The 144179-nt window shown below is 42.5% G+C and overlaps 1 protein-coding gene across 1 annotated transcript; it reads left to right on the top strand.

Moving 5' to 3' along the window:
* The first annotated feature begins 41478 nt into the window (after window positions 1-41478).
* On the top strand, window positions 41479-142569 carry megf10 (multiple EGF-like-domains 10). Its single transcript, XM_029710297.1, has 25 exons — window positions 41479-41764; window positions 65838-65980; window positions 74035-74136; window positions 74459-74559; window positions 78267-78359; window positions 92934-93180; window positions 94780-94900; window positions 96785-96921; window positions 115840-116052; window positions 119607-119781; window positions 120207-120327; window positions 120840-121003; window positions 126751-126853; window positions 131118-131264; window positions 133820-133954; window positions 134313-134441; window positions 136404-136532; window positions 136710-136838; window positions 137139-137267; window positions 137641-137868; window positions 138187-138326; window positions 139166-139289; window positions 139470-139514; window positions 139620-139823; window positions 140030-142569. Exons 2-25 carry the CDS (start codon window positions 65856-65858, stop codon window positions 140194-140196), a joined length of 3408 nt encoding a protein of 1135 aa, XP_029566157.1. The 5' UTR covers window positions 41479-41764; window positions 65838-65855; the 3' UTR covers window positions 140197-142569.
* The last annotated feature ends 1610 nt before the right edge of the window (window positions 142570-144179 follow it).

The following is a 144179-nucleotide window of genomic DNA, read 5'->3' as shown; positions in this document are numbered from 1 at the left end:
AACTAAACAGTAGGGACAGGTATTAGCATTAACCGGTGCTTTAAGTCCTCCAGACTCAAACTTCTGTTGAGGCCTTTGGAAACAAGCTCCAGAAAATGTTGACCTACTATTCCTAGAAGTAAAGTTATTTTTATGGTACATGTCACTGTTTGACTCAAAATGGCTTTTATGTGTTAGCCTGTACTCATCTGCAAGGACTGCTGCATCACTTGGAGACTTAACTTTACGGTCATTCATGTATCTAGCAACCTGGTCAGACAGAATGTTTGAACTGTTCTAACACAATCAAATTAGACAGATCTTCAAAAGTACTAACTTCAGAAGCTGTACACCAACGATTAAATGCAGAACTCAAATCACGAACAAACTCAGAATAGGTTTGTGAATGTAGCTTTTTCCTGTAACAAAAACGTTGACGATATGCCTCTGGCACAAGTTCGTAAACCTTCAGAACTGCTGATTTAACTTTAGCATACACTTTACTGTCAGCTACACTCAGTGCTGCAAAAGCCTCACGTGCTTTACCTGTAAGTACACATTGCAACAACATAGTCATGTCCAAATCTGACCAAGCTCTAGCTTCCGCAATACGCTCAAATAAAACAAAGTATGTGTCTGGATCTGACTCATCAAATTTAGGCAACAAACAAAGATTCTGTGAAACATCAAACTGTGGTAATTCTTTTGGTCTATTAGCATTTCTCAATCGCTCTACCTCCAACTGCATTTGCAACAGCTCCCACTGCTGCTCAAAAGTCAATGAAGGACTAGACTGAAAACTTCTACCCTCACTACGAGCAGACTGACCCCAAAAAACACCTATTTCCTTAAGACCCTGCTTTAATTTCGTTTTTTAACAGTCTCTTTAATTTTTTATCAACAATCTCAATCTGATAATGTTCAGCAATTTCAATTAACTGCTCCTTAGTACACAACTCTAAGGCTACCTCTGAAGGAGCTTGAACAAAACTGCTCAGAATGGAAGACATTTTCCTCAACCAATACAACTATTACAAATGCTCAAAAAAATAATAATACACAACTCACCTGCTGTCAGTCTGGGTCAAGGACAGGAGACACACCCCACTATCCTCCAAAAACAACTAACTAACTGGCCCTGGTCTTCGTGCAGTCACATGTGGTGGGGTTTTATGCACACAAAACCAGTGGAGTGGAAAAGACAACCAGAAACGGGCGGCCCCATTGCTTGTTTCAATTTAATTTAATTCATGGGATAGTTTATCCTGATTCAATAACAGAAACCTATAATCATTTCTGTTATGTATGGTACGACGTGCTGTACGTTATAGTGTACGTTGTTATGGTTTAGGACAGTGGGGTGCTTTACGGATGAATGGGTTGTCAGAATGAGTGGCACATGTCATTAAACGACAGTGATGTACAATGTGAAACTGTGCAGATGTGCGTTCTTCTACAGCTAGGCTAGATATAACATTGGTGACGAAGATGGCTGAATTCAGTTTACCACCGGCAGCACCATTCCTCGCCGTGCCTGGCGAACCTCCAGTCCCGTGGAATAACTGGCTTGAAAGCTTTAACACTTATCTCGAAGCTATGGACTTTTCTACTATCTCCAACAAGCGGAGGACAGCACTGCTCCGTCACTGCCTCGGTACAGAGGGACAGAGGATTTTAGGAGCGCTTGGATCGGCTCCTACATTCACTGCTGCAGTCAGCCTCCTACGGAACCACTTCACCGGGAAAGAGCGAGTGCTCCTCCGACGCTACCGGCTACGGAAGAGACACCAACGGCCGGGTGAGTCCATTCAAAGCTACGTGGCTAATCTGAGGGATTTGGCTAGCTCTTGTAACTACGGGACACTTCAGGACGAGATCAACAGGTATCAGTTGATAGAGGGGACGTTATGTGAAAAGACAAGGGAGAAACTACTTTTGGAATTGGATCATTTACAAATAGATAGAGCTATTAAAATAGCACTCCAGGTTGAAGCGGCATTGGAATGCTCTACTATGCTAACGGACAGCTCTGCAGCATACACTCAGCCACCAGCCATTCTCAAACAGCAGCTTCAGCCCGAGCAGGTACACTACAACGATCAAGCGCTGCGCACGGCCTCCAACATCGATAGCTGCCTGGACACAGACACCGGAATGCCCATGCAGCAGGCACACAGACAAACAAACAGAAGTAGCTGTGGCAACTGTGGGGCTAGCTCTCACAATTCAAGGGCTTCAAACTGCCCAGCCCGTGGGAAAATATGCAAGAACTGTTCAAAATACAATCACTTTGCGAAAGTGTGTCGTTCTGCCCCAGCTACTTGCTCCACCCAGCACAGGCCCTTAGTTTCATCTCACTCTCAACATGAACACACGGAAATCCGAACTGTCTCCACCAACCATGTGTCATTCAGGACATGCACTGTGCAGCTGGGTGAGGTGGGTTTGCCTTTGCTGCTGGATACTGGCGCTGCGGTGTCGTTGCTCAACCTTGCCACTTACTACAAGTTTTTCAGTCACCTACCACTCCAACAGCCCTCCACTGCCCTGTGTGGGTACGGCAGATCCAAGATAGACATTGTAGGCACCCTCCAGGTCCCAGTACACTACGGCACCAAGCATCTGCCATCATTCACATTTCATGTTGCAAAGCGGGGTGCCAACCTCTTGGGCCTCGACCTCTTTACAGGCTTGGGATTCACACTGAGAGATGACAGTGGGTCAGCTATCCACCAGGTTACCTGCACATGGCAACAGAACTGGCCAACTCTGTTTGATGGACTGGGCTGCCTCACAGCCTTTACCCACAGGCCCCTAGTGAATCCGGAAGTGACCCCAGTCATGCAGCCCCTGCGGCGCATTCCCTTTGCACTGCGTGATGACATCACAAAAGATCTCCAGGCACAGTTGGATGCAGGCATCATTGAGCCAGTCAACGCTGCCCCCTGGATTTCAAACTTGGTCATTGCAACCAAAAAGTCAGGTGGAATCCGGACCTGTGTGGATCTCCGTGCTGTGAACAAGGCCGTTGTCCCGGATAAGTACCCCTTGCCTACAGCTGAGGAGCTGACCGCACAATTCCATGGCTCCATGATCTTCATGAAGCTTGACCTTCGTCAGGGTTATCTTCAGGTACCCCTCCATGCAGTTAGCAGAGACCTCACGGCCTTTGTCACACATGCTGGCATGTTCAGATATACATGCATGCCTTTTGAACTTAGCTCCGCCCCCAGCTGCTTCCAGAAGGTGATGAGCACCATCCTCACTGGAATACCTGGGGTGGCGGTCTATCTGGATGATTATCGACTCCACAGAATATTCAGCGCTCTACTGCAGAACAACCTGACCCTTAACGGTGGAAAGTGCACCTTTGCAGCTCCAGCCGTCGAGTTTGTGGGGTTCAGCCTGTCGGCCAAAGGCATTGCCCCACTCATGTCGAACATTGAAGCCGTCCACCGGATCCCGGAACCGACCTCAGCCTCTCAGGTGGCCTCATTCTTGGGCATGACAGCTTACTACCTCCGGTTTCTTCCCCACTACTCCCAGACCACAGCGCCTCTTCGCCAGCTCCTCAAGAAGGATGAGCCATGGGCCTGGACAGCAGCCTGCTCAGACGCGGTCCACTCACTGAAGAGCCAGCTCACCACAGCCCCAGTCTTGGCTCACTTTGACCCCGTCACATGTGACGCCTCAGCTGGAGCACTAGCAGCTGTTCTCTCACAACTGCAGAAGGCCATTGAGAGGCCCGTCGCCTTCGCCTCAAGGGCCCTGAGCCCCACAGAACAACGGTACTCTGTGGGCGAACGAGAAGCACTGGCCTGTGTCTGGGCGTGCGAAAGGTGGCACCTCTACCTATATGGCCGTCTGTTCACGCTCCGAACCGACCACCAGTCCCTCACAACGCTACTGTCGGCATCAGGAACTGGCCACAAGCCACTTCGGCAGCACAGATGGGCCAACCGCCTCAGACAGTAAGACTATCAGCTGAAGTTCACTCCGGGGAGGGATAACGTGCTGGCAGACCTCCTCTCACGCTCCTTTGACGCTCCTACTCCGACAGTCTTGCCAGACGACAACGAAACAGAGCTTGTACAAATGCTTTACGCTCCTCTTCAGTCAGTTGTCTCACTGGAGGAGCTGAAGCAAGCTTCGGAACAGGATCCCACACTGTCTACCCTGCGCACCTACATACGCACTGGATGGCCAGCACACGTGCCGGAAGAGCTGGCGACTTTCGCCAGGGTGAAGCACGAACTTTCTTGCTGGGAAGAAGTCTGTGTCTCTCGAGGGTTTTGCACTGTGGTCCCGAGGGGTCTGCGTGCGCGTGTTCTATCCATGGCGCATGAGGGGCACTTGGGCATAGTGAAGGTCAAACAGCGATGTCGAGACCTTTTGTGGTGGCCAGGCATCGACCACGACATTGAAGCCCTGGTCAGGGATTGTGCTGCATGCCTCTCGCATGGCCATCCCGCCCCTGGGAGCACATCCAACTGGACATCTGTGGCGAGATCCATGGACACGCAGTCCCTCACCATCAGCGCTTCCTGGTGGTGGTGTATGACCTCCACTCTAAGTGGCCAGAAGTGGTTCCTGTCGGAACTGTCACAGCACAGGCCATCGTGGACATCCTAGACAGCCTGTTCACAAGGTGGGGCCTACCCCTCACCCTTACCACGGACAATGGGCCCCAGCTAACCTCTGCCGAGTTCTCCTCATATCTCAGCAACAAGGGAATCAAACACATCCGCACGGCCTACTACAACCCACAAGCTAACGGAGGGGTGGAACGCTTCAACCAAACGCTGAAGAACGGCATCAGAGCGCACCTGGTCCAGGGGTGCACGTTCCAAACTGCTTTGAATCAAACGCTAATGCACTACAGAGCAAGCAAACACACAACAACACAGGCCTCCCCGGCATCCCTCATGCTAGGTCGTGAGATGAAACTGCCACTGGACAGACTCAGAACACAGAGAGTAGCAGAACCGGTGACTAGGTGCACCCAAGAACAAGCAGTGACCAGGCACCAAGGAGCAATGAAACAGCGTTTTGACAAGGCACACAGGGTGAAGAAGTCGATCATCCAAGTGTCTGACTGGGTCCGAGCCCGACGGCCTCAGCGGTGCAACAAAATGGCCTCATTCTGGTCGGACTCCTTGCAGGTCAGTCGACAACTGGGGCCCGCCACATTCATGTTGAGCAATGGATCACGCTGGCACGCCAGCCGCCTCAGAAAAGTCCCTACCCCTCGAGGAATACGAATGTACCTGACAGGACTGTGTTGGCTGTCAGTTTTTGTTGTTTTGTAAATTGCATAGTGTTCGTTTAACCTGTCTGGCGCATGTGGGACGAACTCGTCCCACCTACGTAACAGCCACTTCAATCCATGGCGCGATTTTTGAATCGTTTGAAATACTATTACTTCAATTTCTCAAACATATGACTATTTTACAGCTATTTAAAGACAAGAATCTCGTTAATCTAACCACACTGTCCGATTTCAAAAAGGCTTTACAACGAAAGCAAAACATTAGATTATGTCAGCAGAGTGCCCAGCCAGAAATAATCAGACACCCATTTTTCAAGCTAGCATATCATGTCACATAAACCCAAACCACAGCTAAATGCAGCACTAACCTTTTATGATCTTCATCAGATGACACACCTAGGACATTGTGTTATACAATACACGCATGTCTGTTCAATCAAGTTCATATTTATATCAAAAAACAGCTTTTTACATTAGCATGTGACGTTCAGAAAAAGCATAACCCCCGCAAACTTCCGGGGAATTTACTAACAGTTTGCTAAATTACTCACGATAAACGTTCACAAAAAGCATAACAATTATTTTAAGAATTATAGATACATTACTCCTCTATGCACTCGATATGTCCGATGTTAAAATAGCTTTTCGGATGAAGCACATTTTGCAATACTCTGAGTACATAGCCCGGCATCACGGGCTAGCTATTTAGACACCCGGCAAGATTAGCCTTCATCAAAATCATATTTCCTATAAGAAAAATGTTCTTACCTTGCTTGTTCTTCGTCAGAATACACTGCCAGGACTTCTACTTCAATAACAAATGTAGGTTTGGTCCCAAATAATCCATCGTTATATCCAAACAGCGACGTTTTGTTCGTGAGTTCTAGACACTATCAGAATACTAAATCACGGTCTCGCTCATGGCGCATGGCTTGACAAAAAAATTTCTAAATATTCCATTACCGTACTTCGAAGCATGTCAACTGCTGTTTAAAACCAATTTTTATGCCATTTATCTCGTAGAAAAGCGATAATATTCCGACCGGGAATATGCAATGAGCCTAAACAGCCTAATTAAATTTCTCCACAGGGGCGAATCGTGCACGCGCCTCATTCAAAGGTCCTCTGATCCGCCACTTACCAAAGGCGATAATCTGTTTCAGCCTGAGGCTGCCTCGTCAACCTTCAGGTATTTCCCGGGTTCTGAGAGCCTATCGGAGCCCTGGGATTTGTCACGTTACAGCTAAGATCCTTACTTTTCAATAAACAGATGCAAGACGCACGACTCCTTGTCAGACAGGGTACTTCCTGCATGAAACCTTGTCAGGTTTTTGCCTGCCATAGGAGTTCTGTTATACTCACAGACACCATTCAAACAGTTTTAGAAACTTTAGGGTGTTTTCTATCCAAACCTGAACAATAATATGCATATTCTAGCTTCTGAGTTGGTGTAGGAGGCAGTTAAAAATGGGCACATATTTTTTCCAAAATTCTCAATACTGCCCCCTAGCCCAAACAGGTTAATTAAATATGACGAACCCTAACTCCGCCGCGTTTTGGTCCACTTCTTCCTCAGACAGCCGTTACAGAATTACCCACCACTAAACCAGGACCAAGCGGCGGAAGAGAAAAAAGGAGGAATGGACATGGGAGGACGTCCTGGATGGCAAGGGAGCCTACACCTGGGAAGAGATCCTGGCCGGAAGGGATCGCCTCCCATGGGAACAGGTGGAGGCACTCAGGAGAGCGGAGGCAGCTGGACAGAGGAACCACCGGGAACGTTTCCGAGGTACACGACTAGCGTTCAAACCCGAGAGGCAGCCCCAAGATTTTTTTTGGGGGGGGGCACACGGGTAGTTTGGCCAGGCCAGGGAAGAGCCGTAAGCCAGCTACCCGTGACTACAGGGAGGTGCGTATGAGGTGGAGGGCGCCATGTTACGCTGTGGTACGCACCATCTCGCCTATACGGACGCACAGCCCAGTTCGCCCAGTACCAGCGCCCCGCAGGTGCCAGGGCAAGGGGAGCATCGAGCCGGAAGGGGTGATGCCAACCCAGCACTCAAGACCGCCAGTGCGCCCTTTCGGTCCGGTGTTTCCCGCTAGACGCACTAGCATGGAGGTGCGTGTCTCCAGGCTGGCAAGTCCAATACCAGCCCCACGCATCAGGAGTCTAGTGCGTCAGCCCAGCCTCGCCAGTCAACAGTCACCAGAGCTGCCCGCCAGTCAACAGTCACCAGAGCTGCCCGCCAGTCAACAGTCACCAGAGCTGCCCGCCAGTCAACAGTCACCAGAGCTGCCCGCCAGTCAACAGTCACCAGAGCTGCCCGCCAGTCAACAGTCGTCAGAGCTGCCCGCCAGTCAACAGTCGTCAGAGCTGCCCGCCAGTCAACAGTCGTCAGAGCTGCCCGCCAGTCAACAGTCGTCAGAGCTGCCCGCCAGTCAACAGTCATCAGAGCTGCCCGCCAGTCAACAGTCGTCAGAGCTGCCCGCCAGTCAACAGTCGCCAGAGAGGTCAGACTGCGCTGAACTGCCGGAGTGGCCAGACTGCGCTGAACTGCCGGAGTGGTCAGACTGCGCTGAACTGCCGGAGTGGCCAGACTGCGCTGAACTGCCGGAGTGGCCAGACTGCCCTGAACTGCCGGAGTGGCCAGACTGCGCTGAACTGCCGGAGTGGCCAGACTGCCCTGAACTGCCGGAGTGGCCAGACTGCCCTGAACTGCCGGAGTGGCCAGACTGCCCTGAACTGCCGGAGTGGCCAGACTGCCCTGAACTGCCGGAGTGGCCAGACTGCCCTGAACTGCCGGAGTGGCCAGACTGCCCTGAACTGCCGGAGTGGCCAGACTGCCCAGACTGTCCCGAGCTGCCAGACTGCCCAGACTGTCCCAAGCTGCCAGACTGCCCAGACTGTCCCGAGCTGCCAGACTGCCCAGACTGTCCCGAGCTGCCAGACTGCCCAGACTGTCCCGAACTGCCAGAGTGGCCCGACTGCCCGGAACGGCCAGAACCGGAGCCACCTCCTGATATAGGTGGGTTGGGGAGGGGGGGTGTAGCACAGTGCCGTCGGTGACGGCAGCCACCCTCCCTTCCCTCCCTTATTGTTTAGGTGTTTATTTTTGTTGGGGATTTTCTGTGATTTGTGTAGGTGCATTTCGGGGTATGCACCTTTGAGGGGGGGGTACTGTCACGTCCTGACCAGTAGAGGGTGTAGTTGGGTCAGGACGTGGCAGAAGAGTTGGTGTGTTTTTTATTGTTTCATTAATTTTGGCCGTGTGACTTCCTATCAGGCACAGCTGTAGAGGGTTGTGGCTGATTGGGAGTCACACATAAGTTGCCTACTTTGCCTTGTGGGTTTGTGGGTAATTGTTCATGTCATTGTGCTTGTACCTGACAGGACTGTGTTGGCTGTCAGTTTTTGTTGTTTTGTAAATTGCATAGTGTTCGTTTAATTAAATATGACGAACCCTAACTCCGCCGCGTTTTGGTCCACTTCTTCCTCAGACAGCCGTTACAGTTATGGTGTTTGCAAGCACACATACCCTTCAACTGTAAATTATTAAGCACAAATTAAATAAATGTATTTAAAAAAGGCTCCATTTTAGCTCCATTAAAAAGGTGTCATCCTACAAATACCTAGGTATATGGTTGGAAAAGAAGCTGTAATAAAAAGTTCATATTGATAATTTTGTGAGGAAGCTTAAACTGAAATTGGGTTTAAATTTTTTAGACACGGTATACTAGGTGGTTGCTACTTAAAGTCCCCAGGGCCGTTACCCAGTTAGGCAAGACTGACTTTTCCTATTGTGGACCAGAGACATAGTCTGCTTCACCTAGATGTTCTAGTGCCCCTCAGTGAGTTTAAAACGCAAGTGTAAATGTTTCTTTCAGGACGTTTTTGGCCAGGTATGTGTATTCATTTTTCCAGTTAATAATTTATAATTCTTGTTATCTGTACATTTTTGTAAATACAACCTCAGGATCCAGTCTTCATCACATTCACTGTAAAATAAAATACAACACCAATTAAATAGGCTGCTGGGTCATCCATTTTAATTAACAATATACTTGATTTTATTTGATATAAGATATACAAATGTGCTAATTAAATAAAGTAATCAATTGTAGAGCCGTATGTTACAACTAGTTGATAGAATGTAATAGTTTCTATCTGCCACTGAGGGGGGCATATACACTCAAACAGAAGCAGGAAGAGAGTTAAAGACAGTTATAGCTATTAGGAAGTTCAGTCATTCTCTTTGGTGTCTTGGCCCTTGACACACACATTGTGCATTTGTACCATATAACATACGGAGACACAGACCCAGAAATGGCTTCTCATCTCTCCCTCCTCCTCCTCCTCATCTTCTCCAGACTCTCAGGTAAGGGTAACAAGTTATTTAGGGGGAAATGATGTGGCAAGTGGCAGTTTGGTAGGCACAGCTTGTCCATGAATTAATCGTAAAATTGAAGATTAGCAGATAACTGCAAAACAAATATGATGGATAATACAGAGAACCTTTATTGATCAACACTTTGAAATTCTCGAACCAGAATGGTACACATCAAAGCAAACGTGCACTACAATTGATTATTTAATTAGCAAATTTGTATATCATATATCAAATAAAATCACTTATAGTGTTAATAAAGATGGAGGACCCGGCAGCCTATTTACAGTAGTTGGTGTTGAGCAGCAATAGTTGAGATGGAATCAGAGGTTCAAGTGTATTTTTAAAGTATATTTTACAGTTTAAGTCAAGGATCATCAACTAGATTCAGCTGCGGGCTGATCTTTTCTGGAGTGGATGGTCAGGGGGCCGGAATATAATTACAAGTAATTTATAGACTGCAAATTGACCGCAAGAAGCCCAAACAGATGACTAAAACATAATCACGTCAAACCTTGCTTACATTTGTATACAATTACATACATCTTACTATTATGCTTGGTAGTACTTCAGAACAGATTTCCAAAATTAAAATGACTTTGAGCTGATTTGCTGGCCTTTTTACAGTCTTTTATATCAAACAATAAATCTTTTTTGCTCAGAAAAATTGGGGAGCCAAATAAAATCACCCGCGGGCCAAATTCGGGCGTGGGCCACCAATTGATGAACCAACCCTGCACTACTGAGGCTACAGTATGATAATAATGTAATAAAAGAATTACTTGATCTGAAGTCCAGAAGTAGCCTATGAAGAATAATATTGTCATAATGTGAATAAAGGAGGATGAAAACTATCAGGCAACAGAGGATGAATTAAAGGATTTCATGACATCTAATCTCAAGATTATGGAGGAAAAGGGGGATACAATTTATTTTCAAAGGGCTCAGCGTTTTGTTGGCAGAGGGGAGGGAAGGTACTGTCAGTAGTGTAAAAAGTACCCAATTATCATACTTGAGTTAAAGTAAAGATAGCTTAATAGAATAATACTTAAGTAAAAGTGAAAGTTACCCAGTAAAATACTACTTGAGTAAAAGTCTAAAAGTATTTTGTTTAAAATATTCTTAAGTATCAAAAATAAATGTAACTGCTAAAATGTACATAAGTATCAAAAGTAAAAGTATAAATCATTTCAAATTCCTTATTTTAAGCCAATCAGATGGCACCGTTTTCTTAATTTTGTTGTTTAAATGTATGGATAGCCAGGGACACACCAACACTCAGACATCATTTACAAATGAAGCATGTGTGTTTAGTGAGTCTGCCAGATCAGATGCAGTAGGGATGACCAGGGATGTTCTCTTGATAAGTGTGTGAATTGGACTATTTTAATGTCCTGCTAAGCATTCAAAATGTAACAAGTGATGGAAAATTGTATCATGTGAAGAGACAGCCTTGAACATTTTCATCTTGTCTTAGTGTCATAAATAATTATTGGAATATGTTCTATTAGTTAAGATAGGAGACGGTGCCAGACACATGCCGGAACCAACCCTATGAACCATGCTTATGTAACGTGTCAGTAAGCAGTATGTAAAAGATTTAAGAAGTAAAAGTTTACAATATATAAATATAAAAAACAACTTAAGTAGTACTTCAAAGTATTTTTTACTGAAGTACTTTACACCACTGGACACTGTCAAATAGTAGCTAGGCTAACTCACAACAAAATTAAGATTGCCTTGCTACAAAAGGGTAGGGAGCTGAAGAACACACCATTCTCTATTAATGAGCAATTTCCCCCATGAAATAGTGGAGAGACGATGTGCCCTGTATCCGACTTTCAAAGCAGAATGTTCTTCTGGTTATCGATAAATTGTATGTAAACAACTAATTGTTCAATCATTTGAAGATAACAATTTGGCTGTGAGTGATACCTCATGCTGAAGTAGTCCTGATACACATTGCACCTCACTACACATTACAATCCTAGATTATTATTGTACTTTTTAATGCATGATGGTCATCGTTTTTTACTCATGCGATATAGAACCTTGGACTATGTGGACTTATAATTAGATTTAGATTTATGGGAAGGCAAAAATGGGAAATGCTTACTTTTTTTATTTAATTTATTTTGAAGACTGCACAGGCGTTAAAATGGAAAAACCAAGGTTGGGTTTTGACTTTGATCTGATACAAGCTAATTGCAGAGATTGGGTTTATTATGACTTGAATGCTGTTATAGCCTACTGTGCTGCCCTTTTGGTGGATGAGAATTGGAACTAATATAATTTAATAAGATAAAAAAATATTGACAGGTGAGAGATCTAATATGGGGCTAGGATAGGATAAAGGATTGATAGAGGAGGGTTAATAGCTTGTTTAGGTTCTCTACTGGAGTAGGAATATAGGATCCTATAACAATTGGTATCACTATCTTTTTGACACCATGTAAACAATACATCTCAATATCAAAAATGCCATGGACATATTATTGTTCCGATACACAATGGCAAATGGGTTTGGTGTTATCAACAGGGTCTGTTATTTTCTGCTAGCGAGCGTCTGGTTAACACTGGGTTAAACCGATTATAGCCAGAATTAACACAATAGCTGGCTTATGGAAGTATATTATATTTTTACACAATCTATATACGTGACTCTTATCTTTCGTCCCTAATGCTATAGGCCTATGTGTAAAACAGCCGACTTGATAGATCAACTATAAATGTGTGTCTGTGGAGAGAAGGTTGGTTTACAGGTTTACTTGCTCTAGATTGTCAAAACTGCATGTTCTTTATTGCTATCTCCCCCTGGCTGTGTCAGGGTTGATTATAAAATAAATGTATCTATCCCTTCATGGGTAGTGTGATGCGGAGGACAAATATTTACTCGCAGTCAATAGCGTCTCTTAAAATGTATTTTCCATCTTCTTTCTTGAAATATGTCTCTCTGCTGACAGGCAGCAGCATGTAATGGACATTAACAACTGTTCTTGTGATGTTATATAGAAGGACCCTTCTCTTTTTACATGATAAAAAATGTGTTATTCGGAACCAATGAAATAAACAGACTGGGCTGACACGCCTATAGCCTTTTCGACGACTATCTTAATATGAACATGAAAATGTAATATTCTGCCTGTATTATTATATTATATTATTATTTTTATATATTATTTTATTATATTTTCTCTCTCTTTTTTTACTACAACAATTCTGTATAGAAAGTTAGCAAAAATAGATCTTGCTACCATGGAATGGAAAATACTGTACTTGTCTATTTTTGGAAAAATATGCCAGATTAATTATTTAGTCATATCCCAGTTTATGACTAAATAATAATAATTAAAAAAGTAAGTTAACATGTTTCTATGAAGTGCTGAATTTGAGGTCAGGTACTGGGACTGGACACATGCTGAAACTCTGAAGACAGGAGCAGTAGCTTGTCTTATCAATAACACTTCTTGTATTATGTGTGTTATAGTCCAGATGGAAAGTATTTTTTCTGCTGTAAGAATTTGCTTCCAATCTAATGTGTTTTCTGTTGTTGTGTCTACAGGTGCATATTGTGTGTCTGTGAAGACAGGAGGCTCCATCACCATCCCATGTCTCTATGATCAGAAGTTCAAAACCAATGTGAAATACTGGTGTAAAGAAGATTATTTGAAAAGATGCTTCCCTGATGTACATACTAAGAGCATTTATAAGGCCTCAATCTCTGATTACATCAACAAGCAAACCTTCACTGTGACCATGACTGATCTGGAGCCAGAGGACTCTGGACGTTACTGGTGTGCTGCGGAGATCATTGGTGGACCAGATAAATGGATAGCACGGTTCGATCTATCTGTCACTCCAGGTAAGATCCTGCAACTCTTCCATATGATTACATGACTGGTGTTCTGGTTACATTTACTGCTATCACTATTATTGTTGAAGTTGACATGAGGAATGTTGGTATATGTCTACTTTCTGTTCTCTATCCATCATGTCATCATTATGATATTTGTGGTCAGTTGTTACAAAAAAGCACTTGATCACTCAGGACCTTCTTTGTTGTCTGTACCTCTGTGTTCAGGTACTCCAAAACTCTATGTGGACCAACAGGAGGTGACAGGAGTTGAAGGAGGGAGTGTCATTGTACATTTCTATTATAGTGACACTGGAAAAAATAAGTGGTGGTGCAGGATTGGTGGCAGTGGTTCCTGTGTGGGAAGGAATTCTGGGACTATAGATGGAACATCAGTGAGCATACAGCAGACCACTGATGCCACCAGCGGAAATGTCTTAATGGTGACTATGAGTGGACTGAAGATGGAGAACACTGGCTGGTACAGGTGTGGAGTGGGAGACCTTATAATGCCTGTTCACATCACTGTCAGACAACAAACCACCACACAAAGTACCACCACTGTAACCAGTGAGTAGAGAGCAATCAGAAACTGTAGAATTAAGTATTAACCTTGTTTAATCCAGTCTTGCTGGCTTATCATCTAAAATAAATGGATTGTAACCTGATTAAAAGCTTTTAGTGGTCCTACCATTGGTTTAAACTCAACAGTGCTAATACTAAGTTAAAATCTACATACTGGGGTAAATTAAATAAACTGAACAAGAAGGTCATAGCCAGTGGGGTAAAGTACTTAAGTAAAAAATACTTTTAAGTACTTCTTAAGTAGTTTTTGGGGTATCTGTACTTTACTATTTATATTTTTGACAACTTTTACTTTACTACATCCCTAAAGAAAAGAATGTACTTTTTACTCCATACATTTCCCTGACACTCAAAAGTACTCATTACAATTTTAATGCTAAGCAGGTAAGAAACTGGACAGAATATTCACGCATTTATCAAGATAAAATCCCTTGTCATCCCTATTGCCACTGATCTAGTGGACTCACTAAACACAAATCATTCATTTGAGTGTTGGAGTGTGCCCCTGGCTATCCTTACATTTAAAAAAACTTGGCAATTGTGCCGTCTGGTTTGCTTAATTTAAGGAATTTGAAGTTATTCATACTTTTAAATTATTCATACTTTTACTTTAACTTTTGATACTTATGTACATTTTAGCAATTACATTTACTTTTGATACTTAAGTATGTTTAAATAATTTTAGACTTTTACTCAAGTAGTATTTTACTGGGTGACTTTCACTTTTACTTGAGTCATATTCTATTAAGGTATCTATACTTTTACTCAAGTATGACAATTGGTTACTGGTCATAGATTAGCCACAATGTATTTTTACAGTTCAGTCTACCCTGTGTCTCTCTGGTACACCAGTCATAATGACATTGTTGTTTTTACCTCACAGCAACCCAAGCTCCAACCACTGAACAATCCTCTTTCTCTCCAACTGCTGAGCCTGTTCAGACTGACAACACAGTCCAAGGACCTGAGGGGGACAAGGAGAAGGACTCCATGAGGTAATTATCACTCATTCAGCTGTATTTCACACTTACTCTTCCAAATGGATGACAATAGAAATATGAAGAAAGGTAACATTTTCTGTTTTTCACAGTAGTGTTAGGGCACAAAAACACCCTCCTTAAACGTTTTCACACCTAGTATAGGCCAAGACACTGTTATAGAGACATTCACCATCATAGAGACAGAGACATTTACCACTTCATCGTACCTGTGTGAGATGAAGAAGTCTTAGATGGTCAAGTTTCACACATAAAAGGTGTGAAGAAATGAACAAATATTTCCATTTTGTCGTAGCAGCACAAACAACATCATAAAAAAAATATTATATATTTATCTGTTTTATGGACTGTATTTTACAATAAACATAGTCTTTCACCATCAGTTCCATAGATCTAAAAGTCCTACTGATTCCTCTGGGCATGTTGGTGGTGGTGATGGCTGGTGTCCTAGTCACATGGAAGATGTGGAGAAAGCATAGTAAGTATTCATTCTATAATGATTTAATGAAAAAGTGATCAGTTTGATTTAAGATTTTTTTTCTGGAGACAATAAATATCTTCCTTGAAGAGAACTGTATTAGCCTATTTTATAAACAATGTATCTTGACATAAGAGGAGGAGCCTCAAAAGTATAACTCTTCTATGATGAATGTATTCAGTATTATTCTAGTGTATCTCAGAGGTCTCTAATACTGCATCTCTTTCTTTATTCCAGAGGACAATAAGGCCATGGACCAGACAACAAACACCTCAGTGGTAGGCTACACTCATGTTCCTCTCATCTGACTCAAGGCCTTGTGGGTAATCCACTGTCTGTGAAAAATGCAGACATGGACAGGACATGGACTTAAATCACACATTAGCTCTTCAGCTATAGCTTAATGTCAATTGTAGGTAGCCTAGTAGTTAGAGCGTTGGGCCAGTAACCGGAAGGTTGCTGGATTGAATCCCTGAGCTGACAAGTTAAAAATCTGTCGTCCTGCCCCTGAGCAAGGCAGTTAAGGCACTGTTCCCTGGGCAGCGAAGATGTGGATGTTCATTAAGGCAGCCCCCCGCAACTCTCTGATTAGGTATCCCCCTTCCTCACTGTAACTGTATAATCTATACATGCTAACTCTATATTTACAGTAAAAAAATACCAAGGACTGTACAGACAGTGTGATTTCAGTTTCTCAAAGTGGATTGCTGTGTAGAGCTAATAATCAGATCTGTAGCTAGGTCAGTGGTTAAGGTGATGTGATTTCCTGTTCAGCTTTGCAGACACAGTAGGCCTATGTTGCTTCTTTGTCCTGTTCCTATTTGACCTGACTGACACTGTGCTGTTTGAGAGTAAGAAAGCTCATATCTCAATGTTGTTAAAACAAATACATGCCTTATATTGTGGATTATGTAAATGTACAAGGTATCTCATACATGTAGACTGATGATGAGTTTTTATCATTAACCCCCTTTGTGTGTCTCTACCAGCAGAACCCATTTCCTGACTGTGGTGTTGATGTGACGTACAGCACTGTTGTCACCAAGAGGAGGAACCAGCTAAATGTACAGACCAAGGTAAGGCTGCTATTCTGATCACTATGATGTTAATAGATGAAGTTGTCGCTAAGTTGATCTGTCGTTTATGTGGCAGACTGGTGCATGGGGTTATAGGTGAAGTCACATATTTGTAAAACACTGAAAATGTGTTATGCTGTAAAAACATGTTTGTACCTCGTCCCGTGTCAGCTATTCTGCAACAATGGTTGAAGTGTTTCCAACCTGTAGCCTACATTCCATCATCACAAATTGTCCCTCTTCACCTCTCTACCTGTGTGTGTCCCTCTCTTCTAGGTAGAACCTGATGATAATGTGGTCTACAGCTCACTAGCCCTACAGCTGGACCCATTTCCTGCCAAAGGTGATGATGTGACGTACAGCAGTGTTGTCCCCAAGGGGAGGAACCAGCTAAATGTACAGACCAAGGTAAGGATGCTATTCTGATCACTATGATGTTAATATACTGAACAAGAATATAAATGCAACATGCAACAATGTCAAAGATTTTACTGCGTTACAGTTCATGTAAGGAAATCAGTCAATTTAAATAAATTAATTGACCCTCATCTATAGATTTCACATGACTGGGAATACAGATATACATCTGTTGATCAGAGATATGCAAAACAAAAAAAAGTAGGGGTGTGGATCAGAAAACCAGTCAGTATCTGGTGTGACCACCCTTTTCCTCTTGCAGCACTACATCTCCTTCACGTAGAGTTGATCAGACTGTTGATTGTGGCATTTGGAATGTTGTCCCACAAGTTACTTAATATTGGCGGGAAATGGAACACGATGTCGTGCAGCATCCCAAACTAGCTCAATGGGTGACATGTCTGGTGAGTATGCAGGCCATGGAAAAACGAGGACATTTTTAGCTTCTAGGAATTGTGAACAGATCATTGCGACATGGGTTTGTGTATTATCATGCTGAAACATGAGGTGATGACGACGGATTAATGGCACGACAATGGGCCTCAGGATGTATCTCTGGACATTCAAATTTCCATCGATAAAATGCAATTGTGTTCATTGTCTGTAGCTTATGCCTGCCCATACCATAACCCCACCACCACCATGGGTCACTTTGTTCACAGCAAACCGCTCGCCCACACGACGGCATACACGTTGTCTGCGGTTTTGAGGCCGGTTGGACATACTGCCAAATTCTCTAAAACAACATTGGACGTGGCTTATGGTAGAGAAATTAATATTAAATTATCTGGCAACAGCTCTGATGGACATTCCTGCAATCAGCATGCCAATTGCGCGCTCCCTCAAATCTTGAGACATCTGTGGCATTGTGTTGTGACAAAACTGCACATTTTACAGTGGCCTTTTATTGTTCCCAGCACTTTTATTGTTCCCATCACATATCAGAATCAGGTTTATTGTCCATCAAGAGGAACATCAGGAAACAAACAACAATCAGACATAAATAGTACCACTCACCTGCCCATAGGAGGAAGATACCTGACAAATGTCAAGATGGTGCCGACGGAGATGGCAACATCATGACTAGCTCTTAGAAAACTTTGCAGTATTTAGTTTTTTTATGTACTAATTTTTACATTATTAACTTCACTAGGATAGGGGGCAGCATTCGGGAATTTTGGATGAAAAGTGTGCCCAAACTAAACTGCCTGCTACTCAGGCCCAGAAGCTAGGATATGCATATATGCATAGATAGATTTGGATAGAAAACACTAAAAAAATTCCAAAACTGTTAAAATATTGTCTGTGAGTATAACAGAACTCATATGGCAGGCAAAAACCTGAGAAAAATCCAACCAGGAACTGGGAAATCTGAGGTTTGTAGTTTTTTTTAAAGTGATTGCCTATCCAATATCCTTTGTCTGTGGGGTCAGATTGCACTTCCTAAGGCTTCCAGTAGATGTCAACAGTCTTTAGAAGTTGTTTCAGGATTTTATTGTGAAAGGGGAGAGAATAAGACCACCTAGAGTAAGTGGCTCAGCTGAAAGCCATGAGTTGTTTATCGCGCATGGCCGTGCGCACGACATTCGTTCCCTTTCCTTTCTAATGACAACGGAATTGTCCGGTTGGAATATTATTGAAGATTTATGATAAAAACATCCTAAAGATTGATTATATACATCGTTTGACATGTTTCTACAAACTTTAATTGACTTTAATTGACTTTTTGTCTGGACTTTGTGCCCGCGCTTTGTGCATTTGGATTACTGGACTAAACACGCGAACAAAAAGGAGGTATTTGGACATAAAGATGAACTTTATCGAACAAAACTAACATTTATTGTCTAACAAGGAGACCTGGGAGTGCAATCAGATGAAGATCATCAAAGGTAAGTGATTCATTTTAATGCTATTTCTGACTTTTGTGATACCTCTCGTTGGTTGGAAAATGGCTATATGGTTTTCTGTGGCTAGGCGCTGACCTAACATGATCGCATGGTGTGCTTTCACCGTAAAGCCTTTTCGATATTGGACACTGTGGCTGGATTACCAAGAAGTTTATCTTTAAAATGGTGTATAATACTTGTATGTTTGAGGAATTTTAATTATGAGATTTCTGTTGTTTGAATTTGGCGCCCTGGAATTTCACTGGCTGTTGGGAGGTGGGACGCTCACGTCCCGAACGATCCTAGAGAGGTTATAGGTCTTACTCACATCGGCTGCGGAGAGCGTGATCACACGGTCTTCTGGAACAGTTGGTGCTCTCATGCATGTTTCAGTGTTATTTGCCTCGAAGCAAGCATAGAAGTAGTTTAGCTCGTCTGGTAGGCTCGTGTCACTGGGCAGCTCTCGGCTGTGCTTCCCCTTGTAGTCTGTAATGGTTTGCCAGCTCTGCCATATCCGACGAGCGTCAGAGCCGGTGTAATACGATTTGATCTTAGTCCTGTATTGACACTTTGCCTGTTTGATGGTTCGTCGGAGGGCATAGCGGGATTTCTTATAAGCTTCCGGGTTAGAGTCCCGCTCCTTGAAAGCGGCAGCTCTAGCCTTTAGCTCAGTGCGGATGCTGCCTGTAATCCATGGCTTCTGGTTTGGGTATGATGTACGGTCACTGTGGGGACGATGTCATTGATGCACTTATTGATGAAGCCAATGACTGATGTGGTGTACTCCTCAATGCCATCGGAGGTAACCCTGGAACATTTCCAGTCTGTGCTAGCAAAACAGTACTGTAGCTTAGCATCTGCTTCATCTGACCACTTTTTAATTGAAAGAGTCACTAGTGCTACTCGGGCCCAGAAGGTAGGATATGCATATAAATAGTAGATTTGGATAGAAAACACTCTGAAGTTTCTAAAACTGTTTGAATGATGTCTGTGTGTATAACAGAACTCATATGGCAGGCAGAAACCTGAGAAAAATCCAACCAGGAAGTGGGAAATCTGAGGCTTGTAGTTTTTTCAAGTGATTGCCTATCTAACACACAGTGACTTAGGGTTCATTTTGCACTTCCTAAGGCTTCCACTAGATGTCAACAGTCTTTAGAATGTTGTTTCAGGCTTTTTCAGTGAACAGAGAGCGAACAAAGGAAGTTGGAAGTTGTTGACTCAGAAAAGGACATGAGTTCAGTGGCGCGCATTCACGTGAGAGGAAGCTGTGTTCCATAAAATTTTTGAAGACATTGGAATCGTCCGGTTGGAATATTACTGAACATTTATGTTAACCTGTTATGGATAGGGGGCAGTATTTTCACGGCCGGATAAAAAACGTACCCGATTTAATCTGATTATTACTCCTGCCCAGAAACTAGAATATGCATATAATTAGCTTTGGATAGAAAACACTCCAAAGTTTCTAAAACTGTTTGAATGGTGTCTGTGAGTATAACAGAACTCATTTGGGAGGCCAAAACCTGAGAAGATTCCAAACAGGAAGCGCCCTCTCTGACCATTTCTTGGCCTTCTTGATCATCTCTATCCAAAACAGGGGATCTCTGCTGTAAAGTGACACTTCCTACGGCTCCCATAGGCTCTCAGAAGGCGGCAAAAAGCTGAATGATGTCTTTGCAGGCCCTGGCTGAAAAACATTAGCGCATTTTGATAGTGGTCGATCAGAGAACAATGAGACTGAGGCGCGTGCACGAGCCGACACCATGTTTTTATTCTTTCGTCTTTGAACGAAAACAACGACTCCCAGTCAGAATATTATCGCTTTTTTACGAGAAAAATAGCATAAAAATTGATTTTAAACAGCGGTTGACATGCTTCGAAGTACGGTAATGGAATATTTAGAATTTTTTTGTCACGAAACACGTCGGGCGCGTAACCCTTCGTCACCCTTGGATAGTGTCTTGAACGCACGAACAAAACGCTGCTATTTGGATATAACTATGGATTATTTTGAACCAAACCAACATTTGTTATTGAAGTATAAGTCCTGGGAGTGCATTCTGATGAAGAACAGCAAAGGTAATCCAATTTTTCTTATAGTAAATCTGAGTTTGGTGAGGGTCAAACTTGGTGGGTGTCAAAATAGCTAGCCTGTGATGGCGAGCTATCTACTCAGAATATTGCAAAATGTGCTTTCACCGAAAAGCTATTTTAAAATCGGACACCGCGATTGCATAAAGGAGTTCTGTATCTATAATTCTTAAAATAATTGTTATGTTTTTTGTGAAGTTTTATCGTGAGTAATTTAGTAAATTCACCGGACGTTTTCGGTGGGTATGCTAGTTCTGAACGTCACATGCTAATGTAAAAAGCTGTTTTTTGATATAAATATGAACTTGATTGAACAAAACATGCATGTATTGTATAACATAATGTCCTAGGAGTGTCATCTGATGAAGATAATCAAAGGTTAGTACTGCATTTAGCTGTGGTTTTGGTTTTTGTGACATTATATGCTAGCTTGAAAAATGGGTGTGTGATTATTTCTGGCTGGGTACTCTCCTGACATAATCTAATGTTTTGCTTTCGTTGTAAAGCCTTTTTGAAATCGGACAATGTGGTTAGATAAAGGAGAGTCTTGTCTTTAAAATGGTGTAAAATAGTCATATGTTTGAAAAATGGAAGTGTTTGGATTTCTGAGGTGTTTGTAATTCGCGCCACGCTCTATCATTGGATATTGGCGACGCGTTCCGCTAGCGGCACATCTAGATGTAAGAGGTTTTAATGCTTACATATCTTGCATTACTCATCTAATGTGTATTTACTGTTTTTCTATACTATTCTACTGTATCTTAGTCCATTCCTCTCTGACTTCGCTCGTCCATATGTATACCGTCTTAATTCATTCCTACTTAGATTTGTGTGAATTGGGTATATGTTGTGTAATTTGTTAGATATTACTTGTTAGATATTACTGCACTGTCGGAGCTAGAAGCACAAGCATTTTGCTACACCCGCAATAACATCTGCTAATCACATGCATGTGACCAATAAAACTTTATTTGATTAGATTTGGAACTGATATGGAACTGTTTAGAATTGTGATAGTCCCTAGGATGAAACTCCTCCTGAAATTGTCCCTCTTCACCTCTCTACCTGTGTGTGTCCCTCCTCTCTTCTAGGCAGAACCAGATGATAATGTGGTCTACAGCTCACTAGCCCAACACCACACAGGTCAGTGTTGACTTATCTTCTCTCTCATTTACCTACACAGATGATGCTAATCTCTCAACAAAGAAACAGACAAGACCATACATTACTACTGTATGTGTACAATACATCACTCTTTAGTCACACACTTTTTTATCCTTATCATACAGAGAAGCTGACTACATTGTTATGATTATTTCTATAACATGCCTGTATTGTGCGCCAAACTACTTTCTTTCCAGCTGAGGGCAGCAACACAGCAGTGACTGACTGAGTGAAGATCTTGGTCCTGAAGAGCCCTAATCCTGGAAGGACAGCCCACTCCCCCTCCTGTGTCACAACATGAGTCATGACTATCTATCTGCCTCCAACATGCTTCTTCCCACACCTCCTAACCCACCTGTCTCCTTGTTGTGTCCATAAACTACTGAAGACAGTCTGCTGTGCTTGTTTTGATTATCACCACATATGTTATATTAGTTACTGTATGTACCTCCAACCTACTCCAATGGTATTTTCCCTTGTCACTTTTTCCCCACAACACCATCTTATTGATCTCATGTATCTAGTTAAATGTAACTGATCATGATCAAATATGTAAAATGAACAAGCTGTGTAAGAAAATTAATAGCTAATGCTGAATGCAAAAATAATTAAAATTTGTATTTGGCATTTTAAAAGTGGGTTAAAACTAGACCATGAAATGTAGTAGTTGCTATCTGCCACTGAGGGGACATATACACTCTAACAGCAGCAGGAAGAGAGTTGAAGACAATTATGTCTGTATATATTAGGAAGTACTGTAGGGTTGTTCTCTTTGGTGCTTGTTCCTTGACACATTTGAGCAGTGATATGGCATACACAGACCTAGACAAAAACACCCATCACACAAGGCTCCTCATCTCTTACTGGTCTCATAGACTATACGTAACATAGTGAAAGTAAATAAGGGACACCCAACTTAGTAAGATATGTTATGTTTGGTATGGTTACATAATACAGGTTGGTCGGGGTGGATTGGTGGGCATATAACGCAAACGTCTAACAACCCAAAGGTTGTGTGTTTGAATCTCATCCTGGACAACTCATCCTGCTAATTAAATAAATATATAAAATTGTAGTGCCTTAGAGCCTTATGTTACTAGTTCATAGAACGTAATAGTTGCTATCTGCCACTGAGGGGGGCATATACACTCAAACAGAAGCAGGAAGAGAGTTAAAGACAGCTATAGCTACAGTGCATTCGGAAATTATTCAGAACCCTTGACTTTTTCCACATTTTGTTGTTTGACAGTCTGAATTTATAATGGTTTAAAATGTACTTTTTTGCCACCTACATGCAATACACCATCATTTTAAAGATGTATCATGTTTTTTATTATTATTATTATTAATACAAAATTAAAAGCTGAAATGTCTTGAGTCAATAAGTATTCAACCCCTTTGTCATGGCAAGCCTAAATAAGTTCAGGAGTAAAACTTTTCTTAAGTCACATAATAAGTTGCATGGACACAATCTGTGTGCAATTAAAGCATTTGTAACATGAGATGACGTGCTCAAAACTTTTTTTTGCATGGCTGTGCTGCAGTCATATGTAGGAGGCAGAGCCGAGTACTGTAGATCAGCACAGCCACACTAAAAACCTCAACGGGTTACCAATTAAATAAAAAATGATATTTTGATAACTGTATCCATAGGCTAATATTTCATCCTGCCAATGCGTTGAACTTTGGTTCAAACGGTGTGAGAGCAACTCTGAGACACTGGTGCAGGTGTTCATTGGTGATCCTGGTGCAGTATTTGTTTTTAATAAAGTTAATTGTGGAGAAGGCTGATTCACATCTGTATGTGGAGCCAATATGGTCAGGATGTACTGTATAGTGCCAGTTTCCTGAACAGGGACATCAGCTGCAGGCACCATCTTTCCCCAGAAAGTGACAGGGTCACCAGCCTGCTCCTTCAAAGCCACATTTTCTTGAAGCTCAATAAACTCCATCTGCAGTGATGCAACATCTACCCATCTGAAGATCTGTTTTGCTTCTTCTGACAACCTTGAGTCATCAAAACGAGAATTGAAGTTATCCATCAGCTTCTGGAGGAAATCAGCATGGTTGGGAACATTTTTGTCTACCTGTGTTTGCAGCAGAAGATTGGGGAAGTGGACAAGTTCTCCCTGGATATCATTCTTGAAAAGCTCCAATTTCTTCTGGAAAGCCCGGACTGCTGTTATCACTGTGTTGTCCCGTCCCTGCAGCTTAACATTAAGTTGATTAAGTTGTGATGTAATATCTGTCAAAAATGCAACTGTTTTCATATTTTCTCATCTTCCAAAATCTCAGAAAACTGAGTTGACTTGTCTCTTTTGCTCTAAGAAAGCTTTAATTTCCTCCTGAACAGCCCAAAAGCGTTCCAAAACTCTGCCTTTGCTGAGCCATCTGACATTGTTGTGCAGTAGTAAGTCATCAAAACTGTCATTGGCCTCTGTCAGAATGCCTTGTAGCCGGCGGTGTTGTAGGAATTATGTTGCTCTCAAAAGTGGATCAGTCTCATCATTGTTGTCATGACCTCAGAATACTCTTTCCCAGACTGGCACACAGAACAGATTGATGGATGATGCAGTGATATGATGTCAGGTCAGGGTGGTCCTCTTTCAAACGTACAACCACTCCCCTCCCTCTTCCTATCATGGCTGGAGCTCCATCTGTGGTGATGGGACCACTGACTTCAGATCTCTCCCACTTTTTGTCAGCATCCCTTTGATGGCCTCATGGATATCCGTTCCCCGTGTCTGTGCTTCTAGATTTGTTAAGCCCAACAGCTCCTCACAGAATTCCTTCCTTGTTTCATTATAAAATCTGACAAATGCCAGAAGCTGGACATTATCAGTGTTATCTGTTGATTTGTCGACAGCGAATGAAATGCATGGTGCATTCTGAATGACCTCATCAAGTTGTGAAATTAAATCTTCAGCTAATATTTCAGTTCTCCTCATTGCTGTGGAAGGTGTCATCAACTTCCCACATGCATTATTTTACCATCTCAGCATCTGAATTTGTGTGTGTGTGTGTTTTCCCAAAACCCAAGCTATCATCAGTGAACACTCCATTGCACGTTGTTGGGCTGTCAGGGAATTGAGAAGGACTTTGGTGGACCTCTCATATTGGGATTTGAGTTGGTTAATGTTGTTTTTTCTCACCTCCGTGTTTAGGGGATACGTCTGATAAAATGCCTAGTGTCAAAATGGAGCTTAACATTGGCACTTTCACGAGAGCTATGGATTCACTGCATATAAGGCACATTGGTTTTGTGCTAGTTGCGGGGAGAATGAATAAATACTGTTCCGTCTACACGTCTTTGAATATATGATTTTCAGAGTCAACTTTTCTTTTCTTTTCTTTGAACAAGCAATGTTAACAAAGATAATGGTATCTGTGATATTTACAGTTGAATCGCAGTCAAATCTTTCTGTTTCTTTCTGCCTGCTTATCCCAATGTTCCCTGGAGGATATTTGGATTCATGTGATTGGGTAAGACGTGGCCTCTTGTATTTGCATATAACCATGCGATTGGATTAGACCGGGCACTAGCAGAGGTGAGAGAGAGAGAGTTGCTTCGAGAGAGAGAGAGAGAGAGAGAAAGAGGTTGCTGAGTTAAAGAGGCTATTGCACCCTGTTGGTTTTTTAAAGCTGTCTAAAACCAATGTATTGACTTTTATATAACCAAATGTGATGTTGTCGGGCCCAGATTGACCCTTCTCTGGGTCCCGGACCCAGGCCGCGGACCGCCAGTTTGGTTGGAGTAGCCCATGTATCTGATTCTGTCTGGACCAAAACAGTATGGCATGTCATACTATTTCTGGCCAGAAAGCATCAGATACATGGGCTACATATAGAGGGGCGCAGTTTCGCTCACTTGGATGCTTTCTCCGATCTTGCGAATTGTAAAGGAAAGTTGGCGGGTGAACAGTGCACTGTTATAATGCTGGATTTCACTAAAGTAAATTGATGTTTTGCCAAAATTATATATTTAATCCTGTCTAAATAAAATCATTCAAAATACTTCACCAGGGAGCATGACATAGCCACTGACGATCATTAGCTTCCTTCATTTTTTGTTGTTGCTGTGGATTGTTTCAAATCACCAGTGTATTTGGGAAGCCAGCGATATGGGTACTGCACGTGGAAATAGGTCTAGCTGAGTGAGGTGTGGCTGTAAGTGAAAAGCGTCTAAAATATGTGTGAAGATAATGTGTCTTGAATATAATTGAAAATGTTGCATCAAGAAAAAGGGGAAAAGGGATTTCGAAGATGTGGTGCGTCTCTCTCCAGGATGCATGCATATGTAGGAAAGTGCCCATTTGCCAATGTCAGATTTCTGATTGTCTTTACTCACCACGTACAGTACTCATTTAAGTATGTTTTTAACATCTATTGCGAATGATAGTTCCTCAGTATTTGAAAAATCTTTCCAACACTCCCAGCCTCGATAATCAAAAAGCCGAAAGAGCAAAATATCATGATCTGATGATCCCATACTGAATATCCAGTGGAAAAAAAGCTTTCTGTCCCGAGTTCACTGGCACAGAAAACCTTGACGGCCCGGAATAGGCTAGTTGATACAATGTTGTAAGTTAGCTAGCAACAGCGTCGGGCCGGACCAAGTGATGATTTGATAAGTTTCACTTCACTAACAATAGCTCAAGTCAAGATGAATCGAAAGGGAGGCAGACAGACGGAAAAGAGAGATGAAAGTGACTGAAAAAACAGAATTTTCATCGGGATATTTTCTACCGTTTTTTTGTCGGCTTTAGGCGTATGTGTTTTACTTAGTTGACAATGGAAGTTATAGGCCTACTGCTGCATCTCTGAGTTCTATGCTCAAATTTATTTAGCTGCCAATGGATCACAGTGTATCAATGTGCCCATATGGCATAGGCTTGTGCTCTCGGAATAGTTCAATTTTACTTCAAATTTTTATGATTAACCATGTGACAATGATTTTGAAAAACGAAAACATTATTATTGAATTGAAACTGAGCATATAAAAATAATCATAACTGTCACGCAGATCGGTAGAAATGGTAAGCTAAAGTGTAAGTTTCGCCAAACTTGAAACTCACGAGCTGCCTATGGTCTTTACTATTACAGCCATTTAAAACATTGTGAAAATGCAAGTGCGTGAACACATTAGACAAAGGGCTGTGAGACATCGGTTTAATTCCGGAAACATGAAAAGTGGGAACTATATGGAGGGTACGCGGCAACAGAATACAAACAGTAGAGGGGCTAATGACTTTGGAGATGGGGAAAGGGCCAATAAACCGGGGGGAAATCCTGGGTGGACAGCATTACCTTCTGCCCAAGACGATACCAGGAAGCCGGGGTCTGGTGGCGATCCGCTTGTTGTCGATACCTGGAGATGGTCTTGAAGGAGGGTCGACCGGGCTCTCTTCCAGGTACGACAACAGCGACGGACAAAACTCTGGGCCGAATGTATGCCGACCTCTTCCTCCTGCTCAGGGAAGAGCGAGGGCTGATACCCCAGGGAAAACTCAAAGGGCAGATTAAGGAAGGGTGTTGCGGGCATATTCAACCCACACTAGTTGCTGACTGCAGGTGGTGGGGTTGGCGGAGACCAGGCAGCGCAGAGTCGTCTCCAGGTCTTGGTTGGCTCGCTCCGACTGGCTGTTGGACTGGGGTGGAACCCGGAGGACAGGCTGGCTGATGACCCATTGAGTGTGCAGAACGCCTTCCAGAACCGTGACGAAAACTGAGGACCCCGGTCGGAGACCATGTCCCCTGGCATTCCATGGATCCGGAAGACATGCTGCACCATGAGCTGGGCCATCTCTTTGGCAGAGGGCAGCTTGGGGAGAGGAATGAAGTGGGAGTCTTTGGAAAACTGATCCACTACGGTCAGGATGGCGGTGTTGCCATCTGATGGGAGGAGACCCTTGACAAAGTCCAGGGATATGTGAGACCATGAGCAATCTCATTAGAATAAAGACCTCCTCCATTCCTGCCATTATTGAAAGAGATTGTTATACCTCACATCTCAAAATAGGGCTACTTGATGTTAGATCCCTCACTTCAAATGCAGTTATAGTCAATGAACTAATCACTGATCATAATCTTGATGTGATTGGCCTGACTGAAACATGGCTTAAGCCTGATGAATTTACTGTGTTAAATGAGGCCTCACCTCCTGGTTACACTAGTGACCATATCCCCCGTGCATCCCGCAAAGGCAGAGGTGTTGCTAACATTTACGATAGCAAATTTCAATTTACAAACAAACCCCCGACGTTTTCGTCTTTTGAGCTTCTAGTCATGAAATCCATGCAGCCTACTCAATCACTTTTTATAGCTACTGTTTACAGGCCTCTTGGGCCATATACAGCGTTCCTGACTGAGTTCCCTGAATTCCTATCGGACATTGTAGTCATAGCAGATAATATTCTAATTTTTGATGACTTTAATATTCACATGGAAAAGTCCACAGACCCACTCCAAAAGGCTTTCGGAGCCATCATCGACTCAGTGGGTTTTGTCCAACATGTCTCTGGACCTACTCACTGCCACAGTCATACTCTGGACCTAGTTTTGTCCCATGGAATAAATGTTGTGGATCTTAATGTTTTTCCTCATAATCCTGGACTATAGGACCACCATTTTATTATGTTTGCAATTGCAACAAATAATCTGCTCAGACCCCAACCAAGGAGCATCAAAAGTCGTGCTATAAATTCTCAGACAACCCAAAGATTTCTTGATGCCCTTCCAGACCCCCTCTGCCTACACAAGGACGTCAGAGGACAAAAATCAGTTAACCACCTAACTGAGGAACTCAATTTAACCTTGCGCAATACCCTAGATGCAGTTGCACCCCTAAAAACTAAAAACATTTGTCATAAGAAACTAGCTCCCTGGTATACAGAAAATACCCGAGCTCTGAAGCAAGCTTCCAGAAAACTGGAACGGAAATGGCGCCACACCAAACTGGAAGTCTTCCGACTAGCTTGGAAAGACAGTACCGTGCAGTATCGAAGAGCCCTCACTGCTGCTCGATCATCCTATTTTTCCAACTTAATTGAGGAAAATAAGAACAATCCAAAATGTAGTTTTGATACTGTCGCAAAGCTAACTAAAAAGCAACATTCCCCAAGAAAGGCTGGCTTTCACTTCAGCAGTAATAAATTCATGAACTTCTTTGAGGAAAAGATCATGATCATTAGAAAGCAAATTACGGACTCCTCTTTAAATCTGCGTATTCCTCCAAAGCTCCGTTGTCCTGAGTCTGCACAACTCTGCCAGGGCCTAGGATCAAGGGAGACACTAAAGTGTTAGTAGTATATCTCTTGACACAATGATGAAAATAATCATGGCCTCTAAACCTTCAAGCTGCATACTGGACCCTATTCCAACTAAACTACTGAAAGAGCTGCTTCCTGTGCTTGGCCCTCCTATGTTGAACCTAATAAACGGCTCTCTATCCACCGGATGTGTACCAAACTCCAAGACATGTGGGGGAAACAGTGGGTAAAATGCACAACATGTAATTGATGGAATTGGAACCAGGTGTGAGGAAGACAAGACAAAGACAAAAAGGTGGATCGGCGATGGCTAGAAGGCCGGTGACGTCGAGCGCCGAACGCCGCCCGAATAAGGAGAGGGACCAACTTCGGCGGAAGTCGTGACATATATGGATGAGCGATGGCCGAACGGCATAGGCAAGATGGAGTAGATGGTATAGAGTACAGTATAAACAAATGAGATAAGTAATGTAGGGTATGTAAACATTACATAAAGTGGCATTGTTTAAAGTGACTATTGATCCTTTTTTTACATCCAATTTTTAATTATTAAAGTGTCTAGAGATGAGTCAGTATGTTGGCAGCAGCCACTCAATGTTAGTGATGGCTGTTTAACAGTCTGATGGCCTTGAGATAGAAGTTGTTTTTCAGTCTCTCCGTCCCAGCTTTGATGCACCTGTACTGACCTCGCCTTCTGGATGATAGCGGGGTGAGCAGGCAGTGGCTCAGGTGGTTGTTGTCCTTGATGATCTCTTTGGCCTCCCTGTGACATCGGGTGGTGTAGGTGTCCTGGAGGGCAGGTAGTTTGCCCCCGGTGAGGCGTTGTGCAGACCTCACTACTCTCTGGAGAGCATTGCGGTTGTGGGCGGAGCAGTTGCTGTACCAGGCGGTGATACAGCCCGGCAGGATGCTCTCGTTTGTGCATGTGTAAAAGTTTGTGACTGTTTTCGGTGACAAGCCATATTTCTTCAGCCTCCTCAGGTTGAAGAGGCGCTGTTGCTCCTTATTCACCACGCTGTCTGTGTGGGTGGACCATTTCAGTTTGTCTGTGATGTGTACGCAGAGGAACTTAAAACTTTCCACCTTCTCCATTACTGTCCCGTCGATGTGGATAGGGGGGTGCTCCCTCTGCTGTTTCCTTAAGTCCACGATCATCTCCTTTGTTTTGTTGATGTTGAGTGTGATGTTATTTTCCTGACACCACACTCCGAGGGGCCTCACCTCCTCCCTGTAGACCGTCTCGACGTTGTTGTTAATCAAGCCTACCACTGTAGTGTCGTCTGCAAACTTGATGATTGAGTTGGAGGCATGCATGGCCATGCAGTCATGGGTGAACAGGAGAGGGCTTAGAACGCACCCTTGTGGGGACCCAGTGTTGAGGATCAGCGGGGTGGAGATGTTGTTTCCTACCCTCACCACCTGGGGGCGGCCCGTCAGAAAGTCCAGGACCCAGTTGCACAGCTTAATGATGAGTTTTGAGGGTACTATGTTCAAAACATAGAAAAACACAAAACATCCCCTGTCACGCCCTGAGCTACTCTACCATAGAAAATAACCTCTTACTATGGTCAGGACGTGACAATAGGACTCGTTTTACTGTGGATATAGATAATTTGTAACTGTTTCCTCCAGCATCTTCACAAGGTCCTTTGCTGTTGTTCTGGGATTGATTTGCACTTTTCGCACCAAAGTACGTTAATCTCTAGAAGACAGAATGCGTCTCCTTCCTGAGCGGTATGAAGGCTGTGTGGTCCCATAGCATTTATACTTGCGTACTATTGTTTGTACAGATGAACGTGGTACCTTCATGCATTTGGAAATTGCTCCCAAGGATGAACCAGACTTGTGGAGGTCTACAATTTTTTTTCTGAGGTCTTGGCTGATTTATTTTGATTTTCCCATGATGTGAAGCAAAGAGGCAGTGAGTTGAAGGTAGGCCTTGAAATACATCCACAGGTACACCTCCAATTGACTCAAATGATGTAAGTTAGCCTATCAAAAGCTTCTAAAGCCATGACATAATTTTCTGGAATTTTCCAAGCTGTTTAAAGGCACAGTCTACTTAGTGTATATGAACTTCTGACCCACTGGAATTGTGATACAGTGAATTATAAGTGAAATAATCTCTCTGTAAACAATTGTTGTTAAAATTACTTGTGTCATGCACAAAGTAACTAATCGACTTCCCAAAACTACAGGTTAACAAGAAATTTGTGGAGTGTTTGAAAAACGAGTTTTAATGACTTCAACCTAAGTGTATGTAAACTTCAGACTTCAACTGTATGTTTTTTTTTCTTCAGAACATTAACCGTGTCCATTTGTAGGTAGATATGGAAAGACAGATACGAATGATTTGTTGCAAGTTGGGGGGAGGGGGGGGGGGTTCACACCTAGCTCAAATTGGGGAGGGGGGGGGGGGTTGACACCTAGCTCGGTTATTAAACAATTCTTTAGTAAAGGTTGAATAGTCTATTGTTCAGCTAATAGCCCATCCTGCTTGTGAAAAACGAATAATAATACTTTTTCCCCCTTTCCATATGTTAACGGTTCCAACTGATAAAGTGTTTTTAGCCACAATCGGCCCCAACCCCAATTAAAACCTCTCTAGAGGGTGTGTGATGGTAGCGTCCCACCTGGCCAACATCCAGTGAAATTGCAGAGTGCCAAATTCAAAAACAGAAATACTCATTGTAAAAATTCATAAAACATCGGTTTAAAGATGAACTTCTTGTTAATCCAACCACGGTGTCAGATTTCAAAAAGGCTTTACGGCGAAAGCATACCATGCGATTATCTGAGAACAGCGCCCAGCAGACAAATCATTACAAACAGTTACAGGCCAAGTAGAGGAGTTACACAGGTCAGAAAGAGTGATAAAATTAATCACTTACCTTTGATGATCTTCGTATGGTTGCACTCACAAGACTCCCATTTACTCAATAAATGTTTGTTTTGTTCGATAAAGTCCCCCTTTATATCCAAAAACCTCCGTTTTGTTCACGCGTTTTGTTCAGTAATCCACAGGCTCAAAGACAGTCACAACAGACAGACGAAAAATCCGAAAAGTATCAGTAGAGTTCGTAGAAACATGTCAAACGATGTTTATAATCAATCCTCATGTTGTTTTTAGTCATAATAATCAATAACATTTCAACCGGACAAAAGCTTCGTCAATATAAAAGGAAAACAAGAAAGTCATGCTCTCGGTCGTGCGCATGAAAACCCTCGGGGACACTGAATGGTCCGCTCATTCAAAGTGGTTTTACTCCCTCATTTTTCAGAATACAAGCCTGAAACAATTTCTGAAGACTGTTGACATCTAGTGGAAGCCATAGGAAGTGCAATTTCAGTCCTAAGTCAATGGATACTGTAATGACATTCAATAGAAAACTACAAAAATAAAAAAATCCCACTTCCGGGATGGATTTTCTCAGGTTTTCGCCTGCAATATCAGTTCTGTTATACTCACAGATGTTATTTTAACAGTTTTGGAAACTTTAGAGTGTTTTCTATCCACATCTATTATATGCATATCCTAGCTTGTGGGCCTGAGTAGCAGGCAGTTTACTTTGGGCACGCTTTTCATCCGGATGTGAAAATAGTGCCCCTTACCCTAATGAAGTTAATTCATTTGGGCACAGTCGATAGCGTGCCGGACTTCGGACTAGAATATTGAGGGTTCGAAACCTGCTCCTTGCATGTTTTATTACATTATTATGCCGGTCTCAGAGCAAATAACCTGGATTGTTACTCCCATCTGGTTCCTCGCTCTCTTCCACGTGTCATTCAGCACATTTGTGGGCGTGCTGGCAGGATGTACTGTTTTTTATTCTGTATATATGAATTACAAAGCAGCCTTTACTTAAATCATGTTTCTCGTCTATTGCATGGTTACAATGTGTAATCATTGATGTCCCAGGAGCAGGAGAGGTAAAGACAGTCTAAGTGTATAATTGTAATACATACATGCAGACACAGCATCATTCACAGAATGGAGTTTGAAACACCTCGTATTGGATATGACAGAGAAAAAAACTTGCTAAATAACGATTTTCCTAAATTAACTTTATGACAAAAAAATATGCACAATCGTTTGTCTCTACATTAACTAACATATTCCTCTCAATTGTAATTTTTTTGCTTGACTCGTTATGACGTTATAACTACATGCATTTGCTTCCCCGTAATGTTTTGTCAGCCATCTTTGCTGAAGAAAGTCACCAGGGAGCGGTGTCTCGCGTCAAATTCGTCATTGGAACCACTCGATATGATTGGTCATATAAAAACCCTGGGACCCAAATGCATAACGAGTGCTCTAACTCCCCCTTGTGGTGGTCTGGAGCAATGAAGCCGTGACGCTGGGTACCTCTAAGTCCCACGGTGTAAGCTCGCAACTTTTAATCGCAACTTTTAAAGGAGGAACCACTGTACATGTACTGTAGGTAGGGGTGAAGTGACTATGCATAGATAATAAACAGCGAATAGCAGCAGTGTATAAAACAAATGGGGGGGGGGGTCAATGTAATAGTCCGGTGGCCATTTGATTAGTTACTAATTACTTTCCCGAAGCGGATCCTCTGTTTGGACCACCACCCAGGATAATGGATCAGATCCCAGTTTGTGACCCAAAACAACAGCGCCTGCAGAAGGGGCAGATGGCGCGGTCTTCTGGTCAGGCTCTGTAGATGGGAACATCGCTCACCGCTCCCGAGTATACTACTCACCAATGTCCAGTCTCTTGACAACAAGGTAGATGAAATTCGAGCAAGGGTTGCCTTCCAGAGAGACATCAGAGATTGCAACATTCTCTGTTTCACGGAAACATGGCTCACTCGGGATACGTTATCAGAGTCGGTACAGCCACCTGGTTTCTTCACGCATCGCGCCGACAGAAACAAACATCTCTCTGGTAAGAAGAAGGGCGGGGGTGTATGCCTTATGATTAACGAGTCGTGGTGGGATCATAACAGCATACAGGAACTCAAGTCCTTTTGTTCACCTGACCTAGAATTCCTTACAATCAAATGCCGACATTATTATCTACCAAGAGAATTCTCTTCAATTATAATCACAGCCGTGTATATCCCCCCCAAGCAGACACCTCGACGGCCCTGAAAGAACTTCATTGGACTCTATGTAAACTGGAAACCACATATCCTGAGGCTGCATTTATTGTAGCTGGGGATTTTAACAAAGCTAATCTGAAAACAAGGCTCCCTAAATTTTATCAGCATATCGAATGTGCGACCCGGGCTGGCAGCATTCTGGATCATTGCTACTCTAAATTCCACAACACATACAAAGCCCTCCCTCACCCTCCTTTCGGAAAATCTGACCACGACTCCATTTTGTTGCTCCCAGCCTATAGACAGAAACTACAGCAGGAAACGCCCGTGCTCAGGTCTGTTCAATGCTGGTCCAACCAATCTGATTCCACGCTTCAAGATTGCTTCGATCAAGTGGACTGGGATATGTTCCAATAGCCGCAGACAACAACATTGATGTATACGCTGATTCAGTGAGCGAGTTTATTAGCAAGTGCATCAGTGATGTTGTACCCACGGTGACTATTAAAACCTTCCCCAACCAGAAACCGTGGATTGATGGCAGCATTCACTCAAAACTGAAAGCGCGAACCACTGCTTTTAATCATGGCAAGGCAACCGGAAACAGGACCGAATACAAACAGTGTAGCTATTCCCTCCGCAAGGCAATCAAACAAGCTAAGTGTCAGTATAGAGACAAAGTAGATTCACAATTCAACAGCTCAAACATGAGACGTATGTGGCAGGGTCTACAGTCAATCACGGACTACAAAAAGAAAACCAGCGTCGTCGCGGACACCGACGTCTTGCTCCCAGACAAACTAAACAACTTATTTACTCGCTTTGAGGACAATACAGTGCCACTGACATGGCCCGCTACCAAAACCTGCAGGCTCTCCTTCACCGCAGCCAACGTGAGTAAAACATTTAAATGTGTTAACCCTTGCAAGGCTGCCGGCCCAGACGCCATCCCTAGCCGCGTCCTCAGAGCATGTGCAGACCAGGTGGCTGGTGTGTTTACGGACATATTCAATCAATCCCTATCCCAGTCTGCTGTTCCCAAATGCTTCAAGAGGGCCACCATTGTTCCTGTTCCCAAGAAAGCTAACCTAACTGAGCTAAACGACTATCGCCCCGTAGCACTCACTTCCGTCATCATGAAGTGCTTTGAGAGACTAGTCAAGGATCATATCACCTCCACCCTACCTGACACCCTAAACCCACTCCAATTTGCTTCCCGCCCCAATAGGTCCATAGACAACGCAATCACAATCACACTGCACACCGCCCTAACCCATCTGGACAAGAGTAATACCTATGTAAGAATGCTGTTCATCGATTACAGCTCAGCATTTCACACCATAGAACCCTCCAAACTCGTCATTAAGCTCGAAACCGTGGGTCTCGACCCCGCCCTGTGCATCTGGGTCCTGGACTTCCTGACGGGCTGCCCCCAGGTAGTGAAGGTAGGAAACAATATCTCCACCCTGCTGATCCTCAACACTGGGGCCCCACAAGGGTGTGTTCTCAGCCCTCTCCTGTACACCCTGTTCACCCATGATTGCGTGGCCATGCACGCCTCCAACTCAATCATCAAGTTTGCAGACGACACTACAGTGGTAGGCTTGATTACCAACAACAACGAGACAGCCTACAGGGAGGAGGTGAGGCCCCTCGGAGTGTGGTGTAACCTCACACTCAATGTCAACAAAACAAAGGAGATGATTATGGATTTCAGGAAACAGCAGAGGGAGCACCCCCTTATCCACATCGACGGGACAGTAGTGGAGAAGGTGGAAAGTTTTAAGTTCCTCGGCGTACACATCACGGACAAACTTAAATGGTCCACCCACACAGACAGCGTGGTGAAGAAGGTGCAACAGTGCCTCTTCAACCTCAGGAGGCTGAAGAAATATGGCTTGTCACCGAAAACACTCACAAACTTTTACAGATGCACAACCGAGAGCATCCTGTCGGGCTGTATCACCGCCTGGTACGGAAACTGCTCCGCCCTCAACTGTAAGGCTCTCCAGAGGGTAGTGAGGTCTGCACAACGCATCACCGGGGGCAAACTACCTGCCCTATAGGACACCTACACAAGATCATCACGGACAACAACCACCCGAGCCACTGCCTGTTCACCCCGCTATCATCCAGAAGGCGAAGTCAGTACAGGTGCATCAAAGCGGGGCCCGAGAGACTGAAAAACAGCTTCTATCTCAAGGCCATCAGACTGTTAAACAGCCATCACTAACATTGAGTGGCTGCTGCCAACATACTGTGACGGCCCTGAATTTTTCTGAACCGTCTCAGTGCTTCTCCTTCCAATAGGGCGCTTTCCCTTTAATTCTCAATTAAATAGTGCTTCTCCTTCCAATAGGGCGCTTCCCCTTTAATTCTTAATTAAATAGTGCTTCTCCTTCCAATAGGGCGCTTCCCCTTTAATTCTCAATTAAATAGTGCTTCTCCTTCCAATAGGGCGCTTTCCCTTTAATTCTCAATTAAATAGTGCTTCTCCTTCCAATAGGGCGCTTCCGCTTTAATTCCCAATTAAATAGTCAGCATCAGCTGCGCAAAAGTGGGGTTATGATGGAGATGTGAATGAGGATGTGTTCAACCCTCAGTTCTGAAGCGTCGCTCTTCCGTTTGTTGTGTAGCCTAATAGCAAATCTACCCAGGATCGGATCCACGCTTTGCATCCATGGACTACACCTCTCTGTTGTTTTTCGTGGCCTTTCTCTGCTGGAGATCTGTAGGCGGATTGGCTTGTCTGACTGACCACAACCTTTTTTGTATACGGTATTTCATTTGTTTTGGTGTGATGTATACCGTGATGATTTATGTAGTTAGTTGTAGTTGAGGACTTATTAAGATGTGATACGCTTTATAGTTGTGTGGTAAAATATTTGTAATTTTGATTGTTTGATTGACACTGGGTTTACACTACACTGTATGAACGGACAAATATTGCGTGACTAAGGTCACTTGAGTTCCCTGAACTTGTTTGCCGGGCTGGACTCTTTTTAGGCCCGAGGTACAGTACATTTCTGGAGGAACTAGAGCTGTTTAAAGCTCATTATTGTGTGTGTGTGTGTGTGTGATAATTTGTTAGTAATACAACCACGCAAAAGAATACAGTTGTTTTGTAAGTTCTTTCCAATGTTTTAAGGGTTTATGAAAAGTGTATTTCCATCCTGACTTTTACATGAGTCCTTTGTATTGGTGTAGACTTGACGGACCAGATGGGACTCATTCCCTCCCAAACTAAAAGGAGAAACCAATATTTTCTCTGGTAGGCACAACCTACCTGGCACCCCTATAAATGATAACCTCAAGTCAAAACCGTTACAATACTGACTCAACTCTAGCCACTTTAATAATGGAAAAATCGATGTAATAAATGTATCACTAGCCACTTTAAACAATGCCACTTTATATAATGTTTACATACCCTAAATTACTCATCTCATATGTATATACTGTACTCTATACCATCTACTGCATTTTGCCTATGCCGTTCGGCCGTCACTCATTCATATATGGACCTCCCCTTTATCGGTCCCTCCCTTTATCGGTCCCTCCCTTTATCGGTCCCTCCCTTTATCGGTCCCACCCTTTATCGGTCCCTCCCTTTGTTCATTCCTCAGTTGGTATTATTCCTGTGTTCATGTTTTCCGCCTCTGTTATGTTGTCTCGTTACTTAGTTGTTTTATTAAAAGTTTCGCCTGCACCTGCTTCTTGACTCACAGCGGCTTCATTACAGGCTAAATATATGGTATTCTCAAATACAAAATACAAGGATCTCGAATCAAGACAATCTTCACATCCATTAGTTTCAACAATTAGCCTAGCTTACTTTCTTACACAAACAATCCATGTTTTGTGTATTCATAATAGTCATATTTTCAGGTGCAATAATTTTGGACCAATTTATTGATGGAAGTAAATGCAGTAAAAATAGGGTTTTGTAGATCCTGGTGGATTATAGGTAGGATATTGAAAGAAATACATAGGCCTTCATGTTACTTGTTAAATTCACAAAAAACATATGTAGTTAGTCATAGAACATCAAAACAGCATTCAGTGGATCAGAGGAAACTGTGCAGCACAAACTGTGCAATTAGCTAACACAGACAAAACATTACGACTACGAGCCAACACACAGAGCAAGCAATCCAGATATCATTCATTTAAAAAACATTAATTAATTATTCTGTAGTTTTACTGCATTTTAAAGGCAGTGAAATTTTGTAAGAGTATCCTGTATTATTGTGCATGTTTATCTTACATGCTGGTAGCCTAGAACAAACATTATGCAAGTGAATGTGCACTTTTCAATTGGGTGGACTGTAACTATAAAAAACACTGCCATAGCCTGTAGCAAAAGCATTTCTAGAACTGGATATTATCTAAATTAGGGACCATCTCTGATAGCTATAGTACCGCAGAGACTGTCACAAATTGTAGCTTTTAATGACCTAGAAAATCCGATGACTTGGAGGTGAAATATATATTTCTTAGTTTTTTAAAATTGGTATTTCATCACATGCCGGATAAAAACATAAAATGGCCCTATTCCTGAAAAAGTTAATCTTGCCGGATAAGTTGAAGTGGACTCTGCACAAGTACCATTAGCCGGAGCCAAGAGTAATATGATACTGCTGGATTAGGGAAGAGCTCGGCTCGGATGAAGCCCCCCTCCCCCCGAGTCCGAGTCTATGCCAAGCGAAATAGACCCGTGCCCAGTGTGTTGACTGGGTACAGTATGCCATGAGACTCTAACCCACTACTGGGTACAGTACGCCATGACACCCTAACCCGCTTTGGAGTGCTCTGCCAACTGTTGTTTGCCAAGTGTGCTCAGCTGAATCATGCAAACCCTGCTGGAAAAGAACATTACTCCAATTGTTATAACTGTAATGGTTCTAGTGTCTTATATGCAATGGGTGCATGGCCCACAAACACTATGCACATGTTTATGTACTGTAGATTGGTTTCTATTAATTAAATAGTATATAGATAACTGGTCAGACCTTTAATCAGATTTCAACCAAAAACCAGATATCAACCAAAATAAGACATATTTTTCATGACATCAAAAAGACATCATGAAGTCTTCTTAATCTGATTGTAATATGGTTATATGACGTACTGACCTGATTTCAACCAGTAAAAGACGTCTTTATCACGTCATATGCCCACTGGGAAGACATACTGCTTGATGCATTGGAACTGTCCACCACATTGCTTTCAACTTGCAACATACCTTGTGTCAATTGAAGCTTATCCTCAATACTGACAAAACTAAACTAATGGTGTTTTCTAAAGCAAGAAATAGACCTCTGAACCTTTCACCTATTACTATCTGCCAGGGCAATGAGATTGAGACTGTAACCTCATGTAACTATCTTGGAATATTAATTGATGACGACCTCTCTTTTTTAAATTGCATATTCAACAACTTACCAAAAAATGTAAGCTAAAGTTGGGATTTTCTTTTAGGAATAAGGCCTGTGTTTCTTTTGAAGCCAGAAGGAGGCTAGTATCAGCTACATGTATGCCTTTACTAGACTATTTTATTTAACTAGGCAAGTCAGTTAAGAACAAATTCTTATTTTCAATGACAGCCTAGGAACAGTGGGTTAACTGCCTTGTTCAAGGGCAGAACAACAGATTTTTATCTTGTCAGCTCAGGGAGTTGATCTTGCAACCTTTTGGTTACTAGTCCAACGCTCTAACCACTAGGCTACCTGCCGCCCCTGGTATGGGGATGTTGGGGATATTTTATATATGAATGCTTCCGCTCAGTGTTTGAGATCAATTGACACCCTTTACCATGGCGCATTGAGATTTATTTCAAACTGCAAAACCCTTACGCACCACTGTACTTTATATACCAGGGTTGGCTGGCCTTCTCTAGTCACTCATAGGCTCAGTCACTGGTATACTTTTATTTACAAAGCCATTTTGGGTTTACTACCATTTTATTTGGGTATTTTTTTGTTCAGAAATGTGGTGGGTACTCTCTTCGTTCACAAGACTTTATCCTGCAACTGTTCCAAATGTCTGAACTGAATTTGGTAAAAGGGCTTTTATGTACTCTGCACCATTGGCTTGGAACGCCATACAAAATACTTTTAAACTAGAAGAACTTGTCCCGATTGGTGTTTTTAAATCACTGACGAAGGATTTTGAGACTGATTCCTTGACCTGTCAATGTTTTTAATTTGCTGTTTTATGATTTTGTTATACTCTTGTGAATTCTATGGTTTTTACTAGATTACTTGTAATTTTTCATGTTGTCTGTCTGTAATTGTGTAATGACTTGGTGCTACCTATCTTGACCAGGACGCTCTTGAAAAGGAGATTTCAAATCTCAATGAGCCCTTCCTGGTTAAATAAATAAATGAATTAATTAAATGTAGCCTAATGGGCCTACACAGCAAACTACTCTATTGCAGGGGTGAGTTCTGACCCCTAATAATATCTTCCTTCTTCTGAAGTGTACACTTGCTACCCTTTATATCAAGACCATGGACCATAGGCTTGGCCATACTGTACAGTAATTCCACGTGATACACAACATTTACCACTAGATGACACCAGAGATGTGGAAAAATGATCCAACGTTAACCTGGGCCTATAATACTGTATGCTCCTTTCATTGGCTCATTGGAGAGTGTGTTAACGCAGATTGCAAAGCACATTTTAGATAAATAAATATTTTTACCATGTATTTAATTGAACACTTTTACATTCAGTAAACTCATTTTGTACATTTATGTTCATATTGAAACGATCTAAAATAATGGTTTCTTTTTTTCTTTCAACAGCAAAAACTAAATTTCCAGTTGCCACACAGAAAAGTGTCGAGCCCTTTTACAAGTCTCCTTGCATCCCTTACCGTCCTGATTGGCTGACGCCGCGGTGAGGTCATCACAAGAGTGGTGCCAGTGTTTTTGACGTTCGGGATAACTTTCTCACTGTCAGACGGCTGTTGGGATGTACAGCATATGTGCCAAACCAAAGCATTTTCCCAATTCTAACATTTAAACCACGTTTTTATAATTGGACGCGTACTGTAGGTCTCGTTTCCTTTTTCAGTGGAAAACGTTGTGTTTCACCATCCACCGGATAAACTTATTTTCGTCACCCTGCAGTTTTTGGATCATTCATCATTCACTAGGGAGGACCATTCAATTGTGAGGAGTGAAACATTGAAAGGACCCATGAGCCGGAATAGGACGAAAACCCTCGTATAGAATAGGTATGTTTTGCATTCATTTTTTTGTTCCTTGGTGTGTAGACCCGCTATTGCCCAATAGGCTATCTAGCCTGCAGTACGGTTGTATTAAACATAATATAGTGTTTAGTTGAACATGTTCGAACAATCCTAATAAGAACCTAACTTTTTTTTAAAGTTCTTATTTTAAGAAGCCCATCTTTTATAAAGCCCATCTTTTTTCTGATTAAAAGATGCCCTGCTTTTCAATTAGGTTACTTATACATTATATAACCTAAGATGGTGTAGGCCTACCATCAATAAGCATCAACTCAAGGAGAGTTGATTGATCTCATATTCATGTATTTTAATTAGATGTATCATGTTATGCAATAATCTTGCCACTTAGCATGAGTGACAGGTCTTAAAAAGTGTTGTTTTTGGTGCTGCGTTCTGAATGGTGCGCTGCGACGCGCTGAGACGAGACAAGCATCGGAAACAATTTCAGTGTCTATTCACGAAGGTAAATAGCAACAGCTAGAACCCTGTCTCTATTCTCATTGTACTTTTTTTTATTACCTCCAGGAACATTGGGAACCAGTGAATTTAGAATCATTGTGGTTCTGTGTTATCCCGTAGTTCCTCATGTATTGAGCAGCAGCTGGACGTTTGCTATTTATGAGGTCAGAAGGTTTAGCCAAATATTATACATAGGGTCCTCTTTTTCCTCACTGTAAGTGTGAGTGTGACCGCTGGTGTCAGGGTTCGACCCAGCAACTCTTGTGCGCCAGCACATTACCCAGCTAAGCCAAAGTTTAGGCATTGACTTGGGGAGCCAATGCCACTGTTCAGGTCACAGGCAAGGTTGCCCATTATGTGCTCTGGGATTTGTAATGTTAATTTACAACTTTTGAGTGAGCTTGATATTGAATTGTGTGTCTTGATACTAGTAGCTTGCACAAGGCCCAACAACACAGCATCTACAATGCTTTCGGAAAGTATTCAGACCTCTTGCCTTTATCCACATTTTGTTACATTACAGCCTTATTCTAATATTGATTACATTGTTTTCCCCCTCATCAATCTACGCACAATAGCCCATAATGACAAAGCAAAAAAAAATTTGGGACATTTTTGTAAATGTATTAAAAATAAACAACTGAAATATAACATTTACATAAGTATTCAGACCCTTTACTCAGTACTTTGTTGAAGCACCGTTGGCAGTGATTACAGCCTGGAGTCTTCTTGGGTATGATGCTACAAGCTTGGCACACCAGTATTTGGGGAGTTTCTTCCATTCTTCTCTGCAGATCCTCTCAAGCTCTGTTTGGTTGGATGGGGAGCGTTGCTGCACAGCTGTTTTCAGGTCTCTCCAGAGATGTTCGATTGGGTTCAAGTCCGGGCTCTGGCTGGGCCACTCAAGGACATTCAGAGACATGTCCCGAAGCCACTCCTGCATTGTCTTGGCTGTGTGCTTAGGGTTGTTGTCCTGTTGGAAGGTGAACCTTCACCCCAGTCTGAGGTCCTGAGCGCTCTGGAGCAGGTTTTCATCAAGGATCTCGCTGTACTTTGCTCCGTTCACCTTTGCCTTGATCCTGACTAGTCTCCCAGTCCCTGCCGCTGAAAAACATCCCCACAGCATGATGCTGCCACCATCATGCTTCACCGTAGGGATTGTGCCAGGTTTCCTCCAGACATGACGCTTGGCATTCAGGCCAAAGAGTTCAGTCTTGGTTTCATCAGACCAGAGAATCTTGTTTCTCATGGTCTGAAAGTCCTTTAGGTGCCTTTTGGCAAACTCCAAACAGGCTGTCATGTGCCTTTTACTGAGGAGTGGCTTCTGTCTGGCCACTCTACCATAAAGGCCCAATTAGTGGAGTGCTGCAGAGATGGTTGTCCTTCTGGAAGGTTCTCCCATCTCCACAGAGGATCTCTAAAGCTCTGTCAGAGTGACCATCGGGTTCTTGTTCACCTCCCTGACCAAGGCCCTTCTCCCCCGATTGCTCAGTTTGGCCAGGCGGCCAGCTCTAGGAAGAGTCTTGGTGGTTCCAAACTTCTTCTATTTAAGAATGATGGAGGCCACTGTGTTCTTGGGTACCTACAATGCTGCAGAAATGTTTTGGTACCCTTCCCCAGATCTGTGCCTAGACACAATCCTGTCTCTGAGCTCTACGGACAATTCCTTTGACCTCATGGCTTGGTTTTTGCTCTGACATGCACTGTCAACTGTGGGACCTTATATAGACAGGTGTGTGCCTTTCCAAATCATGTCCAATCAATTAAGTTAACCACAGGTGGACTCCTATTAAGTTGTAGAAACATCTCAAGGATGATCAATGGAAACAGGATGCACCTGAGCTCAATTTCGAGTCTCATAGCAAAGGGTCTGAATACTTATGTAAATAAGGTATTTCTGTTTTTTATCTTTAATTAATACATTTGCAAAAATGTCTAAAAACCTGTTTTGTCTTTGTTATTATGGGGTGTTTTGTGTGGATTGCTGAGGGTATTTTATTTATTGAATCAATTTTAGAATAAGGTTGCAACGTAACAAAATGTGGAAAAGTGAAGGGGTCTGAATACTTTCAGAAGGCACTGTATGTCCACTGAGTGTACAAAACATTAGGAACACCTGCTCTTTACATGACATAGACTGACCAGGGGAATCCAGGTAAAAGCTATGATCCCTTATTGATGTCACCTTGATAATTGAGACATGGATCGTGTGTCTGTCATTCAGAGGGTGAAGGTGCAAGACAAAATATTGAACGAACTGCATTGGAACGGGGTATGGTCGTAGGTGCCAGGTGTACCGGTTTGAGTCTCGATAACTGCTACACTGCTGGGTTTCTTACGCTCAACAGTTTCCCGTGTGTATCAAGAATGGTCCACCATCCAAATGACATCCAGCCAACTTGACACAACTGTGGGAAGCATTGGCGTCAACATGAGCCAGCATCCCTGTGGAACGCTTTCAAAACCTTGTAGAGTCCATGCCCCGACGAATTGAGGCTGTTCTGAGGGCAAAGGGGGTGCAACTCAATATTAGGAAGGTGTTCCTAATGTTTTGTACACTCAGGGTATGTTGGCGCTTGTGCACACATCTGCATGTGTTTCATGGGACCTGTGTTAAAGCGTGCATGTGTCTCTCTGTCCATATTCTATTCTTGTGTGTGTGTGTGTGTGTGTGTGTGTGTGAGTGAGTGCCTTAAAATGCCTTTGTCACATCATCCATCCCCCTTCATCTTTTCGAAGAGAGACAGACTCTGAATAGAAAGCTTCCAATGAGTTAACAAGAAGAATGTGTTTACCAAACCATTGAATTAAGCCCATGCCAGTAAGTGCCACAGGGCGGAACTATTTTAGTTGGAGAAATCTTGCCGCCTAGTGTCCCGGGGGCAGTGACGAGCGGAGCGCGAGGCTCCTGCAGTATGGTTATCATTGTCCCGCTGCCACAGTCATGTGACCTGCTGTGAATGGAAGAAAAGGGCACAAAGTGTCCGGAGAGAGACTCACACTGGTATACGATGATGTTACACTGTTTTATACAACAGCATTGTTGAATATTAGTTTCTGATTGGCTTGGAGGGCATTCTAGAATGGACATTAAAACCAGATAACGGGACAGTTCTTTACATATGCTCTTTCATGTAACAAAATGAGAGAGATGACCACAAGTGTAAACTTGGGTCAAATATTGACTATGTCAGGTGAATAGACAGTGGAGAAGAGTGTCAGCATCTAGACTAGAACATGAGAGTTTGGCTAAGCTATAGTTGTGTGGTGTGTTGATTATCACTTTCTTGTGTAGTATGTGACAGACAGGGGTTCGAAACTGTGTTTCCTGCATGCCATAAGACTGTGTTAGCCTGCTGAGTTAAAGCTTACCCACTGGGCAAAAACTGGTTGACTCAACGTTGTTTCCTCGTAAGGGCATTTCCAATTTTTTTCACCCAACTTTTAACCTAAATCCAATGAGACGTTGAACTTTTTTGATGTTGATTTCACGTTGAATTCACGTTAATTGACAACTCAACCAAAACGTATGTCAAAACTAGACGTCTGACGTCTGTGCCCAGTGGGTAGGCATTATCTTAGTGAGCCAACGCCAAGTCTTCAAGTCTAAATCAAGGTTGCTCCACTTACTCCGTAACACTGCTAGTAAAGAACAGAAGTACAGGCCATTGCTAACACAGTTAGTCTACCAATAAGTTGAATGGGGGTGGGCGCGGGAAAGAAAGTCCGGAGCATGATCATAGTAGGCTAATCCGTTTACCACGACTGTATCATTATCATAATATATCAAGCTCAGTTTGTTTTTGGGAGTGGCAAGCTCCTCCAGCTGCTGGCAATAAAAACAACATTATTCCTTTTTATAATGAAAGGGTTCAGGCATGGACACAGACTCCCTGGGACAGATAAAAATAAGCAAGGCTGTTACAGATGCTTCCACATTTTTGCTGGTTTCCTTTTCTTATTTGTGTAAATGCCTAGCTAGCTATATTCTTTTCTCCAAACTTGATGATGTATGTAAAACATACATTTATGATACAGAGATTGGACACAATCAGGAATAGGAAGATCATGAGATTTGGTCAGAGTGATATTCAATGTTACTGCAGTACAATGAGTGATACATCCAATACACAGTGTGTGGTGTATTTCATGGTTCCAAAGAGCCTAAGGCTGGAAATTTAATCAATTACATGCTGTGAAATCCACAATGTGAAATACCAGATTGTTATGCATCATAGTGTGGAAAATATTGGGAAAATGTTTACTGGGTGTCATAAAACAAAGCAAAGATGTTCTATATGAAATGGTGTGATTATGCAGTACAGAAAAGTGACTTTTTCCACATTACAGGTTTGATTAAATACCAGCCTCTGCACTCTTTAACATTAGAGTTGTAATAATTCATGAATAATTAAACACTTTAAATGAATGTGAGATATTTGGGGGAGAGAACAGAGTGTAAGGGGAGGACAAATGGAGATGTGCCGTGATTGACAGGGACACATGTCCATGTTTACTGGACGACTATAAGAAGGGGGCGGAAGTTCTTTAGCCTCACAAAGAAATAAATGTGAGGGAGCCCACCCTAGTTACTCCTAAAGCGCTCCTTCATTTTTCTGAGACAGAATCATTCTGGACCTGTCAACTTACCATACTCTCATTCTTAAGGGAGGGGAAAGTTCTGGGTGCTCCTTACGGTGTCTCTAAGGGGCAAAGTACTGTAGCTTTTCATTGAGAATGTATTTCTCCCACCTTGAAACTCACCTTTTGAGTTGAACTGAGCTCATATTTGATAAAGCCCAATCCCTCTCCACTATAACAAAACTTATTTGGTTGTTTGTTTACAACTCCAACCTAGTATTGCAGGATGGACTTATCCATCCCCTTTCTTCATTGTCTTTACACCATTATTACAATGGCATGACAAATCTCAGTAGACATGCAGAGCTAGACTGCCTGCCTTAAATGTCTACCACTTCTAAAAATCTACAACAATTGTTGACAAAGCCTACTGTAAAATGAATCCGACTTTCATACGGTCTTAGTTACCTTTACAAATCCAAACCAAAGTTGCAACAAAGAAAAATTCTCATGGTATATTCATGCGAGGATGTGTACTCCATGATTAATATCATGTTTGGGTTTATTGCAGGTCAGCTGGTTTTTTTTCTTCCCCGGGTGGTACTGTATTACATATCTGAATCGAATGACATAGATGCAAATGTATTGTATAGTAGATCACATAGTAACATACTGTATCTGCAATTGGATTTAGATCCGATTTTGTTTTGCACTCGGCAGTGATCTGCTGGTGGCAGGTAGCCTAGCGGTTAGAGTGTTGGGCCAATATCCCCAAGGTTGCTAGTTTGAATCCTCAAGCTGAGGTGAAAAATCAGTCGATGTGCCCTTGAGCAAGGCACTTCACCCTAATTGCTCCAGGGTTGCCGTTGATAATGGTAGACGCTGGCCATGACCCCACTCTTTGAGGGTGTCTCAGGGAGAATCGAGATATGCAAAAAAATAACATTTCCTATTCGAAGATGCGTATAATACACACTTGGACAAATATAAGCACCCACCAAATTATTATATTACTGATCATCATTCAATTATAAACTGGGTGGTTCGAGTCCTGAATGCTGATTGGCTGACAGCTGTGGTATATCATATACCATGGTATGACAAAACATGTATTTTTACTGTACTAATTACCCTGGTAACCATTTTATAATAGCAGTAAGGCACCTCTGGGGTTTGTGGTATATGGACAATATACCACGGCTAAGGGCTGTATCCAGGCACTCCGTGTTGCATTGTGCCAAAGAACAGCCCTTAGCCGTGGTATACTGGCCATCTACCACACCCCCTCGGGCCTTATTGCTTAATTATACACCCTATCCCACGTAGCATACTTTTGACTCCTACATAGTAATGTGATGTTTCGGATGTATGCTGTTGGGTTTTACACTTTAGAATATGGAATATTTAGGAAGAACTTAAATGTAAATGGTTTAGCATTTCTATCTTAAGTTAGATGATTTACGGTCATTAAGAGGTCCCGTGTGGCTCAGTTGGTAGAGCATGGTGTTTGCAACGCCAGGGTTGTGGGTTCGATTCCCACGGGGGACCAGTATGGGAAAAAGATGTATTAAATGTATGCATTCACTACTGTAAGTTGCTCTGGATAAGAGCGTCTGCTAAATGACTACAATGTAAGAGCAAGCAGAAGAAGAAACACATTGGCTCGGAAAAACTCCCTAGAAGGAAAAAACCTAGAGAAAACCATCTTAAAGGGAAAGCATATCCCGGCTATCTTCTTGGTTTCACCCATGTTCTAGCTAGCTAATGTTGGATTCACCCGTGTTTTAATCTAGCAAAATTTGGTTTTGCCCATGTTCTAGCTAAACTTAGTCTCACCCATGTTCTAGCTACCTTAAGTTGATTTCACCCATGTTATAGCTAGCTAAACTTGTTTTTCCCATGTTCTAGCTAGCTTCTGTTGGTTTCACCCATGTTATAGCTAGCTGAAATTGATTTCACCCATGTTCTAGCTAGCTAACGTTGGTTTCATTCATGTTCTAATCCAGCTAAATTTAGTTTTGCCGATGTTCTAGCTAAACATAGTCTCACCCATGTTCTACCTAGCTAAAGTCGTATTCACCCATGTTCTAGCTAGCTAAAGTTGGTTTCACCCATGTTCTAATCTAGTTAAATTTGGTTTTGCCCATGTTCTAGCTAGCTAAACATGGCTAAATGGATGAGGATGGCATGAAGAGGTAGCCTATCCCCATCACATTCACAGTTCAATCTCTAGAGGAAGTATCACAGACGTAGACCCAGCAAATGTAATCTACACTATATTTGAGCAAGTTCTGATAATCGGAAATTCTTCTCTTATGACAACATTATTTTTCTCTAAAAGTCAAAGAGGGCACACACTTAACTTCAAAGAGCATTGCAGACCTCTGCAGTAGATATGAGGGTACAGAGCCAACACGTAAACCCTAGAAGAGATGGATTATTCAATCAAGAATCATACAGTATGTTTTCAGATTAAGTGTCTATTTGAGATCAGTCTTGTTAAAGACGCTCTAACATTGTTGGCAGCAGTAGTACAATTTGATCCTAAGTCCCAAATTTGGCAGCTTGATCAGCGTAACAGAGGTCAATTGCCGGGCAACAGGGATAATTTAACAGTGGAACTATTGCACGAAGGGCTGAATCAAGTGAGCTGTTTTCAGGTTCAAGGGCTCAACGGTACCCAGGATTTGAAACCAGGTTGCACGTTTCGTCACAATATAGTTTTGAACATTCATTTTAGGACTGATGCCCAACTGAACATTCTACTCAATGCATTCCCAATGGGCGTTGATGTAGAGTTCATCTAAAGTGCATTACTGTGGCTTGGAAACGATGACATTTAAAAAGGAGGCAAATAATTAGTAGGAAACCCTTTTGTCATCATTGTGATGTCACCAGATTGACTTTAGATGCAGTATAACTTTAGCTAGCCAGCTAAGATTGAGGGGACAGCACTGAATATTAGCTAGCTAACATTAGCATTGCTAGATATTTTTTACGAACATTACTACCTACCTAACATTGTCATCTCTCTAAAGTAAACTTGCCCTGCATCATAAGGATGGCAAAGTTGTTTCCTACTAATTATTTGCCTACTTTAGTAATCATATTTCCAAGCCACTTTAGTGTAATTTAGACAAAACAGTCATTAGCCCCCGTTCAGAAAGACTGGGCATTAGTCATCAGTCAGGCGTCAACATGGCTGCGGTGTCAGTAGAATGACGATAACAATGGCAACGACGTGACCGAGTAACGGAGGAGCTACCCATCAATAGCATACTTTCCCTAATGCACATCTTTTTTAACTACACAATGGCATAATACAATTTGTTATAAGATAACATCGTTTTGGCGTTATGACTAAGGCTTTCACGTTTGGCGCCTACCGACATATCCCTCTGATATCCCTCTCTGCTTTTTGGGTCTGGGTCCTCAGAGCAGCAAAGTGTGTAACTCTATATTTCCACTCCAGGCCTCTCATATCCAAGTCCACTGCCTGGAAGCTGCCATAAACGGGCGACTTTACTGTCATTTCCTGCTCTCTTGTCTCCAGTGGCGGTCACACTTCCCTTCCTTATTGTCTGACCCTCCTCATCCCCTGATGTCTGACTGTCTGGAACCAACGACCTCCTTGGGTTCTAATCACACTTCTGATTATGAAAACTAGAGCGTTAGGCGAAATGATATGCGGACACTGGCCAGACCTGGGCTCAAGTAGTATTTAAAGTTTTTCAAATACTTTGCGCGTTTGCTCAAGTCGGCCTGGAGTACCGGACAGTTGGACAGTTTTGAGACAGGAAAGCTCAATCAAGCACAGCTAACGCAGGTGGGGCATGAAATGGACCAAGTTACCTTTTTAGGGTTATGGGATGAGCAACATACATGACATCTGTCAACATACATGTTTATGAGTATATCCTAATGTTTTTTGTTTCCCCACATACATTTGACCATTAGTGGAATCCCCCTTTAAAGTGCAATGCTTTATTGGGTTGTGCAGGGATCACTTGCCATTTTTTTAAAAACATTTTTTATTTAACCTTTATTTAACTAGGCAAGTCAGTTAAGAACAAATTCGTATTTACAACGACAGCCTACCAAAAGGAAAAAGGCATCCTGCTGGGATTGGATTAAAAATAGAAAAATAAATAAAATATAAATATAGGACAAAACACACATCACGACAAGAGAGACAACACTACATAAAGAGAGACCTAAGTCAACAACATAGCAAGGCAGCAACACATGACAACACAGCATGGTAGCAACATAACATGGTAGCACCGCAACATGGTAGCAGCACAAAACATGGTACAAACATTATTGGGCACAGACAACAACACAAAGGGCAAGAAGGTAGAGACAACAATAGATTTCGCAAAGCAGCCACAACTGTCAGTAAGAGTGTCCATGATTGAGTCTTTGAATGAAGAGATGGAGATAAAACTGTCCAGTTTGAGTGTTTGTTGCAGCTCGTACCAGTCACTAGCTGCAGCGAACTGAAAAGAGGAGCGACCCAGGGATGTGTGCGTTTTGGAGACCTTTAACAGAATGTGACTGGCAGAATGGGTGTTGTATGTGGAGGATGAGGGCTGCAGTATATTTCTCAGATAGGGGAATTGTACAGCTTTTCTGAATGCACCACCTGTCACAATAAACAGTAGCAAGGGGCTGTTTAGAGAAAGACCATTTGAACACAGTATGCTTTGGAGACATTAGTGAGCATGATAAGTGGCAACCGACACACACACACACACACAGACACACAAACAGACACACAGACACACGGACACAGACAGACGTGCATGCACACACACCACAAACCTGCACACGCATAGGTACGCACGCACACACACACACACACACACACACACACACACACACACACACTCTTAATTAGGCTGTGCCTCTCACTGCTTGTGCCTGGTACTTCACTGAACAGTGTCTTACAGGTGTTGAGTAGTTCACGTACAGTAGTTGACATTTTCTAGACATTTGTTTAGTTCTGTTATTTAGCTAAGTGGTTTCCAATGTATTTCCTGATGTGAAATAGAATTTTCCCCAATTCTGCTTTACATCTTCTATAGCAAGTACATTGAAACCAGTGATGTAGTGGAGGGTAAAGTTTACCGACCTTTTGGGAAAAAATGCATTGAAAGTATAGCGAACGTAATTTTTTGCACCGCAACTGCCGATCAAAGTTTACCCACCAATTTTTCTAGCACTACATTACTGATTGAAACCGCCATGTCTTAAAGCATTAGGTAGTAAGGTTGGGCGGTATGCAGACTTCCATACCTTCATACAGTTCCTGTACCATACCGGGGTATACGGTATTACCGGCAGAGGGGCAATTTTTTTTTATTATTTCTTATGCTAACAAATGCTAACAAAATACTAGCGAATTCCCTTAGCTGACACTAGCTATATGCTAATAAGCACAAGCGAACATAAACCAAATGCAAGGACAGACAACCCGGCTCATAAAGTTATACATCTATCTCAAAAGGATACTCACACTTGATCCAGAAGGCGATTGATTGTCTTTGCTGTAACCAAGCAGCTTGATATTGCAAGCTAGACACCTAACGTTATAGCTAGCAAGTTAGCAAACCAAAATGCATAGCTGGAGCCCTGAGCTGGAGAAAATGTATTTGGCACATCTTAGATAGTTAACTTATACGATATTTAGCTGGCAAACATTAGTTGCGAATTCCATGTGTAACTTGATCACCTCTCTTGTGCTTCTCAACAGTGGATCGTCACGTCACATTTGCTCCATGTGCTCTTTGTAAACGAACATACAATGTGACTGGCTCAATCAAATTTTTGGGGGAAGGTATTGAAAATCATACCATCAGTACTTCAAAATACCCTTTCATCCGGTGTATACGGTATACTGGCCAAGCCTTTTAGGTAGGGAGATAGGTAGTTGGTAGAGGACTAGACTCATTATGGGACCCCATACTGGTGCAGTTTCCCAGGCAAAGTGTGTTTAAAAGAAAGGCAGGTTGTCCTGGTATACAGCTGAGTGGGTCAGGTGAAAGGCAGATGACACATCACAGACGACAAGAGACACAGCAGCTGTGTTTGTTCTGTGTTCTTTCTTCACTCTCACTCTCTCTCTCTCTCTCTCTCTCTCTCTCTCTCTCTCTCTCTCTCTCTCTCTCTCTCTCTCTCTCTCTCTCTCTCTCTCTCTCTCTCTCTCTCTCTCTCTCTCTCTCTCTCCTCTCAAAGCTCAGATCATGCAAAGACAAACTAACCATATCAATTTGAATCAATCAAGATAAAGACAACTACAAAGCTTTAAAGTTTCACTAAGAACATAGACCTACTCATTCATTCTCTCTCTACCGGTAAAAGTTTCCGACTCCAAAGCTTCACGTTCATGCTAATTGAAGTTTCATTGAATTAAATAGATAAGGACTTTTGTGATAAGGTGTTTGGAGTCTTGCCCCACCACTGTGACATACACAAACACACAGTCGAATGCACGCACCCACCCACATGCACACACAGCACAGGGTCATTCAAGTTCCTCCTGAATGTAAAGGAAATGGGAAGTGCTAGATTATTTTGATTATCTAGTAAAGGAAACTGTCTGTCCTGTCGAGGTATTCCGACTGCAAGTCCAATCAAAACTCATGAACTAACTCACTTGATCGGTAAAGCAGATGTCACAGGAAGAGATCATGGCACTGTCAATTTAGCAATTTAGCTAAATACATCCTCTGGGTCATTTACATGCTAATGTGGGCGGACTAATGAAAGATCTGACATTCAAACTTTTTAAGAATTCAATTCGCCTTCTAAGAAGAAATAATTCAAAGTTATAGATTTAAAGTATCAGAATATGGCAAAATGATTTGTTCTGTGTTGTAGGATTTGTCAGATGAAAACTCAAGCTCCTATAAGACTCTTAATTATTCACACTTGTACATGTAGATAAACTCAAGGTTCAAACCCTGCCAAAGCACTGCAATAGACTAGCGTCCTGTCCAGGGTGTGTACTTGTACATGAAGCTGCTCCTATGAGCCTCTTGCAAGGCAACAACCCAGCTAGCACATTTTGTTCCTTGGAAGTTGTGGGAACATACATTTTTGGTTTCCCATTGTTTCTGGGAACGAAGCCATAAGTTGCTGAATTTTTAAGTTTTAAAACTGAATTTTAAAGTTTTGAGAACGGAAGTGAGATTTTTGCCTGTTCTGGTAACGTTCATTTTTAGGTTGCAGGAAGGTTCTGAGAACGTTTTACTTCGGTTCCCTGAGAGGTTTTATTAACATTCTGAGAATAAAAATTATATGTTATTTGAAGGTAATTAAATAACGTTTGAGAACATGTTTCAATAAGAATTCTAATGTGACTGGCTCAATCAAATTTTTGGGGGAAGGTATTGAAAATCATACCATCAGTACTTCAAAATACCCTTTCATCCGGTGTATACGGTATACTGGCCAAGCCGCTAGCTGCTAGCTTAATTTACCCTTTTTGAACTCCAGGCACAGATTAAAATACATTTGCTTAGGCATTAATTATGCAAACACATGTATTTTTTATTGTGACGCGGCGTCAGTGCGATTCAAACCAATGATCTTCTGTCCTCTATCTATGGAATTAGTCCCCTGCGCCACCAATACATTCAGAACAGATTTCACAACGTATTAACTGTGTGACGTCAGGCCCCTACTCTACAATCACATATCTATAACACTAAATATATGTGTACGTGTGAGTAGAGTGCGTATGTTATCGTGTGTTTGTATTCATGTGTCTATGTTTGTGTTGCTTCACAGTCCCTGCTGTTTCATACGGTGTATTTGTATCTGTTTTTTAAGTCTAATTTTACTGCTTGCTTGAGTTACTTTATGTGGAATAGAGTTCCATGTAGTCATGGCTCTATGTAGTACTGTGTGCCTCCCATAGTCTATTCTGGACTTGGGGACTGAACAGTAGTCCAGGTGCGACAAAACTAGGGCCTGTAGGACCTGCCTTGTTGATAGTGCTGTTAAGAGTGCAGAGCAGCGCATTATTATAGACAGACTTCTCCCCACCCTAGCTACTGTTGTATCAATATGTTTTGACCATGACAGTTTACAATCCAGGGTTACTCCTAGAAGTTTAGTCTCCTCAACTTGCTAAATTTCCACATTATTCATTACAAGATTAAGTTGAGGTTTAGGTTTTAGTGAATGATTTGTCCCAAATACAGTGCTTTTAGTTTTTGAAATATTTAGGACTAACTTATTCCTTGCCACCCATTCGGAAACGAACCACGCTCTCACCAAGCTCTAAGAAACATATGGTTCTCAGAACGTTATGTGCTAGCTGGGTACTGATCGTCCCCAATCACTCAAAACTGTTACACCCTATGCACCAATTGGCTATTGCCTGTTTACCACTCTTCAGTATCTGACTGTACTAACCACTGCTGTCATAACTGACAACTCCACTAACCAGCATATACTGTGTAAAACAGCTTGTCATTTCATCATCTCAATTCTGAATAGTTCTCTAGTGAACTAACTTTGGACGGCTAAGCCCCACGTTGGCAGAAGTGTCTAAAGAAGACTGCATGTTTTGGCAAATGAATATTTTGTACACGGACTCAGTCCGTCCTCTGTTTGTGCTTGGATGAACTTCCCCGGGGCATCCGATACTGGACTGCTATGCACAGCATATCAAAGCCCTGTTGGCCCCCTAAGCCCTGCATCAGGAGTGGTGTGTGTAGGGTTATTTCACACGCACAGCAACACCCTTGTTTGTGAACTGCTGCAGTTGTCCCGGGGAGGGGGTTTGGGGTTTTGCGGGGTGGGTGCAGCTGTGCCCGTTAGCTCAGTGAAACCGGAGAGCGAGCCCCTGGTGCCCCCATTAACCGCCCGCATAGACACACTGTCATCAGCGAGAGGCCGCAGAAGCCCGTCGTCTCGTAGACTTCCAACATCCTCTTTCTACTGGGGTTTCGGGAGGCTAGCCTGAGGCAGAGATGCAGCCCTGGTGGTTAGCCTTTTATTTGGTTAGCTAGCTAGCGCAGAGAGACGTGGAGAGCAGCTGTAGAAGCAATGTGGTCACATCATATACATGAAGTTGCATCCACCAGTGGTGTCTTTCTATCACTACAAGCGTCAATCCTGGCAGGAGGCCCAACCTGCCACACTAACAATGTTTGATTTGTAGACTATTTTGCATATTAGCTAGTCTTACACTACACACAATGGGATTTTTTATTTATTTAAACGCCTCTGACAAATTCTGAAAGTTCTTTGAGAGAACTATCCCTTCAAGCTGTAAACTAAATCTTGCACGCAAAGATTCAAAGTTTAAAAATCATCAAAGAAACATTATACTATTTGGAGCCAGTGCTGCATTTTTACTTAGTTTTTTACTTGTTTATGTGCTGCCATAGACTTCTACCATGGACAGTTGCCTGGGATGTGACATGACTGTTGATGCCAGGGATGCTTTGTCTAAGCAGTGTACTATCAGACAGGAGGTATAGAAAATTGAGAGAGAGAGAGACAGAGAGAGAGACAGAGAGAAAGAGAGAGCAAACTGGTTTCAACATGGCCATTAGCAAAAGGAGGTTTTGGATTCCTCTGAGACTAAACACTGTTAGGGCCTTGATGGCACAGGGATGGGCTTGCACCAATGGCATGCATTGTTGGCTTGGGTTTTTCCCCCTCCCATTTTGCAGTCTTGCCTGTAAAATACTGGATGGGGAAGCTGAGGCAAGAGATGGGGATTTCTGCACAAAGTATTGCAATATACAAATGACCTGCTTTGGGTCTCAAGGACATTGCCCCTGACACCCTTCCACCCTCTGAGTCAGGCAGGAAGTGATGACTCAGTGGGCAGTGGACAGGGCCAGTTTGGACCTGTTTTAATACTTTAAGAATACATCCTTCCCTCCTACTGCCCTCAAAAAAGTCCCGAGAAGGTTTCTGAGATTGGATAGGGCTCATTTGTATCAAAGCATGTCAGATCAGTGACATTTGTATTTTCAATGTGTGACGCTGATCCAACCTTTCCACACGCACAGGTTCTTCTATATCTCCGACGTGATGATTGTGGTAGATTTAGCTTGTTGTAATAGTGTGCGCAGGGGTGGAATTTGGGAAAATAATGTGGGGAACCGTAATGAGGGTCCTGGGACATATTCCCCGGGTAGAGAATTTGCTGCTTATAATGTTGTGCATATGACTTATTCCACATGTTGTTGTGTTACAGCCTGAATTCAACATTTATTAAATATATATTTTTCTCACCCAGCTACACACAACACTGCATAATGACAAAGTGAAAACATGTTTAACATTTTTGCAAATTTTGTGAAAATGAATTGTAGAAATATCATATTTTACGTAAACGTTCACAACCCTGAGGCAATACATGTTAGAATCACCGTTGGCAGCGATTACAGCTGTGAGTCTTTCTGGGTGAGTCTTTGCACACCTAGATTGAACAATATTAACACATTATTCTTTAAAAAATTCTTCAAGCTCTGTCAAGTTGGTTGTTGATCATTGCTAGACAACCATTTTCAATTTTGCCATAGATTGTTAAGCCGATTTATGTCAAAAATGTAACTAGGCCACTCAGGAACATTCAATGCCGTCTTGTAAGCAACTCCACTGTATATTTGACCCTGTGTTTAAGGTTATTGTCCTACTGAAAGGTGTACTTGTCTCCCAGTGTCTGTTGTAAAGCAGAATGAACCAGGTTTTCCTCTAGAAATGTGCCTGTGCTTAGCTCTATTCTGTTTCTATGTACCCTAAAAACCTCCCTAGTCCTTGCTGATGACAAGCATACTCATAACATGATGCAGCCACCACCATGAAGAGTGGTACACAGTGATGTGTTGTGTTGGATTTGCTCCAGACATAACGCTTTGTATTCAGGATATACATGTTTTTTTTAATTTATTTCACCCTTATTTAACAAGGTAGGCTAGTTGAGAACAAGTTCTCATTTGCAACTGCGACCTGGCCAAGATAAAGCAAAGCAGTTCGACACATACAACAACACAGAGTTACGCATGGAATAAACTAACATACAGTCAATAATACAGTAGAAAAAGTCTATATACAGTATGTGCAAATGAGGTAGGATAAGGGAGGTAAGGCAATAAATAGGCCATGGTGGCGAAGTAATTACAATATAGCAATTAAACACTGTAATGGTAGATGTACAGAAGATGAATGTGCAAGTAAAGATACTGGGGTGCAAAGGAGCAAGATAAATAAATAAATACAGTATGGGGATGAGGTAGTTGGATGGGCTATATTACAGATGGGCTATGTACAGGTGCAGTGATCTGTGAGCTGCTCTGACATCTGGTGCTTAAAGCTAGTGAGGGAGATATGAGTCTCTAGCTTCAGTGATTCTTGCAGTTTGTTCCAGTCATTGGCAGCAGAGAACTGGAAGGAAAGGCGGCCAAAGGAAGAATTGGCTTTGGGGGTGACCAGTGAGATATACCTGCTGGAGCGCATGCTACGTGTGGGTGCTGCTATGGTGACCAGTGAGCTGAGATAAGGCGGAGCTTTACCTAGCAGAGACTTGTTGATGACCTAGAGCCAGTGGGTTTGGCGACGAGTATGAAGCGAGGGCCAGCCAACTAGAGCGTACAGGTCGCAATAGTGGGTAGTATATTCGGATGCGACGTCCGTCTTTCGGATGGGATGTCCGTCTTTTGGATGGGACGTTAAACGGGTGTCCTGACTCTCTGAGGTTATTAAAGATCCCATGGCACTTATCGTAAGAGTAGGGGTGTTAACCCCGGTGTCCTGCCCTCAAACCATCACGGTCACCTAATAATCCCCAGTTTACAATTGGCTCATTCATCCCCTTCCTCTCCCCTGTAACTATTCCCCAGGTCGTTGCTGTAAATGAGAACGTGTTCTCAGTCAACTTACCTGGTAAAATAATGGATAAATAAATAAATATGGGGCTTTGGTGACAAAACGGATGGCACTGTGATAGACTGCATCCAATTTGTTGAGTAGAGTGTTGGAGGCTATTTTGTAAATGACATTGCCGAAGTCGAGGATCGGTAGGATAGTCAGTTTTACGAGCGTATGTTTGGCAGCATGAGTGAAGTAGGCTTTGTTGTGAAATAGAAAGTAGATTCTAGATTTAATTTTGGATTGGAGATGCTTAATGTGAGTCTGGAAGGAGAGTTTACAGTCTAGCCAGACACCTAGATATTTGTAGTTGTCCACATGTTCTAAGTCAGAACCGTTCAGAGCAGTGTTGCTGGACAGGCGGGCAGGCGGGCAGCGATCGGTTGAAGCGCATGCATTTAGTTTTACTTGCATTTAAGAGCAGTTGGAGGCCATGGAAGGAGAGTTGTATGGCATTGAAGCTCGTCTGGAGGTTAGTTAACACAGTGTCCAAAGAAAGGCCAGAGGTATACATAATGGTGTTGTCTGCATAGAGGTGGATCAGAGAATCACCAGCAGCAAGAGCGACATCATTAATGTATACAGAGAAGAGAGTCGGCCTGAGAATTGAACCCTGTGGCACCCCCATAGAGACTGCCAGAGGTCCGGACAACAGGCCCTCCGATTTGACACACTGAACTCTATCAGAGAAGTAGTTGGTGAACCAGGCGAGGCAGTCATTTGAGAAACCAAGGCTGTTGAGTCTGCCGATAAGAATGTGGTGATTGACAGAGTTGAAAGCCTTGGCCAGGTTGATGAATACAGCTGCACAGTAATGTCTCTTATCGATGGCGGTTATGATATCGTTTAGGACCTTGAGCGTTGGTGAGGTGCACCCATGACCAGCTCTGAAACCAGATTGCATAGTGGAGAAGGTACGGTGGGATTCGAAATGGTCGGAAATCTGTTTGTTAACTTGGCTTTTGAAGACCTTAGAGAGGCAGGGTAGGATAGATATAGATCTGTAGCAGTTTGGGTCTAGAGTGTCTCCCCCTTTGAAGAGGGGATGGCCGTGGCAGATTTCCAATGTTTGGGAATCTCAGACGGTACGAAAGAGAGGTTGAACAGGCTAGTAATAGGGGACGCAACAATTTCGGCAGATACATTTAGAAAGAGGGTCCAGATTGTCTAGCCCCGCTGATTTGTAGGGGTCCAGATTTTGCAGCTCTTTCAGAACATCAGCTATCTGGATTTGGGTGAAGGAGAAATGGGGGAGGCTTGGGCGAGTTACTGTGGGGGGTGGAGGGCTGTTGATCGGGGTAGGAGTAGCCAGGTGGAAAGCATGGCCAGCTGTAGAAAAATGCTTATTGAAATGTTATAGTGGATTTATCGGTGGTGACAATGTTTCCTAGCCTCAGTGCAGTGGGCAGCTGGGAGGACGTGCTCTAATTCTCCATGGACTTTACAGTGTCCCAGAACTTTTTTGAGTTTGTGCTACAGGATGCAAATTTCTGCTTGAAAAGCTAGCCTTAGCTTTCTTAACTGCCTGTGTATATTGGTTCCTAACTTCCCTGAAAAGATTCATATCACAGGGGCTATTCGATGCTAATGCAGAACGCCACAGGATGTTTTTGTGCTGGTCAAGGGCAGTCAGGTCTGGAGAGAACCAAGGGCTATATCTGTTCCTGGTCCTACATTTTTTGAATGGGGCATGCTTATTTAAGATGGTGAGGAAGGAACTTTTAAAGAATAACCAGGCATCCTCTACTGACAGGATGAGGTCAATATCGATTAGGCTAGGTCGATTAGAAAGGCCTGCTTGCTGAAGTGTTTTAGGGAGCGTTTGACAGTGATGAAGGGTGGTCGTTTGACCGCAGACCCATTACGGATTCAGGCAATGAGGCTGTGATCGCTGAGATCTTGGTTGAAAACAGCAGAGGTGTATTTGGAGGGTAAGTTGGTTAGGATGATATCTATGAGGGTGCCCGTATTTACGGATTTAGGGTTGTACCTGGTGGGTTCATTGATAATTTGAGTGAGATGGAGGGCATCAAGCATAGATTGTAGGATGTCCGGGGTGCATGTCCTAGTTTAGGTCACCTAGCAACACGAGCTCTGAAGATAGATGGGGGCAATCAGTTTGCATATGGTGTCCAGGGTACAGCTGGGGGCAAAGGGTGGTCTATAGCAAGCGGCAACGGTGAGAGACTTTCTGGAAAGGTGGATTTTTTAAAGTAGAAGCTTGAATTGTTTGGGTACAGACCTGGATAGTAAGACAGATCTCTGCAGGCTATCTTTGCAGTAGATTGCAACACCGCCCCCTTTGGCAGTTCTATCTTGTCGGAAAATGTTATAGTTAGGGATGGAAATTTCAGGGATTTTGGTGGTCTTCCTAAGCCAGGATTCAGACATGGCTAGGACATCCGGGTTGGCAGATTGTGCTAAAGCAGTGAATAAAACAAACTTAGGGAGGAGGCTTCTAATGTTAACATGCATGAAACCAAGGTTTTTACAGTTACAGAAGTCAACAAATGAGAGCACCTGGGGAGTAGGAGTGGAGCTAGGCACTGCAGGGCCTGAATTAACCTCTACATCACCAGAGGAACAGAGGAGGAGTAGGATAAGGGTACGGCTTAAGGCTATCAGAACTGGTCGTCTAGTATATTCGGAACAGAGAGTTAAAGGAGCAGGTTTCTCGGCGCGATAGAATAGATTCAAGGCATAATGTACAGACAAAGGTATGGTAGGATGTGAGTACAGTGGATTGAGAGATAATTCCTCTGCCACATTTTTAGCAGTTTTACTTTAGCGCCTTATTGCAAACAGGATGCATGTTTTGGAATATATTTTTATTCTTTACAGACTCCCTTCTTTTCACTCTGTCACTTAGGTTAGTATTGTGGAGTAACTGCAATGTTATTGATCCATCCTCAGATTTCTTATATCACAGCTATTAAACTCTGTAACTGTTTTAAAGTCACCATTGGCCTCATGGTGAACTCCCTGAGCGGTTTCCTTCCTCTACAGCAACTGATTTAGGAAGGACGCCTGTATCTTTGTAGTGACTGGGTGTATTGATACAGCATCCAAAGTGTAATTAATAACTTCATCATGCTGAATGGGATAGTCAATGTCTGCTTTTTTTATTTTTACCCATCTACCAATAGGTGCCCTTCTTTGCGAGGCATTGGAAAACCTCCCTGGTTTTTGTGGTTGAATCTGTGTTTGAAATTCACAGCTCGACAGAGGGACCTTACAGATAATTGTATGTGTGGGGTACAGAGATGAGGTACTCATTCATGCAACTTATTATGCAACTTATTATGTGACATGTTAAGCACATTTTTACCCCTGAAATTATTTAGGCTTGCCATGATAAAGGGGTTGAATACTTATTGACTCAATACATTTCAGCTTTTCAGTTTTAATTTTTCAGTTTTAATTTGTAAAATAAATTATAAAAACATAATTTCACTTTGACATTATGGGTTATTGTGTGTAGGCCAGTGACACAAAATCTCACAAAATGCATTTTAAATTAAGGCTTTAACACAACAAAATGTGGAAAAAGTCAAGGGGCGTGAATACTTTCTGAAGACACTGTAATGTGCTCTTGAGGATCTTTCACATAGAATGTAGTTATGTCTGTCCTGAATATTTCCATCCAATGCACGGTACTAGGTCTTGTCATAAATAGCAATTCAGCTTCATTCTGGAGATATACTGTACATCTAGTTAAAGCTTCTTAAATGTTCTGAAAACTGTACTGGGAAAAGTCTTAGAAGACTTCAAATGAAACAATAGACAGTAAACGATGTTGAATGAAGCCCAATAATTATATGTGGGGAAGCAGTCCGTTTTTTGGGGTTTGCCACACAGATGCCCCACCAAGGAGAAATTCAGAATGGATGAGAAACAGACTCCAAATAAATTCAAAGTGTACCACAGAAGGAAACGTCAGTGGTAGGGGAGTCCAGTGCTTGTCTTCAATTTGGTCCCCTCAGAATGGAAAACAATGCAATAACAACCGTTAGCGGGTCATTTTTTTGTTGTTGCGACCACTTCTATTTGCTGTTGTATATTGATTTATGGTTGAAATATGGTTGAAACACTGTTGACTACTGTCAAGATAATTTTGTTTTTATGTGCAAAGGTAATATCTTCTGAATGGTTACTTTTGACCACTTACTTGACGAAAAGGATACGCCTGGAGCTTGTGGCTCTCCCTTATCATTATTGGTGTCTTGGGATCACAAATAGCAGCAACGGTTTTGGAACCAACAATCTGTTGGCTGAATCCTGTCATTCTGGTAAACTATGAAACAAATGCCATACTGTTTGAGGGAGACGCTTACGTTTTGGGGTTAAATGAGTCAAAATGCTACAGAAATAGAACTTTGGATGATTTGGCATAAGATGTGAAGTCTTGGAGAATGCACACGTCATGGTTTTAATACCTTATACTTGAAAACTAAAGTCACTCTTCATATTCTGTAAGTAACATCATGGAGATACGTCAACGCCAGTATGTCTCTGTTATGAAACGATTAAACAGAGTGGCGTAACCTAATGTTTGATCTTACCACATCGCACCATGTCCAATCATGCCATATTTTTAGGCAACAATTATGAATAGTCGAGAACTTTTCTTGTGACATTATTTCATAACTCAATGAAGCCGCTGACAAAGGCCTTGAGGCCGATACGTAAAGCTTATTTCAAGAACAGTGATACTAACAAAAGCAGTGTGCAGGTTTCTTCTATTTTCATGCACCTGCAAAAAAGATAGCTCAGATGTGCGAGTGCTTTTCGAATTTTGAATAACTCAATGAACAAAAGCATCAGTAGTATTTCACGGTCCGAATTACAGGGCTCTGTGTTGTCATCCTCCTCACCGCTCTGACTTTCTCTGTTCTCATTGACCCTACCGTGAGGGCATACAAGGCCATTCTTTGGGGTTTGGGTGCTCAACATCATGTCAACTCAGGGCCTCTTAAAACCTCTTTTACAAGTGCATTCTCTGGAATCTGTTGCAGTGACTAAAACTAACAAAGCAAATGGATCTAATGGGTGTTGATGGAAAGCAGATGGTTAGTGAGGATTTTTTTGTGCCGCAGTGTCAATTCATGCTGCGAGTGGATTTATTCGCATCCTGTATATTTCTGAAAAGCATTTTTTATGCTACGCATATGGTAATGTTTATGTGGTTTGTATCTTTTTATATTAGTGTGAAGGCAGGGCACTGTGAAGTGCATTTTAACCTCTGTGAACTATGGGTTCTGAATTATGAAGGGCCCTCCGAAGGGACTTTGAGTACAGTACTTAGAGTAGGGTGCCATGAAAGTAAGCCAAATATTAAGCCTGATGGGTGAAATTGAACTTATAGAAGTATTGACAGTGGAACTTTTAATAAGGTTACTAAGAACTGCACTTTGAAGAACACTCCAATGGACTCTTTAAGGGAACTTTGTAGGGAACTCCACTGGAAGGTACAGTGCCTTCAGAAAGTATTCACACTCTTTTACTTTTTCCACATTTCGTTGTGTTACATACAGCCTGAATTTAAAACTGATTCAATTGAGATGTTGTGTCACTGATCTACACACAATACCCTATAATGCCGAAGTGGTCTTTTTTGTTGTTGAATTTTTTACAAATTAATAAAATATGAAAAGCTGAAATGTCTTGAGTCAATAAGTAGTCGACCCCTTTGTTATGGCAAGTCTAAATAAGTTCAGGAGTAAAAATGTGCTTAACAAATCACATATCACATAATAAGTTGCATGGACTCATTCTGTGTTCAATAATAGTTGTTAACATTATTTTTTTAATGACTAACCCATCTCTGTACCCCACACATACAATTATCTGTAAGGTCCCTCAATCGATTAATGAATTTCAAGCACAGATAAATTAATAAATGAGACTTTGGATGATGTATCAATATACCCAGTCACTACAAAGATACAGGTGTCCTTCCAGAGGTGATTTCACCACGAGGCCGATGGTGATTTTAAAACAGTTACAGAGTTTAATGGCTGTAATAGGAGAAAACTGAGGATGGATCAACAACATTGTAGTTACTCCACAATACTAACCTAAATGACAGAGTGAAAAGAAGGAAGCTTGTACTGAATAAAACATCTTCCAAAACATGCATCCTGTTTGCAATAAGTCTGCTTTCCAACAGACACTGGGAGACAAATTCACCAGCAGGACAATACCCTAAATCACAAGGCCAAATCTGCACTAGAGTTGTTAACCAAGGCAAGAATTATTGTTCCTAAGTAGCCTAGTAACAGTTTTGACTTAAACCGGCATGAAAATCTATGTCAAGACTTGAAAATGGCTATCTAGCAATGATCAAAAACCAACTTGACAGAGCTTGAAATTATTTTAAATATTGTACAATCCAGGTGTGCAAAGCTCTTAGAGACTTACCCAAAAAGACTCACAGCTGTAATCGCTGCCAAAGGTGTTTCTAACATGTATTGACTCGGGGGGTTGAATACTTCTCTAATTAAGATATATTAGTGTTTTATGTTTCATTAATTTGTAATAAATGTTCAAATGTTTCTTCCACTTTGACATTACAGAGTATTTTGTGTAGATTGATGACAAAAAAATACAATTTAATCAATTTTAATCCCACTTTGTAACACAACAAAATGTGGAAAAAGTCAAGCGGAGGGGATACTTACTGAAGGCACTGTAAGTGTGTCATTCCCGTGGAGTGGCCACTGGGCCACGTTTACACAGACGCTGTACTAATTGTCTAACAGTGAGGAGCGCTGTGGGGGAATAGACTCACCATCCTGTCCCCACACCACAAGCTGTCACTGTAACCGTAGGCATTCTGACAGCGAGATGAAGTCAAGTACCAGTTTTAATTTGTGTTTGTCGGTTGTTTTTGCACACACATATACACAGACACACACCCCTCACACACACACACACACACACACACACACATACACATACACATACACACACACACACACACAACAATATATATCGAAGGCTTGCGTTTACTTCACCAAGTTACCTATTCAAATGTGTTTATAACAACCGACTACAGGAAAGACAGGACACCAACTCATGAGCAGCTGGATTCTCATTTCTGTCTGCTGTCGTCTCCCAGGTGTAGCTTCCACCCAAGATGGCCGCCTCCTCCTTCCTGTGGCACTACGCGACTATCCTGCTGGCGGTGATGTACTGCTTCTTGCCCCGCTCCACCTCCTCCCTCAATCTGGAGGACCCCAACGTCTGCAGCCACTGGGAGAGGTAGGCCAGACACACCCACAGGGGCCAGACACACCCACATACAGGGACACACCTTCTCACAGGCGTGCATTATTTAACACCACCACAGCTTTAGAGTTACACTCTAGAATTAAGTTAAAGTCTGAGTTGAGTTAAGTTAAAGTCTGAGTTGAGTTAAGTTAAAGTCTGAGTTGAGTTAAGTTAAAGTCTGGGTTGGGGTCAATTACATTCAGTCAATTCAATCAGTAAATGGATCGTAAATGGATCATTATTGTCGCTGTGGACCTTTTCATGAATCGTAATTAAATTACTGGGAATGGAGTTGACCCAAACCCAGATTTAAGTACTTAGCAAGACTCACATTTCTCAATATTGTTTTAGGACAACTTGTTGTTGTTCAGTGCTAATCTCATAACTGTTACTTTTTCCAGAGAACCAAATCAATCAAAACATTTTTACATTTACATTTTAGTCATTTAGCAGACGCTCTTATCCAGAGCGACTTACAGTAGTGAATGCATACATTTCATACAATTTCATAAATTTTTTTTTCCTGTGCTGGCCTCCCGTGGGAATCGAACCCACAACCCTGGTGTTGCAAACACCATGCTCTACCAACTGAGCTACAGGGAAGGCCAAAACAAATGTTATTTGTCACATGCTTCATAAAAAACAGCTGTAACATTGAAATTAGTATTTTATGGGTGCTTTCCAACAATACAGAGAGAAAAATAGAAAAATATTTAAAGAATAATAGCACAAGGAATAAATGTGAGTTGTTTCAGGATACGAGGTGTATGTCGCAACTTTAGTTTTTTATCAAAATGCGTTTAGTTATTTTTTTACCCCTTTTTCTCCCCAATTTTCAATCTTATCTCATCTCTGCAACTCTCCAACGGAGAGGCGAAGGTGGAGTCATGTGTCCTCCTTAACACCCGCCAGATTAACCCGGAAGCCAGCCACATCAATGTGTCAGAGGAAACACCATTCAACTGGCGACCGCGGTCAGGCCGCAGGCACCCAGCCCCCCACAAAAGCCCCACAGGCCAAACCCTCCCCTAACCTGGACGATGCTGGGCCAATTGTGCGCCATCCTATGGGACTCCCGGGTCTGGGACTCCCAGGTCTGTAGTAATGCCCCTAGCAGTGTGATGCGGTGCCTTAGACCGCTGCACCACTCAGGAGGCCCAAAAATGCTAACTTCAGCTAACATTAGCTGGCTGGCTGGCTCGCAAGCTAACGTTACGTGTATTATCTGTATGTAGTAATATTATTCCATTTGCATTGCTAGTTATAGCCTAATGTTAGCTAGCTAATGTTGAACCTGGTTGGTTAGCTACCTGCAGATTTATGCAGGGTAGTAACATCATGAGTTGGGATTATGGTTCACTGTTTAGCTAGCTAGCTACATGCCTGAACAAAATATTCCACTATGCAAGTAACCATTTAAATAGAATGTTCATTATGTCACTGTGACAACTGTCGATAGACGTAGCTGGTAAAATAACTGACGAATTACGAACGCTCAACACCCGTTGTATATGGCCGGTGTCAGTAAACGTTGCCAAAAAAAACAAGTAATTCAATTGTTGCCAGCAACACAGTTGCAGTCACCAACACTCTGGATAACATAAAAACAGTCTAACCAGCGCTGCTAGGGTGAGTAAAATGGTCAGAGTGAGCTGTTCTCTCATTTCTGTCTTTAAGTAGCTAGGAAGCTAGTCAACCATAGCCAGTTAGCTTGGATGCTTGACTGCTGTTTTTGTGGTCAACCCTACTCCTCGGCCAGAGCGTCCAGTGTGCACTCTGAACACTCAGAGAGAAAAACGCTCTGAATTTATGAACGGACAATCTGACAACGCTCTGAGTTTACGAACGCCCAGAGCACACTCTGGCTGTCCAGATAAAATTTTCGAACACACCCGTAGTATAAACCAGCCCTTAGTCTTGAAATCTTTGGTTGTATAGTACATGACCTCACATGCAAATCCTTAGAGTTGGGTGGGGCTAAAGCTTAAGAGGGTGTGAACGATGCTGAATGGGTGTAGACAAAGAAGAGCTCTCTAGTAGGTGTACCAAAACATTCAAGGATAATTTTCTCAAAAGTGAGGTTACAAGTTTATCAACTTTCAAAGTGATTCTTTGTTCCACCTCTACGCAGACGACACCATTCTGTATACATCTGGCCCGTCTTTGGACTCTGTGTTAACAAACTTTCAAATGAGCTTCAATGCCATACAACACTCCTTCCGTGGCCTCCAACTGCTCTTAAACACTAGTAAAACTAGCGGTTCTGACTTAGAACATGTGGACAACTACAAATAGGTGTCTGGCTAGACTGTAAACTCTCCTTCCAGACTCATATTAAACATCTCCAATCCAAAATTAAATCTAGAATCGACTTCCTATTTCGCAACAAGGCCTCCTTCACTTATGCTGCTAAACATACCCTCGCAAAACTGACTATCCTACTGATCCTTTACTTCGGCGATGTCTTTTACAAAATAGCCTCCAACACTCTACTCAACAAATTGGATGCAGTCTATCACAGTGCCATCCATTTTGTCACCAAAGCCCCATATACTACCCACCATTGTATGCTCTCATTGGCTGGCCCTCGCTTCATATTCGTCTCCAAACCCACTGGCTCCAGGTCATCTGTAAGTCTTTGCTAGGTAAAGCTCCACCTTATCTCAGCTCACTGGTCACCATAGCAACACCCACCCGTAGCACACGCTCCAGCGGGTATATTTCACTGGTCATCCCCAAAGCCAACACCTCTTGGCCGCCTTTCCTTCCAGTTCTCTGCTGCCAATGACTGGAACAAATTGCAAAAATCACTGAAGTTGGAGACTTATATCTCCCTCACTAACTTCAAGCATCGGCTGTCAGAGCAGCTTACCGATCGCTGCAGCTGTACATAGCCCATCCAACCAACTACCTACCTCATCCCCATATTTGTTTTTGTTTTTTTTCTTCGCTTTTGCACACCAGTATTTCTACTTGCACATCCTCATCTGCACATCTATCACTCTAGTGTTAATTGCTAAATTGTAATTACTTGCCTTATTGCCTTACCTCCTTACTTAATTTGCACACACTGTATACAGATTTTCTATTGTGTTATTGACTGTACGTTTGTTTATCCCATGTGTAACTCTCTGTTGTTGTTTTTGTCGCACTGCTTTGCTTTATCTTGGTCAGGTCGCAGTTGTAAATGAGAACTTGTTCTCAACTGCCCTACCTGGTTAAAAAAACTTTTTTAAAGCAGAATTGCTTTACCATTGTTCCTTAACTGTAGTGTATGATATGCCATTTTCTAGCTCTGAGTCTCTACTTTTATCCAATGTAAAAAAACACAATTTCAAATTTTGTTACAGAAGACCGAATCGAGCCGGTCGGTCACAAATACACAATGAGTCATGATAACTTGGCTATATACACAGGGTACCAGTGCTGAGTCAATGTGCAGGTAGATATCAAATCAAATCAAATTTTATTGGTCACATACACATGGTTAGCAGATGTTAATGCGAGTGTAGCGAAATGCTTGTACTTCTAGTTCCGACCACACAGTAATATCTAACAAGTAAACTAACAATTTCACAACAACTACCTCATACACACAAGTGTAAAGGAATGAATAAGAATATGTACATATAAATATATGGATGAGCGATGGCCGTGCGGTATAGGCAAGATGCAGTAGATGGTATAGAGTACAGTATATACATATGAGATGAGTAATGTAGGGTAAGTAAAAATTATATAAAGTAGCATTGTTTAAAGTGACTAGTGATACATTTATTACACCCAATTTTGATTTATTAAAGTGGCTAGAGATTTGAGTCAGTATGTTGGCAGCAGCCACTCAATGTTAATGATGGCTGTTTAACAGTCTGATGGCCTTGAGATAGAAGCTGTTTTTCAGTCTCTCGGTCCCAGCTTTGATGCACCTGTACTGACCTCGCCTTCTGGATGATAGCGGGGTGAACAGGCAGTGGCTTGGGTGGTTGTTGTCCTTGATGATCTTTTTGGACTTCCTGTGACATCGGGTGGTGTAGGTGTCCTAGAGGGCAGGCAGTGTGCACCCGGGGATGCGTTGTGCAGACCTCACTACCCTCTGGAGAGCCTTGCGGTTGTGGGCGGAGCAGTTGCCGTACCAGGCGTATATGTTCATATACTGTAGGTAAGGATAAAGTGACTAGGCAACAGGATAGATAATAAGCAGAAGCAACAGCTTATGTGATGAATCAAAAGAGTTAGTGTAAAATGGGTAGCTATTTGGTTAAATATTTAGCAGTCTTATGGCTTGGGAGTAGAAGCTATTCAGGGTCCTGTTGGTTTTAGACTTGGTGCATCGGTATCGCTTGCTGTGTGGTAGCAGAGAGAACAGTCTATGACTTGGGTGGCTGGAGTCTTTGGCAGTTTTTAGGGCCTTCCTCTGACACCGTCTGGAACAGCTGGTACTCTCATGCATGGTTCAATATTTCTTGCCTCAAAGCGAGCATAGAAGTCATTCAGCTTGTCTTGTAGGCTGGTGTCACTGGGCAGATCGCGGCTGGCTTTCCCTTTGTAGTACGTGATACTTTGCAAGCCCTGCCGCATCCAACGAGGGTCAGAGACGGCGTAGTAGGATTCGATCTTAGTCCTGTATTGACATATTGCCAGTTTGATGGCTCGTCAGAGGTCGTAGAGGGATTAGTGTCCCACTTCTTGAAAACGGCAGGTCTATCCTTTAGCTCAGTGTGGATGTTGACTGTAATCCATGGCTTCTGGTTGGGATATGTACATATGGTCACTGTGGGGACGACGCAGTCGATGCACTTATTAATGAAGCCGGTGATTGATGTGGTAAACTCCGTAGTGTTATCGGATAAATCCCGGAACATTATTCCAATCGATGGTAGAAAAACAGCCCTGTAGCTTAGCATCCGCTTCATCGGACCACTTCCGCAGCCAGCCAGCCAGCCTGTTCCAGAGAAAGCAGAACATCCAGAGATTAGGGCCTGTTCCAGAGAAAGCAGAACGTCCAGAGATTAGGGCCTGTTCCAGAGACAGCAGAACGTCCAGAGATTAGGGCCTGTTCCAGAGACAGCAGAACATCCAGAGATTAGGGCCTGTTCCAGAGAAAGCAGAACGTCCAGAGATTAGGGCCTGTTCCAGAGAAAGCAGAACATCCAGAGATTAGGGCCTGTTCCAGAGAAAGCAGAACGTCCAGAGATTAGGGCCTGTTCCAGAGAAAGCAGAACGTCCAGAGATTAGGGCCTGTTCCAGAGACAGCAGAACGTCCAGAGATTAGGGCCTGTTCCAAAGAGAGCAGAGCATCCAGAGATTAGGGCCTGTTCCAGAGAAAGCAGAACGTCCAGAGATTAGGGCCTGTTCCAGAGAAAGCAGAACATCCAGAGATTAGGGCCTGTTCCAGAGAAAGCAGAACGTCCAGAGATTAGGGCCTGTTCCAGAGAAAGCAGAACGTCCAGAGATTAGGGCCTGTTCCAGAGAAAGCAGAACGTCCAGAGATTAGGGCCTGTTCCAGAGAAAGCTGAACGTCCAGAGATTAGGGCCTGTTCCAGAGAAAGCAGAACGTCCAGAGATTAGGGCCTGTTCCAGAGAAAGCAGAACATCCAGAGATTAGGGCCTGTTCCAGAGAAAGCAGAACGTCCAGAGATTAGGGCCTGTTCCAGAGAAAGCAGAACGTCCAGAGATGCCAACTCGTTGAAGTAGAAATTGTCATCCAAATTGAGGTTAGTGATAGCGGTTCTGATGTCCAGAAGCTGTTTTGGGTTATAGGAAATGATGGCAGAGACATTATGTATAAAAATGTTTTACATCAGCGGAAAAAAAACACAAAATAGCAGAATTGGTTTGATTTGATTTGATATCATATTAATTTTGCAATTCGTGTGATATGCTACGAATCCAATTTGTGCAATAGGTTACGAATTTGTTGTGCTTAAGATCCCGGAGTCCATCTTTGAGGGAAATCCATTAAAAGAGATTGAAAAGAACAAAGGTGGAGGCAGCTTTCCCAGCTAGATTCACTTTCACTGGCTAATCTGGAGCAACAGCTGCAGCCTTTCAGGAGCTGAGGGGGAGAGGAGAGAGAGAGGTTGCAGAACAGCTCCCACAGACTGTTGGGGCAAGTGTGTGTGTGTGTGTGTGTGTGCGTGCGTGTGTGCGTGCGTGCGTGCTTTAGAGCTGGGACGATAAATTATCGACACCGATCACTTATCGCAGGCACTTTGCTGATATGGTTCATTATGATAAGTAGCCTACAGTAGAGAAATGTAAAGTTTGAAATGAAATAGCTTTGCTATAATGTGTGATTGTTAATGGGACAATCGATGGCTCCAACCATCTAACTAGTAGTAGTAGTAGTTAAAATAATGATAGATAAAAAACTGTGCTGTACATTAATGTTATAAAGCTATTGTTCTATTTATCGTTATTGCATCAATTCAATTGCTGTCTTAGGTCTCTATGAAGTGTTGTGGTGTCTGTGTGTGTGTGTCTGTAGTGTGTGTGTGTGTGTGTGTGTGTGTGTGTGTCTGTGCCTGTGCCTGTGCCTGTGCCTGTGTCTGTGCCTGTGCCTGTGCCTGTGCCTGTGCCTGTGCCTGTGTCTGTGTCTGTGTCTGTGTCTGTGTCTGTGCCTGTGTCTGTGCCTGTGCCTGTGTCTGTGTCTGTGAGTGTGAGTGACCATGCAATTCACCTGTCTCCTCACATCCATTTCCTGTCTGATTCATATTGAATCAAAAGGCCTGTCATGTTTGCACTTTATCTCGATCAATTCCACGTTTTATTGAATGTTACTGATGTTCTGATTTTGGGTAACATCTTTTTATTTCCTCTGAGAAGTAAGTAACCCAACCGTTCCTTTAAACCAACATGTGACTGGGGAATCTTTTCGCCTTGCATGTGTCATTTTTGTGCCGTCTTATGGACTTTAAACCCCTAAATTAAAGACCTGACCGCTTTATTTGGCAAATGCCAAAGGCCTCATATCAGGGTAACTGTAAGTGGCTAACTTATGCAATTACTGGGCACTAGGAATGTATGTTCAGACAGTTACATAGTATAGTAATCACCAGTTTTCCAAGAAAAAAAGGAAAAGTAAACGCTAATGTGTTAAGTTCTCTTTAACTCAGGGGGGGGCAATTCCAGTCCTCGAGGGCCTGATTGGTGTCACCGTTTTGCCCCAGCTAACACACCTGACTCCAATAATCACCTAATCATGATCTTCTGTTTAGAATACAATGTAATTAATCAGCTGTGTTTACTAGGGATGGACAAAAAGTGTGACACCAATTGAATTGCCCACCCCTGCGTAACTGCACGTGGTATTTATTTTCCTACATAGGTCATTCCAACGCTTTACTCTGGTTAAAGGCCTATCTGAAAAGACGTGTGGCTTTGTCAAGTTGCACTTTCTTGAAATAGTGCACTTTAAGTTGATGTTACTGAAATTTGTGAACTTTAACGATGGAACAGAACTAAACAATTTCACGTTCTTAACCGGCACTAAAAGGAAACATCCTTAATGTTTCGGGCAGCCAACTCTCATTTCATACGACTCTTCCATTCCTACATTGCGTGTCTTCCAAAAAGGCCTGCGGTCACAATTGCTCACATGCATGTCATAAGGGAGCCATTGTCACGGCCAACAGTTTTCTTCTATGCGAAACATTCTATAATCCTATTTGTAAAACCCTGTTATAAATCCGTACACTTAGTAGTGACAAAATACGAGGCCACACACAGCACAGGGGCTGTTTCGCTAATTTCACCCACTAAACCCACCGCTGAGTCGGTGAAAGATGTTTGATACTTAATCCCGGTCAGATACACACAAGCAGCCTAATGGTGCCCTTATTAAACCACTTAGTGTTTAGCCTAGTGCTTAGCCTAGTGGTAGCGGGACCATAAGTTATGGGACCACACGCGAGACATGTTGGCTAAATAGGGGCCATGGTGAGGGCTCGTGTGTGTTTGTAAACCCCCCCCCCCCTTCTCTGTTCCTTTCTAACGGACCCCCCCTCTCTCTTTTTTCTTGCTCTTCCTCTATTCCTCTCTTTTAGCTACTCGGTCACCGTCCAGGAGTCGTACGCCCACCCCTTCGATCAGATTTATTACACCAGCTGCTCCGACATCCTCAACTGGTTCAAGTGCACGCGGCACAGGTGAGGATGGAGCAGTCAATGGAGGGATGGAGAGTGTGTGCGTGTGTGTGCGTGTGTGTGTGTGTGTGTGTGTGTGTGTGTGTGTGTGTGTGTGTATGTGTCACTGAGAATGATAATAGGTCAAACCAAGTCAACAGTGATGGTTTCCATAACAATGTTTTGTTAATAAGTACAGTAAGCTCCATAAAGAAATAGTATGTTTGTAATTAGCCAACTTGTGCACAATTAGTAGATGTTTATTCACATTTCTACCTTAGTTTATTGTCTCCACTATGTTTCCTATGTCCCCCATACTGACCATTAAGTGTCTGTGTGTCTTAAGGGTGAGCTATCGGACGGCCTACCGCAGAGGAGAGAAAACCATGTACCGCCGCAAGTCTCAGTGTTGCCCCGGCTTCTACGAGAGCAGGGAGATGTGTGTCCGTACGTATCCCTCCTCTCTATCTGCTACCATTGAAATGATCTCTCCTCCCTATCTGCTACCATTGAACATAACCCTCCTCTCTATCTGCTACCATTGAAATGATCCCTCCTCTCTATCTGCTACCATTGAACATATCTCTCCACCCTATCTGCTACCATTGAACATATCTCTCCTCTCTATCTGCTGCCATTGAACATATCCCTCCTCCCTATCTGCTACCATTGAACATATCTCTCCTCCCTATCTGCTACCATTGAACATATCTCTCCTCCCTATCTGCTACCATTGAACATATCTCTCCTCCCTATCTGCTACCATTGAACATATCTCTCCTCTCGATCTGCTACCATTGAACATATCCCTCCTCCCTATCTGCTACCATTGAACATATCTCTCCTCTCTATCTGCTACCATTGAACATATCCCTCCTCCCTATCTGCTACCATTGAACATATCTCTCCTCCCTATCTGCTACCATTGAACATAACCCTCCTCTCTATCTGCTACCATTGAAATTACCCCTCCTCCCTATCTGCTACCATTAAACGTATACTGTACCTCCTCATCCACAACAATTTAACGTATATGTCCACCCTATCTGCTGCCATTGAAGTTATAACTCCTCCCTATCCACAACAGTGAACATATCACTCTTCCCTATGCACAACATTGAACATATCACTCCTCCCTATCCACAACAGTGAACGTATCACTCCTCCCTATCCACAACATTGAACATATCACTCCTCCCTATCCACAACAGTGAACGTATCACTCCTCCCTATCACTCTCAATTGAACTCTGACCTATGTTCCATTATACCATGTATAGTAGTTACTTTGGTAACCATTATGTAACTACAGCACTCAGTTGTACATACAGTAACAGTAGATAACTATAACTATCTGTACATAAAATACATAATTTCATTTGTGATTTAAATCAAATAACAGGAAACTCAATAAATATTTTTCTAATTAGTTTAAATATAGCTACAATGTAATTACATAAAAACTGGAACATTTCATGGGAATTCGATACTTTAATATGCAACCTAATGTAAATGGTGACCTCGTACTGGAAAACAAAAGCTCATGGTTGTGTGGTGGTTATGCGCTCCAACAGTATTCAGTGTGTTTATCATTAGTCCTGAATGTTACATTTCCAATAACTCGCTGAGATATTCTATGAAAGCAATGGGATGTAGGCCACAAGAAAATGTTACGGCTTTGCATAATCAGAACAATGAAAGTGCACTGCCTAGGATTTAGTAGGATGAGGGTGGCCCCCTAACGCCTAGTAGATGGTTGACCCTTGACCCTATGTATTATGACGTGACTCAAACTTCTTGCTCACGACAGTCATACAGTATATGATATGGATCTGTTGACGGTCATCTGTTGACGGTCATCTGTTGACGGTCATCTGTTGACGGTCATCTGTTGACGGTCATCTGTTGACGGTCATCTGTTAACCCCTGTGTGGTTGAGTAGTAACACCTCAAAACTCCTATTAGAGTCAAAGGTTGTGGGTTCAATCCCAACTACTGGCTTTTGTGAACTTTCTCCATCTGTGCTGTTTCAATAAATGTCCAAAAAGTGTGAAAGGAGGGTGGAATACACCCCCACCTCCCCATGTTCTGGCCCTACTTAACAAAGAAACATTGACTCCAAATGGCTGGAACTGAACGTTTTGTCTGCCAGCCCCCAAAATACACATTTCCGATGCTTTTGCAACCCACCTCGGGGGAAAACAACATAGAGGAAACACTGATGACCGTTGTGTCCGCATGTGGCGGGCGACCGACCAATCGCCACCCAGAAGCAGAGCTTGTGTCTCAGGAGTCAGGAACAACAGGTGTGTAGCTGACATACAGAGGGGCCCCAGAGGTCGAGACAAAAACAACAACTGACCCGGCAACAGGAGAAAGCCATAAAAACAAACCTCCATTTCAACAAACCCTCTGTCTGTGTAGAGAAGACGCTTGCCATCACATTGTGAGCAGTTGTACAACTGACACTACTAGAGGAGTAGTTATTGTCGGATTTCTTTGGACTTCTTTGATTTTGTGCCCGGTAAGTGGTTATTAAGCAGTTGGATTGAGTCAAAAGGGTTAAATCAAAGTGATGTTAAGCAATGATAAGCTATGAGGCTAAAAGATGGACTGATTGTCAGTTCCCCTTATCGTTGGTGAATCAGCTTTTTACTCGACAGAGTGGATGTGAGAATGTGACCGCATCGGGGCTCAAAGGGAACTTTAGTCCGGGCTCTATAAAGGTACTATTGTGTAGTGAATACAGTAAACCACAATCACATGCTGCCCTCTGATCTCCCCAGTTTCCTCCTCCATCAATAGACTTACAGTCTCCCCGGGTGGAAGCCATTTAGTGTCAAATATCAACTGAAATACATGGTACGTAATAAATGAGGACGTAAATGTAAATGAAGACAGATGGATACAGATGTTAAGATGTAACAACATCAGCTTTGTTAGAGTAAATTTATGAGTCAAGTTAATATCATGTAATGTTATTTTGAGATTTTGATAAGATTGAGTACAATCGGGTTTCATTTTTAAATATGGGAATCTTTTATCTAGTCCAGTGGTCTGAAGAATGTGCCCCGGGGAGCTATTTTCTGGCCCGCCATCTGAATTAACGTGGCCCCAATCTGTGCTACCATCACTTGCCTCTCAGATGATGTGGTTCTTGGTAGTTTAGTTGGTAGAGCATGGCACTTCTATCACCAGGGTTGTGGGTTAAATTCCCAAGGGGGAGTAGTATGAAAAAAATATATCAAAATGCATCCACTCACTAAGTTGCTCTGGATAAGAGCATCTGCTAAGTTACTCAAATATATTTGAAAATATTTTATGTTGGGAAAATAAGAACTCAAATTCATACACGAAATCAGTTAATTCATTGTTAGCACTATTTAGGCAATTAATCAATTGCTGTAGTGTGTGAATGTAAAAAAATGTTTGATGGTGTCATTGTTTTTGACTGCTCGTCACTCATGACCTCACTCATGAAACCTTTTACAAACACACACTGTTTCAATGACATCACCCATGGAACCTTTAACCCCCACTGTTTCTATGACATCACCCACCATATTTGCTTTGTTTGATGGGCGGAAAAATAACAGCTTTAACAAAAATACATGAAACAAAAGTTCACAAATAGCATACTAAGTAACCGTGAATGTCCTATCAATTCCTCCAAAAGGGCCATCATCATTGCCGGTCGGTCTGACGTTACATTCGTGTAACATGTTTTTTTTTTAACATTGTGGACCAATCAGGTCCAGCCTGAAGTCTCTGTCCCTAATGAATTGGATCCCATTCTCACTGGAATTCTGATTTGTCTATTCTGAACATGGGTTTAAATTGTAATAGTTTTCTTTCAAATACTTTAGCTGCGCTTGATTGACTTTGCCCTGTTTAATGGAACCAAATGGCGTAGTCCCAGAAGTGCAAACCACGCCCATCTCACGCTCCAGACAGGCTCAATCAAACCCTTCTTATGACATTGTTGTTACTGGTTCAGCAATCTGTATTCCTTTGATGTAAATCCACATGGTTTTCCTGGGAGTAGCAATGTGTTCTAAGAGCCACTAAAATCTGACCTTACTTTCCTCTTGTTTTTCCCTCTCTCTCCTCATCCCTCCCTTCTATGTCCCTGCTCCTCCTCATCACTCTCTCCAGCCCACTGTGCCGAGAAGTGTGTTCACGGCCGTTGTGTAGCCCCCAGCACCTGCCAGTGTGAGCCCGGCTGGGGGGGCCCGGACTGCTCCAGTGGTGAGACTCTACAGCTGTGTCTGTCAGTCTATCTGTCTGTCCGTCTGTCTGTCTGTCCGCCTCAGCCTGCCTACACACACACGCACACACACACAGAGAGAGATAGAGAGTAACACACACGCAGGCACAAAGACAAACACACACACAGAGAAAGAGAGAGAGCGAGAAAGAGATATATATATATATATATATATATATATATATATATATATATATATACACACACACACTAACAGGCGTTTTGTCTCTCAGCTCACACATAGTGTGACTCTCTTAGACCCTACTGCCAATACACACTTCCTCCCTCACACACACACCAGGCTCGTCCACCCCTCTGATCTCATTTGGGCACACTTGGGTTCGCTTTTATCTTGAACTTCCATATTTGTTACGACGTGAATGTGACATGGGTGAAGTCACCCTATTTTTGTTAGTCTGGAACCGCTTTGATGTATAAATATGGACGTGACACCCCTTCAGACACATTGTTTGTACCCTGATCCACAGCTGCAGACAAAGTGGGGACACCGTGTGTGTCAGCATCCCAAATGTCACCCTATTTCCTAGGTAGTGCACTACTTTTGACCAGGGGCCTATGGGTTTTTTGCTAGGTAGTGCACTACATAGGGAACAGGGGTCCATTTGGGACACTTGCCTGTGAGTTGTGAGATTGCCAGGTCTTCTTCTATGTGCTCTGTCTGAAAGGCGTCACACTTCAAGGCCATTGTCTTTGTTAGCCAAACGGCAGGGCAGAACTTCCACTCACTGCCTTCTCTTTCAACATGGCCAGCATGACTGCCCACTGGAGTTATAACATGCAACCAGCAACACCTATCTCCTTATAAATATAGCTTATTTTAGATTGTCATTTGATGAACTTTGGGATAAAGTTTAGATTATGAAATGTTTGGGTTTTGAGACTTGTTTTCTTGATCTAGAATGAATGTAGAGCAAATTGTGTAGGGGGATAAGTGATGTTATCAGATTAAAAGGTCTCCTCTTTCAGTCTCTATTGAAACAGGTGTAGGGAGTCTATGAGCCCTGTGTGTGTCTGTGCCTGTGTGCGTAATGCGTGGACGTGTGTAAGTGTGTATGGGACTGTGGGTGCATGAGCCTCCGCACATGTGTGTGTCTGTGCCTGTGTGCGTAATGCGTGGACGTGTGTAAGTGTGTATGGGACTGTGCGTGCATGAGCCTCCGCACATGTGTGTGTCTGTGCCTGTGTGCGTAATGTGTGGGCGTGTGTAAGTGTGTATGGGACTGTGCGTGCATGAGCCTCCGCACATGTGTGTGTCTGTGATTATATTAGGTGCTCAAGCATTGCTCCCCCGCTGTCTCCAGTGTCCGTTGTTTAATAAAGGGGCTTAATGTTGTGTCTGGAGGCTGGGACCTTATTGTTGTGTCTGGAGCCTGGGACTCCCTAAGGACCTGAACAGGCCTGACTAATCTGTCTGATGGTGGGGAACCAGATCCTAATATCACTAGTCTGGGATCTGACTGGCTAACTGGACCAAAGGTGAAGGGTAAGGAGATATGGCCATAGATAGGCTTGTAGCGCTATATCACTTAAAACCACTTGTGCCTTACCTAATGGGATCAAAGTGCACAAATTTGTCCAAAGTTGACCTGTTGGATGAAAATGAAAATGTTATTGTTACTGCTAGGCTATTCCAGAGGGAACTACCTTTTTACAGTTTACCTTTATTTACATTTAAGTCATTTAGCAGATGCTCTTATGCAGAGCAAACATATATTTATATTTTCATACTTTTTTTTTCCTGTACTGCTGCCCCGTGGGAATCAAACCCACAACCCTGGCATTGCAAGCACCATGCTCTACCAACTGAGCCAAGCGGGAATCATTTCTGTAAAGTTCTGTTTTGTTAGGATATGGAATTATTTTGACAGTATGAGAATGATATCGTTCCGTAAGTATTACACAGCCACAGTGAGGGGTCCTACTGGCCGTTGGTCTGCGCCTGGGGCCGCCACACGTGCCCCTATGATTACTGTAACTAATCTGTATTGACTGCTTGGTTCATGGATCAATAAGAGTAGCCCAGGATAGCCCCTCAGGCCCACCCCTGGTGGGTGTGTTTGTTAACATCTGATTAGCTCAAAGTCTGTTTTCACCCAAACCATCCAATGAGTCAACTTGTTTTGTTTGTACGATGGACATGGGAGAGACTGATGAGGAATGTTTTCAGTTATTTGTTGACTGTGAGAACACAGTAACATCTCTGTTTGGAATGCAGTATATTTTGATTTGCTTTGTTACAGGCTACATATTCTTCTAAGCATGCTGTTTCAGGAGATATATCTTGTGGGAAAGTAGAAATATTTACATATACATTAAATGTAAGTGAATATACACATAAAAGTCGCTTTGTACGATAAATAATATAGCAATATATAATAATTGTGGTGTAATCTACCCAAATATCCGTCTTACTGCTTTGAGATCAGAGTCAACTCAATGAGTGGAACGGTCTAAGGCTAAGCCAACCAGTCGTGTTGAGAATGAATATCCATTTCCTTTTTAAAACCAGGTCTTAGCTGCATTCAGTCTCTGTTTTGGGGGGCCCCCTTGAGCCAGTCTCTCAAAGGGGGTGGGGGGGGGGGTCCCGTGCAGTATCCTAGTACCCTATTCAATATCCCCCTAAGTAATATGACTTTTCATTTCCTCTTGAGCCTTAAAAGCCAGACTTATTGTTGCCTTATTGTTGCCTTTAGTTTACGGATCAACGGACCCCAACAATATGTCTGAGGATTGTTTTTGCTGTGGGGTTCAAGAACAAGAGGAAAAGGGAGTACGCTAAATCTCTTTCTTAGATTAAAAAGGAAGTGTGGGAAGAATGAAAGAGAGAAATTGTAAGGATGGTAATGTAAGAAATAACCCGAGGGTCTAGCTCTTGTGATTTCACAGTAGACGCATGACAACAACAACCCAACATCCCAAGATACTCAGGAGGGACTGTTTCATTTTGTCGATGACTCTTGACTTGTCTGTTATCTATTCACTGGTTTTAACATAAAACCTTTCAATAGACCTTAACTCAATGACCCTCTCACAAAATGAAGCGATGCTAACCACTACTTAGCGCCACTACCTAGCGCTCAACGCAACTCAGACAATTTGTATCAAAATGTATGAAAACAATCCAACCTTTAAATGAAGCACTAATACCCAGCTGTTATCGAAGATCCCCTTTCAATTCCAAGACCCCACAATTCACAGAAACCTCCCTGTGTCTTGGAAAATAAAAGGTATTAATACCTTATTAATACCTTGCGCTGAAACTCCATATCCGCACAATGGCTTGGTCATAAAGTGTCAGGCTTTTGTTTACGAGACAGGAGAGAGTTAGTTAGTTAGCTCAGAGGAGCCTGTTTGGCTGGTGTGGATTATATGCTGTATTAGGATCATCTAGGGCCGTCTGGGCACACACAGTGAGGAACAATCAGACACACACAGCTGAAGCCATTAGTCTGGAAACAGTGTGTCAGGTGTTAGGTTTATGTGGGTTGGCTTTTACATGGAGATGGAGGTTGTGTTCCAAATGGCACCCTATTTCCTAGTTCACTATTTTTGACTAGAACCCTATAGGCCCTGGTCAAAAGTAGTGCACTGAATAGGGTGCCATATGGGATGCACCGTAGCCTATTGTGGCTCCTCTTTACATTGAACTGTACTTCATTTGGGAAATGATAAGCCTGCAATAGGGAATTTACAATAGCTATCGGTCTCTTATACTTTCATACTTGATATATGCTTGATTTAACAGGTGTTGTTTTAAGTTATTACTTTACAGCAATGGTTGAATATATATTTCTATATTTTCTGTATTGAACTTGGCTTGAGTGGCTTAGAGTTTGGATACCTAAACCCAAAAAATGTGGAGGAAAGAAGTTTCACAGTGGTATCCAACAGGGAAAAAACTGGTTAAATCAACATTGTTTCCATGTCATTTCAACAACAAAAAGTCTATGTGATGACGTTGAATAAATGTGGAAAACTGGATTTGCAAAAAGTCATCAATGTAAAGGAATTTCATATTTTTTTACACCACTTTTAACCAAAATGTAATTACATGGTGATTTTTTGTTGTTAATTTCACGTTGAATTCACGTTATTAACAACTCAACCAAATTGAAATCAAAGAAACTGTAACATTAGAGCATCCCAGTAGTAAGTGTGTTTAATGTACAACTCCAGCAGTTCACAGTGAGTGTACAAAACATTAGGAACACCATCCTAATATTGCGCCTGGCACCTACTACCATAACCGTTCAAAGACACTTCGATCTTTTGTCTTGCCCATTCACCCTCTGAATGGCACACGTACACAATCCATGTCTCTATTGTCTCAAGGCTTAAAAATCCTTCTTTAACCTGTCTCCTCCCCTTCATCTACACTGATTGAAGTGGATTTAACAAGTGAACATCAATAAGGGATCATAGCTTTCACCTGGGTTCACCTGGTCAGTCTATGTCATGGAAAGAGCAGGTGTTCCTATAATTTGGTACACTCAGTGTATATAATGACATAAACATAGTACCAGCCCTAGGCCATCTATCCAGCCATGTACCCAGGCTGTACCCAAACCGAGGGAGACAAATAACTTCAAATGCCTTGCCAATGCCATTTCTGAGCTGTCCAGCTTGAGTATCTCACTGGAGTATCCCACGGAAGTTAATTGTCATGGTCGAATCCTTGGAAACACACACACACACACACAGAGAGTGAGAGAGGGGTCAGAGGGAGAGAGAGGGTGAGTGTTTAAGAGAAAGAAAGGGGGAAGGGGAGAGAAAGAAAACATAATATATCCTCTTTAACGCACTCACACAATAATGTGGAAATGTTGAGGAATCGTACAGATGTCGTCTCTTAGCTGGGATTCCTCTGTATGACTGTTCCCATGAGCCTTGTGGGCTGACACACTGTGCAGGGCTCTGCATGGAAGAGTGGGCGATCTTAGAGGCATGGAAAAACACTCCCTCCCGCCATCCCTCTCTCTTTTTCTGTCTTTCTTTCTCCCTCTTTCTCTCCCTCCCTCCCTCCTTCCATCCCTCCCTTCTTCCGTCCCTCACTCTTGGTCTGGGGCAAAGTCTGGGCCAACTCTCGACAAATGGCATGTCAAATTACTGGGCAATGTTTTTTTCTCTGTAACTGACACTTTTTCAAGAGGATTGCTCTATGTCTCTTAGAAGCTCTCTGGATTATTTTTAGATTGGGTTGTAAACTTGAGTTTGTTTTTGACAGGATCATTTAGTCTGATTTCCATAGGTATAGGAGAAATGACTTTAGTAATTAAGTAAAGATACGTAAAGTAAAGAGGTTGATTATAGGAGTTCCTGCATTAGGAGTTACATCCACTGAATGGAAATAGCCCCTGGGAGGCCCAAAAAAATCACTTGCGGACGTTTTTGGCCCGCAGGCCGCCTGTTGCCGACCCCTAGCCTAAATTTTGTCCATTGCATATGGTCTGTATGTATTGCCAATCACTGATTGCTTGTGTTTTCTAAGCAATTAACTGCTTTAATTGTGTAATCAACATAATATATGTCAATAACAGAACATCTTGATCCATTTTCCGGAACAAACAACCTCATGACCAAACCCCCAATGCTTAGTGTGTCTCTTGTCTTTGGGTCATATGTGCTGAGTCTTGAATAAAAGGGAACAGTTTGTCCCAAGGCTCGACAATGAGGAGCCCTTCAGGTTTTCTAGTGGGCCATTTTTATCTAGGTCAGGTTGAACCCTAACTCTTTCTATCTAGGTCAGGTTGAACCCTAACCCATTCTATCTAGATCAGGTTGCACAAAGATACCAGAGTCCCACAGTAAATGCGAGAGGAGGTTTCTCTGCACAATGGGCTTTTTCTCTGTTTCTCTCTACCTTGCTCTCGCTCTCTTATTTCTTTCTTAATCTCTCTCCCTCTTTCTCTCTGTCTCTCTCTTTCTCTCTTTCCATCCCTCTCTCTCTCCGCACCCACTGCCCACACTGTGTGATACTGTGTAAAACACAGCACTTTAGCCCACAGCTAAGCAGTGCACTTTTCACCAGCAGGCCAAAAAGGAAAGAGGCTAATGCAGGAGCCACAATGGCAGCCGTTAAGCGGTTGAGCCAAGCAGACTCCTGGTTTCCTGGTTTTAGCTGTGTCAGAGAGAAACTGTGGTTGAGGTACAGCATAGTTCTTGGTTGGCGCATGTCCAGCGCCACATGAGGGTCATGCTGTTTGGCTCAACTTGGCTCAGTGTCAAAGGATACTCTTCCTGTCGCTCCTCAGTGAAGGATGAGGTTGCATGAAATGGCCGTGAAATTTCAACCATGGTAATATATGATACATTGACTTTTGGTTATAAAATGCTTAAAGTTAGTGGTTGGTGGCAGTGGCTTGGTAAAGTAAGGTATTAGCAATTTGGGTGAACTATCACTGTAAGTGCTGACTTCAGGGCAGTGTGTATTTTTTCCTTTTTATGGGTAAGGGTAGGATAGAGCAGGATTATAGATCTGAATTTAATTGTAACTTCTACCTCGAGCAGTTCTCAATCTTGTCTGGTATCAGTCTGACCTTATAGTCACTGTTGAGCAATATGACTGGTCTCCAGTTGACTCGTTATGGTGTATGGATTACTGTACATTCAGACAGCTCAATGTTTGGCCAGATGTTTGTCTGGAACTCTGGATAGGGCATTTCCCATCATCTCCGGAAATGTTCCAGGTAGTAAAGGATCATCTACAGAAGACCCAGAACTCCTACAATGATATTGTAGACGCATAAGCTGAATTTCAGTCAGTGACGCAATTTAGGTCCAATGGCTTGTTTGACTTTGAAAGCGCATACTTCCTATAAATTGGAGAAAAAGTATTTGTGAAAATATCCGATGTTAAGAGGACTTGATTCACGAAGAGCTAGTGTTTTTTACTGCTCTGGAAATAACTAGAGATAAACAGCTGGTTGGTTTTATAGGGTCAGTCCGGCTTGTGTAACTGTGTAACTGTGGAGGAAGGATAGAGTGGGTGAAAAGAACTGTGAAGAAGAGCTGATTGTAAGAGGTTTCGCTGACTCATACATATCTTTGGGTCATACTATAATGAATGCATTCTAATTCTATGGTCATACTATGACTATGGGGACTTTCCTCGTGAAAAGGGGGGAGGGGTGTGAGCACAACACACCTATTGATGACAACATCACACACACACACACACACACACACACACACACACACACCCTTCAACCTAAACACACACCCAGTCAACGACATCATCGTTCACCCAAACACAGTACATTTTACGGCCCATTTTAAGGGGTGAGGCTTCCACTCGCGTCCTCTCATCAGACCTCTTCATGCTTTAATCAGGGCAGCCATAACACGTGTGGCCGGGGAGGTCGGCCTCAATCTAATACCACACCACACATGGGAAAGGGAAGGTCTCTACTGTCTATGTGCCTGGTTGGCAGACACCCAGCAACCACACTCTAGTTTCTGATGTCGTGGGTAAAGACGTCAAGAAGCAATGAGGACCCAGAAGCAGCAGGGTTCATTTTGGTTCAATCCGGGAGTGGGACGTGTACTGTAGTTGGATACCTAGTTGGATACCTAGTTGGATACCTAGTTGGATACCTAGTTGGATACTTAGTTAGATACTTAGTTAGATACCTAGTTGGATACTTAGTTGGATACTTAGTTAGATACCTAGTTGGATACCTAGTTGGATACCTAGTTGGATACCTAGTTAGATACCTAGATGGATACTTACTTAGATACCTAGTTGGATACCTAGTTGGATACTTAGTTGGATACTTAGTTAGATACCTAGTTGGATACCTAGTTGGATACTTAGTTGGATACTTAGTTGGATACCTAGTTGGATACCTAGTTGGATACCTAGTTGGATACTTAGTTAGATACCTAGTTAGATACCTAGTTGGATACCTAGTTGGATACCTAGATGGATACTTACTTAGATACCTAGTTGGATACCTAGTTGGATACTTAGTTGGATACTTAGTTAGATACCTAGTTGGATACCTAGTTGGATACCTAGTTGGATACTTAGTTGGATACTTAGTTAGATACCTAGTTGGATACCTAGTTGGATACTTAGTTAGATACCTAGTTGGATACCTAGTTGGATACTTAGTTGGATACTTAGTTGGATACTTAGTTAGATACCTAGTTAGATACCTAGTTGGATACCTAGTTGGATACCTAGTTGGATACCTAGATGGATACTTACTTAGATACCTAGTTGGATACCTAGTTGGATACTTAGTTGGATACTTAGTTAGATACCTAGTTGGATACCTAGTTGGATACTTAGTTGGATACTTAGTTAGATACCTAGTTGGATACCTAGTTGGATACCTAGTTGGATACTTAGTTAGATACCTAGTTGGATACCTAGTTGGATACCTAGAGGGATACTTACTTAGATACCTAGTTGGATATCTAGTTGGATACTTAGTTAGATACTTAGTTAGATACCTAGTTGGATACCTAGTAGGATACCTAGTTGGATAGATAGTTGGATATTTAGTTGGATACCTAGTTGGATAGATAGTTGGATACTTAGTTAGATATTTAGTTAGATACCTAGTTGGATACCTAGTAGGATACCTAGTTGGATAGATAGTTGGATATTTAGTTGGATACTTACAGTCGTGGCCAAAAGTTTAGAATGACACAAATATTAGTTTTCAGAAAGTTTGCTGCTTCAGTGTCTTTAGATATTTTTGTCATATGTTACTATGGAATACTGAAGTATAATTACTAGCATTTCATAAGTGTCAAAGGCTTTTATTGACATTTACATGAAGTTGATGCAAAGAGTCAATATTTGCAGTGTTAACCCTTCTTTTTCAAGACCTCTGGATACCTAGTTGGATACCTAGTTGGATAGATACTTGGATACATAGTTGGATTGATAGTTGGATAGAAAGTTGGATACCTAGTTGGATAGATAGTTGGATACCTTGTTGGATAGATTGTTGGATAGATATTTGCATACCTAGTTGGATAGATCGTTGGATACCGAGTTTAATAGATAGTTGGATAGATAGTTGGATAAGTAGTTGGATACGTAGTTAGATAACTAGTGGATACCAAGTTGGATACCAAGTTGAATAGATATTTGGATCCGTAGTTTGATACCTAGTTAGATACCTAGTTGGATAGATCGTTGGATACCGAGTTTAATAGATAGTTGGATAGATAGTTGAATAAGTAGTTGGATACGTAGTCAGAAAACTAGTGGATACCAAGTTGGATACCAAGTTGAATAGATATTTGGATCCGTAGTTTGATACCTAGTTAGATACCTAGTTGGATACCTAGCTTGATACTTAGTTAGATACCTAGTTAGATACCTAGTTAGATACCTAGTTAGATATCTGGTTGCATACCTAGTTGGATACCTAGTTGGATAGATAGTTGGATACCTAGTTGGGTAGATAGTCATATACCTAGTTGAATACTTAGTTGGATACTTATTTAGATACCTAGTTGGATACCTAGTTGGATAGATAGTATGATACCTAGTTGGATAGATAGTATGATACCTAGATGAATACTTAGTTGGATACCTAGTTGGATCGATAGTTGGATACCTAGTTTGATACTTAGTTGGATAGATAGTTGGATACGTAGTTGGATACTTAGTTAGATACCTAGTTCGATACATAGTTGGATACATAGTATGATACCTAGGTGGATATATAGTTGGATACCTAGTTGGATACTTAGTTAGATACTTAGTTAGATACCTAGTTGGATACCAAGTTGGATAGATTGTATGATACCTAGTTGGATACTTAGTTGGATACTTAGTTAGATACCTAGTTGGATACCTAGCTGGGTAGATAGTATGATACGTGGTTGGATAGATAGTTGGATACCAAGTTGGATACTTAGTTGGATAGATAGTTGGATACCTAGTTGGATACTTAGTTGGATAGATAGTTGGATACCTAGTTGGATACTTAGTTGGATAGATAGTTGGATACCTAGTTGGATACTTAGTTGGATAGATAGTTGGATACTTAGTTGGATAGATAGTTGGATACCTAGTTGGATACTTAGTTGGATAGATAGTTGGATACCTAGCTGGGTAGATAGTATGATACGTGGTTGGATAGATAGTTGGATACCTAGTTGGATACTTAGTTGGATAGATAGTTGGATACCTAGTTGGATACTTAGTTGGATAGATAGTTGGATACCTAGTTGGATACTTAGTTGGATACTTAGTTGGATAGATTGTATGATACCTAGGTGGATATATAGTTGGATACCTAGTTGGATACTTAGTTGGATAGATAGTTGATACCTCGTTGGATACTTAGTTAGATACCTAGTTGGATACATAGTTGGATACTTAGTTAGATACCTAGTTGGATACCTAGTTGGATAGATAGTATGATACCTAGTTGGATACCTAGTTGGATATATAGTTGGATACCTAGTTGGATACTTAGTTGGATACTTAGTTAGATACCTTGTTGGATACCTAGTTGGATAGATTGTATGATACCTAGTTGGATACCTAGTCGGATACTTAGTTAGATACCTAGTTGGATACCTAGTTGGATAGATAGTATGATACCTAGTTTGATAGTTAGTTGGATGCTTAGTTGGATACTTAGTTAGATAACTAGTTGGATACCTAGTTGGATAGATTTTATGATACCTAGTTGGATACTTAGTTGGATACTTAGTGAGATACCTAGTTGGATACCTAGTTGGATAGATAGTATGATACCTAGTTGGATATATAGTTGGATACATAGTTGGATGCCTAGTTGGATATGTAGTTGGATAGATGGTTGTGTACGTAGTTTGATACCTAGTTGGATAGATAGTTGGATACCTGGTTGGTTAGATAGTTAGATACCATGTTGGATAGATAGTTGGATAGATAGTTGATACCCAGTTGGACACCTAGTTGGATAGATAGTTGGTTACCTAGTTGGATAGATAGTTGGATAGATAGTTGTATACAAGTTGGATAGATAGTTGATGCCCAGTTGGATAACTAGTTGGATAGATAGTTGTGTACCTAGTTGGATACCTAGTTGGATACTAGTTGGATAGATAGTTGATACCTAGTTGGATTACTAGTTGGATAGAAAGTTGTGTACCTAGTTGGAAAGCTAGTTGGATAGATAGGTGGATACCTAGTTGGATACCTAGTTGGATAGATAGTTGGATACTAGTTGGATAGATAGTTGATACCTAGTTGGATAGATAGTTGGATACTAGTTGGATAGATAGTTGATACCTAGTTGGACACCTAGTTGGATAGATAGTTGGTTACCTAGTTGGATAGATATTTGGATACCTAGTTAGATACTTTGTTGGATACCTAGTTGGATACCTGGCTGGATTGATAGTTTGATAGATAGTTGGATACCTAGTTGGATTGATATTTTGATACCTAGTTGGATAGATTGTTGGATACCTAGTTGGATACCTGGCTGGATACCTAGTTGGAAAGCTAGTTGGATAGATAGTTGGATAAATAATTTGATACCTAGTTGGATAGATAGTTGGATAAATAATTTGATACCTAGTTGGATAGATAGTTGGATAAATAATTTGATACCTAGTTGGATATATAGTTGGATAAATAATTTGATATCTAGTTGGATAGATAGTTGGATAAATAATTTGATACCTAGTTGGATACCTAGTTGGATAGATAGTTGGATAAATAATTTGATACTTAGTTGGATACCTAGTTGGATAGATAGTTGGATAAATAATTTAGTTGGATAAATAATTAGTTGGATAGATAGTTGATACCTAGTTGGATAGATAGTTGGATAGATAGTTGTGTGCCTAGTTGGATAACTAGTTGGATAGATAGTTAGATACCTAGTTGGATAGATAGTAGGAACCCTAACCCAAACATTAGAGCAGTACCCTAACCCAACCATGAGAGCAGTACCATAACCCTAACCCAACATTGAGAGCAGTACCATAACACTAACCCAACCATGAGAGCAGTACCCTAACCCTAACCCAACCATGAGAGCAGTACCCTAACCCTAACCCAACCATGAGAGCAGTACCATATCCCTAACCCAACATTGAGAGCAGTACCATAACCCTAACCCAACCATGAGAGCAGTACCCTAACCCTCACCCAACCATGAGGGCATTACCATAACCCTAACCCAACCATGAAGGCAGTACCCTAACCTTAACCCAATTATGAGAGCAGTACCCTAACCCTCACCCAACCATGATGGCAGTACCACAACCCTAACCCAACATTGAGAGCAGTACCCTAACCCAACCATGAGAGCAGTACCATAACCCTAACCCAACCATGAGAGCAGTACCCTAACCTTAACCCAACCATGAGAGCAGTACCCTAACCCTAACCCAACCATGAAGGCAGTACCCTAACCTTAACCGAACCATGAGGGCAGTACCCTAACCCTAACCCAACATTGAGAGCAGTACCCTAACCCTAACCCAACATTGAGAGCAGTACCATAACCCTAACCCAACCATGAGGGCAGTACCCTAACCCTAACCCAACCATGAGGGCAGTACCCTAACCTTAACCCAACCATGAGGGCAGTACCCTAACCCTAACCCAACCATGAGAGCAGTACCATAACCCTAACCCAACATTGAGAGCAGTACCCTAACCCTAACCCAACCATGTGAGCAGTACCATAACCCTAACCCAACCATGAGAGCAGTACCCTAACCTTAACCCAACCATGAGAGCAGTACCCTAACCCTAACCCAACCATGAAGGCAGTACCCTAACCTTAACCCAACCATGAGAGCAGTACCCTAACCCTAACCCAACCATGAGAGCAGTACCCTAACCTTAACCCAACCATGAAGGCAGTACCCTAACCCTAACCCAACCATGAGAGCAGTACCCTAACCCTAACCCAACCATGAGGGCAGTACCCTAACCCTAACCCAAATATGAGAGCATTACCATAACCCTAACCCAACATTGAGAGCAGTACCCTAACCCTAACCCAACCATGAGAGCAGTACCATAACCCTAACCCAACCATGAGAGCAGTACCCTAACCTTAACCCAACCATGAGAGCAGTACCCTAACCTTAACCCAACCATGAGAGCAGTACCCTAACCTTAACCCAACCATGAGAGCAGTACCCTAACCCTAACCCAACCATGAAGGCAGTACCCTAACCTTAACCCAACCATGAGAGCAGTACCCTAACCCTAACCCAACCATGAGAGCAGTACCCTAACCTTAACCCAACCATGAAGGCAGTACCCTAACCCTAACCCAACCATGAGAGCAGTACCCTAACCCTTACCCAACCATGAGGGCAGTACCCTAACCCTAACCCAACCATGAGGGCAGTACCCTAACCCTAACCCAACCATGAGGGCAGTACCCTAACCCTAACCCAACCATGAGAGCAGTACCCTAACCCTAACCCAACCATGAGACCAGTACCCTAACCCTAACCCAACCATGAGAGCAGTACCCTAACCTTAACCCAACCATGAAGGCAGTACCCTAACCCTAACCCAACCATGAGAGCAGTACCCTAACCCTAACCCAACCATGAGGGCAGTACCGCCGTAATCGTAGAAACATAGAAACGTGTTTCACAGAAGATGAAAGACAACTAGAATAAACATGCGGTTAGAGAGAACGTGAGTTTCCTACAGTTCAGCAGAGAACCTATGGTTGAGAGGCACGAGAAAGCTGGGTCGTGTTCATTTGTCACCAAACAGAAGAAAACAGACTGAAATGGGGAGGCATTACATAGACTTGTCCAATGAGAAATGCTTCTTTTTGTTTTCTGTTGCTATGGTGCTCGCTAATGAACAGGACCCTGTTGAAACAGATGAAAGAAGGGCCGGGTCCACGCTAAAGATGTGTGACTCCACTCAGCTACTCAGCTTTTAATAGGAGCGGTCTTGAGTGTGGTAGGCTGGTAGGATCCCCCTTCCCCACAGATGGTTAACTTGCTGGGTTACTAGTGAAACATGACCTAAAGTTATCAACCTCAACACTCATTTGGGGACAGTATGTTTGTTTTGGTCAAGTGACTTAACGTAGAGACCTCGATGAAGCGCAGGGTTTCATTTGGCCCAGATGTTTACAATAGCTTTAGCTGAGGGGATTGTTGGTGAAGTGCTCCTCCAGCACAGCTGCCTGTCCAAAACTGAAAACAGGTGTGTGCCTGAAATAAATCCTAGTACCGCACAACTGGCAAGGAAAGATGATTGACCTCAATGTGAGGTAATAAATCAAAACAAGCTCTGATTAAATCAGCTTGAGGAACAGGTTGTGGATGGCTGGTGGTTTCTGGCTTTGTTTTGTGGTCTCTTAGCAGTCAACTCATTTTCGATGTATTTGAATCCCTCAATGACCTGGATATTAGGAGCTTTTGTCGATTTTAAAGTCCTATATTTACAGTATGTTCTGAGCATTCTTCTAAAATACATACTTACAAACTAACATACTCACTTACTGAATACAATGCTAAAATCAGCCCGTTTTATATCTCCTACTTTAAATCTTACATTCTCTCTCTTATTTCTCTCTCAGCGTGTGACAGCAACCACTGGGGTCCCCACTGCAGTAACCGCTGCCAGTGTCAGAACAGTGCACTGTGTAACCCCATCACAGGCGCCTGTATCTGCCAGCCCGGGTACAGGGGCTGGCGCTGCGAGGAGGTCTGCGAGGCGGGCACCTATGGCAACGGGTGCCAACAGAAGTGCCTGTGCCAAAATGGAGCAGCGTGCCACCACGTGACCGGGGAGTGCAAGTGTTCACCCGGATACACCGGTGCTTTGTGAGTCATCATTGACACGCACACATGCACGCACTCAGAAATATAAAAAAACACAAACTCACACTGTATGTACACTACCAGTCAAAAGGGTTTTTCTTTATGTGTACTATTTTCTACATTGTAGAATAATACTAAAGATATCAAAACTATGAAATAACACATACGGAATCATGTAGTAACCAAAAAAAGTGTATATAATATTTTATATTTGAGATTCTTCAAATATCCACAGTCTTGAAGGAGTTCCCACATATGCTGAGCACTTGTTGGCTGCTTTTCCTTCACTCTGCGGTCTGACTCATCCCAAACCATCTCAATTTGGTTGAGGTCAGGGGATTGTGGAGGCCAGGTCATCTGATGCAGCACTACATCACTCTCCTTGGTCAAATAGCCTTTACCAGATGGGATGGCGTATCGCTGCAGAATGCTGTGGTAGCCATGCTGGTTAAGTGTGCCTTGAATTCTAAATAAATCACAGACGATGTCACCAGCAAAGCACCCCTGCACCGTAACACCTCCTCCTCCATGCTTTACAGTGGGGAAAACTAATGCGGAGATCATCCGTTCACCCACACAGCGTCTCATAAAGACACGGTGGTTGGAACCACAAATCTCGAATTTAGACTCCAGACCAAAGGACATATTTCCACCGGTCTAATGTCCATTGCTCATGTTTCTTAGCCCAAGCAAGTCTCTTCTTATTATTGGTGTCCTTTAGTAGTGGTTTCTTTTCAGCAATTCGACCATGAAGGCCTGATTCACACAGTCTCCTCTGAACAGTTGATGCTGAGATGTGTCTGTTACTTGAACTCTGTGAAGCATTTATTTGGGCTGCAATTTCTGAGGCTGGTAACTCTAATGAACTCATCCTCTGCAGCAGAGGTAACTCTGGGTCTTCCATTCCTGTGGCGGTCCTCATGAGAGCCAGTTTCATCATAGCGCTTGATGGTTTTTGCGACTGCACTTGAAGAAACTTTCAAAGAGTGGACTGTCGTTTTTCTTTGCTTATTTGAGCTGTTCTTGCCATCATATGGATTTGGTCTTTTACCAAATAGGGCTATCTTCTGTACACCCCCCTCCCACCTTGTCACAACACAACTGATTGGCACAAACGCATTAAGAAGGAAAGAATCTCCACAAATTAACTTTTTATAATGCACACCTGTTAATTGAAATGCATTCCAGGTGACTACCTCATGAAGATGGTTGAGAGAATGCCAAGAGGGTGCAAAGCTGTCACCAAGGCAAAGGGTGGCTATTTGAAGAATCTGAAATATATGTTTAACACTTTTGGTTACTACATGATTCCATATGTGTTATTTCATAGTTTTGATGTTTTCACTATTATTCTACAATGTAGAAAATAGTAAAAATAAAGAAAAACCCTTGAATGAATAGGTGTTCTAAAACTAGTTAGTTTCTGACAATGGTGGCTAGGGTGCTTCAAGACAAAAAAAGGGTTTGAAAGAGATGTTCTTGTGAAAGACATAATTTTAGAATTTGTATTATAATTAATGAATTAGTCCCTTTTTGTTTCTGACTCGGTCATTTCTTTAAGTCTGTAAGGATTGATTTCATGTTTCTCCTCTTGTCCTATAGTTGTGAGGACCTGTGCCCACCAGGGAAGCATGGACAGCAGTGTGAGGAGAGATGCCCTTGCCAGAATGGAGGAGTGTGCCACCATGTCACAGGAGAGTGCTCCTGCCCCGCTGGATGGATGGTAATACACACACACGCACACACACATAAATTATGTTTGATAGTCACGTGTATTACTGTGAGTTATCCTCTATGGGCTAGCGTCCCACCTACTCAACAGCCAGTGTAATCCCGTGGCGCGATATTCAAATACCTTAGAAATGCTATTACTTCAATTTCTTAAACATATGACTATTTTACACCATTTTAAAGACAAGACTCTCGTTAATCTAACCACACTGTCCGATTTCAAAAAGGCTTTACAACGAAAGCAAAACATTAGATTATGTCAGCAGGGTACCCAGACAGAAATAATCAGACACCCATTTTTCAAGCTAGCATATAATGTCACATAAAACAAAACCACAGCTAAATGCAGCACTAACCTTTGATGATCTTCATCAGATGACACTCCTAGGACATTATGTTATACAATACATGCATGTTTTGTTCAATCAAGTTCATATTTATATCAAAAAACAGCTTTTTACATAGCATGTGACTAGCATGTGACTAGCATTCCCACCGAACACTTCCGGTGAATTTACTAAATTACTCACGATAAACGTTCACAAAAAACATAACAATTATTTTAAGAATTATAGATACAGAACTCCTTTATGCACTCGCTATGTCCGATTTTAAAATAGCTTTTCGGTGAAAGCACATTTTGTAATATTCTGAGTAGATAGCCCGGCCATCACAGGCTAGCTATTTTGACACCCACCAAGTGTGGTACTCACCAAACTCCGATTTACTATTAGAAAAGTTTGATTACCTTTGCTGTTCTTCGTCAGAATGCACTCCCAGGACTTCTACTTCAATAACAAATGTTGGTTTGGTTCCAAATAATCCATAGTTATATCCAAATAGCGGCGTTTTGTTCGTGCGTTCAAGACACTATCCGAAGGGTAAAGAAGGGTGATGCGCCCGACACGTTTCGTGACAAAAAAATTCAAAATATTCCATTACCGTACTTCGAAGCATGTCAACCGCTGTTTAAAATCAATTTTTATGCTATTTTTCTCGGAAAAAAGCGATAATATTCCGACCGGGAGTCGTTGTTTTCGTTCAAAGAGAGAGAAAGTAAACATGGTGTCGGCTCGTGGACGCGCCTCCAGTCTCATTGTCCTCAGATCGACCATAATCCAAATGCGCTAATGTTTTTCAGCCATGGCCTGCAAAGCCACCATTCATCGTTCTGGCGCCTTCTGAGAGCATATGGGAGCGTTAGAAAATGTCACGTTATGCCAGAGATCCCCTGATTTGGTTAGAGATGATCAAGAAAGCCAAGAAGTAGTCAGAGAGAGCGCTTCCTGTTTGGAATCTTCTCAGGTTTTGGCCTGCCAAATGAGTTCTGTTATACTCACAGACACCATTCAAACAGTTTTAGAAACTTTAGGGTGTTTTCTATCCAAATCAAACAATTATATGCATATTCTAGTTACTGGGCAGGAGTAGTAACCAGATTAAATCGGGTACGTTTTTTATCCGGCCGTGCAAATACTGCCCCCTATCCCCAACAGGTTATCATATTGACATTCACAGTAATATAACGTCATAATATAATGGTACTGCAAGGAGTCGATAGCTACGACACCATGTCCATCACCGGAGGTTGGTGGCAACTTAATTGGGGAGGACGGCTCATAATAATGGCTGGAGCGGAATCAGTGGAATGGTATCAAATACATCAAACACATGGCTTCTATGTGTTTTATTCGCTCTGTTCCAGCCATTATTATGAGCCGTCCTCCCCTCAGCAGCCTCCACATTGTACATATCCTCTTGTTGCATCATATGTATTGATATGTGTTATGGGATATTGATATGATGGCCTACATATTGTATTTACTCTGGGATGTTGATATTGTGCTGACACATTCAATGTTCTGTGTGTGTTTAGGGTACAGTGTGTGGCCAGCCGTGTCCGGAGGGGCGCTTCGGGAGGAACTGTTCCCAGGAGTGTCAGTGTCACAACGGGGGGATGTGTGTATCATCCAGCGGACAGTGTCTGTGCAGTCCAGGCTACACCGGAGAACGGTAAGACAGGCTGGACCAGGCCAAACCAAACTGAGCCATGCCAAACTATGACATGACAGGCTTTTTTTTCTTGATTTATAATATTTTATTTCACATTGTAAGAAAGTTGAGGTAAAATAACAAACACAAACCCTGGATTGAGGAATCACCCTCCCCTTCACCTCCCCCAAAAGGAATCACCCTCCCCTTCACCTCCCCCAAAAGGAATCACCCTCCCCTTCACCTCCCCCAAAAGGAATCACCCTCCCCTTCACCTCCCCCAAAAGGAATCACCCTCCCCTTCTCCTCCCCCAAAAGGAATCACCCTCCCCTTCACCTCCCCCAAAAGGAATCACCCTCCCCTTCCCCTCCCCCAAAAGGAATCACCCTCCCCTTCACCTCCCCCAAAAGGAATCACCCTCCCCTTCACCTCCCCCAAAAGGAATCACCCTCCCCTTCACCTCCCCCAAAAGGAATCACCCTCCCCTTCACCCCCCCCAAAAGGAATCACCCTCCCCTTCACCTCCCCCAAAAGGAATCACCCTCCCCTTCACCTCCCCCAAAAGGAATCACCCTCCCCTTCTCCTCCCCCAAAAGGAATCACCCTCCCCTTCACCTCCCCCAAAAGGAATCACCCTCCCCTTCACCTCCCCCAAAAGGAATCACCCTCCCCTTCACCTCCCCCAAAAGGAATCACCCTCCCCTTCACCTCCCCCAAAAGGAATCACCCTCCCCTTCACCTCCCCCAAAAGGAATCACCCTCCCCTTCACCTCCCCCAAAAGGAATCACCCTCCCCTTCACCTCCCCCAAAAGGAATCACCCTCCCCTTCACCTCCCCCAAAAGGAATCACCCTCCCCTTCACCTCCCCCAAAAGGGAAGAAATAGAATGAACATTCTTTTGACATGACATACCATGACATACCATGACATACCATTACACTAAATGGCTCCAATTCAGTCAAACTCAGTAAAGCAGTTTGTCTAGGATCCACTCTTTTGCCAGGTCAGTGTCATTCTAGTCGAGTCATGTGGTCAAGAAAAACTCCTAACCCTAGCCTAGTCCATGGATATCTGTTCATGTCTATTTCACAATTTTTGCAAAGCAGAATATATTTGAAATTCAGGCAGCAGGCTATCACATACAATGATAATGTCATAAACAAACACTGCAGAAGTAATCCCTTGGTTGTATACATTAGTCAGCGATGGCTGAATTGGAATTCAATTGTAAGTGTCATCTTTGACCTACATTAAGTCTATATGTGTTAGTGGAACTATAGCAGACCATCTGTTGCTACTGTAGCTGTCCCATTGATCCCTCCAGACCAATAACAAGGTCAGGGAGGGAGGGAGGGAGGGAGAGAGGGAGAGAGGGAGGGAGGGAGAGAGGGAGAGAGAGAGGGAGAGAGAGAGGGAGGGAGAGAGGGAGGGAGAGAGGGAGAGAGAGAGGGAGAGAGGGAGAGAGGGAGAGAGGGAGAGAGAGCAGCAGGCAAGGCCAAGCAATTAACTAGTGATGCCAACTGTACTTAATAGGGCTTGGAAAAATATAAATACCCACTGGACAAATGTGGTGCACAAGTTATCCCAGTCAACCTAACAGTAATATTGTCCGTCTTTAGCAATAAGGGTAAAATCGAGTACAAACAACAGTATGACATGAAGGAATAAAGTAGTCTAGATTGCACTTAACTCAAACATACCTGTAATGTAATTTGATATTGGATCATCAGATATGATACATTTATTATCAGGACTTCCATTTTCAAATATTAACCTGATACATGAGATTTAAAAATAACAATATACACTACCGTTCAAAAGTTTGGGGTCACTTCGAAATGTCCTTGTTTTTGGAAGAAAAGCACATTTATTTGTCCATTAAAACAACATCAAATTGATCAGAAATACAGTGCAGACATTGTTAATGTTGTAAATGACTATTGTAGCTGGAAATGGCTGATTTTGTTATGGAATATCTACATAGGCGTACAGAGGCCCATTATCAGCAACCATCACTCCTGTGTTCCAATGGCACGTTGTGTTAGCTAATCCAAGTTTATCATTTTAAAAGGCTACTTGATCATTAGAAAACCCTTTTGCAATTATATTAGCACAGCTGAAAACTGTTGTTCTGATTAAAGAAGCAATAAAACTGGCCTCCTTTAGACTAGTTGAGTATCTGGATCAACATCATTTGTGGGTTCGATTACAGGCTCAAAATGGCCAGAAACAAAGAATCTTCTCCTGAAACTCGTATTCTTGTTCTGAGAAATTAAGGCTATTCCATGGGTGAAATTGCCAAGAAACTGAAGATCTCGTACAACGCTGTGTACTACTCCCTTCATAGAACAGTGCAAACTGGCTCTAACCAGAATAGAAAGAGGAGTGGGAGGCCCCGGTGCACAACTGAGCAAGAGGACAAGTACATTAGAGTGTCTAGTTTGAGAAACAGACGCCTCACAAGTCCTCAACTGGCAGCTTCATTAAATAGTACCTGCAAAACACCAGTCTCAACGTCCACAGTGAAGAGGCGACTCCGGGATGCTGGCCTTCTAAGCAGATTTGCAAAAAAAAAGCCATATTTCGGACTGGCCAATAAAATAAAAGATTAAGATGGGCAAAAGAACACAGACACTAGATAGTGGTAGATTGGAAAAAGGTGTTATGGACAGACAAATCTAAGTTTGAGGTGTTCGGATCACAAAGAAGAACATTTGTGAGACAGAAAGAATGAAAAGATGCTGGAGGAGTGCTTGACGCCATCTGTCAAACATGGTGGAGGTGTCACGTCCTGACCAGTAATAGGGGTTATTTGTTATTGTAGTTTGGTCAGGACGTGGCAAGAGGGTATTTGTTTTATGTGGTTCGGGGTGGTGGTTTGTTTAGTAGGGTATTTGATTTATGTATTCCGGGGATTTTTGGGCACTTTTCCTTGTTAGTGTATTTCTATGTTCTGTCTAGTCTTTTGTATTTCTATGTTTTGTTAATTGGGGTTGGACTCTCAATTGGAGGCAGGTGTTTTCTAGTTGCCTCTGAGAGTCCTATATATAGGTATGTGTTTGTTCAGTACTTTGTGGGAGATTGTTCTGGTATAGCCTTGTGCCTTACCAGCCTGTGAATAGTCATTGTGGTTTCTTTGTGTACGTGTTTATTTTGGTTCTCCTTCTTGTCCGATTATAATAAAGAAGATGAGTGCACATAACCCCGCTGCGTATTGGTCCACTTTCTCCGACGATGACTTCTCTATATCTTCAGACGAAGAAGAGTGTTACAGGAGGCAATGTGATGGTATGGGGGTGCTTTGGTGGTGGTAAAGTGGGAGATTTGTACAGGGTAAAAGGGATCTTGAAGAAGGAAGGCTATCACTCCATTTTTCAATGCCATGCCATACCCTGTGGACGGCGCTTAATAGGTGCCAATTTCCTGCTACAACAGGACAATGACCCAAAGCACAGCTTCAAACCACTGTATGCAAGAACTATTTAAGGAAGAAGCAGTCAGCTGGTATTCTGTCTATAATGGACTGGCCAGCACAGTCACCGGATCTCAACTCTATTGAGCTGTTGTGGGAGCAGCTTGACCGTATGGTACGTAAGAAGTGTCCATCAAGCCAATCCAACTTGTGGAAGATGAAACCTCTTTAGATTACCTCAACAAATTGACAACTGGAATGCCAAAGGTATGTAAGGCTGTAATTGCTGCAAATGGAGGATTCTTTGACAAAAGCAAAGTTTGAAGGACAATTATTTCAATTAAAAATCATTATTTATAACCGTGTCAACGTCTTGACTATATTTCCTATTCATTTTGCAACTCATTTCATGTATGTTTTCATGGAAAACAAGGACATTTCTAAGTGACCCCAAACTTTTGAACGGTAGTGTATATACTGTATATATGCACTAATCGATATCAAGTGGGGATCCTGTGTGGCTCAGTTGGTAGAGCAAGAAGCTTGAAATGCCAGCATTGTGGGTTCAATTCACGTAGGGGACCAGTACAGTAAAAAGTTTACAAAAATATCCACCCAATACTGTAAGTAGAAAGCACTTTTTCAAGTGGAATTCCTTACTAAATACAGTGCATTTGAAAAGTATTCAGACCCCTTGACTTTTTCCACATTTTCTTACGTCACAGCCTTATTCTAAAATGTATTCAATAGTTTTTTTCCTCATCAATCTACACACAATACCCCAAAGTGATGAAGCGAAAACAGATTTTTAGAAATGTTTGCAAATGTAGAAAAAAAAAATGAAATGTCACATTTCAATACGTTTTCAGACCCTTTTCTCAGTACTTTGTTGAAGCACCTTTGGCAGCGATTACAGCCACGAGTCTTCTTGGGTATGACGCTACAAGCTTGGCACACCTGTATTTGGGGAATATCTCCCATTCTTCTCTAAAGATCCTCTCAAGCGCTGTCAGGCTGGATGGGGAGCGTCGCTGCACAGCCATTTTCAGGTCTCCCTAGAGATTTTCGATCAGGTTCAAGTCCAGACTCTGGCTGGGCCACATTCAGAGACTCGTCCCAAAGCCACTCCGGGTTGTCTTGGCTGTGTGCTTAGGGTCGTTATCCTGTTGGAAGGTGAACCTTCGCTCCAGTTTGAGGTCCTGAGTGCTCTGGAGCAGGTTTTCATTAAGGATCTCTTCATCTTTCCCTCGATCATGACTAGTCTCCCAGTCCCTGCTGCTGACACCACCATGCTTCATCATACAGATGGTGCCAGGTTTTCTCCAGACATGACGCTTGGCATTCAGGCCAAAGAGTTGAATCTTGGTTTCATCAGACCAGAGAATCGTGTTTCTCATGGTCGGAGAGTCCTTTAGGTGCCTTTTGGCAAACTCCAAGCGGGTTGTCATGTGCATTTTACTGAGGAGTGGCCCCCGTCTGGCCACTCTACCATAAAGGCCTGATTGGTGGAGTGCTGCAGAGATGGTTGTCCTTCTGGAAGGTTCTCCAATCTCCACAGAAGAACTCTGGAGCTCTGTCAGAGTGACCATCGGGTTCTTGGTCACCATCCTAACAAAGGCCCTTATCACCTGATTGCTCAGTTTGGCCAGGCGGACAGCTCTAGGAAGAGTCTTGGTGGTTCCAAACTTCTTCCATTTCGGCCACTGTGTTCTTGGGGACCGTCAATGCTGCAGAACTGTTTTGCTACCCTTCCCCAGATCTGTGCCTCGACACAATCCTGTCTCGGAGCTCTCAGGACAATTCCTACGATCTCATGGCTTGTTTTTGCTCTGACATGCACTGACAACTGTGGGACCTTATATAGACAGGTGTGTGCCTTTCCATATCATGTCCAATCAATTGAATTTAGCACAGGTGGACTCCAATCAAGTTGTAGAAACATCTTAAGGATGATCAATGGAAACAGGATGCACTTGAGCTCAATTTTGAGTCTCATAGCAAAGAGTCTGAATGCTTATGTAAATAAGGTATTTCTGTTATTTATTTTTAATACATTTGCAAACATTTCTAGAAACCTGTTTTTGCTTTGTCATTATGGGGTATTTTGTGTGAGGAAAACAATTACTTTATTCAATTTAATCCAATAAGGCTGTAACGTAACAAAATGTGGAAAAGTCAAGGGGTCTGAATACTTTCCGAGTGCACTGTATATGATTTTGTTGTTTGTGCATTGCAAGGTTTAGCTAATAAAACAACCCTTATGACCAACAAGATATTTGGAAAAACTTTCTAGCCTTATCCCAGTTCCATCTCCCTGTCCCCCATCTCCCTGTCCCCCATCTCCCTGTCCCCCATCTCCCTGTCCTCCTCTTATCCCAGATCTAAACCCCATCTCCCTGTCCCCCTTTTTACAGTGTTTTATGTCCAACAATAAAAACGTTTATTTTTTGCACAGAAAAGTTGGGGGCCAAATAAAATCATCTGTTGGCCGCCAGTTGGGGAACCCTGACATGTCTGCTTGTGTGTGTGTGTGTGTGTGTGTGTGTGTGTGTGTGTGTGTGTGTGTGTGTGTGTGTGTGTGTGTGTGTGTGTGTGTGTGTGGACAGTCTGGTTGCGGGGAGGATGAAGGGAGCGGAAGGAAGTGAATGGGAATTTGTGCGTGCGTGCGTGCGTGCGTGTGTGTGTGTGTGCGTGCGTGCGTGCCTGCGTGCCTGCGTGTGTGTGTGGACAGTCTGGTTGCGGGGAGGATGAAGGGAGCGGAAGGAAGTGAATGGGAATTTGTGTGTGTGTGCACATGTGTGTCTGTGTGTGTGTGATCACAGGAGTGTGGATCTCTTCCAGACCAATAGGCTACAGTATGATGCGTGCGGTCTGTCTGCTTCTTGTCAGGCTGGCTGCAGCCAGCGGCCTGGGATGCCTGAGGAAGCTGTGGGGGAGAGACCATAGAAATATAATTCATAGAAAGAGAGACCCTCCCATGCACTACTGCCGCTTGAGGCTTCTGTAGGCTCCTCCTAAGAGGATGAAGCACTGGTCATGCGTCCCAAATGGCATCCTATTCCCTTTATAGTGCACAACTTTTGACCAGGGCTTCAATTGGGCTCATTATATAGGGAACAGGGTGCCATTTGGGACGCATCCTGGGAGTAATTTAGAGTGGGAAACTTTCTTTGTTCTTCAGTTTCTTCCTTAGAGAGACCCTCCCATTGCTCTGCCAGAGCTGGACTTGAGCCAAACCGTCTAGGACAGTAAATCTTCCTTGTATCCTCTTTTCCTTGAAAGCACTATGAGGAAAGTGTGCTTAGCTAGTACTTTCACAACAATTATGCATGTTTGTATGGACACAAGCAAACAAGCAACTGTGACCTCAGAAGACCTGGGTTGAAATAGTACTTGTTTTCTTTTAAATGCTTTGAGCGTTTGATCGAGTCTGTTTGGAGTTCCAGATGGGTGGCTGTGGATTGTACTTTCGGGACTATTCCATTGCTCCCGTTGCTCCCATTGTACCAGGCAAGCTCAATCAAGCTACACTCTTAGAAAAAAAGGGTTCCAAAACAGTTCTTCAGCTGTCCCCATAGGAGAACCATTTTTGGTTCCAGGGAGAACCCTTTTTGGTTCCACGTAGAATCTTCTGTGGAAAGGGTCCTACATGGAACACAAAAGGGTTCTTCAAAGGGTTCTCCTATAGAGACATACAAATAATTATTTTACATTCTAGATATCACCTTTTTTTCTAAGAGTGTAGTTCAAAGTTTAGAGCAATGAATCATGCTCCAATCAGAGTTTTTTGGTTCCTGCAAAAGAGTAGGACTTTGTCCATATAATTAACATTATCAGAGAGGGACGCACCATATACTTAGCCAGCCCAGTGAACCTACAGGAATAGCACTGCAAGTGCACTTTTATGAGTTAATAAGGGTTTGAGGGAAACCAGACGTCATGGCAAAACCTCGGTACTGTATACCATGCCACTGCCTGTGGTTCTGCCTGCCTAGCCACACCCTGCTGGAAACCCAGACTAGGCCAGGCTAGTTCAATGATGGAGAGCTGGAAACCCAGACTAGCCTGGTTCAATGATGGAGGGCTGGAAACCCAGAGTAGACAACGCTAGTTCAATGATGGAGGGCTGGAAACCCAGAGTAGACCACGCTAGTTCAATGATGGAGGGCTGGAAACCCAGAGTATACCACGCTAGTTCAATGATAGAGGGCTGGAAACCCAGAGTAGACCACGCTAGTTCAATGATAGAGGGCTGGAAACCCAGAGTAGACCACGCTAGTTCAATGATGGAGGGCTGGAAACCCAGAGTAGACCACGCTAGTTCAATGATGGAGGGCTGGAAACCCAGAGTAGGCCACGCTAGTTCAATGATAGAGAGCTGGAAACCCAGACTAGGCCATGCTAGTTCAATGATAGAGAGCTGGAAACCCAGAGTAGACAACGCTAGTTCAATGATAGAGGGCTGGAAATCCAGAGTAGACCACGCTAGTTCAATGATGGAGGGCTGGAAACCCAGAGTAGACCACGCTAGTTCAATGATGGAGGGCTGGAAACCCAGACTAGGCCATGCTAGTTCAATGATAGAGAGCTAGAAACCCAGACTAGGCCATGCTAGTTCAATGATAGAGAGCTGGAAACCCAGAGTAGACAACGCTAGTTCAATGATAGAGGGCTGGAAACCCAGAGTAGACCACGCTAGTTCAATGATAGAGGGCTGGAAACCCAGAGTAGACCACGCTAGTTCAATGATGGAGGGCTGGAAACCCAGAGTAGACCACGCTAGTTCAATGATAGACGGCTGGAAACCCAGAGTAGACCACGCTAGTTCAATGATGGAGGGCTGTAAACCCAGAGTAGACCATGCTAGTTCAATGATAGAGGGCTGGAAACCCAGAGTAGACCACGCTAGTTCAATGATAGAGGGCTGGAAACCCAGAGTAGACCACGCTAGTTCAATGATGGAGGGCTGGAAACCCAGAGTAGACAACGCTAGTTCAATGATGGAGGGCTGGAAACCCAGAGTAGACCACGCTAGTTCAATGATAGAGAGCTGGAAACCCAGAGTAGACAACGCTAGTTCAATGATAGAGGGCTGGAAACCCAGAGTAGACCACGCTAGTTCAATGATGGAGGGCTGGAAACCCAGAGTAGACCACGCTAGTTCAATGATGGAGGGCTGGAAACCCAGAGTAGACCACGCTAGTTCAATGATGGAGGGCTGGAAACCCAGAGTAGACCACGCTAGTTCAATGATGGAGGGCTGGAAACCCAGAGTAGACCACGCTAGTTCAATGATGGAGGGCTGGAAACCCAGAGTAGACAACGCTAGTTCAATGATGGAGGGCTGGAAACCCAGAGTAGACCACGCTAGTTCAATGATGGAGGGCTGGAAACCCAGTTCAGTGATGGATGGTAGGGTAGTGTTTTGGGGTAAAGGGGATGGATGGGTATTGTTTGTGTGTACGTGTGTACGTGTGTACGTGTGTGTGTGTGTGTGTGTGTGTGTGTGTGTGTGTGTGTGTTTGTCAACTCAGGAGGGCTCTACACACATCTGGCTAGGGTATCTTAAGATTAATAAACTAACTAAGTCGTTCTGGATGAGAGCGTCTGCTAAAAAAATAAAATGTCAATGTAATGTTAATGGTCGGGTGGGTGGGGAGGGAGGTAGGGAGGGATGAGGCGATGTGTGTGTTATTTTGGGGAGTTAAGTGAGTGCGTCTAGTGACTCGGCAGGTCCACTGTCTGTAGTATTGCAATAGTAAATTCCATTAAGTATACAGTCGTGGCCAAAAGTTTTGAGAATGACACAAATATTAATTTTCACAAAGTCTGCTGCCTCAGTTTGTATGATGGCAATTTGCATATACTCCAGAATGTTATGAAGAGTGATCAGATGAATTGCAATTAATTGCAAAGTCCCTGTTTGCCATGCAAATGAACTGAATCCCCCAAAAACATTTCCACTGCATTTCAGCCCTGCCACAAAAGGACCAGCTGGCATCATGTCAGTGATTCTTTCGTTAACACAGGTGTGAGTGTTGACTAGGACAAGGCTGGAGATCACTCTGTCATGCTGATTGAGTTGGAATAACAGACTGGAAGCTTCAAAAGGAGGGTGGTGCTTGGAATCATTGTTCTTCCTCTGTCAACCATGGTTACCTGCAAGGAAACACGTGCCGCCATCATTGCTTTGCACAAAAAGGGCTTCACAGGCAAGGATATTTCTGCCAGTAAGATTGCACCTAAATCAACCATTTATCAGATCATCAAGAACTTCAAGGAGAGCGGTTCAATTGTTGTGAAGAAGGCTTCAGGGCGCCCAAGAAAGTCCAGCAAGCGCCAGGACCGTCTCCTAAAGTTGATTCAGCTGCGGGATCGGGGCACCACCAGTACAGAGCTTGCTCAGGAATGGCAGCAGGCAGGTGTGAGTGCATCTGCAAGCGCAGTGAGGCGAAGACTTTTGGAGGATGGTCTGGTGTCAAGAAGGGCAGCAAAGAAGCCACTTCTCTCCAGGAAAAACATCAGGCACAGACTGATATTATACAAAAGGTACAGGGATTGGACTGCTGAGGACTGGGGTAAAGTCATTTTCTCTGATGAATCCCCTTTCCGATTGTTTGGGGCATCCGGAAAAAAGCTTGTCCGGAGAAGACAAGATGAGCGCTACCATCAGTCCTGTGTCATGCCAACAGTAAAGCATCCTAAGACCATTCTTTATTCATGGCTGTGTTCTTAGGCACAACTGTGAGTGAGCCCACTCCCTTGCTTCTCAGCCAAGGGAGTGGGCTCACTCACAGTTGTGCCTAAGAACACAGCCATGAATAAAGAATGGTACCAACACATCCTCCGAGAGCAACTTCTCCCAACCATCCAGGAACAGTATGGTGACGAACAATGCCTTTTCCAGCATGATGGAGCACCATGCCATAAGGCAAAGGTGAAAGCTAAGTGGCTCGGGGAACAAAACATCGATATTTTGGGTCCATGGCGAGGAAACTCCCCAGACCTTAATCCCATTGAGAATTTGTGGTCAATCCTCAAGAGGCGGGTGGACAAACAAAAACCCACAAATTCGGACAAACTCCAAGCATTGATTATGCAAGAATGGGATGCCATCAGTCAGGATGTGGCCCAGAAGTTAATTGACAGCATGCCAGGGCGGATTGCAGAGGTCTTGAAAAAGAAGGGTCAACACTGCAAATATTAACTCTTTGCATCAACTTCATGTAATTGTCAATAAAAGCCTTTGACACTTATGAAATGCTTGTAATTATACTTCAGTATTCCATAGTAACATCTGACAAAAATATCTAAAGACACTGAGGCAGCAGACTTTGTGAAAATTAGTATTTGTGTCATTCTCAAAACCTTTGGCCACGACTGTAAGCTCCTATACTTTTATCAGATTTCAGCACAGCAGTCGAGCTACATCCATTCAGCTGTGTAGGACAGTAGTGGCTGTGCGGCGGAGAAATCAGAGGACAGGCTCATCGTAATGGCTGTGCTGGAATAAATGGAACGATATCAAATGCATGGAAACCATGTAGACCATGGAAACCATGTGTAGACCATGGAAACCATGTAGACCAAGGAAACCATGTGTAGACCATGGAAACCATGTGTAGACCATGGAAACATGGAATCCATGGAAACCATGTTTAGACCATGGAAACCATGTGTAGACAATGGAAACCATGGAAACCATGTAGACCATGGAAACCATGTGTAGACAATGGAACCATGGAAACCATGTGTAGACCATGGAAACATGTAGACCATGGAAACAATGAAAACATATAGACCATGGAAACCATGTAGACCATGGAAACCATTTGTATACCATGGAAACCATGTGTAGACAATGCAAACCATGTAGACCATGGCAACCATGGAAACATGTAGACCATGGCAACCATGTGTAGACCATGGAAACCATATATAGACAATGGAAACCATGTGTAGACCATGGAAACCATGTGTAGACCATGGAAACCATGTAGACCAAGGAAACATGGGCACCATGTCTAGACCATGGAAACCATGTAGACCTTGGAAACCATGTGTAGACCATGGAAACCGGGTGTAGACAATGGAAACCATGTAGACTATGGAAACCATGGAAACCATGTAGACAATGGAAACCATGGAAACCATGTAGACAATGGAAACCATGTAGACAATGGAAACCATGTAGACAATGGAGACCAGGTAGACCATGGAAACCATGTGTAGACCATGGAAACATGGAATCCATGGAAACCATGTTTAGACCATGGAAACCATGTGTAGACAATGGAAACCATGTAGACCATGGAAACCTTGGAAACCATGTTGACAAAGGAAACCATGGAAACCATGCAAGCCATGCAAGCCATGGAAACCATGTAGACAATGGAAACCATGTAGACAATGGAAACCATGTAGACCATGGAAACCATGTAGACCATGGAAACCATGTGTAGACCATAGAAACCATGTGTAGACCATGGAAACCATGTAGACAATGGAAACCATGTAGACCATGGAAACCATGTAGACCATGGAAACCATGTAGACCATGGAAACCATGTATAGACCATAGAAACCATGTGTAGACCATAGAAACCATGTGTAGACCATGGAAACCATGTAGACAATGGAAACCATGTAGACCATGGAAACCATGTGTAGACAATGGAAACCATGTAGACCATGGAAACCTTGGAAACCATGTAGACAATGGAAACCATGTAGACAATGGAAACCATGTAGACAATGGAGACCATGTAGACCATGGAAACCATGTGTAGACCATGGAAACATGGAATCCATTGAAACCATGTTTAGACCATGGAAACCATGTATAGACGATGGAAACCATGTAGACAATGGAAACCATGTAGACCAAGGAAACATGTAGACCATGGAAACAATGTAGACTGTGGAAACCATTGAAAATATGGAGACCATGGAAACAATGTGTAGTGTAGACCATGGAAACCATGTAGACCATGGAAACCATGTTGACCATGGAAACATGTAGACCGTGGAAACCATGGAAAATATGTAGAACATGGAAACAATGTGTAGACCATGGAAACCATGTAGACCATGGAAACCATGTAGACAATGGAAACATGTAGACCATGGAAACCATGTAGACCATGGAAACATGGAATCCATGGAAACCATGTAGACCATGGAAACATGTAGACCATGGACACAATGTAGACAATGGAAACCATGTAGACAATGGAAACCATGTAGACCAAGGAAACATGTAGACCATGGAAACCATGTAGACCATGGAAACCATGTGTAGCCATGTGTAGAACATGGAAACCATGTGTAGCCATGTGTAGACCATGGAAACCATGTAGACAATGGAAACCATGTAGACAATGGAAACCATGTAGACCATGGAAACATGTAGACCATGGAAACCATGTTGACCATGGAAACATGTAGACCGTGGAAACCATGGACAAGATGTAGACCATGGAAACCATGTAGACCATGGAAACCATATGGAAACCATGTGTAGACCATGGAAACCATATGTAGACAATGGAAACCATTTGTAGACAATGCAAACCATGTAGACCATGGAAACCATGTGTAGACCATGGAAACCATGAAGACAATGTAGACCATGTAGACCATGGAAACCATGTAGACCATGGAAACCATGTGTAGACCATGTGTAGACCATGGAAACATGGAAACCATGTTTTGACCATGGAAACCATGTAGACCATTTAAACCATGTGTAGACCATGGAAACCATGTATAGACGATGGAAACCATGTGTAGACCATGGAAACTATGTGTAGACCATGGAAACATGGAATCCATTGAAACCATGTTTAGACCATGGAAACCATGTATAGACGATGGAAACCATGTAGACAATGGAAACCATGTAGACCAAGGAAACATGTAGACCATGGAAACAATGTAGACTGTGGAAACCATTGAAAATATGGAGACCATAGAAACAATGTGTAGACCATGGAAACCATGTAGACCATGGAAACCATGTTGACCATGGAAACATGTAGACCGTGGAAACCATGGAAAATATGTAGAACATGGAAACAATGTGTAGACCATGGAAACCATGTAGACCATGGAAACCATGTAGACAATGGAAACATGTAGACCATAGAAACCATGTAGACCATGGAAACATGGAATCCATGGAAACCATGTAGACCATGGAAACATGGAATCCATGGAAACCATGTAGACCATGGAAACATGTAGACCATGGACACAATGTAGACAATGGAAACCATGTAGACAATGGAAACCATGTAGACCAAGGAAACATGTAGACCATGGAAACCATGTAGACTGTGGAAACCATTGAAAATATGGAGACCATGGAAACAATGTGTAGACCATGGAAACCATGTAGACCATGGAAACCATGTAGACAATGGAAACATGTAGACCATGGAAACCATGTAGACCATGGAAACATGTAGACCGTGGAAACCATGGACAAGATGTTGACCATAGAAACAATGTGTAGACCATGGAAACCATGTAGACCATGGAAACCATATGGAAACCATGTATAGACGATGGAAACCATGTAGACCATGGAAACATGTAGACCATGGAAACCATGTTGACCATGGAAACATGTAGACCGTGGAAACCATGGACAAGATGTAGACCATGGAAACCATGTAGACCATGGAAACCATATGGAAACCATGTGTAGACCATGGAAACCATATGTAGACAATGGAAACCATGTGTAGACAATGCAAACCATGTAGACCATGGAAACCATGTGTAGACCATGGAAACCATGAAGACAATGTAGACCATGTAGACCATGGAAACCATGTAGACCATGGAAACCATGTGTAGACCATGTGTAGACCATGGAAACCATGTTTTGACCATGGAAACCATGTAGACCATTTAAACCATGTGTAGACCATGGAAACCATGTATAGACGATGGAAACCATGTGTAGACCATGGAAACCATGTGTAGACCATGGAAACCATGTAGACAATGGAAACCATGTAGACCATGGAAACATGTAGAACATGGAAACCATGTAGACCATGAAAACATGTAGACCGTGGAAACCATGGAGAAATATGTAGACCATGGAAACCATGTGTAGACCATGGAAACCATGTGTAGATCATGGAAACTATGTGTAGACAATGAAAACCATGTATAGACGATGGAAACTGTGTGTAGACCATGGAAACCATGTAGACCATGGAAACATGTAGACCATGGAAACCATGTAGACTGTGGAAACCATGGTAAATATGTAGACCATGGAAACCATGTGTAGACCATGGAAACCATGTATAGACGATGGAAACCATGTGTAGATCATGGAAACTATGTGTAGACAATGAAAACCATGTATAGACGATGGAAACTGTGTGTAGACCATGGAAACTGTGTGTAGACCATGGAAACCATGTAGACCATGGAAACAATGTGTAGGCCATGGAAACCATGTAGACCATGGAAACCATGTAGACAATGGAAACCATGTTGACCATGGAAACATGTAGACCGTGGAAACCATGGAAAAGATGTAGACCATAGAAACAATGTGTAGACCATGGAAACCATGTAGACCATGGAAACCATATGGAAACCATGTGTAGACCATGGAAACCATGTGTAGACCATGGAAACCATGTAGACTATGGAAACCATGGAAACCATGAAAACCATGGAAACCATGTAGACTATGGAAACCATGGAAACCATGTGTAGACCATGGAAACCATGTGTAGTCCATGGAAACCATGTGTAGACCATGGAAACCATGGAAACCATGTAGACCATGGAAACCATGTGTAGACCATGGAAACCATGTGTAGACCATGGAAACCATGGAAACGTGATTGATACCTTAGCATCTAATCCATCCCAGCCGTTTGTATGAGCGTGTCCTTCTATATCTCCGGCCCACCAGCCTCCTCTGGTGTGGGAGGGTAACGTTTACCACGTCTCACAGTAATTGACCCCATATGGCCCCTTATTCCCAACAGTACAGTATACACTTGATTAACTTACAGTATAGACGACACTAGGGTGCATTGTTTGGTTTATCCTGTAGCATAGCACAAACAGGACACTTCATGTAAAGTGAACAGTTAGTAACTTAGTTCCCAGTCTCACTAGAGCATTGTTGTTGGTCACATGCTTGGTAAACAACAGGTGTAGACTAACAGTGAAATGCTTACTGATGGGTCCTTTTCCAACAACGCAGAGTTAAAGATATTATGCACTTATACAGTATATTATACTAATACCAGGGTGCTTTCTTGGGTTTACCCTGTAGCATACCATCAACAGGACACTTCATATAAAGTTAAGTTAGTTCCCATGTGTCTTCCACACAATCCTCTCAGCTGCCCCTAGTGTTGTACAGTAGTTGCTGTTGCTTTGTGACTTCATATCTTTGACACACGCCATCTGTCGGGCAAATGAATGAGCGTGTCCTATCGGCATGCTTTGAATCCCGTTTAGCGTGACAGCTCCATGCATTATGAGTGGTGGGGGGGGGACGCTAACACTGCTAAGACCATTAAGGCTGCTAGCACTAGAGAATGCTAACTTTGCTAAGATTGCCCCTTAGCTTCCCTGAGTGAGATAGATAGGGTTGAGAGGGTATAGCGTAGTACCCAGTCCCCTAGGGAGATAGAGGGATATCAACAACTGGAAATGAAGGAGACCAGTGCACAGTCTGCTCACTTAGCCAATGGTGGTGGAATGTGGGAATGATATTATGGATATGACTTGGGAATGGAAGGAAATTTGGGGATTTTGTTAGGCAAGCTGGTGTCCTCTGTGTTGTAAAAGGAATTTTCAGTATATTATGATGTTACTTGGGATTTGGGGCTGTGTGTGCGTACGTGTGTATGTGTGTTTATGTGTGTGCGTGCGTGCGTGCGTGCGTGCGCGTGTGCGTGCGCGTGTGCGTGTGTGTGTGTGTTTGTGTGTGTGTGTGCAAACAGCTTCGGTCTGACTCACAAAAACAACACACACACACAAATCATGCTTTAATAAGGAATGAAATAAGGAGATAGCGAGAGAGAGAGAGAGAGAGAAAGTAAGTAAATAATTAAAATAAGTTTAAAAATATATAGTATGCAGTGGTCCCTTTAGAATAATCTGGAAAGTAGTAAGACAGAAGTAGTGCTGTTAGTGGGATTCATGTGTCACATTCCATATGAATTCAAGTGTCAAAAACAGTTCCGTTCAGTTGTTCTCAGCTGGTTTCCATATGTGTCCTTTCTGACCTTGAATCTATCCATTCTCCTCTCCCTGATATTGTGCTATTGCAACATTCTTTCAGCATACCTGCTGGCCACCTATGTCATAAACAAAGCTTGATTTTCTTACCAATATCTATAATCAGTGGTTGGTCCCAGATACCTATGATACTGGATTTTAAACAGTGTGTTTACAAATCGCCTGCTTTTCATAGCAATTAGGCCCAATTGCTGAACACTGTTGCTCCTGTAATGACTGCTCTTCCTGGAAAGTTGAAGCGTCTTTAGAAATATGAGAACAATATGCACAACGGGTCATTTTCAGAATGTAAGTGTGTCTTACTGTGTAGTGTTTTTTCTCTCTCTCTATTTTTTGTATTTTACCCCCTTTTTCTCCCCAATTTCGATCTTGTCTCATCGCTGCAACTCCTCAAAGGGCTCACGAGAGGCGAAGGTGGAGTCATGCGTCCTTGAAGCATGACCCGCCTAACCGGGAACTTTAACACTCCCCAGCTTAACCTGGAAGCCAGCCGCACCAATGTGTCTGAGGAAACACCGTTCAACTGGCGACAGCCTGCAGGCACCCGGCCCTCCACAAGGATTTGCTAGAGTGCGATGAGCCAAGTAAAGCTCCCCCGACCAAACGCTCCCCTAACTCGTACAACGCTGGGCCAATTGTGCGCCATCCTATGGGACTCCCGGCCACAGCCGGTTGTGGCACAGACCGGGAATGAACCTGGGTCTGTAGTAACCCCTCTAGGACTGCGATGCAGTTCCTTAGACCGCTGTGTCACTCAGGAGGCCATGTTTTTTCTTTGCTAATGTTCTAGTTCTCCCTGTTAAACTATACCTGCCTATACAGGTGTAGGATCTTAATTTGAGCCAGTTTGCTACAGCAGGAAAAATATTATCCTGGAGCAACAGGAAATGTGAATTATTATGTGGATTATAATTAATGGACATGTTTGTAGAGGTTTGTACATTTTCCGTTAGGGAAAATCAGGTCTGAATTTTTGAAAGTGGAAATTACAAACTTTTTAAAACTCAACTACACTACAAGTTTGCATTTCCTGCTGTGCAGGAAAATTCTCAGCAACAAAATAGTGACCAAATTAAGATCATAGATCTGTATGGGCTTGAACACACCAATAGCGTTTGCCTGCAGAGACTACTTGCAAACCGGTTTTACATGTAGAATGGCGCGAAAATGACATACTGAATCAAATCAAATCAAATGTATTTATATAGCCCTTCTTACATCAGCTGATATCTCAAAGTGCTGTACAGAAACCCAGCCTAAAACCCCAAACAGCAAGCAATGCAGGTGTAGAAGCACGGTGGCTAGGAAAAACTCTCTAGAAAGGCCAAAACCTAGGAAGAAACCTAGAGAGGAACCAGGCTACGAGGGGTGGCCAGTCGTCTTCTGGCTGTGCCGGGTGGAGATTAAAACAGCACATGGCCAAGATGTTCAAATGTTCATAAATGACCAGCATGGTCAAATAATAATAATCATAGTAGTTGTCGAGGGTGCAACCAGTCAGTAACACAAGAGTAAGTGTCAGTTGGCTTTTTCATAGCCGATCTTTGAGAGTATCTCTACCGCTCCTGCTGTCTCTAGAGAGTTGAAAACAGCAGGTCTGGGACAGGTAGCACGTCCGGTAAACAGGTCAGGGTTCCAGCAGGTCTGGGACAGCAGGTCTGGGACAGGTAGCACGTCCGGTGAACAGGTCAGGGTTCCATAGCCGCAGGCAGAACAGTTGGAACTGGAGCAGCAGCACGGCCAGGTGGACTGGGGACAGCAAGGAGTCATCAAGCCAGTAGTCCTGAGGCATGGTCCTAGAGAGAGAGAGAAAGAAAGAAAGAGAGAAAGAGAGAATTAGAGAGAGCATATTTAAATTCACACAAGACACCGGAAAAGACAAGAGAAATACTCCAGATGTGACAGACTGACCCTAGCCCCCCGACACATAAACTACTGCAGCATAAATACTGGAGGCTGAGACAGGAGGGGTCAGGAGACACTGTGGCCCCATCCAATGAAACCCCCGGACAGGGCCAAAGGATCAGTAGAAGGATCAGTAGACGAACGGGAGATCCACATTTGGTGCAATGTGTCACAGTATTAGTCACATTATGTCCCCACTTGCAGTATGTTGCAGTATGTACAGAGACACTATCCTTAAACCTGGCCTTGAGCAGTAGTCAAGAAGTTCCCTCACAGGAAAAATAAAGTTATTTGAAATGAATTGAATTGACCCATCGCCCTTCTCCCCAGGTGCCAGGAAGAGTGTCCGGTGGGTACATTCGGCGTATCCTGCCGCCAGACGTGTCGCTGTGAGAACGGAGCCAAGTGCTACCACATCAGTGGCGCGTGTCTGTGTGAACCGGGCTACACGGGGGAGATGTGCGAGGTGCGCCTCTGTCCCGAGGGACACTATGGTCTCAAGTGTGACAAGAGGTGTCCCTGCCACGCCGAGAACACACGCAGGTAATACCCACTCATTGGCACATATGATACAATATACATTGCAGTGCATACAACACAATACAGTATATTACATTATCCCTGAGCTCATTCTAGAATGAACATTATAAACTGGGTGGTTCGAACATTTATTTTTACTGCTCTAATTACCTTGGTAACCAGTTTATAATAGCAATAAGGCACCTCAGGGGTTTGTGGTATATGGGCAATATACCAAGGCTAAGGGCTGTATCCACGCACTCCGCGTTGTGTCCCTCGAAAGAATAGCCCTTAGCCATGGTATATTAGCCATATACCACACCCCCCCGGGCCTTATTGCTTAATTCTATAAGCATGCTCTAATTTATAATGATAATGTAATTATCCCTGAGATCATTCTAGAATGGACATTCTATAATCATGCTCTAATCTATAATGGAGATCATCCTATAAGGATAATCTAATTATCCCTGAGATCATTCTAGAATGGACATTCTATAATCATGCTCGAATCTATAATGGAGATCATCCTATAAGGATAATGTAATTATCCCTGAGATCATTCTAGAATGGACATTCTATAATCATGCTCTAATCTATAATGGTGATCATCCCATGAGGATAATGTAATTATCCTTGTACTAATTACACTACTCACAACCATTACCATGCTCCACCAATTGAGCCACCCGAATTATTGATCTGTCATTGAATTGTTGTATTCAGCCCTACACCTCTCACAGAACATTGAATTGTTGTATTCAGCCCTACACCTCTCACAGTACATTGAATTGTTGTATTCAGCCCTACACCTCTCACAGAACATTGAATTGTTGTATTCAGCCCTACACCTCTCACAGAACATTGAATTGTTGTATTCAGCCCTACACCTCTCACAGAACATTGAATTGTTGTATTCAGCCCTACACCTCTCACAGAACATTGAATTGTTGTATTCAGCCCTACACCTCTCACAGAACATTGAATTGTTGTATTCAGCCCTACACCTCTCACAGAACATTGAATTGTTGTATTCAGCCCTACACCTCTCACAGTACATTGAATTGTTGTATTCAGCCCTACACCTCTCACAGTACATTGAATTGTTTTATTCAGCCCTACACCTCTCACAGAACATTGAATTGTTTTATTCAGCCCTACACCTCTCACAGAACATTGAATTGTTTTATTCAGCCCTACACCTCTCACAGTACATTGAATTGTTGTATTCAGCCCTACACCTCTCACAGAACATTGAATTGTTTTATTCAGCCCTACACCTCTCACAGAACATTGAATTGTTTTATTCAGCCCTACACCTCTCACAGTACATTGAATTGTTGTATTCAGCCCTACACCTCTCACAGAACATTGAATTGTTTTATTCAGCCCTACACCTCTCACAGAACATTGAATTGTTGTATTCAGCCCTACACCTCTCACAGAACATTGAATTGTTGTATTCAGCCCTACACCTCTCACAGTACATTGAATTGTTGTATTCAGCCCTACACCTCTCACAGAACATTGAATTGTTGTATTCAGCCCTACACCTCTCACAGAACATTGATTGTACTACAGTAACATTAATGATTCAAAGTTTAACAAGACCGTTGGAGGTCACTCAAAGTGTGTGTGTGTGTGTGTGTGTGTGTGTGTGTGTGTGTGTGTGTGTGTGTGTGTGTGTGTGTGTGTGTGTGTGTGTGTGTGTGTGTGTGTGTGTGTGTGTGTGTGTGTGTGTGTGTGTGTGTGTGTGTGTGTGTGTGTGTGTGTGCGTGCGTGCGTGCGTGCGTGCGTGCGTGCGTGCGTGCGTGCGTGCGTGCGTGCGTGCGTGCGTGCGTGCGTGCCTGTGTGGCGGGTGGCTGGGTGGGTCGGAGGGGAGTCAGACAGTTCCCCATTGTGCCACTGCCTGTGTATTAGACAAACTGGCACAGCTGGCAGGCTCCATGTGTTGTGAGGGGGGACAGCTGCTCTGCTCTGTCTCAATGGGGCTGCTGTGTCAGGTAGGAGCAGCTGCTACTCAAACAGGTACCACGGCAACAACGGTATTGTGCCACATGTGCATGCAGCAAACCCGCCCCGGCTGTTACATTGTTTAATGACTCCTGTGAGGGCATTTGGAGAAAGTTCTGGAGATATTCTGTTTAATTAGTGTTGTGTTAAGTACCAAAATAAATGTTTGAACCAATGACTGTATGGTTTGAACTTGATCTCTGAGGAATTGATTTATTTGGAGAGAAAAAAATATTGACACAATTACCTATATGCAAAGCTGGAAAATGAGATTGTGTTATTACTGTTCAGTACCAGTAGAAATGTTTGAACCAATGACTTTATGGTTTGAACCATAGAGGTACAAAGAGGACTTACTTTGTATCTGTGCTATAGTGGCTTCTGTGACAGCATGGGCGGTGCCATTGAGGGCTAGCTCCATTTTAAAGTACTACATGTTCTTCTTCTTTTATGTTTGAAAAAGTGTAAAGCTAATATTGGTGATTTCACCAATATTAGCCAAATCTTGTGTGTCATTAATTTATTGTGGCCACCCACTTGATGGCACCGATAAAGCTTAAAGCTATTATCAAACCATTGGTAACCCAATTTGAAGAAGAAGACAATGCTCTGATCATTGGCTGATCCCTCCAAACCCATAGGAATACCCATCCAGTGGACTACTTTAAAATGGTGGAAGCCCTCAATGTTAATATCCATGCTAAAACAGGTTTTATCCATCTAGAGCCCTCTTTCTAGCTCTATGGTCTTAACTCTGTATCCGAAAAGCTGATTCATTCATGAAAACTTTATTGACACACTTACATATGACATACAGAGCTTTTCCATATGGTTTTTTATTTGAACATGGGGGTAAAGTGAGAGGTATAGATGTAATGAACGTATTCCTATGCCTTGGTTTCTTTATATTACACATTTAAGGCACTTTGCACTTTATGTTCTCTCTTTAGTTTGTTAAGTTGTTTCAACCCAGTATACAGCATATATTTGATTTGATATACAGAGGTTTCATGTGAAAAGTCAACCGGTCATTGACAGTTTTCTGTTATTACAATGTTCCGGTTTTGTTACATTTTCCCATGCTCTATAGAGTACTTCTTCTATTTTCCTTACAGTCAAATTAATGCTTGCCAGGGATCAACATTGGAACACATATAATCTTATAATGTAAATTATAGGCAAGCCGCCTGGCTGTGACTCAAGAGATCATTCATTTCACATGAGATTTGATCAACCATGCAGAACAGTCAGATAGGTGTCAGCCAATCACCTTATTAAGGTAATGAAATGAAATGGTAGAGAATTGTAGGGAAAATGTAAGGCAAGATAATACATTACCTTACCAAGCGTAAACACAACCCAAATAAATAAGACACTATAAAAGTCATTTGGCAAAACAAACATAAAAAATGTCTTATACATGATTAATATGCTAGTCGTTCATTAGCTAGAAGCACATTTGAGTGTTGGCGTACTTGGTGTCCAGACAAGATGTCACAACAGAGTTATCCGATGATATCAATGACAGTCCATTGTCCTCTTTTGTCTCCCTGTTTTGTGCCCAGCTGCCACCCGATGTCTGGCGAGTGCTCGTGCCAGCCTGGCTGGTCGGGGACCTACTGTAACGAGACATGTACGCCCGGCTTCTTCGGCGAGTCGTGCCAGCAAGTGTGCCAATGCCAGAATGGTGCCGACTGCCACAGCGTGACCGGGGAGTGTATCTGCGCTCCTGGCTTCAAGGTAAAGCCGCTATGAGGGGTCTAGGAAGGCTCTGTGAAAGGTTATGAAGGCTAATGAGTAGTAATATACTCCATGTCCAGTCTAATAAAGCTACAGTTGCCTAAATCATTCATAACATTAGTGATTTTACATTGTGTTCTGAAGAAGTAACAGTTGACTTTATTAAGGTGTTGTATACTTGGAATTGTAAGAAGGTCCAAGGATTGGACTGACTTAGTCTGGAGCATTCTAACAGACTGTCTGACAGACAGTATTCACTCCTAATTCCATTGTGATGTTACCTGGGTCATGTTCAATAGGGAGAAAATGTATGAAATGTTTTCTACGGTATGCCTCACTGAACACGACCCACTTACCACGTATGATGAATAACACAAAGTCAATTAAACTATAGTACAGGAATGCTAACAGTATTTCCATTGCAGGGGTCTGACTGTTCCACAGCCTGCCCATCAGGGACCCACGGGATCAACTGCTCTGCCACGTGTGGCTGTAAGAATGGGGCACAGTGCTCTTCAGTGGATGGAGCCTGCTCCTGTAAAGCAGGTAGGCTACTAACACCAGGGAATGCTGCGTGTGTAAGGCTAGCCCATTCAAGGAGCACATACAGTAGAAATACAGTAGAAATACAATAGAATACAGTAGAAATACAGAAAAAATGCAGTAGAAATACAGTAGAATATAGTGAAAATACAGTAGAAATACAGTAGAATATAGTAGAAATACTGTAGAATAAAGAAAAAAAACTGTAAAAATGCAGTAGAATACAGTAGAATATAGTAAAAATACAGTAGAGAAAGTAAAAATACAGTAGAAATGCAGTAGAAATACAGTAGAAATCTAAACTTACATACGAAAGCAAAACTTAATTTGTCATTTGTGGATCTGCTGGATCATTCTACTAAAGCAGTGGCATTTGGGTACGACGCTTTGGGGACCAAATAATATTCTCAATAAAAGATTTACAAACATACCTGTAGACACTAGTTCATTTGAGAGAAATTGACTACTCCTCTGTTAAACTATGTTGATGTTCAAAATGTCTTCTCCCCCTCCAGGTTGGCATGGAGTGCACTGCTCCATTAACTGCCCCAGTGGCACATGGGGGCTGGGGTGTAACCTCACCTGTATGTGTGGCAACGGGGGCGCCTGCAACGCCCTCAACGGACAGTGCACATGTGCCCCCGGCTGGAGGGGCGAGAGGTGTGACCTCCACTGCCAGGTAAGTGATGTTGTCCCCCCCACCCACCCCTGTCGCACAGTGATGACATCATTATAGGTTATAACACTCTTATTATCTTCCTATAATATTATGATGAATGTGTAAAACGTAATAGGCATATATATTATTATCTCAACTTAATTTCAGTTGAGAAAAAGGTGGTGAAAGCTTTGATATGATCAAACCACAGTACACTCTTCCTAGATGCATTGCGTACAATGCTGGCTTTGATAGGGATCTGTGAACTACAATATGCACAGTTAGATATACATCACACCAGTGCTTCATTTGAGCTTGATCTTGCCGGAACAGAATCTGGCACCTCTTTGTTTTGGACTGTCTTGTTCTAGAACCTATTTGGATCCTGTACCTCTCGTGACATTTAAAATAATGTACTTTTTTTACGTAAAAATTATAATTAAAGCGATCTAAGTTCATTTGAGTGTCGTTAATTCTCCTGTCCCCACAAAAAAAACGTTATGGGAAATAGTAGATTTTCACCTCGGGCCTAATACTCTAAGAGTTCGGGTTTGGCCGTACCGGGTTTATGGTTTGCGTAACATTGTACCTAACGCTTGGCCATGGCTGTGTGAGAAGCGTGCCAGTATCTCTCACATAACTACAATTAGATTAACTTTCTATGATCTCTCTCTCTCTGCTGATAGACATGAGCCTACAACTCTCATCTCTCCAGCGTTGCACTTTATCCTTTATTTACATATAGCAGCACGAAGGGTTCTGAAGGAACTGCAGCACCCCTGATAAATTGAAATACATTTGCCAAAGTTATTGAAATACTGCTATCTGTTGATGAAATCATTCAGAATAGCCAACTACACCATGAGAATGCCTATAATGTTGCCACAGATCAATAGCCTATTTTTTAAATAGCCTAACTGTGGATTGTAGCCCAATAACAAGCAATAGCCAACAGTCGGGAACTCGCAGCAAATCTGTCGGTGAAAAAACATAATGCAGACAAAACAGCCCTTTCTCAATATTTGAAATACAATCGAGGGAAAACACAGGTTGGAAAGCAAATGGCTCCTGCTGAAAAGCGAAGATTATGCTGACTGATCAACTTCCAAATATTGTTTTACTAAAGAGAGAGAGAGAGACAGAGAGAGACAGAGAGAGGGGCTTTTGCCACAAAGCATCGGCCATCACCAGCGAGTGAGCTGCGCATCATTGGGTCAGTCAGTGAAACTGGAAAGCATTTTTAACTCCCTCCTCATATTGTAGCCTACAATATGTGTCTCCACACACCTAGGGATTGATGGATTCAAGACAAGGTTATTTTCACTGATCTTAGATTCTCAGTTTGTCAGTGTCAAAGTAGCCTGTCATTTCGATCATTTGTGCTGTATAAAAAAAGATTCTGCCAAAGTCTCCAGTCATGTAAAATGACATAGAATTGAATGAAATGTGTTTAGAAAAGGACACATTTTTCCCAGACCCTAGGCTACTAAAAATGCTCCCCAAGTGTGCAACTTCTTCAAGTGCCTTTTCTGTACTGCTCTATGTCACTACGCAAATAACATGAAATGTAGATGATTTTTTTCCAGTACCTCAGAACTCCCCAGGTCACTCCCCTCTTGCGCTAACTTTTTGTTTCCGACATCTCCCGATTTACAAATGAACAACTGCGTCACACTGAATCTGACCTCCATAGAAGTTGAGCAGCATTCTTACAGCCAATTTGCATGTGAGAAACTTGGAAACTCGCAAATGTGAAATTTGTGAAAGTGTGTTTCGTGGCCAATTGCTCCCTTGAAGAAACTGCAGCTCTAGCACTTGCGGTGGAGTCTTGAGCAGTCACATGCTATGCTAAGCGCTAGTCCTTTGATCCACAGCTTTCCGTAATGATTTAGCAAATCCACCCTCTTCCAAGAGCTACTCACCATTCAGGAAGTCAGGAGTTGGTGGATTAAGACTCTTTTCCCAATAGCTTGGCGTCGAGAAGCTCCAAATCTAGAGGATTTGTTCATATATCTGCATACAAAGCCATATACAGTATGCATGTCAGTTTAATGGTAGTTTCAAACAAGGTGGTGATGATGGAGGAGGTCAAATTACGATTTAAATCAGATACAGTGAAATGTGGAATGAATCAAACATAACAAATATTTCACTCAGATGTTTAATGTTAGTGTCCCTTAATAGAACGCATCACAAGTACTCAGTACTCAGTGTGAAATACCATACAGTATAATTCATATCGGCAGTTTTGCCTTCCAAGGTCCATAGTTTCAGGAGTTTTCCAGGGCACTGGTTTAATCTGGCAAGGATGAAAACAGTCTTTATTGAACACATGAAATAAGCTCACCAAATCATAGGAGTACTCCTGGGTGAGCTGGTGTTTGCTTAAACCTATTCCAACACCAGTTATTTTCTGCATCATTTCCAATCCCCTATATTTTCTCATAAATATATATATTATATATACAGTACAACTCAAAAGTTTGGACACACCTACTCATTCAAGGGTTTTTCTTTATTTGTACTATTTTCTACATTGTAGAATAATAGTGAAGACATCAAAACTATGAAATAACACATATGGAATCATGTAGTAACCAAAAAAAGTGTTAAACAAATCAAAATATATTTTAGATTTTAGATTCTTCAAAGTATCCACCCTTTGCCTTGATGACAGCTTTGCACACTCTTGGCATTCTCTCAACCAGCTTCATGAGGTAGTCACCTGGAATGCATTTAAATTAACAGGTGCGCCTTGTTAAAAGTAAATTTGTAGAGTACAGTGTGGTATACAGAAGATAGCCTTATTTGGTAAGAACAGCTCAAATAAGCAAAGATAGTCCATCATTACTTTAAGACATGAAGGTCAGTGAATCTGGAACATTTCAAGAACTTTGAAAGTTTCTTCAAGTGCAGTCGCAAAAAAACATCAAGCGCAATAAAGAAAAACACTTGAATGAGGAAGTGTGTCCAAACTTTTGACTTATACTGTATATAACATTCTATTGGTTGGGCCTCCCGAGAGGCACAGTGGTCTAAGGCCCTGCATCGCAGTGCTAGCTGTGCCACTAGAGAACCTGGTTCGAGTCCAGGCTCTGTCGCAGCCGGCCATGACCATGGCGCACAATTGGCCCAGCATTGTCTGGGTTAGGGGAGTGTTTGGCCAGCAGGGATGTTTCTGTCCCATTGTGCGTTAGCGACTCCGGCTGGCTTCCGGGTTAAGTGGGTGTTGTGTCAAGAAGCAGTGCTGCTTGGCTGGGTTGTGTTTTGGAGAACGCACGGTTCTCGACCTTCTCTGAGTCCGTACGGGAGTTATAGCGATGGGACAGGACTGTAACTACAGATTGGATACCATGAAAAAGGGGTAAAATAATATATAACATTGGTTGCAAGAATTATTGTATAAAACATTTAATTGAAAAACTCAAACTTTTGAATCCAGCGTTGTTTTGAAAATCAGTTCATAAACCATGTGCCATGGAATCATCAAAAATCTCTTCCTAACTATTTTACAATCTAAGTTTTTTGGTCCTTAAATGAAACTGGCATACTTTTTTATTTATCACAATTTTCTTTAGCCAATTTTGGTCTTTAATGCAGACAAGTTCCTTACTTTCTCCCCTTTCCACTTGCCTCTTCCATTATTGCGGTATTGCTCAGAATAGTTGGTATTTTTGAGTAGAGCAGACATTTCAATATATTTTTGTTACCTGCATGTGTGACATAACACCACCTGTCCTATTTATGATATCATTTACAAAGATTATACCTTTTTTAAACATTTGTCCAAAAATATATATTTTTATCAATTAATATGTTTGAGTTTAACCATAATATTTGTTCTGTCTTTTCTGGTGGATTAAACTGAAATTGCAACCAACTTTCTATGGCTTGTTTTAAAAATAGCGATATTTTGGAGATTATTTAATTTTCAAATAACTGAAAGTTTAAGGTTGTAATCTGAATAAAGGGGAAAAGGTCATTCTTGAACAAGGATGTGTCAGCGTGTGTAAAAGAGGCGAAGTCAGGTGCAGGAGAGTAGCGTGATGTAAACAGGCGCACTTTATTAAAGTTCCAAAACGAGAGCACAACATAAATCAAATGCGCTCAAAAACACGGAACATAACAAAAGTAAAGCGCGTAAAAAGACACCACAGCAACATGAAACAATTACACACAAAACATGATGGGAAACAGAGGGTTAAATACAAGTAGCTTAATTGGGGAAATGAAAACCAGGTGTGTATGGAAACAACACAAGACAAATGGATCTATGGAAAATGGAGCGGCGATGGCTAGAAAGCCGGTGACGTCGATCGCCGAACGCCGCCCGAACAAGGAGGGGAGCCGACTTCGGCGGAAGTCGTGACAGGTTGAGACATTCTTACTAATCTGCTAGAGAACCAGTTCGAATTTAAGTATAACTTTTGTATGACTGAAGCCTTTAGTGAGAGGTCTAATGCTTTAATATTAAATCATTTCTGCCCTCAGAATTCATATTCATTATATAAATAGGCCCGTTTAATTTTGTCTGGCTTGCCATTCCAAATAAAATTGAATATTCTTTGCTCATAAAATTGAAAAAAAAACAGGTCGCTGGGTGTAGGCAAGGCCATCAGCAAATAGATAAACTGGGAAATGACTAAAGAGTGATTTTCCACAAATAGACAGGTATTTTCCTTTTCATGGTAGCAAGATTTTTTCTATTTTGCCAACTTTCTATTAAAATGTATTGTAGTGAGATAATTTCTTTCTTTCGGGATAGGAATACCAAGTATGCCCACTTCAACGTGAAGACCAACACAGTAATGTAAAAGTTGTATTTTTTAGTAATCCAATAAGTAATATAGTGCACTTATCATAATTTGGTTGTAGTCCAGAGAGATTAGAAAACATATCTAGATCCTCTATGAGGCTGTGGAGGGATCCAAATTGTAGATTTAAAAGAAAATATGAATCATCAGCGTACAATGACACCTTTGTTTTTAAGCCCTGGATTTCTAGGCCCTTGATATTATTGTTGGAACTTATTTTAATAGCTAATGTTTTAGTAGCTAACGTAATGGCGGTAATAAATAGATATGCCGATAGTGTTGATTGAAATTAATGAAAAGACATCAGACTGCAAACCAAAAACTTGCATAGGCAAAGGACCTGAAGGACCAGACTGGGACTGAGACTGGGAAAGGCTGCCTAATGTACATGCACAACGTTTACCAAATATACTGTGTGTTGACTATGCAGACTATGTCAAAACATCAGTCTAGGGCCTCCCGAGTGGTGCAGTGGTCTAAGGCTGTTCCACTAGAGGTCCTGGTTCGAGTCCAGGCTCGGTCGCAGCCGGCCGCAACCGGGAGACCCAATGGGTGGCGCACAATTGGCCCAGCGTCATCTGGATTAGGGGAGGGTTTGGCCGGTAGGGATGTTCTTGTACGATCGTGCTCTAGCAACTCCTGTGGTGGGCTGGGCGTAATGCACGCTGACATGGTCACCAGGTGTACGGTGTTTCCTCCGACACATTGGTGTGGCTGGCTTCCGAGTTAAGCAGGCATTGTGTCAAGAAGCAATGCGGCTCGACTGGGTTGTGTTTCGGAGGACGCACGGCTCTCAACCTTCGCCTCTCCCTAGTCTGTACGGGAGTTGCAGTGATGGGACAAGACTAACTATCAATTGAATACCACAAAATTGGGGAGAAAAAGGGCAAAAAAAAAATGTAAAAATTAAAAAATAAACATCAGTCTAAACGGCATCTTTTGGATTTTCTACAGGATGGCACCTATGGCATGGACTGTAGGGAGCGCTGTGATTGTAGCCATGCCGACGGGTGCCACCCCTCCACGGGGTACTGTCGCTGCCTGGCTGGATGGACAGGTGAGTCTGGAGCCCTAACCTGTAGAACCCGCTAGAATCCCTTTCCTTACAAGATTATCCATCCGTCCATTCATCCTATCCACCCATCCACCCACCCATCCATCCAATCCAAATCCAAAATTGTTGGGAATATTTATTGACTTTGCCTCAAATTTAAACCACTGTTAAAAGTAGTTGAAAGACTATACCACCTGCCTCTCTGCCTGTGGATGATTTGACCTGTAAGCATGGCACAAAAACTGTATATCACCAGTAAGTCTCCTCTCTTTCCCTCTCTTCTCCCGTGTTTTGCTTAGGTCCATACCTACACAGCATACTGATGTCAGACCTTTAAAAACTGACGCATTTCTTCCAAGCTACTTAGCCGGACATTTATCGCCAGCATTCCGCCATCGCCTAGCAACGCGCACACAGCCCCTCAATGAGCCCTTTGTCCCCCAGCCTGGGCACCGCACTCCATCACACTGTTGCCTATCGCCCCCAGAGCATCAAAACATCCCAGAGAGAGAGGGAGAGAAAGTGAGGGGTGGGATGGAGGAAAAGGGGAGAGCATCAAAACAACCCAGAGAGAAAGAGATAGAGAGAGAAAAGGGAGAAAGAGAGGCAGGGAGGGAGGGAGAGAGAAAGTGAGGGGGAGAAAGTTAGAGAGAGAAAGAGGGAGAAAACAGAGGGAGATGAGAAAAGAGGGGTAAGGGAAACAGAGGGGAGAAAGCCTTTGACACAGAGAGGGAAGGGTAAGAGGAAAAGAGTGAAAAGAGAGATGTGAGGGAGACGAAGAGAGAGGTGGCAAAATGACGGAGAGAGGAAGAGAGAGGTGGCAGAGGGAGTGAGAAAAAACAGAGTGAGTCAGGGAAGAGGAAGGAGGGGGAGAACTCCCTGGTTCTCAGATACGGTTCAATTTCCAACAGAAGAAAACAATTTTTTTGTCACAGCTTGTCCTGCCAACTCCAAGTTAATATCTCTCTCATATTACATGCGTTTACACTTAAAAGTTTGAGAACTGTCTCTTTTTTCATAAACATGCTCAACATGCTTTGCCCATGCCTTTGTTGAAGTGATTCAGGGGGAAGACAATGTAATTGGGAAACTCTATAGTGTCCAATCTCCCCATTGAAGTATTCTCTCTATCCACCAAGGGGCACAGTGCCCAGACAGTCTAGTGTGCTGCTCTTGTATGGCCTTTATTGTCATAGTCTGAAACCAATCCCCTTGGACAATAACAAAGGGCCGTATCGCTTATCTCACCTTTCTATTTCTTGTTCTCAGGGGGAAAAAGTTAACTTAGTGTCATTCCTAAGTCCTAGAGATAAAAATCTTGGTGTGTTTTCTTTGCTGCTTTAAAATGGCTTCCTCGATAGAGACAGAGAATGTGAGAAGCATTGTAATGCAGGTTAAAACCACTTGCGGACAAATTGCTGGCAAATTGAATCATATTACTCATTTGGCACAGGGCTGCTTGTGTGTCACCATCCAAAATTGAAAGTAATGTAGACCATCAAAAGAGTTTGAAGTTTGATAGGGTACAAAGATGTCATGTTTTGTTGACAGGCTTAATGTTAATAAACCATTAGAGCAATTCACTTGTAGATGTTGTTCGGGAAATTGAATGACTGAGGTCTACTACATATATGTGACCAAAACATTACACTTTCATTTTTATTTGCAAGTACAGTGCAGAGTGTGTGGGAGTCGCTTCAACCTTTCTACTTCTGTTTTTGCTAAGCCTACGATTTAACGTTACTTCAGGTGTGCTACCTCTGTTTACTAAAAAACTATGAGACGTTACCAAGACTGGGCCTTATTATAGCCTACAACTAATGCCCAGAGTATTTCCTTGTCAGGGCACTTGGTTAGGAAATACTGAGGGCCCTAGTCCAATCAAATAGCCACATTTGGTAAATGTAATACATCACAAATGGAAAGATGCTGCATTGGAGAGCTTAGTAGTATTGTGTTTGTGTGTGGAGCTGTGCCAGTAAGATGGTATTGACAGAAATCATTCCCGTATGATGCATTTTATATCATATGATGCAAAATTCATCATACGGGGATGATTTGTGTATTTTGAAAGTGATATGTCTTGAAAACTTGATTGCTGAGAAGCAAAACAATTTGGGACTATGCCAACAATGGACTAATGAAACAAATGCCAAAAGATAGTTATTGGGTGGAGCTTTCCTTTAATAGGCTGCCGTCTGGTATTAAACCCTGCAGCAATCTGGAAATCAATCCCTGTAATTAGCAGATTTACAATACCAAGCCTTCTTCAGCTGGGTCGTATTCATTAGGCACTTAACGGAAGAAAAGGTACTGAAATCGTTTTTGTTTTCTATTAAAAAATGTTTCGCTACGGTGTGATTGTGTGAATGAATAGAACCTTGGGCTATAGTGTAGAGTTAGTTAACCCTCACCCTTGTATGCTATGTGTTGTCCAACTGATACTGATGCTACCTAAAGTGATGCTACCATTGTCAACTCAAATCACATTTTATTTGTCACATGCGTTGTAAGCAGCAGGTGTAGACTAACAGTGAAATGCTTACTTACGGCCCTTTGAAGTTTTTTATTATTGAATATACAATATATTTACAGTCCTTCCCAACAATGCAGAAAAAAAAAACATTTTTAATTCCATAGAAAAAAAATTAAGACAAGGAATAAATACAAAATGAGTAACAATAACTTGGCTATATACACGGGGTACCAGTACCGAGTCGATGTTCAGTTGCAAGGTAATTGAGATAGATATGCACATATAGGTAGGGGTAAAGTTACTAGGCAACAGGATAGAAATAAACAGTAAGATAAGAGACCAGTGACTCATCAACAATGGGTAAAGTCCCACTTGCAGTTAAAGACTGGGTTAATGCTAGAAACATGAGCTTTGCTTATGTGGTGGGTCACAGGCACAGCCTAAAAGATCTGTTTCTCTCTTCCTATTACTATCTCCTATCTCTTCCTATTACTATCTCCTATCTCTTCCCATCTCCATCTCCTCTTTCTTCCTTCCTATCTCCTCTTTCTTCGTATCTCCACTCTCTTCCTATTACTATCTCCTATCTCTTCCCATCTCATCTCCTCTTTCTTCCTTCCTATCTCCTCTTTCTTCGTATCTCCACTCTCTTCCTATTACTATCTCCTATCTCTTCCCATCTCCATCTCCTCTTTCTTCGTATCTCCTATCTCTTCCCATCTCCATCTCCTATCTCTTCCCATCTCCATCTCCTCTTTCTTCCTTCCTATCTCCTCTTTCTTCCTTCCTATCTCCTCTTCCTATCTCCTCTTTCTTCCTTCCATCTCCTCTTTCTTCGTATCTCCACTCTCTTCCAATTGCTGTGTCTACGTTTTCTTTTGCAAGAACAATATTGTTCATTTAGAAGATTAAAAGAAGAAGATACATGAATTTGACCAAGATAACACCACGTTTTAATGATACCAATCATGAGAAACAGCAGTAGGATATACAGTGTCACAGTGTGGAAAAATGTTAAGGTTACAAATGCTATAATTTGGACATGAAATGTGTGAAGAAAAAAAAAGGTTGTGGAAGACCTTAAGTACCCATTTTCCTCCCCATACAGCTGACCAATCCATCCCAACACCCCTCTCCAGCTCCCACCCACCAGGAAGATAGTGAGGCCCCTCCTAGTTGTCACACCCGTCCCTACTACCAGCCACCCATCCTCCATCTGCCCGTACTTAGACCATCCATGAGTTGAACAGCCCTCCCTCCTTCCATATATTTTTTGATGGCCTTACAATTTCTTAACAACACCTAAGTCAGACCCAAATTCTTATAGTATATAAAGGCTTTATATATGTTCTCTATGGGCCTGATTCAGAGTTGAGATAAACGCACACAACTTGGACTTTCCCACAAACTTGGACTTTGGACTTTCCCGCAACTTGGACTTTCCCGCAGCCTGCTGCGACATAGCCTGGAATCAAACCCGGGTTTTTAGCGACGCCTCTAACACTGCGATACATTGCCTTGACGTCAATGGGAGACAGACCTGTGTGGACTTGTTTGCGTGAGCCCTACGTTGTTTGTGTTCCCAGGTATCCACTGTGACAGTGTGTTCCCAGGTATCCACTGTGAAAGTGTGTGTGTTCCGAGGTATCCACTGTGAAAGTGTGTTCCCAGGTATCCACTGTGACAGTGTGTGTGTTCCCAGGTATCCACTGTGAAAGTGTGTGTGTTCCGAGGTATCCACTGTGAAAGTGTGTTCCCAGGTATCCACTGTGACAGTGTGTGTGTTTCCAGGTATCCACTGTGACAGTGTATGTGCCGAGGGCCGCTGGGGGCCAAACTGTTCCCTCCCTTGCAACTGTAAGAACGGGGCCTCCTGTTCTCCTGATGAGGGCACCTGTGAGTGTGCGCCTGGGTTTCGGGGAACCACCTGCCAGCGCAGTGAGTATCTCATATATGACCAATTATTGTGTTAATGGCTCATATTGTATCTGATTGTGTTGTATTTATATAGAACGTATATGCAAAAAACAATTCACACATGGCTATATTACACACTTGTACAGTCTGAAATAGGACAAATATAGGCCAAATTATTAGTATTATTATAATAAACATATAGTACCAGTCTGAAGTTTGGACACACCTACTCCTTCCAGGGTTTTTCTTTATTTGTACTATTTTCTACATTGTAGAATAATAGTGAAGACATCAAAACTATGAAATAACACATATGGAATCATGTAGTAACCAAAAAAGCGTTAAATGAATCAAAATATATTTTAGATTCTTCAAAGTAGCCACCCTTTGCCTTGATGACAACTTTGCAACCAGCTTAATGAGGTAGTCACCTGAAATGCATTCCAATTAACAGGTGTGCCTTGTTAAAAGTTCATTTGTGGAGTACAGGGTGGTATACAGAAGATAGCCCTATTTGTTAAAAGATCAAGTCCATATTATGGCAAGAACAGCTCAAATAAGCAAAGGAAACGATAGTCCATCATTACTTTAAGACATGAAGGTCAGTCAATCTAGACAATTTCAAGAACTTTGAAAGTTTCTTCAAGTGCAGTTGCAAAAACCATCAAGCGCTATGATGAAACTGGTTCTCATGAGGACCGCCACAGGAACGGAAGACCCAGAGTTACCTTTGCTGCAGAGGATAAGTTCATTAGAGTTAACTGCAACTCAGGCAAATAAATGCTTCACAGAGTTCAAGTAACATACACATCTTCTCAACATTAACTGTTGAGAGGAGACTGGGTGAATCAGGCCTTCGTGGTCAAATTGCTGCAAAGAAACCACTACTAAAGGACACCATTAAGAAGAAAGAGACTTGCTTGGGCCAAGAAATGGGTGGAAATCTGGCCTTTGGTCTGATGAGTCCAAATGTGAGATTTTTGGTTCCAACCGCCGTGTCTGTGAGATGCAGTGTAGGTGAACGTATGATCTCCACATGTTTGGTTTCCAACGTGAAGTATGGAGGTGGTGTGATAGTGTGGGGGTGCTTTGCTGGTGACACTGTCTGGGATTTATTCAGAATGCAAGGCACACTTAACCAACATGGCTACCACAGCATTCTGCAGCGATACTCCATCCCATCTGGTTTGCGCTTAGTGGGACTATAATTTGTTTTTCAACAGGACAATGACCCAAAACACACCTACAGGCTGTGTAAGGGCTATTTGACGAAGGAGAGTGAGCATCAGATGACCTGGCCTCCACATTCACCCAACCTCAACCCAATTGAGATGGTTTGGGATGAGTTGGACCGTAGAATGAAGGAAAAGCAGCCAACAAGTGCTCAGCATATGTGGGAACTCCTTCAAGACTGTTGGAAAAGCATTCCAGGTGAAGCTGGTTGAGAGAATGCCAATAGTGTGCAAAGCTGTCATCAAGGCAAAGGGTGGCTACTTTGAACAATCTAAAATAATTTTGATTTGTATTGGTTACTACATTTAACAATTTTGGTTACTACATGATTCCATGTGTTATTTCATAGTTTTGATGTCTTAACTATTATTCTATAATGTAGAAAATAGTAAAAAATTAAGAAAAACCCTTGAATGAGTAGGTGTGTCCAAACTTTTGACTGGTACTGTATATACACTGAGTGTACAAAACATTAGGAAAACATTGCTCTTTCCATGACATAAACTGACCAGGTGAATCCAGGTGAAAGCTATGATCCCTTATTGATGTCACCTGTTAAATCCACTTCAATCAGTGTAGATGAAGGGGAGGAGACAGGTTAAAGAATGATTTTTACGCCATGAGACACCTGAGACATGGATTGTGTATGTGTTCCATTCAGAGGATGAATGGGCAAGACAAACAATATAAGTGCCTTTGAACAGGGTATAGTAATAGGTGCCAGGCACACCAGTTTGAGTGTGTCAAGACCTGCAGCACTGCTGGGTTTTTCACGCTCAACAGTTTCAAGAATGGTCCACCAACCGAAGGACATCCAGCCAACTTGACACAACTGTGGGAAGCATTGGAGTCAGCATGGGCCAGCATCCCTGTAGAACGCTTTCCACACCTTGTAGAGTCCATGCCCCAATGAATTGAGGCAGTTCTGAGGGCAAAAGGAGGTGCAACTCAATATTAGGAAGGTGTTCCTAATGTTTTGTACACTCAGTGTAAATACAGCACATATAAATATGTTCCCAAAATGTCCAGGTTTTCCAGAAATCCCAGTTGGAGTTCCTGCTTATTCTACCATATTCTGGTAATCTTCCAACCAGGATTTCTGGAAAACCTGGGAATTTTGTGAAGTTACTGGAATTTTGCAACCCGATAGAGGGTTAACTCACCCTGTCCACCTTGCACCCAGCTTGGTGATATGCAGCAACCATTTTGTACTAGAAATGTCCTAAATCCTTCCATTGACATCAATGCGTGATTCATACTACAGTTGCATACAGTATAATATCTCAAGTCAGTATGTGTCTCACTCTTAAGTCTGGCTCATTATTCTCAACCTGTCCTTCCAGTCTGTTCACCAGGTTACTTTGGCCACCGCTGCAGCCAGGCCTGTCCCCAGTGTGTCCACAGCATTGGACCTTGCCACCATGTCTCTGGCCAGTGTGACTGCCTCCCAGGGTTCAAGGGAGCCCTCTGCAACGAAGGTGAGTGATACCCAGTATGACACTCAAACATAACCTTGTATGACACCTTTTTCAGTACAGGCTATACCGTGTCCGAGTGCTTTATCCAAGTAATTTCCATAAATGTGTTTTTTCTATTAATTATTTCCTTCATAAGGCTACTTACCTGATAGACTGGGATAATTAATGTGCATTATAGTGATACAGTGGTCATGTGGCAGTAGATACGAAAACATTGCCTCGAGTTATTCATGAATGTGATTTGGCGTAACTCTCCGCTATGAAAAATACCATTGACTCTTCTTTGGCCAGTAAGGGTTGTTGGCTCACATGTTGATTTAAAGGTTGTGTCTCACACTCTCTTGCCCTTTTCCCCCAGTGTGCCCCAGTGGTAGGTTTGGGAAGAATTGTGCGTGGGGGTGCACCTGTACCAACAACGGCACCTGTAACCCCATCGACGGCTCGTGCCAGTGTTACCCCGGCTGGATTGGAAGCGACTGTTCACAACGTGAGAACTCTCAAATTACTTTTCACACTATTGTGCCATTCTGAACCAAACTATGCTGGTTCACGTTTCCCCACAATGTCCTTTTAGCATTGTTGAAGAAACTATACAGGATGTGTAACCATCCACCACAGCTCGTTACAGCTTGGTTTGGCTCGGTTTCGGCACAGAAATGTCTTGTAAAAAGCCTGTGTGACCATGTCTATCTGCATCCCCAGAATGGTAGAGTTCATCTTATTTAATTAGGTCAATTCAGAAAATTAGTTGAAATTCAATTTTGGAGAGATGGAGAGATATCCTATTGTTTTCTTAGATTTAATATGGATCTAACATTAACTCGTTTATTTTGTGGGTTAGGTTTGTTTCTTAGGATTGGTAGAATATGTCAGAATATGTTGAACATACTGTATATCCTATCCTTAGAATCTGGATAACATTCCATGCTAAAGAACATTTCCTAATCCAGTATTTACCTGCTCTGTTCTACCAAGTCATGTCAGAAGTCCTGAAAGTCATAATCTTCTATAACAGAAAATGATTCAATTTAGCAAAACAACTCAAATTACAAAACCATTAGATTAATTACACCAAAAACACTTTTAACACTTCCATTTTGTATACATTTACCATCTCTGCTAATCTACTTGACAAGCCTCTCGCCAGCTCCACTAAACTTCCTAGTTCCATTAATGCCCATTAAGACAGACCACAGGTGCTACTTACTGCGACCCCTGACTCTGAACGGGTTTTTAGTGAGACACTCTCCACATTAGATTTACCGGTCTCTGACACCATTATCTAAGGCGCTGACATTCGCTAGCCCCTCGGCCTGGCTCACATTACTGCCAAGTGAGGAGACCTCCGTGACCCCTTTTGACCTCTCATGACCCCCTAACTCATCACAGTCTTAAAGGACTTTGGGATACCCTGCATGGGCTGCCTCATCATCACAGACGTGGGGCGACATGCTTCGCATTCTGAGTGTCGAGTAGTATTGACGCCGACCACTCGTGTAGCCCGATAACTTTCGCCCAGCATAATGTTACATCATGGACTTTCCAGGACGAATTCCTGGGAAGACATTCTGAGGGAGAACATTTTCTGTTTATAATAGGGCACTATTGGGTGTAGTAGTGTGTCTGACAGTCTGGGGATTGATGTACTATGGCTCCCTCTGGTGTTGGTTCATGATACATGGATTTTCAGCCCATAGAAATACTTCTGTGGTTCATTCCTAGTCCTTACCCTATGAGCACAAGACGTTGAAAATACGTCTTTTTGGTTGAGGAGACTTTTCAATGCCTAGGGTCCGCTGGTTTTCTATTCGTCCTGGTTCTTCGTTGCTCAGTGGCTCAAATATTGTCATTGGTTAGCAAGATAGTTCACACACCCTGGTTTTCCCAATTATAGATTAATTACTGAATAAAGAGGAAGTAAAACCAGAAGTCTTGCTGCTTTCAATCCCCACTCTGTATAGTGTGTGCTGTAAACATATTTTAGTGTACTGTGACATCGCCCCCAGGCTATTGGCTGGGGGACTGCTGACGTGTATGATATTATATATTTGAGGCTATAGCCACTAGCCAGGAGGCTATTGTTGTGTCATTCTCTCCTACTGTGGTTGTTGTCCTTGTCTTTCAGCCTGTCCCCCTGGTCAGTGTCTCTCATACTGTGGTTGTTGTCCTTGTCTTTCAGCCTGTCCCCCTGGTCAGTGTCTCTCATACTGTGGTTGTTGTCCTTGTCTTTCAGCCTGTCCACCTGGTCAGTGTCTCTCATACTGTGGTTGTTGTCCTTGTCTTTCAGCCTGTCCCCCTGGTCAGTGTCTCTCATACTGTGGTTGTTGTCCTTGTCTTTCAGCCTGTCCCCCTGGTCAGTGTCTCTCATACTGTGGTTGTTGTCCTTGTCTTTCAGCCTGTCCCCCTGGTCAGTGTCTCTCATACTGTTTTTGTTGTCCTTGTCTTTCAGCCTGTCCCCCTGGTCAGTGGGGGCCCAACTGTATCCACACGTGTAACTGTCACAACGGGGCCTACTGCAGTGCCTATGACGGGGAGTGCAAGTGTACCCCGGGCTGGACGGGCCTCTACTGTACACAACGTGAGTCACACACACACAAGCACACACCCCATCTAGCACTGCCCACCTCATCATGACACACTGTCATAAAACTTTGTATTTAGATCCTGTGTAAAAATATATTTCATAACAGGCTGTATGTGACCACACTTCAATCAAATGCTGACCTAAGACTGATAGTATATCAATCCATTACAGGCTGTCCATTGGGCTTCTATGGTAAGGACTGTTCCCAGATCTGCCAGTGTAAGAACGGAGCCGACTGTGACCACATCTCTGGCCATTGTACCTGCCGGACCGGCTTCATGGGACGCTACTGTGAGCAAAGTGAGTTTACCCCACAGGATTATGTGTCATCAGAATAACTATAGAACACAGGATATACATGATAGGAATGAGAGCTGGGATAAAAATCATGTTATTGAAATATACTCATAATGTAAATAGTTGTCTCTTTATGTTACAATTATTCTCCTAAATTAACTGACATTGTAGTGATTTTGACTCCAACTCAGAGAAGCATGACAAGTTCTCCTGTACAGTGTTGTACATCAGTAATGCATGGTTAAAGAATAAGTGAGTAACGTTGATTGTAATATGCTTGTCGATTACCTTGCTTGCTCCCAGAATGCCCCCCTGGTTCCTATGGTTACGGCTGTCGTCAGGTTTGCGACTGTCTGAACAACTCCACCTGTGACCACATGACGGGTACTTGCTACTGCAACCCCGGCTGGAAGGGGGTGAGGTGTGACCAAGGTGAAGACCGTTACATATTAGAACAAACCTGGCATTGATAAGATGGTTTTGAATCCTGCTGCTGACACCAATGTGGCGTTTATTTGGTGGTGCAAGGTTCCGAGGCGTGATTCAAACCTGGCACCTTTGGGATTAGACTCAGACACGTAACTGCTGCTCAAAGAACAATATCAATATACTGGCCCAATACCAAACTGATCCTTAGCCCCTACCACTAGGCCCTTGTTAGTGTCCCCTTGCAAATCTGTAAGAGTAAGATAAGTAGCATTAAGGCACCTGCACTCTAACAATAGCTACTGAGGGGATGAATAAAGTTGAGTTAGTTGAATTGAATATGTCCTAGACCTAACTTAATCCTTCTTCCACTTCATAGCCGGGGTGGTGATCGTGGGAAACCCCAACAGCCTGACTAGCGCTGCAGTGCCCGTGGACTCCTACCAGATCGGCGTCATTGCGGGAATCATCATCCTGGTGTTGTTGGTGCTCTTCCTTCTCCTCCTCTTCATTGTGTACAGGAAGAAGCAGAAGGGCAAGGAGACCACCATGCCCGCTGTCACCTACACACCCACCATCCGCGTCGCCGCCGACTACGCCATCACCGGTAAGCATAGGCACCATTGTTCTAGTGATTTGGCGGTACTATAGCCTCATCTTTTATCTATATTTTCAATTCAGTTGCACATACTTTTATCCTGTGGTCAAATTATATCACTATGACAGTGCTGTGAAAATATTTTTTGTCCCTGCTCGGTTCAGGAAATACATTTAAAATAGCCCTTTTTTAAATTCCTGCTGCAGTTGCAACAGAAATGAATAGCCACTTCCCCTTACTAGCATTTATTCTAATGTGGCTATACGTACTTGTGATGAAAGGGTTTTTAGTTCTGACTTAAGTAAGCAGTCTATCTCTGTCTTTCAGATGCATCGCACCCACAAACAAGTCAGACACCCGGACATCCCAACAGACATCCCAACAGCAACTACTTCTCTAACCCCAGTTACCACACTCTGACCCAGTGCACTAGTCCCCCACATGTCAACAACCTACCCTACGGAAAGGTGAGACCCCTTTTTAATGGACTTGTGATAGCTTAGCTTGATGGTATATTTGCCATTTAACTGTGTACTGAGTTTGCCAATTCCCTTAGTACACCATTTACAAACCCTCCCTATTGAACTACATTTTCATGAGGGGTGAAAAGCGCTAGGTAAAATATAATTGATTTTTTAATTTGATGGAATCATAGAGATGATACAGTTGTTTTTTCAACGTTAAAACCTTTTACTGCAGTGGGCTGAATCAGGGCCACACAGTCTTGGTAGCTTAAACAAATCTACTTTGAAACAAAAGTATATACTTCTTATGGGCTTAAGAAAAGAAAACACCTGTACCGTGTCAGATATAGAGTTGAAATATATTCCATTTTGAGTTTGCATCCCAATATTACACTTTATATACATCACAGAAGACTGAAATATAACAAAACTGTTTGACAAAGAAACACTGTATTTTCTTTCTTTTTTTAAGTATATTTATTAGTATATTTATGAAAAAGATTAATAACATTCCACCCATGAGGCCAAAGAGGTCACTTTTGGTTATTGACTACAGGAAAGGGCGACATAAGACACAGTACTACTGCATTGTTGAGAAAGAGCAAGCAAGACAGGCATTTCTCTGTACTTCATATAAAAAACTGCACAGCACGTGACAATAAAAATCTTGAAACTTGCATACTGATACTTATGGTACTGTATATATGGAGGTACTGTACTTTGTCTAATAGCATTTTTCCAAAACAAAAGCATACAGCTAACAATAATTATCATTAATTCCATACAATGTGTTAAAAGCCTGGATCATTACCATAACCACGGTGTTCTGGGATGTATTTAAGGCTAAGAACAACCAGTTGTTTGTGAACCTGAAGAACGTGGACCAGAGGAAGAGGCTTCCCATAGCGGACCACACTGGAACCCTGCCTGCCGACTGGAAACAGGGGGGCTGCTTTAACGAGCTGGGTGAGATCACACACACCAGGACACAATACACACACACACACACACACACAGACACACACAGACAGACAGACAGACAGACAGAAACATATTGCACACTTATTTTAAAGTGAGTGGTTTTAATGCTGTATGTATCATTATAATGTACTTATATATTTCTCATATCATTCTTTATTGTACCAGGAGCTTATGGAGTGGACCGAAGATACATGGGGAAATCCCTGAGAGGTAGGCTCTTATTACTGTATATCATATCATATACTGTATATAATAAAACACAGGATGATCAGTTTGAATTTCAATTCCACATTGGACTTTTTCTCTGTCACTCAGACCTGGTGAAGGGAACGCCCTATCACGCCAGCTCCTGCTCCCTCAACAGCTCAGAGAATCCCTACGCCACCATCAAGGACCCACCCCTCCTGATGCCCAAAGTAGAGTGCGGCTACGTTGAGATGAAGTCACCCGCACGGAGAGACTCGCCCTATGCTGAAATCAACAACACCAGCCCCACCAATAAGAACGTCTACGAAGTCGGTGAGGAACAGTAGGATTTTTGTTTCTCTTATTTTTAGCCTATACCTATCCATTATGACCATTGAAGGTCCTGTCTGGTAAAAAAAAAATGTGGGAGGGGGTGATACTGTTAGACAAACTCAGATTAAATGAGTATTCCCAAAGTTTGAAAAAAATAGTGGCATTGCTATGTTGCTAACAGTATCTGAAAATGCTTGTATTTCAAGAGCCCACTGTCAACGCCATCCACTCACCTGGGAACAGCAACGGTCACGGCCCCTTTGGCCAGGACCCGTACGACCTACCAAAAAACAGCCACATCCCCTGTCACTATGATCTCCTGCCCACGCGGGACAGCCCCCCATCACCCCACAAGGAACTAGACAGCGAATGAGCTACCAGAGAATCCCGCCACTAGGAGTTGGACAAGCGAATGTGCTTCCAGAGACTCAACAAGGACCCCACCCCCTCTACCCATGGCTCAGCCAATGAATGCTCCTCATTTGCTGGCATACTGTATGCTCATTCGCTGCACCATTGTTTTCTTGCATTTGTTTTTTTTATTATCACTATAATCATTCTTAATCACGTTTTTTTTCAGAGAGAGGAACTCTTATGTTGCCTCAAGTGTCACATTCACAATTTTCTTTATCAATGTAGACATGACTGTTATTTGTGAAAAGTTTGGTATTTTGAGGTGCTTGAGTAATATCGATATACAGCTTTTTACAGGTTTTCCTATATGAAGTGTTCAGTAAATCATTTCAATCACTGGGGACTCATCACCTGCCTTTTAAAATCTATAGTATACAAAACAAACCTCAATTTATTATTGTAACACTGAAAGTGAATTTTAACAGTATTAGGAATCCGCTAATTAACCAGTTACCAGTATTTTAGACCGTTTTTCTCTTAATTTTTTCCCCCCTTTGTTTTTTGTTATTAGTACTGTACGATTGAGCATTGTTGTTTGTTTGTTAGACAATGTAACTGTTATTGTTGTTGACAAATCTTAATCTTTTTTTAGTCTGACATCAATACTAAAGTAACCAAAGGTTTAAGTGCCATAGTAAGTCATAGTAAAACTTTTCTTTTAAGTTCCTTTTGCTCTTTTAGTGGTGGATTATGAGCAAATAGTTGAATTGTGGCAAGCATTCAATCGCACAGTTTGAGGTCTGTTAAAGGTCTGTTACTATAAGCAGTTCGAGTTTTGTGTCAGTTACTGTTGTGAGAACAAGTTTAAATGTATTTCCATAATACTTCATAAGAATTACATAACGCCTGTTATAACCTCCTGGAAGGTCATACAACTAACTGCAGAACACCGTAACATTCCATGTCAGCATTATGTCAATTCAATTGTGAAAAGAGTGGGGTTTTATTCCTGGTTATGAGGGCATGTTGAAGGAGGACCACTAAAATATCTCCAGATTATGAAATATCTCCAATATTAGATAATTAGATAAACTATGAGTTCATTGGCAATTACCTGTGAAATTGTGTTTTGACTTTTAATCAAATCTAGAACAGGAAAACTATTAATATGATGTACTCTGTTGTTAAAGTATGTAATAGTAATGGAACTTTTATGCAGTGCAATTAAAAGGGCTCAGTATCATTTAAAGAAAGAAATAATAAATAATTTGTAGTAATAATGCATAAGCTGGACTTTTGCATCGCAATGAAATGAAAGACCTTATCAAAAAACAATATAATGAGACAAATTCAAGATTCACATGAAATACTGTATAGGCCTACATTTCCATAAAAACTGTATAGGCCTACATTTCCATAAAAACTGTATAGGCCTACATTTCCATAAATACTGTATAGGCCTACATTTCCATAAAAACTGTATAGGCCTACATTTCCATAAAAACTGTATAGGCCTACATTTCCATAAAAACTGTATAGGCCTACATTTCCATAAAAACTGGATTTGTTCAACATTAGATTTAGAACTCTGTGTATTCTGCATGTCTTTTCACGCATTATGAATGGCCTAAAAAACATCCACAAGTCTTAAACTATTCTGAGCCAGATATGAAATGTATTTGTACAAAAATGATGTAAATAGCTGTAATCACTTGAAAACGAGAAGTGATGTTTGGTGTTGATGTAAAGAAAATAAATCAACAACACACCATGCCTTCCTTTTTGTATGTTATTAATATATCACACCCTGTGCTCTGTTCTTCGAGGTCCAATCAGAATAGCATAAATATGAAACTGTAGATAAGACTAGATTTCACTCAATTATTTTCATTACAAAGAATTCCATAATAATTAAATCCCTGTTCTCTTACAAATGGCAAGGTTCACAAGGAAGCAAGATGACAGTTTGACAGTGGCTTGACATTGGTTTCTTGAAGGCTGACAACACTCTATTCACTCAAACAATATATTGTTTTATAGCATTAATTGTTTATAATGCGTTATAAATAACATGTCACTAAAAACAATACAATTTAGGATTAGTGGTATTGAAAATGTAGGCTATTGATATTTTTCAGACAAATTGGACCCATGTAAATCTAAATGTATATACACATATTTTTGCTTGTTTGTTTTCATCACCCTATTCTACTTAGACTTTTTCAAAAAGTTTCACACATTTTTCCTCCCCAAAGAAATCTCATGACAATGATTTCATTTTAATACCACTTGTTACACATGCTCAATAATGCATTTTGTCTCTTTTTTGTTTTTTAATAGGTTACATGTACTGTATTTGCAAATGCTTTTCAATAAAATGACAAAAATGTGACCTGCGTTCATGGCACATAAATTAATGATGCGGAAGCTAACAAAAAAAGTGAGAAGTGATGAAGATGTCATCACCTGGGGACACAGGACGCAATTACAGAGTTTCTAACCCAATACTGTACTGTCTTTGACACAACGTTTTGGAACGGTCAGTGCTATCTGGGATCCTTGGGAGGTCCTAACCCTAACCTCTACCCGAGTCCCGATTTTCATGACTTGTGACTCTACTTGGACTCAACCATTGGTGACTTGTATTTGCCTTCTCGTGACTTGGATTTGCACTTGGACAGGATAGGTTACGATAAGCAGAATATTAGCAGCACTAGGTGCCCAGAGCAACGAGGGTTCTGTTTTCTAGCAGTGGGAAGGACGTGCCACACCCGGCATACTTAGCCGACATCAGCTGATGAGCTACGGGGGGAGGGGGGCAAGAGATGATTGTGGCAAGGCAGGCTATGTTCCGGCACCGCCTCCGATCATAGTGTCGTGACGTTGTATTAGTTAATGTGACGACTGTTGCTCATCGAATGATTAACGGTTTATAATTACGTGATTAAATGAATTAAGCAATGAATCAAGCAATTATTAACTCATTAACCTGGGGCACCATGGGAACATTGTTTTGATTGAGTTTCTATTTCCCAAATTAACTCAAAGGATATCAGAATATCGATTACAACAGTCGCTAAATTAATCAATTTCCTCTACAGTCTCATAATCTGAAAGTCGTATAATCCGGGAATCTGCACGGACCCGGGCTTTACCACTGAATTTACCACACCAATCTTAGTTGATTATTTATTTACTAGCAAGCTAAAATGATGATAAAAATGCACATACACAAAACACAGTCTAGCTATTGATTAGGACTTAGTATAACGGGCCAACACACTATGGCGCTTGTTACCCAAAATGGGGATTTTAAAGAGAGAGAAAGAAAGGAAGTACACGAGAGAAATATACATTTGGGTTCATTTGTCAGCCATGCTTATTTAAAATTAGCCTTGCCCCGAACTGCCGCTCTTATGGGTCAGAATATAATGATGTAATTACGTGTTGGAGTTCTCAGGTGGGAAGCTCCGCGTGGGTCGTTTAGGCTTCTAAATGACGCAGTTCTCCGGCGCAACTCTCTGGTTGTCCTCACGATGTCAGTGTCCTTCTTGGCTAAGTGGTCTGATCCTCACCCTTGATCGGAAAGGGGTCTTCTGAGGACAGACAGCTCTGTAGCTCAGAGCTCACAGCTTCGGCTCGAATGGTGTCGATACCACGATTCAATGGAGAGTGGAGGCTGGGTGGTTCGGCTTGAATTCACCCGCTTAGACACAGCTACTCGTCCGTAGCTCGTGTAGAAAAATATTTCTTTGTCTTCAACCTTGTGTTTCGTTTTGGGGTTCGTCGACTTTGTTAGACCTTAGCTGCAGCTTGGGGTCAATAGTCTTCTATGTTAATTCTTCACTCTCCTGTCTTATACCCTCGGGTCAGAAGTGGGTGTAACAGCCTTTAGGGCAATTCTCTGGGCGGACCAAGTAAAGGGGGCAAGGCTTAGATTTGGCTAAAAATCCGATTTTAGACACTAACTTCACATTTCATCTTTATCAAAACATTCTGTTT

The sequence above is a fragment of the Salmo trutta genome, chromosome 23 (assembly GCF_901001165.1).
Source record: "Salmo trutta chromosome 23, fSalTru1.1, whole genome shotgun sequence".
In the NCBI taxonomy this organism is placed as follows: domain Eukaryota; kingdom Metazoa; phylum Chordata; class Actinopteri; order Salmoniformes; family Salmonidae; genus Salmo; species Salmo trutta.
The sequence above is the reverse complement of the archived record's forward strand: the minus strand, read 5'-3'. Positions and strand labels throughout refer to the sequence as shown.

Bases quoted from the DNA above. Each gene is read 5' to 3' on its own strand.
- megf10 (XM_029710297.1), top strand. From the start codon at position 65,856: ATGGCCGCCTCCTCCTTCCTGTGGCACTACGCGACTATCCTGCTGGCG. The intron at 119,782-120,206 runs GTAAAGCCGCTA...TTTCCATTGCAG, and splicing joins TCTGCGCTCCTGGCTTCAAG to GGGTCTGACTGTTCCACAGC. The intron at 137,268-137,640 runs GTGAAGACCGTT...TCCACTTCATAG, and splicing joins GGGGGTGAGGTGTGACCAAG to CCGGGGTGGTGATCGTGGGA.